The sequence below is a fragment of the Prionailurus viverrinus genome, chromosome B3 (assembly GCF_022837055.1).
Source record: "Prionailurus viverrinus isolate Anna chromosome B3, UM_Priviv_1.0, whole genome shotgun sequence".
In the NCBI taxonomy this organism is placed as follows: Eukaryota; Metazoa; Chordata; class Mammalia; order Carnivora; family Felidae; genus Prionailurus; species Prionailurus viverrinus.
The window spans coordinates 102816629-102929264 of NC_062566.1; the positions used below are offsets into that span (position 1 = coordinate 102816629).

General features: G+C 36.1%; 1 protein-coding gene across 7 annotated transcripts; it reads right to left on the reverse strand.

The window, feature by feature from the left end:
- Positions 1-38749: 38749 nt before the first annotated feature.
- On the reverse strand, positions 38750-91200 carry CB3H14orf39 (chromosome B3 C14orf39 homolog). Of its 7 annotated transcripts, none has more exons than XM_047864472.1 (18): positions 91074-91200; positions 90234-90290; positions 90088-90144; positions 87307-87433; positions 82853-82942; positions 74359-74546; positions 74231-74273; positions 72144-72264; positions 71127-71218; positions 68343-68473; positions 67571-67647; positions 61369-61454; positions 61003-61061; positions 55026-55087; positions 53521-53699; positions 51712-51847; positions 45904-45961; positions 38750-39758 (listed from the first exon to the last, which is right to left on the reverse strand). In XM_047864472.1, the coding sequence occupies exons 2-18, from the start codon at positions 90280-90282 to the stop codon at positions 39559-39561; spliced, it is 1755 nt and encodes a 584-aa protein (XP_047720428.1). In that variant the 5' UTR covers positions 90283-90290; positions 91074-91200; the 3' UTR covers positions 38750-39558. The 7 variants fall into 7 exon arrangements, with proteins under 7 accessions (XP_047720428.1, XP_047720430.1, XP_047720429.1 ...); XM_047864474.1 differs by having other exon boundaries at positions 72144-72252; positions 90234-90295; XM_047864473.1 differs by having other exon boundaries at positions 71127-71215; positions 90234-90295.
- Between the last annotated feature and the right edge of the window lie 21436 nt (positions 91201-112636).

Consider the following 112636-nt stretch of genomic DNA (forward strand, 5'->3'; position numbering starts at 1 on the left):
TGAATATCCAGATCCATGAGGCCCAAAGTATTCAAAATGGGCTGAACCTGAACAAAGCCATACCAAGGCACTTTAAATAAATCTGTCAAAAGTCAAAGACAAAGAAAGAATTTTAAGAGCAGCCAGAGAAAAAAGAAGTTACATTTAAGGGAAACCCCATGATACTATCAATAGGTTTCTCAACAGACACTTTTCATGCCAGTAGAGAATGGGATGACATATTCAGAATATTGAAAGAATATAACTGTCAACCAAGAATTCTATACCTGACAAAGCTGTCATTCAGAAACAAAGGAGGAATAAATACTTTCCTGAAAAAACAAAAGCTGAGGCAGTTCATTACCATCAAACCTGCCTTACAATAAATGCTAAAGAGAGTTCTCTAAGTGGAAGTAAAAGAATGTTAATTAACATCATAAAAACACAAACAGGTGGAGTAAATCTCACTGGTAATGGTAAATACATACTCATAGTTAGATTCTGCAATATGGTAATAGTGGTGTTGAATTCACAATTGTAGTTTAAAAGTTAAAAGAAAAGGATATATCAAAAATAAGTATAAATGAGGTAACCTGTTATTAGGTTATTGCACAATTAAAATCATGTAAATTGTAACAGCTGTGACCTAAAATGTGAGAAGTAAAAGTACTAAATATACAAATTCTATTGAAGTTAAGTTGTTATCAGTTTAAAATAGGGTGTTATAAATTTAAAATATTTTATGTAAATCTCATGGTAACCACAAGGGAAAATCTTATAGTAATTACACACAAAAGAACAAGATAAAGAAGTCAAAGCATACTGATACCAAAACGCATCAAAGCACAGGAAAAGACAGCTGGATGAGAAACAAGGAACAAAACACCTACAAAATAAGAAAATAATTAACAAAATGGTAATAGTAAGTCCTTACCTACTAATAATTACTTTAAACATAAATGGATTAAATTCTCCAATCAAAAGACACAGAATGGTTGAATAGATAAAAAACCAAGATCCAACAATACACTGCCTACAAGAGACCCATGGTAGCCTTGAAAACACACATACACTGAGAGTAAAGGGGGAAAAACAGATTTCAAGTAAATGTTAACCAAAACAAACAAACAAAAAACCAGAGTAGCTATACTTAAGACAAAATAGACTTTAAACTAAAAGTGATAAAAAGACAAAGGTCATTATATAATAACAAAAGGGTCAATAATTAAGATATAATTGTAAATATTTATGTGCTTAATATTGGACCATCTAAAATATATAAATTTAAAACTAACAGCACCAAAAGGAGAAAGAAATAAACAGTAATACAATAATAATTGGAAATTTTAATAACCTTACTCTCAGCAATGGACAGGTTACCCAGACAGAGAATCAATAAGGAAACAGTGGATTTGAATAACGTTATAGATTAAATGGATCTAACAGACATATACAGAACAGGAGAATATACATTCTTCTCAAGTGCACACAAAACATTTTCTAGGATAGACCATATGTTAGTCCACAAAATGAGCCTTAGAAAATTCAAGATGATTGAAATCATACCAAATATCTTCTCTGACCACAATGGCATACGACTAGAAACCAACAGCAAAAGGAAAACTGGAAAATTCATGAACACATGGAAATTAAACAATATTCTCCTGTACAACCAATGTTTCAAAAAGAAATTAAAGGGGAAATGAAGTTTCTTGAAACAAATTAAAACTGAAATGTAATGTACCAGAACTTATGGGATATAGCAAAAGCAATTCCAAGAGGGAAGTTCATAGCAATAAATGCCTACATTCAGAAGCAAGAAAGAACTCAAATAAATGACCTAACTCTATGTGTTAAGGAAGTAGAAAAAAGAAGAACAAACTGAGCCCAAAGTTTGCAGAAGAAAAGAAATAGTAAAGATTAGAGCAGAAATAAATGAAATAGAGAACAGAAAAACAAAAGATTAATCAAACTCAGAGTTGGTTCTTTTAAAAGATAAAAGTTGACAAACTCTTAACTAGACTAACCAAGGAAAAAAAGAGAAAGGACCCAAATCAACAAAATTATAAATGAAAAAGGAGACATTACATCCATACCACAGAAATTCAAAGTATCATAGAGGTTATAATGAACAACCTATTCGCCAACAACCAACTTCTGGACAATCTAGAAGAAATGACAAAATTCTACAACTTACAAAGACTGAACAGGAAGATACAGAAAATCTGAATAGAGCAATTACTAGTAAGGAAATTGAATTAGTAATCAAAAGTTTCCCCAAAAAGAAAAGCCCAGGACCAGATGGCTTCACTGGTGAATTTTGGCAAACATTTAAAGAAAAATTAACACCTGGGAATGCAAACTGGTGCAGCCACTCTGGAAAACAGTATGGAGGTTCCTCAAAAAATTAAAAATAGAACTACCCTCGACCCACCAATTGCACTACTAGGTATTTACCCAAGGGATACAGGTATGCTGTTTCAAAGGGGCACATGCACCCCGATGTTTCTAGCAGCACTATCAACAATAGCCAAAGTATGGAAAGAGCCCCAATGTCCACTGATGGATGAATATATAAAGAAGATGGGGTATATACATATATAATGAAGTATTACTTGGCAATCAAAAAGAATGAAATCTTGCCATTTGCAACTACGTGGATGGAACTGAGGGTATTATGCTAAGTGAAATTAGACAATCAGAGAAAGACAAATATCATATGACTTCACTTATATGAGGAATTTAAGATACTAAACAGATAAATATAAGGGAAGGGAAGCAAAAACAATATAAAAACAGGGAGGGGACAAAACATAAGAGACTTTTAAATACAGAGAACAGAGAGTTGCTGGAGGGATTGTGGGAGGGGGAATGGGCTAAATGGGTAAGGGGAATTAAGGAATCTACCACTGAAATCATTGTTGCACTATATGCTAACTTAAATGTAAATTAAAAAAATAAAAATTAAAAAAAAAAAGAATTGAAAACAGGGACTCAAATTTGTATATACCTATGTTCATAGCAGCATTATGCACAGTAGCCAAAAGGTGGAAAACCCCTGTGCATCAATGGGCAAATGGGTAAACAAACTGTGGCATGTGCATTGTTGGGATAATAGCTGTAAAAAGGAATGAAATTCTGATACATCTTAGAACATGGATGGAACTTGGAAGCATTATGCTAAGTGAAATAAGCCACATACAAATGCACAAATAGTGTATGATTTCACTTATATAAATATCTAGGATAGGTATCATTCTTCCAGAATATCTAACCAGTATGGACAACATTACCCTACATTCTGGGCCATATATCACTCAAGGTATTCTCTTACATGCCAAATTCTACCCCAACATCCTTCACACCATGCTGTAATTGTACAATACTCCTCAGTTTCTCTTGAAGGCTAGTACTCTGTATTTTTCATGTCTAAAACCCCAGCATCTAGAACAGTGCCTGGCATTAGGTAGGTGTTTTATAAAAGTCTGTTGAATGCATGTTTTGGTGAAAGCATTTTAATGTGTGGGAAATCATTTATGTTTTGTAAAAGTTATATATTTTGCATGATAAAATCTTTGAAGTATAGGAACCCAGATATATTAATGTTTACTAATCTATTTTAAAATAATTTCAGTATTATTTCAAAATTAATTAATTTAATGATCTGGTTTTAAAACAACTGTGACTATGCTGGATCAGTCCTCTTAAAGATCCCAATGTAATCTTTTAATAGGAAATCAACCTAAGCCCTACACAGGTCACTTTAATGGTGTCCTCTAGATTAAGAAGATGAGCTATTCTGCTCTCTGCTTGTCTCTGCTCCTATCTCTGGGCCAGGTTAAAATTTTAATGGGTCTGCACAGAGGGCACGATCAAGAAATCAAAATTCTATTTTTGTCCAGTTGTTTTGCAAATGAATGGGCATGCATTGCCTGTGTGCCTTCAGCAAAGCAAGCATTTATGACAGCAACTCTGAATAGAAGTTTTCCTGTTTACCTTCTTATCACTTGTTTAAGTTCTAAGAGAGAGACCTGGCCATTTTGTTATAGAATGGGTATTTTCAATGCAAAGAAAAGAAAAAAAAATCACAGTTTTGAGTTTTTACAATGTTTGCCCCTTTTCCCAGCAGGGATGTGTTTTGAGTGCCAGGAGACAAAAGTGTGGCCTCAACAAGCAGAATTTTAAAAAGAACATCATTTTCATTATGTAGTCAATCTCAATTACAAGCAAATGTTTTCTCTGTGGAGACTCTTCTCCTTTCAGGGCATTATGTGAACCTCTTTTGTGGATTGAGAGAAAGGATCAGTGGTCAATAGGGAGCAGAGTGCTGTGTACAGTGGATTTTTGTATCCCTCCGTCTCCTACATAATGCGTTTTGTCAGGAGAACAGCCTGCCATCCTGAGCAGATTTGCTGAATTAAAGAGCACAGCAGGGATAGGAAACTTGTTGCTAGGTGACTGACCGCTACTGCTTGGCGGGTCTGGGCCGAAGGTGACTCTCTGCTTTTCTTCCACTACTTAATCTTACCTTTTAATCTGCATCTATAATTAACTCTGTTAATGCCACACATCCATTTGTTTCTTTTTTACTGCACTTCAGGCAACTAATTTATCATTATTTAGTCTTTACACTCGAACAACAAACTATTTTTTCTCCATTAGCGTCATATGAGGTGAAACATTCTACAGGCAAAAAAGATGTAGACTCAGTAGATACTGTGTGTGATTACTCACTTCCTCTAAGGATTTTCACAGATACTTTTTACTAATCTAAATGGAAAATACATTCTTGAAGAAACACTCCTGTTTTCCATTATCTCTACTGATGACTGCCTAATTAATGGAAATGTTCTTGGTGACTTTAAATTCCTCTCAATGGTGACACGTATCAACAATTAAAAATTGCTTTCTTTCTCAAAGGTTTACATAACTGTTTCAACTGAAACAGTGTGTTGTCTCCAATGTCTTTGCAGAATGTATTCTCTGTGGTTATCATCGGCCATAGAGCCTGGACTTGGAAGCAGGACCTAGGAATGCAAAGAAGTGGGGACTTGGCAGAATTCATTCTGGTGAAGTGGTGGCTATGTCCACTGTCTGATGGATGCTATAGTAGATTCTGGCAGCAGCACCCAGAATTCAGCTTGACTGATGTTCATGGTTCAAGTGTGATGTTGTGTGCCGAAGGAGAACTAAGGTGGTTTTAAGAAACCAAGTCAATGGCATGATTTTCAGTACTGTTCCAAACCAGATGGCCCCACACCTGGCTCTATGACCCTCCTGGACATTCTGTGAGCTAAGATACCCTGCCTGATACAATAGACTTTGACTTGTATTTCTACACCCATATAGGCATTCTGTTATAATAGTTAAAAGAGCTGACCTAAAGACAGACTGACTGCCTGGGTTCAAATCCCAGGTCCACCATGTACAGATCATGTGGCCTGAGATAACTTAACCTCTCTATGCTTTGGTTTTCTCATCTTTAAAATAGTGATAATAACAGTACCTTTTGATTAGGGTTATTATAGGATTAAATGAATTAACCCTTGTAAAGCAATTAGTACTTATTAGCTATTATTATTATATTGACTATATGATAAAACAATGATTTAATTTTACATGTCTAATTAAGACAAAACTGCATGTCCACAGTGAATAAAAATATTAAGACATGGTGCCTTCTAGGGTTTTCATAGCAATTTAATCACATGATCTCCCAAACTCCTCCAGTTTCACAAATTCTCAATCTGTGTACAGAGACAGGTTACCAAAGATAGTTTAAATGCACATTTTCCTTAAGAATGTATATTTTGGAAAAAAAAGACAATGCATATTTCGTGTGTACTATCGGGTTATACTATAGTTCAGATTTAAAAAGTGCTCAATCTGACCCTTCTAAATTAAGAAAAGGCAGGTTATGAGGCTTTTATGCCAGACATATTTGGAGAGCATTAGGCTGTAATTAGACTAACTGGGGCTAGTTGGAAGTTGTGATGGCTCTACTTCAGTGGTGCATAAAAGCATCTTGTGCACAGAGAATTAGGAAGCCAGAATAAGGACCATTAGGATGTCATTTACTACATTTTCATTTAATCAATTTATGCTCTTTAATGTGATGGCCTAGTTTGCATCCTTTATGCAGGTGTTAATTCTCTGCCTTTGACTCTCTTTAATACATGTCTATGAAATGTGACTGCCTGCATGTGTGATGATGGAGATGAGATCAGATTGTTGGGGAAAGTAAGCCCAGACCAGCACTCTCGATCATCACCAAACACAATGGGGCAGCTAGAAAACTTTTATTTCTGGTATTTGAGAGTGAGCTAAAAGCTTCAGTCTTTTATGAAGGGTTCCTGAACCTACACAACACAATGAATTTGACTTTATTTCAGGATATTGCTTCCTCATCTTTCCTTTTGACCATCAATGATAATGTATTGTAATGTACAATAACAGTTTCAAGTAGTGGCTCATCTGAGCACTCATATATGATCTCACTTATCTTAAAAATATTCACAGATAAACCCATTTTTAAAACATTTTTTTAAAATGTTTATTTATGTTTGAGACAGAGAGAATGGGTGGGGGCAGAGAGAAAGGGAGACAGAGAATCCAAAGCAGGCTCTGCACTGTCAGCACAAAGCCTGATGCAGGACTTGAACCCACTGACTGACCTGAGCCGAAGTTGGACACTCAATCGACTAGCCACCCAGATGCCCCCTAGATGATCCCATTTTATACGTGAGAAAACATAAGCCCAGGTGTAGACTTAGCTGCCCAAGATCATTCAGTGAGTCTATAGCAGGAATGCAATGAAGCATAGATACATTTTCCTTTAGGCTATGCTCCATGTGGCTTCTCTGCTAGTCTTTGCTGATTCAAATATGGTGTAGGTAGAATAATAAATTGTTCCTCTCTTGTTTTACAAAAAGGCTAAATGACGATCATAATTGAACGTATAGAATTGTTTCAAGTTTTGACACTTTTATAAGATTTTCCCTCCAAAACAACAAAATTATCTTTAAAACAGCAATCAATTTGAGGCTCCATAGCAAGTTTCTTAGTTTGCTAGATAAAGCATCCCTGGAAACTGAAGCTCCGTGAGGGCAGGGATCATGTCGTCTGGATTCACCACTATATCCCCAGCATTTAACACAGTGCTCAGTACATAGCAGATATTTGTATCATATCTGTTGAACAATAAGTTGGTGAACAAATGAATTACTTAAATATACTTAAAAGGAGAAGCTAGTGTCCACCATTCAGTGCCTGGAATTCATTTTTTCCCCAGTTTTTTTAAATGATTAAAATCTAACCTTTAAAATGAATTTGAACTTTAAACTTGACTTAATGTTCTCATTTTGATTCCTGTTCTGCTCTTTTTAATAAATTCTTGGCTTTTCAGTGGAGTGTGTAGACTTAGTCACTGGTTTAAAACTATGGAGTAAAATGAGTTCAGCAATGGTGTATCATTTTAATTTTTCTATATCCCCAAAAAGATGGAAAAAATTAAAAAGGTAATTTTAGAGCCTTTTTGTCTTTTGCCTTTTCCTGAGAAGTGACTATAATTTTGAAATGTTTAAAATAAAAAATTTTAGGGGCACCTGGGTGGCTCAGTTGATTAAGTGTCCAATTCTTGTCTTCAGCTCAGGTCATATCTCATGGTTCATGGGATCAGGCCCTATGTCCAGCTCTGTGCTGGGCAGCATGGAGCCTGCTTGGGACTCTCTGTCTCCCTCTCTCTCTCTCTCTCTGTCCTCTCTGCCCCTCCCCACCCCACTTGTGCTCTCTCTTTCAAAATAAATAAATAAACATTGTAAAAAATAATAAAATAATTTTAGTCTTACTCTCTAATATTTAGGGAGTTGTGACAATTTAAAATGGATAAAAAGCTCAAATTTTAAATTTGAAAGTATGGGAATTATATATCTTTTCCTTTTCCATCCAGTGAATTTTTTTAAAGTTTATTTATCCATTTTGAGAAAAGATAGTGTGCATGGGGGAGGGGCAGAGAGAGAGGAGAGAGTGAGAATCCCAAGCAGGCCCCACGCTGCCAGCACAGAGACCAACGCAGGACTTGAAGCCACAAAGCCGCGAGATCATGACCTGAGCAGAAACCAAGAGCCAGACACTGACTAAGCTATCCAGGGGCCCCCCATCTAATGAATTTTTTTAAGAAATGTAATAAATAGCTATATTTATGTATCAGGAGCCATTATTAAATTAGCTTGTCATTCTAATATAGTTAAAGAAAATTATCATCAAATAAAGTTCATTAATAAACTTTGACATTTGGTGATTATCTCTGATTTTGCAGTAGTGAGTCTGTTTTTCACAGAGTGCTAAAAACTCAACTTAGTTAATAAGTTCTGCTAAATGACATAAGTATGCATAATGAAAACTATGCACTAATATGTTTATATTAATATTCCTTTTGCATCTGTTAAAAACCTAACACTAATTATTATTTTTCTGCAATAATTCTTTGCAGTTTTTTCAGAAATTTATGAATATTTGTGTGGAATAAGCTTTCTATTTTGCTATTTTCCCCACATTATGTGTCTGTTTTGTATTAACCTTATAATATTAATGTGATTCCATGCCTAATAGGTAAAGATTGTTTAAATACAAAAACTTCAATCAAAAGGAAAGATGTTTTATAATGGTCTTCATTTTAAAAAGGAATATATCTTATAATTAGATTAATGTCATCTTATAGTATGAACACTAGTCACTAGGATTTGGTGTAAATCAATGTAATTTTAAAAGTACTTGAAAATCACTGAACAAATTAGATTCACCAAATGGTATATCAACTCAAAAGAATATGTGCAGCATTAAGGGACTTCATGTAGCTTTTTTACAAATAGAATGATATGCCAACTTGTTCTATAGCCTTCAGTACATAAATGCTAGCATCTAATCAAATCAAAAGTTCAATTGCTCTTGGTAAAAATGCTTCTTTTGGAAAGTTATTTTTAAAAGGTATAATTCTGTTTTCTTTCTGTTTGTGTGATGGTATTTCATACCTAAAAGACTTTACTAATTTCTCAAAAATTCTTAGAAAACCTTGCATGTTGATCAATAGATTCAAATAAAGTAACTTTTAAAATTTTCTTTTTGGTTTACTCCTCAAAGTGCTGTGTTAACTGTGTTAGACAAAGTGTAGTGATAATGAAGCATCTAGTGTGATATAAAACAGACTGTGGTCCTGTGCAGAGAGTATAATTCATTCATTTTTTACCTTCCTCCCTCACAAATATTTGTGCCAGGTGTGTTGAATTCTGAGGTTTCTCTCTAAATAGAAAGGAGCCTCTTCATATTTTTTCCTGAGGATCTTTAAGAAATAAATTTATTGTTTTCATGTCTCTTCTTCCAAAACATTCAAAAAAGTGGTAATTCCATTTTTGGATACAATACATGTAATAATGAAATTCCTTGGCAGAGTATCAAGTTTTTAAACTTTTTTTTAAGTGAGAAAATGAATGTTTAGAATGAGGAATTAACAATAAAGTACAGATATCTACTGCAAATATCACAAAATCTAGAAAAGTTAATTTTTTTAACTAATTGCCTAAGAAGCCTGCATAATACATTTTACCCAGTATTTTTATAGGAAAAATTTTTGAAAATTCCTTTCAAATTTCTTTCCTATACCAGCTATAAAAGATGTATTTGTTCAGGCTCTGTGATGACACCTTAGAGACTGGAGCCTGCTTTGAATTCTGTGTCTCTTTCTCTTTCCACCCCTCCCCTGCTCATGCTCTGTCTCTCTCACTCTCTCTCACAAATGAGCGTTAAAAAAATTTTTTTAATGTATTTGTTGCTTGTACATTTCTTATAAGCTTGTAACAAACACAGGAGTCTGACAAATTCTATTTCACGTGGTTACTATAAAAAAAATGTTCCTTTCCATGCATGTGTCTACATTGAGTATCTCACAACATGGCAATTAGCAATGCAAGAGGAAGTGCATGCAGGCAAGAGGGCAAGAGAGAGCACAGCAGCAAGAGAGAACAAGCTAGCAAGAAGCCAGTCTCTTGTAACCTAATCACAGAAATGTCATCCCTTCACCATTCAGTTGGAAGGAATCCCTAGGACCCACCCACACTCGAGAGAAAGTAATTACACAGGGTGTGAATACCAGGTTGCATCATTCTATAAGCTGCCTGTCACAGCACCATAGGACAACTTCATATGGTACTGTGGACTCTGGCCTTATACCTTCCTGTCACGCTGCTGGCTAAGCAGGCTCAGTGGGCCATGAGAGCATATTGAAAGCCATTCCAACACTATTCTGACATCTAACAATGCCTTAAATAGACATGCAAGTAACTTCAAGCTACCTATATAGACCCCATTAAACTCAAAAAAGATGTACCTCCTTTCATTTGTCCTTCATCTGAATCCCCAACATGCCACTGGCTACTCCATCACCACTTCACACAGGTGGCCTTAACTGATTACAGTTAAATACCTTAGTCTTACAAATTTTACAAAAGCATAACATCAGAAGGGGTCAAAGAATTGCTTAAGTTTTGGTAGGTTTTCCAAAAATCTGCCTCTGAATGGAAGCCATCATTATTGACTAGGTCGATACAGAAAAATGACATAAAGGAGATAATTTAGAAATTACCTCGAAGACTAGTTTCCATTGCTTGTTTTAAGCCCCTGAAAAATCATAGTGACTTCTTTAAACTTTTTAATTCCAGTTAATTATATTAGTTTCAGGTGTACAATATAGCAATTCAACAATTCCATACACCACCTGGTGCTCATCACAAGTGCACTCCTTAATCTCCATCACCTATTTAACCCCCTCCCCCCATTGACCTCCCCTCTGGTAACCATCAGTTTGTTCTCTATAATTAACAGTCTGTTTCTTAATTTGTCTCTCTCATTTTCCCCCTTTGCTCATTTGTTTTGTTTCTTAAATTCCACATATGAATGAAATCATATGGTATTTGTTTTCTCTGACTTCTTTCGCTTTACATTATACTCTCTGGCTCCATCCATGTTGTTGCAAGTGGCAAGATTTCATTCTTATTTATAACCTCTTTTGCATACAGCAGTTTATATTAAGTTGATGGTTGTTTAAGTTTGAACCCATTCTTTACTCCTCTCCTCCCCACATTTTTGGTTTGTGTTGTCATACTTTACATCCTTTTATTTTGTGAGTTCCTTGACTGATTTTTTAGAGAAATATTCATTTTTACTGCTTTTGTGTTTCCTACCTTTTTTTGCTGTCACTTTTGGTCTCCCCTTTCCACTCAAAGAGTCCTCTTTAATATTTCTTGCAGGGCTGATTTAGTGGTCATCAGCTCCTTTAGCTGATGTTTGGGAAATTTTTTATCTCTCCTTCTATTCTGAATGATAGCCTTTCTGGATAGAGTATTCTTGGCTGCAAATTTTTGCCATTCAGAACTTTGTATGGATCATGCCACCCCCTTCCGACTTCCAAAATTTCTGTTGAAAAACCTCCTTACACGGGGCGCCTGGGTGGCTCAGTCGGTTAAGTGGCCAACTTCGGCTCAGGTCATGATCTCGCGGTCCGTGAGTTCGAGCCCCGCGTTGGGCTCTGTGCTGACAGCTCAGAGCCTGGAGCCTGTTTCAGATTCTGTGTCTCCCTCTCTCTGACCCTCCCCCGTTCATGCTCTGTTTCTCTCTGTCTCAAAAATAAATAAACGTTAAAAAAATATATTAAAAAAAAAAAAAGAAAAGAAAAACCTCCTTACAGGTTTTCCTTTTTAAGTTACTGTCTTTTTTTGTCTTGTGGCTTTAAAATATTTTCCTTTAGCACTATACTTTGCCAATTTAATTACAATATGTCTTGAAGTGGATATGCTTTTGTTTTTATGGGAGTTCTCTGTGCCTCTTGGACCTGAATATCTGTTTCCTTCCCCCAATTAGGGAAGTTTTCAGCTATTATTCCTTCAAATAAATTTTCTGCCTCTCCTTCCTCCTTCTCCCTTCCTCCCTCCTTCTCCTTCTGGGACTCCTATAATATGAATGTTATTACATTTCATGGAGCCACTGAGTTCCCTAAGTCTATTACTATTTTGCATAATTCTTTTTTCTCTCTTTTATTCAGCTTGATTACTTTCCATTACTCTGTCTTCTAGGTCACTAATTTGTTCCTCTGCTTCTTCCATCCTGCTGTTCATTCCAACAAGCATGTTTCTCATTTCATTTAATGAGCCCTTTATCTCTGCTATGTTAATTCCTTATCTCTGTGTTAAGGGTCTCACTCATGTCTTCCACTCTTTTCTCAAGTCTGGTGATTATACTTATGATCATTACTTTAAATTCTCTATAAGGCATTTTACTTATATCTGTTTCACTTAGATCTCTGGTCATGGCCTTGCCCTGTTCTTTCATTTGGGATCAATTTCTCTGTCTTCTCATTTTGTCTCTGTGCCTGTTTCTCTGTGTTAAGAAAGTTAAGTCTCCTGTTCTTGAGGGAAATGGCCTTATGAAGAAGAGGTCCTGTAGAGTCTGCCATGTTGTGCTCCCTGTTCTCCAGGGCCTGGCACTTCTGGGAGTGTCTGAGAGTGTGTGCTGTGTGCTCTGCTGTTTTGTCTTGGCCACTTTATCCTTCAGAGGCTCTCTGCCTATTGTGGGCAGTGTTTGGTCCCTGACCTGAATGTGTTGCATTTTAACTAGATGTGCTCTGATCTGTTTGTGAAATGAGGGTTTCACCACCACTGCTGGAACCAAGGCTCTGTGAAACTCCTGCATCAGGAGATGCAGTGTGAGCAGCGGTTTGGGCCAGTCTTCTGGGGAAGCGGGCACTGCGCTGCAACTGGGGCAAATGTGACTGGGAGAAGTGGTTCTTCTGGAGCGCGGGGGCATGGCTTGGTGTAAGCAGGTAAGCAGGGAGTATCCACACTATGCTGGTTCCTGCAGGTAGCCCTGTGCTTATGCTGAGAGGCTGGGGAGGGAAATGGAACCTGCCAGTTCCTTTGTTCCCAGAGGGGTCTTTTCATGAATACTGTCTCTCTGGGATGCCATACTCTGAGATAAGTGAATAATTTCCCCATTGTGTGCCCCAGGTACTCTTCAGATTGCTGTTTCCATTCTGTAAGTCTATGGGTTGTTTGCCTGACTTCTCTCCAAGATCATCGCCAGTGCCCTCTGGGCTCTATCTCATCCTAGCCCGCTGACTTTTAAAATCCCAGGCTTTAATCCCTTCTGGTTCCAAGAACTCACAAAATTCAGCTCCTCTTGCTTCTGAAGCCAATTGATATGGGGATTCATTTTCCCTGTGTGTTCCCATGTGTGGTGGTCTGTCTCTTGCCCTTCTCCATGATTGCATCTCCCTCCCCACCTTAGTGGCTATGATCCGTTTCTCTCCCAAACCACATCTCTGCACTTCCTACCTTCTCTGATGTGGATTCTTCTCTACCTTTAGTTGTGGGGTTTGTCTGCTAGTCTTCAGGTCAATTTCTGGGGTATTTAGGATGATTTGATGGTTATCTAATTGTATTCATGGGAGGAGGCAAGCCTAGGGTCCTACTCTGCCACCATCTTCCAAATCACTGTGACTTTTAACTTAAGCAAGCCAATCTCTTTCAAAAAACTAAAGAAGAGTTTGGAGAAATGTTTCTAAGATGCTTCTTCTATTTTAATACTTCAATATAGTATATATGGTTTTGTGTTATGTTAATATGATTCTCAACTGACCAGTTTAACCACTAAATTTTGATACAACAGCAACATGATAATGATAGGATACTTCAATACACTACTTTCAATAAAAAAAAAAAACAACCAGACAGAGAAACAAAGACCATAGAGAAATAGAGAAATAGAGACCACTGAACCTAACAGACATATAAAGAACACTCCACCCAACAACAGCAGGATATATAGTTTTCTCAAGTGCACATGGGACATTCTCCAGGACAGACCACATTTTAAGCCAAAAATTGCTTTTAACAACTCAAGAAGACTGAAATCACATGTTTTTCAATCCCAATGGAATAAAATTACAAATAGATAACAGAAGGAAAACTGAGAAATTCGCAAATATATAGAAATTAAACAACAAACTCTTAAACAACCAGTGGTTCAAAGAAGAAGTCACAGGGAAACTAGAAAATACGTTGACACAAATGTAAACAAAAAAACAACACAAAACTTAGGGGATTCAGCAATAGCTGGGCTAAGAGAGAAATTAGCTGAAAATGTCTACTTTAAAAAAGGAGAAAGGAGAAAGATTTCAAATCAACAACCTAACTTTACAACTCAAGAAACTAGGAAAAGAAGAACAAACTAAACCCAAAGCTAGCAGAAGGAAGGAAATAGTAAAGATTAGAGCAGAACTCAATGAAACAGAATACAAAAACAGAAAAAAATGAAACTAAGAATTAATTGTTTGAAAAGATAAACAAAACTGACCAGCCCTTAGAGTAACTAAGAAAAAAAGAGAGAAGATTCAAATGACTAAAACTAAAAACAAAAGAGGCGACATTACCAACGCCACAGAATAAAAAAAAGATCATAAGAGAATACTATGAATAACTGTATGCCAACAAATTGGATAACCCAGAAGAAATGGATAAATTCCTACAAACTCACAATCTACCAAGACTGAATCATGAAGAAATAGAAAATCAAAATAGACCAATAACTGGCAAGGAGATTGTATCCATAATCAAAAACCTCTCAACAAAGTCCAGGACCAGATGGTTTCACTGGAGAATTTCTACCAAACATTTAAAAAGGAATTAATACCTATACTTCTAAAACTCTTCCAAAATACTGAAGAAGAGGGAACACTTTCAAACTCATTTTATAAGGCCAGAATTACCCTGATACCTTTCCATTACAAGAAAAGAAAACCTGACAATACCCCTGACAAAAACGCCAATACCCCTGACAAATATTGGTGCAAAAATCTTCAACTAGCAATTTGAATTCAGTAGCCCATTAAAAGGATTATATTACCATGACCAAATGGGATTTATTTGTGGAATGCAAGGATGCTACAATATATGCAAATCAATAAAAGTGATACACCAAACTAATAGAATGAAGGACAAAAACCACATGATTATTACAACTGATCCAGAAAAAGCATTTGATAAAATTCAGTCCCTTTCATGATAAAACACTCACCAAACTAGATGTAGAAAGAAATTACTTCAACATAATAAAATTTATATGTGAAAACCCTACAATTAGCATCAAACTGAATGGTGAAAAACTCAAAGCTTTTCTTCTAAAATCAGCAATAAGGTAAGGATGCCTGCTCTTGCCATTTCTATTCAACATAGCATTGGAATTCCTAGCCAGAGAAATTAGCCAAGAAAAAAGAAATAAAAAGCATCAAAATTGGAAAGGAAGAAGCAGAATTATCTCTGTTTGTAGATGACATGAATTTATTTGCAGAAAACTTTATAGATTTCACACAAAAAAATGTTTCAGAATAAAAGAATTCAGCAAAATGGCAGGATACAAAATCAATACGCAAAAATCAGTTGTTTTCTACACTGAGAATGGGTAATCCAAAAAGAATATTTGAAAAAGAATTCCATTTACAACAGCATCAAAAAGAATAAAATATCTAGAAATATACCTAAGAAGGTGAAAGACTTGTATACTGAAAATTACAAGTTATTAATGAAAAAAATAAAAAAACACAAATAAGTGAAAAAATACCTTGTGTTCATAGATTAGAAAACAATATTGTTAAAATACCCATACTACCCAAAGCAATCTACAGATTCAACTCAATCCCCAACAAAATCCCAATGGCATTTCTTGTAGAAATAGACAAATTCATCCTAAAATTCATATGGAATCTCAAGGTACCCTAAATAGCCAAAGCAATTTTGAAAAATAATATTAGAGGACTCACACTTTCTGATTTTAAAACATATTACAAAGCTACCATATTCAAAAGAATGTGGTACTGACATCAAGATATATAAATACACCAGTGGAATAGAATAGAGAATCCAGAAATGAACTCATGTATATGGTTAAATGATCTTTTACAAAGTGTCTAGACTACTCAATGAAGAAAGAATAGTCTCTTCAAAAAATGGTGCTGGGAAAACTGGATATCTCCTGAAAAATAATGAAGCTGGACTGTTATACCATACATAAAAATTAACTCAAGAAGAATTAAAGACCTAAATGTAAGACTCAAAACAATAAAACTCCTAGAAGAAAACCTTGAGGCTTCATGACAATGTATTTCTTGGATATTACACCCAAAGCACAGACAACAAAAGGAAAATTGGACAAGTGGGATTACATCGAGCTTAATACATTTTGTATCAAAGGACATAATCAACAAAGTAAAATGGCAACCAACGGAATGGTAGAAAATATTTTCAAATCACATATCTGATAAGGGGTTAATATCTGAAATATATAAAGCACTTCTACAACTCACCAACAACAAAAATCAAATAACCCAACTTAAAAATGGACAAAGGGACCATACTTCTGATTGAGTACTTGGACTGCATAACCTAAAGGACAGTTAATATTGAGAATATGTACAAATATCCAGTGAAACAGCTATATTTATTTTGGGGCACCTGGGTGGCTCAGTCAGTTGAGAGTCCAACTTCGGCTCAGGTCATGATCTCACGGTTTGTGAGTTCAAGCTCCGTGTTGGGCTCTCTGCTCTCAGTGCACAGCCTACTTTGTCCCCTGCTCTGTCCCCTGCTCTCTCTACCCCTTCCCCACTTGCACTTGCTCTCTCTCAAGAATTTTTTTAAAAAGTTAAAAAAAAGCCCAACTATATTAATTTCATTGTTTCTTGTTACTTGTATTTTCTTCTTATCTTATGGAAAATTCCATTCTGAGGAATTACAAAGAGAAGGGTATTTATTTTCTTGAATGTTGTACACACACAGTAAACCAAGAAAGACAGTACTGAGAAAAGATTTAGTGTATGTTATTTACATGTGCTCCAGGAGTGCCTGGGTGGCTCAGTCAGTTGAGCATATGACTCTTGATTTCAGCTCAGGTCATGATCCCAGGGTTATGGGATCAAGCCCCTTGTCAGGCTCCATGCAAAGCATAGAACCTGCTTAAGATTCTCTCTCTCTCTCCCTCTGACCCTCTCTCCTGCTCAAACTCTCTCTCTCAAAAAAAAAAAAAAAAAGTGCTCCAAAGTGAAGATTAATAAAACAGTACTTAAGGGGGCGCCTGGGTGGCGCAGTCGGTTAAGCGTCCGACTTCAGCCAGGTCACGATCTCGCGGTCCGGGAGTTCGAGCCCCGCGTCAGGCTCTGGGCTGATGGCTCAGAGCCTGGAGCCTGTTTCCGATTCTGTCTCCCTCTCTCTCTGCCCCTCCCCCGTTCATGCTCTGTCTCTCTCTGTCCCAAAAATAAATAAACGTTGGAAAAAAAAAATAAATAAAACAGTACTTAAAAAAAAGGAATGTTTAAACATATTAGGAATCCTAAAATATTATTTACCCTAATTATCTCATTTGTCAGTACTAAGGAAAGATATGTAAATCCCCTTAAGTTTCTCTAACACTGGAATTTGCCATCAAAGCCAGAGGCAATTGTATCCTACTGAGTGCACATTAAAGCAGTCTAGAAACAGCTATTAAAATACATATACCCCAGTTCTGCCAAGATGGAGTACTTTTATTCCTCCCAGGACCTCCTCCCTGCAAATAAAAAAATCCTGGGGATACACAACAAAGAAAGATAGGAAGACTCTGAAAGACCTCAGACTGCCTACAGACCAAAGGGCTTAAGGATCAACATAGTGATTATTTCCTGAGTTTCCTTGTTACCTCCCATATATTCTGGACAAGGCACTACAGAAATCTCCAAACTGAAACCACTAACAGGAAAAAACAAAACACAAAAACAAAAAACTACCAAGAAAAATCTGTTTTGCTTAGCCAAAGGACTGAATGGCCTAACAACAGAAAAGCTCTCAGCAATACTTAACCTACTCCAGCCAAACACCAATGGAAAATCCCACTCCTCCTAAAAATGTACAAATAGCCCACAGGAAGGTAAGAAAAGGCAAACAGAAAAAACAAACAGAAAACAATAAAGTAACTGACTTAACGCTTAATGTATCAGTTATTACCTTAAATGTAAATAGTTTAAATATACCAATTAAAGACAGACATTGGCAGAGTGGCTGAGAAAACATCATCCAAAAGTATGCTGTATATAATAAATTCACTTCAAGTACAATTACACAGGTAAGTTAAAAGCAAGAGATCAAGTGACATCAAAATGACAGAACAGGAAGTCCCAGCCCTCATTCCCATCTCCCCAACAACATAGATTTAACAACATAAATTACAAAATACCTTTATGAGAAGTCCAGAATTCAGTTAAGAAGTTGCAATATCCCACGTAGGTAAAAGTAGGTAAAAAATCCAAGATCAGCTGCACTAAAACAGTTAAGAAGAGCAATTTCACTTAGTCTGCATTAGTCCCCTGAACCTGACACAGCTCATCACTAAGAAAGATTGTGACTCCTCCCTGGGTTAGGGGAAGAAGAGAGGGTGAGGTAAATATCCAACATCCCAAGCCTTTCAGTGCTGCAAATGAATTAATATGATATACAACATTAATAGAATGAAGAATAAATATCACATGATCATCTCAACAGATGCAGAAAAAACATTTCACGAGTCAAGATGGCGGCGTAGGAGGACGCTGGGCTCACCGCGCGTCCTGCTGATCACTTAGATTCCACCTACACCTGCCTAAATAACCCAGAAAAACGCCAGAGGATTAGCAGAACGGAGTCGCCGGAGCCAAACGCAGACGAGAGGCCCACGGAAGAGGGTAGGAAGGGCGGCGAGGCCGTGCGCGCTCCATGGACTGGCGGGAGGGAGCCGGGGCGGAGGGGCGGCTCGCCGGCCAAGCAGAGCCCCCAAGTCTGGCTTGCAAAAGTGGAGGGGCCGGGCGGACTGTGTTCCGACAGCAAGCGCGACTTAGCGTCTGGGAGGACATAAGCTAGCAGCTCTGCTCGGAAAGCGGGAAGGCTGGAGGACAAAGGGAGGGAGCGCTGCTGAGCCCCCGGACGACAGAGCTCAGTTTGGCGGGGAACAAAGGCGCTCGCCAGCACCATCTCCCCCGCCCATCCCCCAGCCAAAATCCCAAAGGGAACCAGTTCCTGCCAGGGAACTCGCTCGCTCCGCGCAAACACCAAACTCTGTGCTTCTGCGGAGCCAAACCTCCGGCAGCGGATCTGACTCCCTCCCGCTGCCACAGGGCCCCTCCTGAAGTGGATCACCTAAGGAGAAGCGAGCTAAGCCTGCCCCTCCTGCCCCCGTGCACCTTGCCTACCAGCCCCAGCTAATACGCCAGATCCCCAGCATCACAAGCCTGGCAGTGTGCAAGTAGCCCAGACGGGCCACGCCACCCCACAGTGAATCCCGCCCCTAGGAGAGGGGAAGAGAAGGCACACACCAGTCTGACTATGGCCCCAGCGGTGGGCTGGGGGCAGACAGCAGGTCTGACTGCGGCCCTGCCCACCAACTCCAGTTATACACCACAGCACAGGGGAAGTGCCCTGCAGGTCCTCACCACGCCAGGGACTATCCAAAATGACCAAGCGGAAGAATTCCCCTCAGAAGAATCTCCAGGAAATAACAACAGCTAATGAGCTGATCAAAAAGGATTTAAATAATATAACAGAAAGTGAATTTAGAATAATAGTCATAAAATTAATCGCTGGGCTTGAAAACAGTATAGAGGACAGCAGAGAATCTCTTGCTACAGAGATCAAGGGACTAAGGAACAGTTACGAGGAGCTGAAAAACGCTTTAAATGAAATGCAAAACAAAATGGAAACCACCACGGCTCGGATTGAAGAGGCAGAGGAGAGAATAGGTGAACTAGAAGATAAAGTTATGGAAAAAGAGGAAGCTGAGAAAAAGAGAGATAAAAAAATCCAGGAGTATGAGGGGAAAATTAGAGAACTAAGAGATGCACTAAAAAGAAATAATATACGCATAATTGGTATCCCAGAGGAGGAAGAGAAAGGGAAAGGTGCTGAAGGGGTACTTGAAGAAATAATAGCTGAAAACTTCCCTGAACTGGGGAAGGAAAAAGGCATTGAAATCCAAGAGGCACAGAGAACTCCCTTCAGACATAACTTGAATCGATCTTCTGCACGACATATCATAGTGAAACTGGCAAAATACAAGGATAAAGAGAAAATTCTGAAAGCAGCAAGGGGTAAACGTGCCCTCACATATAAAGGGAGACCTGTAAGACTCGTGACTGATCTCTCTTTTGAAACTTGGCAGGCCAGAAAGAATTGGCACGAGATTTTCAGGGTGCTAGACAGAAAAAATATGCAGCCGAGAATCCTTTATCCAGCAAGTATGGCATTTAGAATAGAAGGAGAGATAAAGGTCTTCCCAAACAAACAAAAACTGAAGGAATTTGTCACCACTAAACCAGCCCTACAAGAGATCCTAAGGGGACCCTGTGAGACAAAGTACCAGAGGCATCACTACAAGCATAAAACATACAGACATCACAATGACTCTAAACCCGTATCTTTCTATAATAACACTGAATGTAAATGGATTAAATGCGCCAACCAAAAGACATAGGGTATCAGAATGGATAAAAAAACAAGACCCATCTATTTTCTGTCTACAAGAGACTCATTTTAGACCTGAGGACACCTTTAGATTGAGAGTGAGGGGATAGAGAACTATTTATCATGTGACTGGAAGCCAAAAGAAAGCTGGAGTAGCCATACTTATATCAGACAAACTAGACTTTAAATTAAAGGCTGTAACAAGAGATGAAGAAGGACATTATATAATAGTTACAGGGTCTATCCATCAGGAAGAGCTAACAATTATAAATGTCTATGCGCCGAGGGGTGCCTGGGTGGCGCAGTCGGTTAAGCGTCCGACTTCAGCCAGGTCACGATCTCGCGGTCCGGGAGTTCGAGCCCCGCGTCAGGCTCTGGGCTGATGGCTCGGAGCCTGGAGCCTGTTTCCGATTCTGTGTCTCCCTCTCTCTCTGCCCCTTGCCCGTTCATGCTCTGTCTCTCTCTGTCCCAAAAATAAATAAACATTGAAAAAAAAATTAAAAAAAAATGTCTATGCGCCGAATACCGGAGCCCCCAAATATATAAAACAATTACTCATAAACATAAGCAACCTTATTGATAAGAATGTGGTAATTGCAGGGGACTTTAACACCCCACTTACAGAAATGGATAGATCATCTAGACACACGGTCAATAAAGAAACAAGGGCCCTGAATGAGACATTGGAACTGATGGACTTGACAAATATATTTAGAACTCTGCATCCCAAAGCAACAGAATATACTTTCTTCTCGAGTGCACATGGAACATTCTCCAAGATAGATCATATACTGGGTCACAAAACAGCCCTTCATAAGTTTACAAGAATTGAAATTATACCATGCATACTTTCAGATCACAATGCTATGAAGCTTGAAATCAACCACAGAAAAAAGTCTGGAAAACCTCCAAAAGCATGGAGGTTAAAGAACACCCTACTAACGAATGAGTGGGTCAACCAGGCAATTAGAGAAGAAATTAAAAAATATATGGAAACAAACGAAAATGAAAATACAACAATCCAAACACTTTGGGACGCAGCGAAGGCAGTCCTGAGAGGAAAATACATTGCAATCCAGGCCTATCTCAAGAAACAAGAAAAATCCCAAATACAAAATCTAACAGCACACCTAAAAAAACTAGAAGCAGAACAGCAAAGGCAGCCTAAACCCAGCAGAAGAAGAGAAATAATAAAGATCAGAGCAGAAATAAACAATATAGAATCTAAAAAAACTATAGAGCAGATCAACGAAACCAAGAGTTGGTTTTTTGAAAAAATAAACAAAATTGACAAACCTCTAGCCAGGCTTCTCAAAAAGAAAAGGGAGATGACCCAAATAGATAAAATCATGAATGAAAATGGAATGATTACAGCCAATCCCTCAGAGATACAAACAATTATCAGGGAATACTATGAAAAATTATATGCCAACAAATTGGACAACCTGGAAGAAATGGACAAATTCCTGAACACCCACACACTTCCAAAACTCAATCAGGAGGAAATAGAAAGCTTGAACAGACCCATAACCAGCGAAGAAATTGAATCGGTTATCAAAAATCTCCCAACAAATAAGAGTCCAGGACCAGATGGCTTCCCAGGGGAGTTCTACCAGACGTTTAAAGCAGAGATAATACCTATCCTTCTCAAGCTATTCCAAGAAATAGAAAGGGAAGGAAAACTTCCAGACTCATTCTGTGAAGCCAGTATTACTTTGATTCCTAAACCAGACAGAGACCCAGTAAAAAAAGAGAACTACAGGCCAATATCCCTGATGAATATGGATGCAAAAATTCTCAATAAGATACTAGCAAATCGAATTCAACGGCATATAAAAAGAATTATTCACCATGATCAAGTGGGATTCATTCCTGGGATGCAGGGCTGGTTCAACATTCGCAAATCAATCAACGTGATACATCACATTAACAACAAAAAAAGAGAAGAACCATATGATCCTGTCAATCGATGCAGAAAACGCCTTTGACAAAATCCAGCACCCTTTCTTAATAAAAACCCTTGAGAAAGTCGGGATAGAAGGAACATACTTAAAGATCATAAAAGCCATTTATGAAAAGCCCACAGCTAACATCATCCTCAACGGGGAAAAACTGAGAGCTTTTTCCCTGAGATCAGGAACACGACAGGGATGCCCACTCTCACCGCTGTTGTTTAACATAGTGCTGGAAGTTCTAGCATCAGCAATCAGACAACAAAAGGAAATCAAAGGCATCAAAATTGGCAAAGATGAAGTCAAGCTTTCGCTTTTTGCAGATGACATGATATTATACATGGAAAATCCGATAGACTCCACCAAAAGTCTGCTAGAACTGATACAGGAATTCAGCAAAGTTGCAGGATACAAAATCAATGTACAGAAATCAGTTGCATTCTTATACACTAACAATGAAGCAACAGAAAGACAAATAAAGAAACTGATCCCATTCACAATTGCACCAAGAAGCATAAAATACCTAGGAATAAATCTAACCAAAGATGTAAAGGATCTGTATGCTGAAAACTATAGAAAGCTTATGAAGGTAATTGAAGAAGATTTAAAGAAATGGAAAGACATTCCCTGCTCATGGATTGGAAGAGTAAATATTGTCAAAATGTCAACACTACCCAAAGCTATCTACACATTCAATGCAATCCCAATCAAAATTGCACCAGCATTCTTCTCGAAACTAGAACAAGCAATCCTAAAATTCATATGGAACCACAAAAGGCCCCGAATAGCCAAAGGAATTTTGAAGAAGAAGACCAAAGCAGGAGGCATCACAATCCCAGACTTTAGCCTCTACTACAAAGCTGTAATCATCAAGACTGCATGGTATTGGCACAAAAACAGACACATAGACCAATGGAATAGAATAGAAACTCCAGAACTAGACCCACAAATGTATGGCCAACTCATCTTTGACAAAGCAGGAAAGAACATCCAATGGAAAAAAGACAGCCTCTTTAACAAGTGGTGCTGGGAGAACTGGACAGCAACATGCAGAAGGTTGAAACTAGACCACTTTCTCACACCATTCACAAAAATAAACTCAAAATGGATAAAGGACCTAAATGTGAGACAGGAAACCATCAAAACCTTAGAGGAGAAAGCAGGAAAAGACCTCTCTGACCTCAGCCATAGCAATCTCTTCCTCGACACATCCCCAAAGGCAAGGGAATTAAAAGCAAAAGTGAATTACTGGGACCTTATGAAGATAAAAAGCTTCTGCACAGCAAAGGAAACAACCAACAAAACTAAAAGGCAACCAACGGAATGGGAAAAGATATTCGCAAATGACATATCGGACAAAGGGCTAGTATCCAAAATCTATAAAGAGCTCAGCAAACTCCACACCCGAAAAACAAATAACCCAGTGAAGAAATGGGCAGAAAACATGAATAGACACTTCTCTAAAGAAGACATCCGGATGGCCAACAGGCACATGAAAAGATGTTCAGCGTCGCTCCTTATCAGGGAAATATAAATCAAAACCACACTCAGATATCACCTCACGCCAGTCAGAGTGGCCAAAATGAACAAATCAGGAGACTATAGATGCTGGAGAGGATGTGGAGAAACGGGAACCCTCTTGCACTGTTGGTGGGAATGCAAATTGGTGCAGCCGCTCTGGAAAGCAGTGTGGAGGTTCCTCAGAAAATTAAAAATAGACCTACCCTATGACCCAGCAATAGCACTGCTAGGAATTTATCCAAGGGATACAGGAGCACTGATGCATAGGGCCACTTGTACCCCAATGTTCATAGCAGTACTCTCAACAATAGCCAAATTATGGAAAGAGCCTAAATGTCCACGAACTGATGAATGGATAAAGAAATTGTGGTTTATATACACAATGGAGTACTACGTGGCAATGAGAAAAAATGAAATATGGCCTTTTGTAGCAACGTGGATGGAACTGGAGAGTGTGATGCTAAGTGAAATAAGCCATACAGAGAAAGACAGATACCATATGGTTTCACTCTTATGTGGATCCTGAGAAACTTAACAGGAACCCATGGGGGAGGGGAAGAAAAAAAAAAAAAGAGAGGTTAGAATGGGAGAGAGCCAAAGCATAAGAGACTGTTAAAAACTGAGAACAAACTGAGGGTTGATGGGGGGTGGGAGGGAGGAGAGAGTGGGTGATGGGTATTGAGGAGGGCACCTTTTGGGATGAGCACTGGGTGTTGTATGGAAACCAATTTGTCAATAAATTTCATATTAAAAAAAATTTCACAAAATTCAACACCATTTCATGATAAAAACTCTCAACATACTAGGTATAGAAGGAATTTATCTCAACACAACAAAGTCTATATATGACAAGCTCATAACAGTTTTGAACATTTTATCTCGATTTTTTCAGGTTTTTTTTAAAGAATTTTCTTTTTATTTAGCATTGAAATACTATAATACCTTTAAGGTTCCATTTGTTGAAATTTTACAACAAAAAACTCTATGTAAGCCTGAAAAATATAGAAAAGTATTAATAGTCCTTACTTGTGATTAATATTTTGGATTAAAATAACTTTTACAGGAATGCTATCTAATTATGTGTTCTGCAAAGCACCTATCATTTTATGTTCTTTTTTTAAATTCTGAACTTAATATATTTATATTTGAATATACAAGCCAAGTAAATTGACCATGCACAAAATTCTTTACTAAGAAAATAAATGGGGGGCACCTGGGTGGCTCAGTCATTTAAGTAGCTGACTTCAGCTCAGGTCATGATCTCACGGTCTGTGGGTTCAAGCCCCGTGTCAGGCTCTGTGCTGGCAGCTCACAGCCTGGAGCCTGCTTCTGATTCTGTGTCTCCCTCTCTCTCTGCCCCTCCCCTGCTTGTTCTCTGTCTCTTTCTCTCTCAAATAATAAAGATTAAAAAAAAAAAAGTAAAAAAAAAAAAAAGTAAATTCTTTAAAAAAAAGAAAATAAATGATTTAAGCGTTTTTAATTAAAAAAACCCTAATTTGTAAAAAAATAATAATAATAAAGTAAAAGAATAGAAAGAGATGTACATAAAAACATTATTTTTTAATAATAGCATATAATAATATAGTAGGAGTGGCTATATTAACATCAGATAGATAGACTTCAAAACAATAAAAATTACAAGAGACAAAGAGGCACGTTACATATGATGAGAGGATCAGCCCATTAGGAAGACTTACTCTTAAATGTGTGTTACACCAGATGACAGAATCTCAAAGCCATGAAACAAAAACTGATAGGGTAAAAGAAGAAATAGACAAATTTACAACTATACACTAGGGACTTAAATAACTGACTCAAAGCCATTACTACTAAACAACTACTAGGTGGCAAATCAGCAAGGATATAGAAGATCTGAACAACACAATCAACCACCAAGATCTGAAATATACAGAACCTATATATACCTAGCAACAGCAAAATACACATTTTTTTCTAGTGTCCATGAAACATTCACGAAGAGAGACCATATTCTGGGCCACAGAAAAAATATCAACACACTCAAAAGAACTGAAATCTTAGAAAGTATATTCTGTAACCATAATGGAGCCAAAATACAAATCAGTAATAGAAAAACAATTAGGAAAGTCTTCAAACGCTTGGAAATAAAAATAACGCACTTCTAAATAGCAAATAGATCAAAGAGGGAGTCTCAAAGAAAAATTTAAAAATACACAGAACTGTATGAAAGTGAAAATAAAACATATGAAAATATGTGGAATGCAGCTAGAGCAGTGCTGAGTATTAAATGCTAATATTAGGGGAAAAAAGATCTTAAATCAATAATCTAAGTTCCTACCTCAAGAAACTATAAAAAAAAAAAAGACAAAATAAACCTAAAGCAAGATGAAGGAATAAAAGGATGAAGAGGAGAAATTAATGTAATTGAAATAGAGAAAAATCAATAAAAACCTGTTTTTTTAAAAAAATTAGTAAATTGATAAATCTCCAACAATACCAACAAAGATAAAGAGAAGACCCAAATCACCAATACTAGCAATTAAACAGAGACCATTACCACAGATTCTGCTGCCATTAAGAGGAAATACTAGTCAGGTTCTCCAGAGAAACAGAACTGGTAATATGTGTATGTATAGAAAGAGACTTATTTTAAGGAATTGGCTCATGAGATTATGGCAACCCAGAGAAAAGCTCAGTGCTGCAGCTCAATTCTAAAGCTATCAAGTTGGAAACCCAGAAAAGAGCCAATATTGCAGTTCAAGTGTGAAGGCAGTCAGATTAGGGGCCCAGGAATAGTCAATGTAGTCCAAGTCCAGAAGCCATCTGGTGCAGTATGTAGCTTGGTCAGAGGAGGTCAGTCTCTGTACTATTCAGGCCTTTAAATGATTGGATGAAGCACACTCACATTATGGAGGGCAATCTGCTTTACTAGAAGTCCATCAATTTAAATGTTAATCTCATCGAAAAACACCCTCACAGAAACATCCAGAATAATGTTTGGCCAAATATCTAGGCACTGAGGCCCAGCCAAGTTGACACATAAAATTAACCATCACAACTATGAACAATTTTATGCTCATAAGTTCAAAAACCAATTCCTCAAAAATCACAAACTACCAGAATTCAACGAAGATGAAGTAGAAAACCTCAATAAGTCCTAGGATGATTAAGGAAATTTAGTTTGTAATTAAAAAGCTTCCCCCAAAGAAATCATTAGGCCCAGAAAGACACACTGGAAAATTCTATAAAACTTTTAAAGAGTTAACACTCATTGTACACAATATGTTCCAGAAAATAGAAGAGGAGGAAACACCTACCAATTCATTTTATAAGGCTGCTATTACACTGATAACCAAAGTCAGACCAAGCACAAAAAAAGAAACAAAAAACTACAGACCAATATCTCTCATAATGGAATTAATAGTCCCATGAATTTCAGGCCTGAGAATTTTTCCCATAGAAATAAATCCATCAGGGCATAAAAAACATATAACCACTTATTGAATTTGTTCTTAGTGGCAAAACACAGAAACAAGGGACTACCCATGAATTTGGTAGTGGTGGAATAATGACATATAATATTACACATCTATTAAAAAATGAATTAGTGCTACACCAGTGGATTTGAATTTTAACAAAGTTGAGTTAGAAAACAAAATGAAGAAAAATATGTGTAATATAATCACCTTTTAATAAATAATGACAAAAAATCCTATGTGTTTGTGAATATATGTATGTATGCACGTGAGCTTATATACTTTTTTTATGATAACATGAGCATAGAAAAAAGACAGAAAGATACATCTCAGGTTATTGATGTGGGTTACCTGGGGAGAAAAAGGTTTTGGGAACATCAGTATGGTAGAACGGGGGAAAAAAAAAGAGCAAAGAAAAAAGGAAAAAGAAAAAAAGACTACATTAAAAAGTATGTAATAAAAATTACACATTTATGTAAAATGGTATGTCTGACTGGTGGTACTTTTTCTCATTATGTTTTCTAACAGATTACTGATGGCATATAAAAGATATAGATTTTTATATTTTTATTTATATATGGCTCCCATGCTAAAATTCCTTATTAATTCTAATAGGTTTTCTATTGATTTTCTTGGGTAAACAATCATATAAGTTGAAAATAAAATTTTGGATTCTACCATTTAGTTCATATGTTTATTTCTTTTATTTTTTCTTCTTTGATTAGTTTGAAACTTTAGCTTCCAAAATAATATTAAAGAATACCAGTTTTCTCACTCATCCTTATTTTGCCTAATACCTCTAGGGTTTACATTAAGCACAATGTTCATTACAAGTTTGAGATCGTTTTTTGGGGTTTTTTGGAGATGGTGTAAGTGTGCATCTTATCAGGAAACAATGCTGAACTTTAAGTGTGTCTTTTCAACATCTATCAATATACATTTCTTATTCCTTTTACTTATTAATATAATAAATCATCTGAATAGGTTTAATATTAAACCATCATTGCATTTCACAAAATAAACTTTTGTGGGGACTGTTTAATATATTTCTGGACTTAATTTGTTAGTATTTTATTCAGAAGTTATTCCAAATTAGTTCATAAATCATGTATAATTTTCTTTTGTGTGTAATTATTGCCAGATTTTGACATCAGTTATTAAAATGAACTGAGATGTTCCATATTTTTTCTGTGCTCAGAAATATTTTTAAAAGCATATGAGTTATCTGTTTTTGATAGTTTGATAGTAACAACCATTAAAACCTTTAAGGGCTGGTACATTTTTTTATAGAGGCTAATTTTAATAAACTTTTCAACTTGTTACATGATTGTTTTTCCTTCTTGAGTCAGTTTTAATTATTTTTCTTTTAGAAAATCATTCATTCCATCAAAATAATCTTTACAGTGGCACAAAAACAAGACACTCAGATCAATGGAACAGAATAGAGAACCCAGAAATGGATCCACAAACGTATGGCCAACTAATCTTTGACAAAGCAAGAAAGACTATCCAATGGAATAAAGACAATCTCTTCAGCAAGTGGTGCTGGGAAAACTGGACAGCGACATGCAGAAAAATGAACCTGGACCATTATCTTACACCATACACAAAAATAAACTCAAAATGATGAAAGACCTAAATGTAAGACAGGAAGCCACCAGAATCCTCAAAGAGAAAGCAGGCAAAAACCTCTTTGATCTTGGCTGCAGCAACTTCTTACTCAACACATCTCCAGAGGCAAGGGAAACAAAAGCAAAAATGAACTATTGGGACCTCATCAAAATAAACAATCAGCAAGACTAAAAGGCAACCAACAGAATGGGAGAAGATATTTGCAAAGGGCATATCAGACAAAGGGTTAGTATCCAAAATCCATAAAGAACTTATCAAACTCAACACCCAAAAAACAAATAATCCAGTGAAGAAATGGGCAAAAGACATTAATAGACACTTCTCCAAAGAAGACATCCAGATGACCAACCGACACATTAAAAAAATGCTCAACATCACTCATCATCAGGGAAATACAAATCAAAACCACAATGAGATATCACCTCACACCTGTCAAAATGGCTAACATTAACAACTCAGGCAACAACAGATGTTGGTGAGAATGCGGAGAAAGAGGATCTCTTTTGCACTGCTGGTAGGAATGCAAACTGGTGCAGCCACTCTGGAAAACAGTATGGAGGTTCCTCAAAAAATTAAAAATAGAACTATCCTATGACCCAGCAATTGCACTACTAGGTATTTATCCAAGGGATACAGGTATGCTGTTTCAAAGGAACACATGTACCCCAATGTTTATAGCAGCACTATCAACAATAGCCAAGGTATAGAAAGAGCCCAAATGTCCATTGATGGGTGAATGGATAAAGAAGATGTGGCATGCATATATATATATATATATATATATATATATATATATATATATACATATACATACAATGGAGTGTTACTTGGCAATCAGAAAGAATGAAAAAATCTTGCCATTTGCAACTACATGGATGGAACTAGAAGGTATTATGCTAAGCGAAATTAGTCAGAGAAAGACAAATATCATATGACTTCACTCATATGAGGCCTTTAAGACACAGAACAGATTAACATAAGGGAAGGGAAGCAAAAATAATATAAAAACAGGGAGGGGGACAAACATAAGAGACTCTTAAACATGGAGAACAAACAGAGGGTTACTGGAGGGATTGTGGGAGGGGGGATGGGCTAAATGGGTAAGGGGAATTAAGAAATCTACCACTGAGGTTTATATACACAATGGAGTACTACGTGGCAATGAGAAAGAATGAAATATGGCCCTTTGTAGCAATGTGGATGGAACTGGAGAGTGTTATGCTAAGTGAAATAAGCCATACAGAGAAAGACAGATACCATATGTTTTCACTCTTATGTGGATCCTGAGAAACTTAACAGAAACCCATGGGGGAGGGGAAGGAAAAAAAAAAAAGAGGTTAGAGTGGGAGAGAGCCAAAACATAAGAGACTCTTAAAAACTGAGAACAAACTGAGGGTTGATGGGGGGTGGGAGGGGGGGGGGTGATGGGTATTGAGGAGGGCACCTTTTGGGATGAGCACTGGGTGTTGTATGAAAACCAATTTGACAATAAATTTCATATATTGAGAAAAAAAAGGAATCTACCACTGAAATCATTGTTGCACTATATGCTAACTAACTTGGATGTAAATTAAAAGAATAAAATAAAATAAAATAAAAAACTTGACAGATCTTCCCAGTTTTTAAAAGAAGCTAGAAATTAAGTTTCATTAATACCCCTTTTATTAAAAATAATTTTAGACTTACATCCATGCTAGTATCTTATATAGCCACAGCACAATTATTAAAACCAGAATATTAGCATTGATATATTATTAACTCATGTGCATACCTTCTTCAAATTTCACCAATTGTCCCCCTAATATTTTTTTTCTGAAACAGGACCCAATCCAGATCCCATGTTGCATTTAGTCATAACTCCTGTGTCCTAGTTTTTAATGTCAGCCATTATTTATAACATTGTGCAAGATTAACAAGACCTTAGACCTGCAGTTTGCTACTTCTGGACAAGCTAGGCATAACTGAAGCTTATGTCTTATGTTTTATCAGCAACAGCTGTCCGGGAACTCAAGTTAATATGGGGCTGAAGGAAAGATGACAGAATGTAGAGGAAGGACTGTTCATTACACCTCTTCTTTCCTTAGTTTTCCAGAGGAATTTTTTTTTTTTTTTGTACTTCTTATATCATATAGAAACCAATTTTTAACTGCTTATTCTGGGATTCCCTACATGTTGTATGACCTAGCATACAGTACATGTTGAATACTTATTAAATAAATGAGTGAATTCTGACAAGGACAAAATGCTTGCTGTCCGTTTGAGAAAAGTTTCTACTAGCAAGAATGTATGTGTACTGCATTGTCATGGACATGTGATGTTTTTGTTTATCTATCATCTATCTTCCCTCCTTTCAGAATAGGAATCTAATTTTCCTTTTAGAAACTACTTCCCCTGACTCCATACAGTCTTGGTGGAACCATCCATCAAGATACCAGGAAGTGATCACATAACCTAGATTACGCCAATTAGGCTTTCCTGGAAATTTTAATCTTGAGCAGTGATATAAGATGGAGACATGACTAGAGCTCATTCACTCCATTGGCAGAAGCTTGAAGAGACCTATATCCCCAGAATTTCTCCAGTTCCTAGCCTTCCTAAGGCTCAATTGTTCAGCTTTTCTTCTATTTCATAGGCTATTCCCATCCTTCCAATAAATCCTCATTCCCCACCGCACCTTTTGTTTTGGCTTAACTTAGTAAGAGTCAGTTTCTATTGCTTACAAACAAAAAAATTTAAAATAAATCAAACCCTGCACTGGGCTCCGTGGTAGGTGTGGAGCCTGCTTAAGATTCTTTTTCCCTCTTTGCCCCTCTCCTCCATTTGCACTCTCTCTCTCTAAAAAAAAAAAAAAAAAAAATTAAGATAGATACATAAAGGGGAAGTAGGAAGACTATTTCTAGATATTCTTCTCAAAACGAGAGGAAATTAAAGAGGAAAGTGTAGTACATAAAATTTAAGCTCTCCCTTTTTCTGTAGGTAAGCTAATCGCATGTCCTACATAATACTACAACTAATTTAATATCCATATTTCAAGTATATTATTGTATCATAGATATTAATACATTTATATTATATACACGTCAGTGTAATTATATATTTATATAATATATATATGATTATAATATATATATTAAATTTAACAAGTATATATATCTTAAAAAAATTTTTTTTCAACGTTTATTTATTTTTGGGACAGAGAGAGACAGAGCATGAACGGGGGAGGGGCAGAGAGAGAGGGAGACACAGAATCAGAAACAGGCTCCAGGCTCCGAGCCATCAGCCCAGAGCCCCACACGGGGCTCGAACTCACAGACCGCGAGATCGTGACCTCGCTGAAGTCGGACACTTAACCAACTGCGCCACCCAGGCGCCCCATATATCTTAATATAAAACCGTGAGATGAGGGGCACATGGGTGGCTCAGTCATTTAAGCATCCAACTTTGGCTCAGGTCATGATCTCATGGTTCATGGGTTCGAGCCCTGTGTCAGGCTCTGTGCTGACAGCTCAGAGCCTGGAACCTGCTTTGGATTCTGTGTCTCCCTCTCTCTACCCCTCCCCCACTCATGCGCACACTGTCTCTCTCTCTCTCTCTCTCCCTCTCTCTCTCTCAAAAATAAACAAACATTAAATATATATATAAAACAGATGAGATATAGCAAAGGATACAATACTATTTTTTCATGCAAAAATTAGAGTTGATAGTTCATTTTAATTAAATAATTAATTTGTTTGTTTGTTGTTTTGACAGAGAGCACACAAGCAGAGGAGAGGGGCAGAGAGGGAGAGAGAGAATCCCAAGCAGGCTCCACACCCAGCATGGACAGTGACATGGGGCTTGATCTCACCACCATGAGATCATGACCTCGGCCAAAATCAAGAGTAGGACGCTCAGCCACCCAGGTGCCTCAAGAGTTGATAGTTCATTTTAGAAAACAATGATTAGAGGGTGCCTAGGTGGCGCAGTCGGTTAAGCGTCCGACTTCAGCCAGGTCACGATCTCGCGGTCCATGAGTTCGAGCCCCGCGTCAGGCTCTGGGCTGATGGCTCAGAGCCTGGAGCCTGTTTCCGATTCTGTGTCTCCCTCTCTCTCTTCCCCTCCCCCGTTCATGCTCTGTCTCTCTCTGTCCCAAAAATAAATAAACGTTGAAAAAAAAAATTAAAAAAAAAAAAAAAGAAAACAATGATTAGGCATTTCTCAAGCTACCAGATTAACATTTACTAAATTTAATATCACTTTCTTCAATAGATACTATGTTAATCTGAATATACACATAAAAATTTTACTTCCAATTCCTTGGTAATTTCTGACCCACCGTCTTCTAAAATAACCTGCCCTATAGCAGTCCTCATAGTTGACTTATAATAGAAAAAATAAAAATAATGACACATTTGAACCACTTACTTATAAAAGTAAATCTGGACACATTTTGTATTATTTTTCTTATGTGTTTACAATGTAGAACTTGGAGATACTATAGTTTGATAGGATTCTTATTAGTGGTTTATAAATCCATGCTTATTAACATTATAATAAAAATACATACATTTGCATTCAATTTAATTTCTTAGATTATAAAGATGTGGTAAGCATTGACCATCAAATGTCATCTCTCATATACTGATAGTGCAAATTAAAGGTAACTATATTTGAAGTCCTGGAAAAAATTGCTAAGCCTTCAGCATTCCCTTGTCAAAGTAATCATCATAACTAACAAGGAGCAATAAATGACAAAAACCAGGAATACAAATAATTTTACACTATGTCAGTACTTACCATTGATCTAGCCACCATGCTTAGTCTCTGATGATCTTAATTCTGAAATTCCATTTCCTTTAAGAACTAATGTAAAATACATATAAGGTCCCACGAAATTCAAATAGTTATTCTAGATTGGTCTTGGTTTTACAATCAGGAAGAAACAGATCATGAGGCATGTTAAACTGTGTAAATAAAAGAATTATTCCTTTTATACAGCATTTTTTGTATTCTTCCTTGTTATCTAAACCAGATATCCATATGCTGCTGTGTATATGGATAGGTGAAAAATCTTATAAGTAAAATGGCAAGTGGTATATACATCAAGAGAGCTAGCCCATCAGTGTATTTTATATAATTCTTGTTCTGTTTTAGGCCACCTGTACTTTCCAGAAAGGAGTAACTTTTCTCCTCGTATAGTAAAAGACTCACTGCATACAGTTTTTCTTTTTATATGGGGTAGAAGAGGCTGCTTCAGTATTCAATAAAAAATTTAGGGGTGCCTGGGTGGCTCAGTTGGTTAAGCGTCCAACTTTCACTAAGGTCATGATCTTGCAGTTTGTGAGTTCAAGCCCCACATCAGGCTCTGTGCTGACACCTCAGAGCCTGGAACCTGCTTCAGATTCTGTGTCTCCCTCCCTCTCTGCTCCTCCCCTCCTCACACTCTGTCTGTCTCTCTCTCAAATAAGTAAACATTAAAAAAATTTTTTTTAATTTAATGACAATTTCTGAGGCCTATTTCCTTAGGTTTTACTGACTATAAATTCCAGTATTTTTCAAAAAGAATTTTACATATTTATTCAACAAAAATTTATATAGTTTTATAATGTGAAAAATCCTGTACTAGGTGTTTTGGAGACAGTAGTGAACATCAGAGACTTGATCTCTTACCTTCTGGAACCTAAAATCTAGTGGCAGATACAACATTAAAGTATATACATAATCACTTCTATAATTGAAGTTGTAATGTTATATGAAGGAAGTAGGCAGAATGTTATGAGAGGTATCCTCACAGTCTATGGGAGGAAGGGAAGGCTTGTTTGAGAAAGTGACATGAATCAGTGAGTATACTGGTGTAACAAAGCCTATGGTTCTAATCAGATCTGAAGCCAAATCTGTGGTTTCTTTTGTGTTTAAGCTGTATGAGTTGGGTATCTGTTGCTTACATCTGAGGGGTCTAATATGACATTTAATGTCAAATAAGATGTAAAACAACTTTTGTTCAAGGTATTTTAAAGAAAAGACAATTATTAGATTTTGGGTTGCCATTTGAATTTCAGATTGCAAATCATTTTTCTGAGATAATTTTTTCATGTCCATTCTCTAAAGAAAAAGTAATAGGGACGCCTGGGTGGCTCAGTCCATTAAGTGTCCAACTTGGGCTCAGGTCATGATCGGGTCATGACAGAGGGCTCAATCCCACAAACCATGAGATCATGACCTGAGCCGAAATCAACAGTCAGAGGCTTAGCTGACAGAGCCACCCAGGTGCCCTGAGAACATTTTAAATATTTATGCAAGTTTTGTATACTGCCTATCATTCTCACCTGGTAGGCCTTAACAAGTATTTCTTAATTATTATTAGGTTAGGCACATCTTTACTTTTGAGATCTTTTTATTTTTATACCCATTAAGTACAGAAGGTAAGAAAGTGAAAGACTAATTCAACAGATGTGGAATATTACTAGTTACAAAAAAACCTCAATGTATAATTCAAATATTTTTATATGATCAGAAGGCATCAATTAATCATAAAGTTGGGCAAAAGAATAAAAATGAGACTAATGAGTAATATTTTAACATATTTTAATGTTTCCCCTTCAAGATGCATTGGAAGACAAAATTATTTCTTCCTTGGCTAGAAAAAACAGGCATAACTTTTGCAAGTAGTTATTTTTCAGACCAATTTGAACCATGGTATAACTGAATTAATATAAAATGCCTTCCTACTGAATACTTGCTTTACCATTGAAAAGACTTTAAAAGTTACTTTAAAATATCTTTTGTCTCAGGGCACATGGGTGGCTCAGTTGGTTGAGCATCTGACTTTGGTTCAGGTCATGATCTCGCAGTTTGTGAGTACAAGCCCGGCATTGGACTCTGTACTGGCAGCTCGGAGCCTGGAGCCTGCTTCAGATTGTGTGCGTGTGTCTCTCTCTCTGCCCCTCTCCCGCTCATGCTCTCTCTCAAAAATAAAGATTAAAAAAACTTCTGTCCCTTCATTTGATATATGTAGCATATCTTAATAAATTTTTAAAAATCTGAACATTAAATTACCTTATGCTTTGCATGAAAATCTCTATCATCTGTCTCTAAAACAAGTAAGACCACCATTCATCAAGCACTCACCATGAGCTAAGTGCCAGGTCAAACACTTTAATACTCCCAAAGATCCTCTTTAATAGGTAGGGTGATCAACCCCAATTTTAAAATGAGGAAACTGAAGCAAAGAGGATAAATAACTGGAAGAGTCAAACTTCAGCATCAATATTTCAATGTTTAAACCCAGACAGTAACACCAGGGCCCACACTCTTTACTATTCAATACTCTATCCATCATCCTTCTGCTGTTACACTCTCTTGTGATTCATCAATCTGGAGCTACAAATACTCATGAAAAACAATACGTCCTAAAACACACCAAAAAAAAAAAAAAATTATAAGGTGAGCTGATACTTTGGAAAAATTACTTTCTAAAAAGTAGGGTAGTTTAAAGTTCTAAAAAGAATATCATATTAACCTCAAATCAAAAAAGGTATACTATTAAATAAATGACGTTTTAAGAGACAAATTCTCAGCAAGATGTTAGTATTAGAATACAAAGTGATGTATTTAGAAGCAGAAATGCTGAGCTGCAAACAACCTGGGTGTGAGTCAGAGAATATTAGGACAGGCCTGTCCACCAGGGATGTAGATTTGATTGTATGTGACTTGTGTCAGCTTTGGAGAAATCAAGAGCAAACTATAAAAGCAAGCAATGGGAATGTTTCTAAACGAGCCATTCAGCCTCTAAGGCAAGTTATATGGAGCAATTGAAATTCAAAGGGAAAGCATCAACATGCCAGCCAGGTTTATACATTGCTTGTTCATTCATTCCTTCAAAAGATCAGAAAAACTTTATTTAAAAAATTGTAATTTTGGGGACACCTGGGTGTCTCAGTTGGTTCAACCTGTGACTTCAGCTCAGGTCATGATCTCTTGGTTCATGAGTTCCAGCCCTGCATTGGGCTCTCTACTGTCAGCGCAGAGCCCACTTCAGATCTTCAGTCTCCCTCTCTCTCTGCCCCTCATGTGTGTGCACCCGCTCGCACTCTTTTTTTTTAATTATTAAATTTATTGTCAAATTGGTTTCCATACAACACCCAATGCTCTTCCCAACAGGTGCCCTCCTCAATGCCCATCACTTAAAGCTTGTGCCCTCCTCAATGCCCATCACTTTCCCCTCCCTCCCACCCCCCGTCAACCCTGTTTATTCTCAGTTTTTAAGAGTCTCTTATGATTGGGCTCCCTCCCTCTCTAACTTTTTTTTTCCTTCCCCTCCCCCATGGTCTTCTGTTAAGTTTCTCAGGATCCACATAAGAGTGAAAACATATGGTATCTGTCTTTCTCTGTATGACTTATTTCACTTAGCATAACACTCTCCAGTTTCATCCACGTTGCTACAAGTGGACATATTTCATTCTTTCTCATTGCCACATAGTATTCCATACAGCACTTTCAACAATAGCCAAATTATGGAAAGAGCCTAAATGTCCATCAACTGATGAATGGATAAAGAAATTGTGGTTTATATACACAATGGAATACTATGTGGCAATGAGAAAGAATGAAATATGGCCTTTTGTAGCAACGTGGATGGAACTGGAGAGTGTGATGCTAAGTGAAATAAGCCATACAGAGAAAGACAGATACCATATGGTTTCACTCTTATGTGGATCCTGAGAAACTTAACAGAAACCCATGGGGGAGGGGAAGGAAAAAAAAAAAAGAGGTTAGAGTGGGAGAGAGCCAAAGCATAAGAGACTCTCAAAAACTGAGAACAAACTGAGGGTTGATAGGGGTGGGAGGGAGGGAAGGGTGGGTGATGGGTATTGAGGAGGGCACCTTTTGGGATGAGCACTGGGTGTTGTATGGAAACCAATTTGACAATAAATTTCATACATTGAAAAAAAAAAGAAAAAATATAAATAAATATCAAAACCTTTAAAAAAATAAATGTACCACTGACCTATTATCATACTTTAAATAAATAAATAAATAAATAAATAAATAAATAAATAAATAAATTTTAAAAACACACAGTCCAAAGTTTTCTTAAATTCTTTCTGTCATTAGCTAAATCATTTCTCTGACTTCTAAAAGTCTTTGGGAAAGCTTAATTTCATACAATTGTCATGTGTTGTGGACACCCTGAAGAAACAAGAAAGAGTCTCACTCCAAATATGCTTTGTATATTGAGACTGATGACATCACACACACCCCAGTAGGGTATGAAAAGGTTTATTACTCACATAATGATGTTTTCTGGAGAAAGCAGGCCAGGCCTATCTAGTTCTCTGAAAATGGCTTGAGAGATCAGAGACATCAGAGAGATCAGACACTGACTGTGGGTTTTTAAGATGGTGTGGGATGGGGCCAAAACAAGAGTTCCTATACATGGTTTGAACTTCCCACTAGTGCCAAAGGTGGGAACCTGGGCTTTCTTACCAGATTGATCAGATATGGGGCAGAAGGGGAAGAAAGTGCGGTGAAGCTTAAAGCTTGTGAGCATTCACACACCAAAATATGGAGTCAGACTTTTTATTACTCAATAACTCTATATAACTAATTTACAAAATACAAAGACATTGAACATTATGCTTATATAATTTCATCAAATTTTAAATATCTTCATTTATCTATATAATTGACAAGCAAATACTGCATATAAAACATAAAGGTGAGTTTTTTTGTTAGAGACAGAAAACAAAATTTTAAATGTTTTTCAAAAAAGTTTAAGCAAAAAATATAACAGTATCATCATTAATACAACAATCTAATTCTCAGAAATTACTCTAGCCCTTCACATTAATTTCTTTCCATTAAAGATATTAGAATAACTGATAAAATTAGAATTTTATTATTTGTTGTATTCAAAAAAATAACAGATTTAATTCACTATCAATAAAATAAATTATGTGAGATTATCACTGATGTACCACACTTTTTTTTGAAGTACCACCACTCTTTATAGTGAAGCACAGTAATTTTAAGAGCATTTTTTAGTAGCTAAGGTACAAAGTATACCTCAGGATTAATTCTGCATAGTTACTGCCATCTTCTGATGGCCTGAAGTTTTCATTCTTATCAAAGCACCTAAATTACTACAAGAATGAAACTTAGGTTCTGGGGAGAAGCAGGTTTAATATTTATAGTAAATATTAATGGAAAAGTATCAAATTCTATTAATTCTGCCTAAATATGGCTTGCAAAATCAAAACCAAAATAATGATAGCAAATGCTGCAAATAAAATAAAATTAGATGACATAGGCTTAATTTCCATCAATATTTAAATATATAATCAAATAATGTAACTATGCTAACCTATTTATTATTGCTTTAACCAACAAAATAAAGTAGTCTTCATTTTTAAAGTAATAATGTAAATTTATGCCCTAGATGGTTACAGAGCAGTTAAATAATTCAAGAAATTAGTAATTAGTTCAAAAAAAGGTAAATTGCGTTGTATTTTGTGAGGAAGATGAAAAACCTTTTACAGAAGAAGGTGCTGAGTTTTGATCCTGTTCAAATGAAAATGGAAAACTAAAATCATCTTTTCCAGTTCCAAATGTATGAGTTGAAGAGTCTGATGAAAAAGAAAATGTAAAGGCATCTTCTCCTTCTGGTTTCCCAAATAAGTTTCCTGAGGAAGGTAAATATTATAATATCATGCTATTCATGCTACATAATTTGCATAACCTACTAAGTTACAGTATGCTGCAAACAATGCGTAGGGTAACATCTTATTGCTTATTAAGCAGATACTTAACTATATTCCTCCTATGGGCAAAGAATTGTCCTTTGTACTATGAAAAAACAGATTCAAACTTAAACCCTGTTTTCGAGTAATTTGAACACAAGTATAAAAAGGGCCAGTATATATGGTAGAAAAAAGGGTAAAGCACCTCAAATGGAGAGAATACCACAGAGGCACAGAAACAGGCATGCATAAGAAGTATAAGGATAACAGAAATCAATTCAGCTCGTCAGGAAAACTAAGAAATAATAGTCATTAAAAGGGTATTAATGAAGATGAGCTTGGAAAGACTACTGAATGTCCAACTACAGAATCTGGACTTTATTTGATATGTAAGAGGAAGCCATTAAAAGTTTTCAAGTGGAGCTATGACAGGATTTGAACTGCTTTATAAGGATTACTAAGGAAAGAATGTGTAGAAAGGTTGAAATAGTAGAGCATTTAGAAGTCAGAATAACAGGAAAGGGATGACGAAAGCTTGGTCTTACAGTCATAGCAAAGGGAATGGAGAAAGAAATGCTGGGTCTGAGAGATAACTGCAGAAGTCAAATTTACTCAACTATTATTGATGAGTTACTACAATGTATTGTTTGTAGTACCGAAGGAAATGGACAGAACAGTGAAATGGACAGAACAGTGAAAAAGCTTCTATAGTTTCAAAAGGAATTTTTGTATATGTGCTGCCGAAGCAAGCACTTCAAAAGGAATTTTTGAAATAAACTTTACATAAATAATTTTAACGACTTTAAGAATTGCCCCTAAGGAAAAATATTGTTTCTCATTCATTATATTATGTAAGACTATAAAAATAAAAATATTTTAAATATCTTAATTAGAATTCTTAATTATTACTAAACAACATAAAATGCACAGTAATCTAAAACCTTATTTGAAGCAAGTCTTTTAAAGCACCTGTATTTCTTCCATAGAGAAACAATTCAATTAGTACATTAAGCAAAATAATTTATTTTGTGGCACTTTGAAGTTTCATATATCTTTAAACATCTCAATTATTTCATTCTAAATAAAGGTGAACCAACCAGAAGTAGAAGAGATAGATGGAGGGATGGTTAGATAGACAGATGGACTGACTGATTACCATATACCTGAGTTCTTCCTCTCTCCATTTTTCCACTGACTTCAGTGTACATCCATAATACTAAAATAAAGGAAAGTAGCTCTAATATAGCTATAGATTCAGAAAGAACTAAAAGCTTAAATCTGCCTTTGAATAAATGAATTTGATGTTTACATTTAATTTCAGAAGAAAAGAAGTTCATATGAAGTCTTCATAAAACTCCCATGTTCATTATAAATAAAATAGATTACTGTGCAAGGTTCTGTGGACAATTCAAAGGTGAGTAAAACAGAACCCCTGTCCTCAAAGACCTGTGATTAGGAGAGATTTTATATATATTCATAAATAATAACAGAGAGTAGAATATTCAAAAAGTAAATAAAAAAGAAACATTCAGAAAAGTGAAGGAGACATTTTTTTTGGAATGAAAGGCTGAAGACAAAAGGATTTATGGAACTTGGTTTTTAACAGATAGTTAGAAAGAATTAGAAATTGAGGATTTCAGGAAGAAAAAAATGGGTAAGAAAGTACAGGCATATTTGGGATGCAGTGAATTCTTTAGTTTGGCCAAAAGCATACATTATTCTTATAAGAGAAAAGGCTTAAAAGGTATGTTGGAGCAAGGTTAGAAAAACAGGAGCATAATTTGATACTCCATGGGGAGCCACTAAAGATATTAACTAGGGAAAATAATGTGATTTTATATGTAGAAAATCCTAGATACTCTACCAAAAAAACTGTTAGATCTAATCAATGAATTCAGCCAAGTTGCAGGATACAAAATTAATACACAAAAATCAGTAACATTTCTATACGCTAACAATAATCTGAAAAAGAAATTTTAAAAAATAATCCTCTTTACAATAGAGTAATATTGCAAATATTGTACAGAATAAAATATTTAGGAATAAACTTAACCAAGAATGGTGAAAGATCTCTATTCTGAAAACTACAAGACACTGATGAAAGAAATTATGGAAGATACAAATATATGGAAAAGTACCCTGTGTTCATAGATTGGAAGAATTAATATTGTTAAAATATCAATACCACTGAAAGCCATCTATAGATTCAATGCAATCCCTACCAAGATTCCAATGGCATTTTTTATAGAATTAGAAAAAACCCTCCCAAATTTATACACAACCACAAAAAACTCCCAAAAGCCAAACAATCCTGCAAAAGAAGAACAAAATGGGAGACATTATACTTCCTGGTTTCAATTAAACTACAAAGCTAATATTAATCAAAACAATATGGCACTGGCACAAAAACAAGCAGATCAACAGAACAGGGCTTGCATATACAGTCAACTAATATTTGACAAGTGAGTTAAGGACAGAGAGAAGACAGTCTCTTCAATAAATAGTGCCGAGAAAATTGGGATACTGACATGTAAAAAGGATGAAACTAGATCCCTATACCACTCACAAAAATTAATGTGAAATGGATTAAAGACTTAAATGTAAGACCTAAAACCATGAATGTCCTAAAAGAAAACATAGGAACAAAGCTCCTTGCCACTGTCTTGACTTTTTGGGTATGATACCTACAGCATAACCAATAAAATAAAAAACAGACAAGTGTAACTACATCAAATTAAAAAGCTTCTGCACAGCAAAAGAAACAACAAAGTGAAAGTTAAAAGACAACCTATGGAATAGGAAAAATATTTGCAAATCATGTATGTGATAAGGGGGATTAATATCCAAAATACATAAAGACCCCATACAAATCAGTAGAAAAAAACAAATAATCCAATTAAAAATAGGCAAATGACCTGGATAGACATTTTTCCAAAAGGCCAACAGGTACTATGGTGGCCAACGGGCATATGAAAGGATGCTCAACATCACTAGTCATTAGTGAAATGCAAATCAAAACCACAATGAGAATTCATCTCATACCTGTTAGAATGCTCATCATCAAAAAGACAAGAGATAACAAATGCTGGCAAGGATGTACAGAAAAGGGAACACTTGTACACCATTGGTAGGATTGTAAACTGATACAGCCACTACGGAAAACAGTCTGGAGGATTCTTAAAAATTTAAAAATAGAACAACCATATGACCCAGCAATTCTACTCTGGGAATATATCCAAAGGAAATGAAAACATTGACTCAAAAAGATTAGTGTACCTCCATGTTCATAGCAGCATAATTTATAATAGCTAAGACATAGAAACAACTTAAGTGTCCATCAGCTAATGAATGGATAAAACAGTTGTGAGGTGTATATCTATCTATGTATAGATAGATAGATAGACAGATACACACACACACACACACACACACACACACACACACACACACACAATGGAATATTAAGCCATAAAAAAACAAGGACATCTTGCCATTTAAAACAACACTGATGGACCTTAAGGGCATTATACTAATTGAAGTAAGTCAGACAGAGAAAGACAAATGATGTATGATTTCACTTACATGTGGAACTGAAGGAAAGGGAAGGGAAACCCATAGAAAAAAAATTCAGATTTGTGATTACCAGAGGTGGGAGGAGGGGGAGGGGAATTTGGAGGAAGGTGGTCAAAAGATACAAACTTCCAGTTCTAAGATAAATAAGTACTATGGAAGTAACTAAAACATGATGACTATAGTTAACACTGCTGTATGATATATAGGAAAGATATTAAGAGAGTAAATCCTAAGAGTTCTCATCACAAAGAAAAAAAATTTTTGCTTTTTCTTTTTATTATATCTATATGGGATGCTGGATACTCACTAAACTTATTACAGTAATAATTTTAAAACGTCTGTAAGTCAAACCATTATGCAGTACATCTTAAATTTGTACAGTGATGTATGTCAATTATATTAACAAACTGGGGGAAAAAAAGACTAAAAACATAAGGTCCTAAAGTTTAGGAGAAGTCAGGGAGGGAACATAGGAATTTGGTCATCACCTGTATTATAATATTTGAAAGTGCTGAAGTGAATGAGTGTCAAATGAATAAGAATGTCAAAGGAGAGAATATTAAAATTCTAATTTTATTAAATAAGGTTTAATTAAAAGAATGTCTACAATTGGTATATTCATTCTGGTCTCATAGCATTAAATGTCATTTATGACAATTTCAAAATTTATGTCTTCACCTTGCTGAATTCCAAATTCATATATACAATTTCTCACTTTACTTTTACTTAGCTATCTAACAGAGGCTTTTCAGTTGATAACACTTCCAAAACTAAACTCCCAGCTCCTGTTGGTCTCTAACATATGGCCTTCCATATTTCAATAAGTGGCAGTTCCATTCTTATTCATCAAAATCTTCTTTGTATCATCCTTATTTCTATCTCTTAATCCTTACGTCCTGTCCATTAGCAAATCCTTACAACTCTACCTTCAGAAAGCTTAATGACCAAATCCAACCTCTTCTCACCACTTCCACTACCACTATCCTTGCCACCATTAATTTTCACCTGTAGTATTTTAATTACTTCCTAATAAATCTCCCTGGTTTCACCCTTGTTTCCATATAGTCCATTCTCCATACAGTAGCCAAATAATGCTCTTAAAACCTATTAAATCATTTCAGTCCTTTGCTCAAAACTTTCCAATAAACTGCTCATCTCATTAGGAAAAAAACCCAAAGTCCTTAATTGTCTTAGGGCCCCATATGGTTTGCTCTCCCTCCAACCTCTCTGATGTAATTTCCTACCAGTTTCTCACGCCTTATTTGATTCCAATCATACCAATTTACCCACTATTCAACACACATGCTGAGTATGCTCTCATCTCAAGACCTTTGCACCCTCTGCCTAGAACACTTAACCACATAGCTTGTACCTGGCACCTCCTTCAGGTTTTTGCTCAATGGCTGCCTTTTAGTGATGCCTTCCCTGACTCCCTTGTAACAGAGTAACCAACCGCCCAATCCAAATACTCCCTATTTCCCTTATTCCGTTTACTTTTCTTCATAATACTGATCATCCACAGTAAGTAAAAAGCAAACATCAAGCCTGCATTGATCCAAGCCCACCTGGAAGAATGACCTTGAATTTGGAATTCTCATAGGTCTATTTTCTTAAAAAATATGGAATTAAAGTAAATGCTGTGTCTTCCTTGTTTAGTGTAAGACTGCACCTGAATTAGGTGAGCTGTGAGTTAGGACGCAGTCCTTGGACCTTATGATTAGAATGATATTAAAAGACTGGTGGGAAACTGAGGTTGCAGATTTTCTGTTATGCACCATGCCTTTTGTCCATAGTAGCTTTACATGTCTTGTGTGAGTGATGTGGCAAATGAAACCTTATTATTTGGGTAGCTGGTGGGCCTCTCAATGAGATAAAGACACTGTACATGCTGTTATTTCCTATCCTGTATCTTTCTATAAAGCTAAGTAAATCTAAGATTAAAAGTTGTAACGTGTGAGTCTACCAATATCTACTGTTGTTTAGTGCACTACCTGACATAATCGTTTGTCTACTTTCAGTTTCTCCCACTAGAACAAAAACCCTATGAGAACTTTGCATTCTTGTCCACTATCCTATCATCAGAGCCAAAGCAGTACTGCATATGAAATATACTATATGTATACACATATATGTTTATATTTATATGTTGAATGAATCCATTAATCATAGGATAAAAGAAGAAAGAAGATCCAATAAAAAGTAAGCACCAGAGAGAGAGGATGAAACCCAAAAACTTCAGAAGGATGAGAAGAGTCAACTATATCACATGCTGCAAAGATACTGAGTATGATAATAAATACAAAATACCCATAATGTTTGATAATTGTTAACTCTCCAGTAATATTAGAGAATTTGGTAGTGACAGAAGAAGCTAAATTACTACAAAAAATGATTAGTGAGTGATGCAGAAGTAATAGAATTTTAAAAGAATAAGCTGAGAAAAATCAGAGACAAACTAAATACAAAGTGGAGAAAGTAACATGTTTTTATATGTAGCAAACTTCAAATCACTTACCAATTTCTTGTTGTGACGAAAGAGGATTTAAATTTCCCGCAGAATAATGTTCATTAAACTGAAAAATAATTTCCATTCAATATTACTCATAAAGTCAGTAGAACAGCAAATATGACATTTGTATTTGAATAAAAACCCTAATTTTTCTATTAAGCATAATTAGAGTAGACAAAAATGGCAAAATTCTTTTTTTTTAATGGCAACATTCTATATAGCGTACTACTGTACTTTATTTTTTTTGTTTTTTTTTAATTTTTTTTAACGTTTATTTATTTTTGAGACAGAGACAGAGCATGAACGGGGGAAGGGCAGATAGAGAGGGAGACACAGAATCGGAAGCAGGCTCCAGGCTCTGAGCCATCAGCCCAGAGCCCGACACGGGGCTCGAACCCACGGACCACAAGATCATGACCTGAGCTGAAGTCGGACGCTTAACCGACTGAGCCACCCAGGTGCCCCGATACTACTGTACTTTAAAAAAGAAATCTATCTTTAAAACCTATCATTTAGCCTAAAAGAAGGCTTATTGATTTCATTCTGGCAATGGATAAAATCTTAAAAGGTGTATATATTGTGCTAAAAATAGTTCCTACTTTGGAATATTAATATAACCTAAAATTTTTTTAATGTTTATTTTTTTTTTGAGAGAGAGAGACAGTGTGAGTGGGGGAGAGACAGAGAGAGGGAAACACAGAATCTGAAGCAGGCTCCAGGCTCTGAGCTGTCAGCACAGAGCCCAATGTGGGGGGTCAAACCCACGAACTGTGAGATCATGACCTCAGCTGAAGTCAGATGTTTAACCAACTGAGCCACCCAGGCGCCCTTATATAACCTAAAATTCTAATTAATTTTTGCTTTACTCTGAAGGCCTTTTACAAATCAGGTTCTTGGTATTGTTTTCTTGCCTATAAAAGTAATGGGAAATATGAGGAAATAGGAAATATGAGGATAATAGGAAATATCAAGTTTTGCTGCCAAAAGAGTCTGTTTTCTCTGTAAAAGTTTTTTTTTTTTAAATGGGATCATGACATAGATATGACAACATAGTTTTCTGACCCATTTTTTTCTCTTAATGTTGCATTATGAGCATTTTCCCATGTCATTCTTCTTCCAAAACCAGATTCTTTTCATGGCATTTTAATATTCTTCTATATGGACATACCATACAGTTTTTTAAAGTTTTTACTTAAATTCTAGTTAGTTAACATACAGTATAATATAAATTTCAGGTGTACAATTTAGTGATTCAACACTTACATACAACACCTGGTGCTCATCACCCTGCATAATCCCCATCACCTATTTGACTCATTCCCCCATCCATCTCTCCTGTGGTAACTAACAGTTTGTTCTCTATAGTTAAGCGTCTGTTTCTTGGTTTGCAATCATTCTTTCAATTTAGACATTTAGGTTACCTCTGTTTTTTTTTTTCTAATACAAATTACACTTGAATAAATACTGTTATGCACAGATTTATATTTTTTGACAATAAGGAAAACTGTTTTTCCTGGAGATTTTATAAGTCACTTGAATTATTTTTCCGTGATTTATTCACCTAAAGAACTTGTATATATCTTATTAATCTCTATAAGCTCTTCATATATTAAAGATATTAATCTCTTCTACTATTATTGCAAATATTGCATATCACATTATCATTTTGCCTTAAAAAAATTTTTTTAACAGGGGCACATGGGTGGCTCAATTGGTTGAGTGTCCGACTCCTGATTTCAACTCAGCTCATGATCCCAGGATTGGGGGATCAAGCCCCACATTGGGCTCAGCACTGAGTGTGGAGCCTCCTTAAGCTTCTCTCTCTCTCTCTCTCTCTCTCTCTCTCTCTCTCTCTCTCTTTCTCTCTCTCTCTCTCTCTCTCCGTCCCTCTCCCCCATGCTTCCTCTCTCTTAAAAATAAAAAGAAATTAAAATATAACAATTTTATATGGAACCAAACCCTTCTATTTTCTTTTGGCTCATCTTCCACTGTTTTAATGCTCAGAGAATCCTTCCTCTTCTTAAGATCTGATGAATATTTAAAGTTCCAAGACTTTTAGCCCATACCACTGATCAATTTATCAATCCTTGTACCATTACCACACTTTGCTTGCTCTAGGTTTCCCTTCACCAGTCTTATTTTCCACAATATTATCTTATTATTGTCTGTAAATCTATAATACTATTTCATTCATAAAATGTATAAATTGTCTTATCTTTTTATCAGTCTAATGATGACTTTATAAACTCTCACTTTTTTTTCAAGGAACCAACCAATTGGCTTTGTCAATTTTCTCTATTGCTTGTTTTCTATTTCATTAATGTCTCTTATCCCCCCTTATTTTGCCATTCTATTTACTTTGGGCTTATTTTGTTCTTCCTTTTCTAGATTTTCAAGGTGAAAACTTACATCACTGATTTTAGACCTTTCTTCTTTTCCATTAATTGAATTATTTAAATATAAACTAAATTATTTAAAGCTATGGTTTTGTTCTGGTTTGGGCAACATCCTACAATTTTGATACACTGAATTTTTCGTAATCATTTCAAAATCTTTTCTAATTTCTCTCATGATTTCTTCTTTGGCCTACGACCTAATTATTCAGGTTTTTCCTTCTACCTTATTATTGATTTCTAATTTAATTATATTGTGAGCAGACAACGTACTCTGTATGATTTCAATCCTTTTAAATTATTAAGACTCATTTTATGGTTCGGAACATGGTCTTGGTGAATGTACCATTAGCACTTGAAAAGAATATAGAGGCACACCTCTGAAATATTATGAGTTTAGTTCCAGACCATCACAAAAATGTATCACAATAAAGCAAGCCGAAAGAATTTTTTGGTTTCCCAATGCATATAAAAGTTGCGTTTACACTATACTGTAATCTAGTAAGTATGCAATAACATTATGTCTAAAAAATGCACATAAATTTTAAAATACCATACTTTATTGCTAAAAAAATGCTAACCTTCATCTGAGCTTTCAGTGAGTTGTAATTACTGATCATAGACCACCATAACAAATAGTAATGAAAAAGTTTGAAATATTGTCAGAATTACCAAAATGTGACACAGAGAAAAAAGTGAGCAAATGCTGTTGGAAAAATGATGCTAGCAGACTTGCCTGACACAGGGTTACCACAAACCTTTACAAGAAAGCAGTATCTGCAAAGTACAATAAAACAAGGTATGCCTGCATAAGCTGCAGTTGCTGGATGTGTTGTTCTATAAATGTCAGGTCAAGAGGGTTGATGGTGTTGTTCAGATTTTATAGATCTTTATTGATTATGTTGTCTAATTCAATCAATTGCTTAGAGGGGGTTTTTTATTAAAAATCTCCAACTAAGTTTGTGTTTTTTTCTATTTCTCCATTTAATTAAGTCAATTTTGTTTCTTAATATTTTTTATAGTTAATATACAATGTTATATTAGTTTTGGGTGTACAACTTAGTGAATTGACAAGTTTATACATTATGCTATGTTCACCACATATACAGCTATCATCTGTCCCATTACATTGCTATTACAGTAACATTGACTTCCTTATGCTCTGCTTTTGTTTCTGTATTTTGAAGTTGTCATTAGGCACATACACATTTGTCATTGTTGTATCTTCCTAGAGAATTGGCCCTTTTGTCCTTAAGAAATGCCCTTCATGATCTCTAGCAATATTCTCTGTCTTGAAGATTATCTAAAATGATGTAAGTATAGCCATTGTGACCTTCTCTCACTTAGTTTTTATGATATATCTTTTTCCATTCATTTACTTTCAACCAGTTTTTATCTTTATATTTAAAGTATATTTCCATTACCCATTTATCTCTAATTAAGAGTCTATTTTCTGGTTTCCCTCTCTTTTTTTCCTCTATGTTCATCTGTGGTTTTTTTTTTTTTAACATTTATTCGTTTTTGAGAGAGCGTGAGCATGGGAGGACCAGAGAGAGAGAGGAAGACAGAATCCGAAGCAGCCTCCAGGCTCTGAGCTGTCAGCACAGAGCTCGACGCAGGGCTCGAACCCATGGACCAGACTGCGAGATCATGACCTGAGCCGAAGTTGGACACCCAACAGACTAAGCCACCCAGGCTCCTCTGTTCATTTGTTTTGTTTCTTAAATTCCACATATGAGTGAAATCATATGGTATTTGTGTTTCTCTGACTGACTTATTTCACTTAGTATGATATGCTCTAGCTCCATTCAGTCATTACAAATGGCAAGATTTTATTCTTTCTGATGACTGAGTAATACTCCTGTGTGTGTGTGTTTGTGTGTGTGTGTGTGTGTGTGTGTGTGTGTGTGTACACACACCACATCCTCTTTACCCATTCATCAATCGATGGACATTTGGGGTTCCTTCCATAATTTGGCTATTTTGTTTTATTTTTTTAGTTTTCAAAAAATGTTTATTTATTTTAAGGGGGGGGGGCACACTCACACACAAGCAAGGGAGGTGCACAGAAAGAGGGAGAAAGAATCCCAAGCAGGTTCTACACTGCCAACACAGAGCCCATTGTGGGGCTTTGTCCCACAAACCGATAGATCACAACCTAAGCTGAAATCAAGAGTCAGATGCTTAACCAACTGAGCACCCAGGCACCCCAATTTGGCTATTGTTGATAATGCTGCTATAACATCAGGGTGCATGTATCCCTTCAAATCAGAATTAAAAGTCATGGAATTTTAAATATTCATTAGATCTTAACAAGAGGAAGGATTCTCTGAGCATTAAAACAGTAGAAGATGAGACAAAATAAAATAGGAAAATTCCTGGATGTAGGGCAGTTCTATTTTTTAAAAAAGAGAGAGCAAGCAGGGGAGGTAAAGACAGAGGGAGACAGAGGATCCAAAGCAAGCTCCATGATGACAGCAGAGAGCCTGATGCGGGGCTCGAACTCACGAACCGTGAGATCATGACCTAAGCCGAAGTCAGACACTTAACTGACTTAACTACTCAGGCACCCCAGGGCAGTTCTACTTTTAACTTTCTGAGGAAACTTCATACAGTTTTCCACAGTGGAAAATAGTCAACTAGTGTCACATCAGAGTGTAGTCTTAACCACTACACTGTGCTGTCTCTACTGATCAAATAAAGTACATCTTAATTTTCAGTTTCAATTGCCAAATACAGAAATAAGCACTTTATTATCCTATCACTGAATAGTAGAATCACTATCACTATTAGAAGAAAATTACATCTTCTAAAAAATTAACTGATGATGTTACTATGTACACATATGTAGATAAAAATACCAACTAATAACCTGGAGAATTTTTCACACTGAGAATATGTGAAGTTTGGTTAGTAGACACATGAACTATAAAGCCAAATTTATTTTAAAGTGCCTTTAACTGCAATGTAAATCAACCCTATACTGAGATTCTTTTTTTTATAAATAGATATCAAATGAAGGTACCTGAAATTGAAAACAAAAACACAACGGGAAAACTGTGCTATTCTATCAATACTCAGAATCTTCTAAAAAATTGCCTGTGCTTCGTATTCTGCCCCAAGACAGTTTGACAGTAAAGAATTAAAATTACTTGAGGTTATAGTGTACAGTTTTTTATTTTTCTTATTTTCATCTTTTAATGTTTTACTTATTTTTATGAGAGAGAGTGCAAGCAGGGAAGGGCAGAGAGAGAGGGGGACAGAGGATCCGAAGTGGGATCTGTGCTGACAGCAGAGCCTGATGCAGAGCTTAAACTGACGAGCCATGAGATCATAACCTGAGCAAAAGTTGGATGCTTAACCGACTGAGCCACCTCCAGTGCAATTTTTTAGAAATAAAACTTTAGCTTCCACCTATTACCTGATCTGATGAGATTTCTGAATCAAATGTAGAATCAAATAGATTCAATCCAGGAGATCTAGAAGTATAATTCATAAGAAAAGAAAATCCAGGGGATTCCTTTTGTGTTTGACCTTCAGGCATTATATTTCTATTTCTGTTACAGAGAAATAAGAAATAATAAAAATGTTAAAAAATATATTACTAAGTATGCAGACTGGTAAACACCATAAGAAATACCATAGAAGTAAGAATTAGCACAGTAGGGAAAGGGAAGGAATAGTTATTGAGGTGACAAACCTCTTGAGAAAAAGATAGTTTGAAGTGAAAAATGTTAAATAAAGTAGAACAATCAAGTATGGGATGATGATAACAATGAAGTTCAACTGAGAATAAACCCTAAACTGCGTTCAGGGTCTATTCTAGGTATTTCCATTGGCATTAACTTACGTATTCCTCACAGTATCTCTATGAAATAGATATTACCACCTCCATTTTACAGAAGAAAATTTTGAAGCATAGAAAGGTTAAATGACTTTCTCCAAGAAATGTAAATGCCAACTTAAATTCAGCAATCCAGATTCAAAGTCCAAGCTTTTAACTTTGAGGCTATACTGTCCCCAACACATTGAAAGCCAACTACAAGATTTTAGTCTTAATGAGAAGTCAGTCATTACATACTGTTGCATAAGGAAGTTAAACTAGAAAATGATTTGGGAAAAATAACTAGAGAAGACAGTATACAACACAGTGGTCAAATGCATGAATTCTGGAGGCAGAAATGCCTGGGTTTGAATCACAACTCTATCACTAATGAGTTGTATCACCTGTGATTCTGTTTCCTCTTCCTCTAAGTATAATAGTGTATTTACATCTCATAAAGTTTATAAAATGTTTAGACACAGTTAATGCTATTGTTAAATATAATAGATATCTGAAGATACTTCCATAACTGTCTCCATGACCATCAATGAATCACTTAACTTTACAGATTAGTTTTCTCATCCATAAACAGAGGTTTTAGTATATGGCTGCCATTCTTTTTACAGTTCTCAGATTTGATGATGAGTTCTAGTTTGAACATACTGTGAGTCAACAGCATGACTTTCACATATAAAACGTTTATTAACAATTCAAACTACAGAAGTAGAAAATGGGTGAGAGATTCCTGAAGTGAAATTTGTTTGACATATGTTTTTAAAAAATCTTAAGGTAAAAAAAAAAGAATCTTAAGGTTTGTATTTTTAAAAGGGATTAAACTACACAAAAAGGTTAAATGCAGCACTATTCTCTTGGCTGCAATCTACAAATCTGTGGTTTCCAAAGTTAAATAATCATGTTAGAGATATTTCTGCCTACCTAGGTTACTTGACAGATGGCAATTCTTGCTTTAGACAACATAAAGGAAAATTACAGCTGGAACATTATTCAGTGATGTCCACAAGCTATACCGTACGTGACAGTTGCTTTTCAGCTTGACATTTAACATTTTTCCATACAGTTTTTATCCTTTGGAAAAATCTAAAATCTATATACTATTGCACTGGGTAAGTACTCAGAATCTATGCCATCTTCATCTAAGTGTTGTAGGAAAAATGGGGAAGAGGTTCTATGGAACAAGAATGGCAGAATGCTAATAATTATTTGAACAGGATAATAGGTACATGGAGGTTCGTTATGCTAGTCTCTCCTTTATGTATTTGAAATATTCCATATAAAAACCTTTTTAAAGTTATAGGTACTAGGCATTTTACTATTCCCATCAATTATTTACATAATATCGGCCCAGTATATAGATTCTTTAATTATAATTATTGATTAAAATCCTACATTTCAAAAGAGGGGGTTTTAGGAAACAATGATTTCTCCAAAGGTTCAGGTGTTTTCACAGCTTCAGGAGTTCTTAAAAATAAAGGAATTTCAGGAGTTCGTGGAAAATTCTCAGTCCTTTCTTCTACTTCATCACTATTATCTTCTATTGGCTTCCCAAAACGTTCTGCGCATATAACCTACAAATTCAAAATAACAGAAAACTATAAAAATGAATGCTATTACATTAACAAACTCACATATATATAAAAGTGTATGAGGTAGAAAACACCATATTAATCTATTATGTTATCATTTCATAGACAAAAGAACTAAAATATTAATTGATGAAAGTGGTATCAAAATATAACTGCAAAATACGGAAAAATAACTATTTTTAATTTTCTAATTTTTCTTTTCTTCCCTGATCCACCTCCCCTAACTCTACCTGAAAAAGGAAAAGATAACCAGAACATACTGAAACTGATGAAGAAAAATGGTTAGGAATGACTTTTTTAAATTTCCACATCATACTCTGACTCAAGAATTGTCTATGATAGCTCTTTAAAAGGAAAAAGTAATTTAATTCTAAGCAATCTTACTCTCATCAGTTATGTTCTTTATACTTTTTTGCCCTTATAAATTCATTATACTATTTTCTCTGCAAAGGTTGAGAAATTCAATAGAAATTGACTTTTGTAAGGTAGGAATATGATTTCTCAAATATGTTTGCTATACCAAATATCATTTCAGAAACAATTCGGGTCCCTCTACCAAAAAAATTAAAATGTGCTTTTTATCTGTGTTTTTTTTTTTTTTTAATTTTTTTTCAACGTTTATTTATTTTTTTTGGGACAGAGAGAGACAGAGCATGAATAGGGGAGGGGCAGAGAGAGAGGGAGACACAGAATCGTAAATAGGCTCCAGGCTCTGAGCCATCAGCCCAGAGCCTGACGCGGAGCTCGAACTCACAGACAGCGAGACCGTGACCTGGCTGAAGTCGGACGCTTAACCGACTGCACCACCCAGGTGCCCCTTTATCTGTGTTTCTTGAGCAGTACTCTACTATGTCATTTGCCTTGTTTTAACCCTTAGTACTTAGTAAAGTCAATATACATTGCCTACATCTATCATTAAAGTTGTCCACTATTAAAATATATTTTGAAGAGATTTGTGTGATAAGCACTGGTTTTGATTAGCAAATCATTCAATTCTACCTAACAAAATTGTCTTCCTCAGTTGTAATTTAGTTGCAGTGTCAGTATATATATATATAGTCCTGTATTAATGACAATTCTTTTTTGTATATTTTCATGTCATGTAAACTTTTTGTGGCTTCATTTTTTTAATCTAAAGCTCTTCTAAAGGATAGAAGCTTTAACACCACAGCAACTCAATTACTAACCAAATAACATCTAGACCTCACATAAATAATCTTCATTAAACACAATCAGAAATTAAAGTGGAAACAATACTTTAAATTGGAATATTTTGCTTAGAAATTAGAAACCAAACATTAGACTTACTTGTGAAGTACATTTTAATTCTCTCAATGGTCTTACCGTCCCTTTATCTTCACACTCAGCATCTATTTGTTATGGGAGAAAAAACTGGGTTTTTTTACAATTGCAAATAAAACATACAAACAATAAGAAATTTAACTGTTTTTGACCCACAAAAATAGCAATTTCATATAGTTCTACCTAACACACAGAAATAAGAGAATAAAACCCACATGAACAGTTTAACAGAGAAAATTATAGAGAATACTCATGTCACCACCACCCAGGTAAAGAAATAGATCATGCATACTCCATAAGGCCCCATATTCCTCATATCCTCCTCCTCACAGATAATCATTCTCCTGCCTTGTGTGATAATTATTTCCTGGATTTGTTTTATATAGTTTTATCACCTGAGTAATATAGTCTATTTTTCCTGTTTTAAAAAGTTATATGATGAAATGGTAACGTATGTGTTGTCTTGCGTTTTTTGTTCCAGCATATGCTTGTGAAATTCATCTGTATTGCTTCTTATAGACATAACTTGCTTACTTGTATTGATGTAAAGGATTTCATTGTATAAGCACAACACAATATATCTACCTATTCTACTAACAAATGGGCATTCAGGGTGTTTCTACTTCAAGACTATTACAAACACCGATGACACATACATTCTTTTGTATATATATACTTGTATGTATGTACTTGTATTTCTCTAAGTATATATGTAGGAGTGGAATTACAAGGTATAGGGTATTTATATCTTCCATTTTACCAAATTTTAAATTTTTCCAAAGTTTAGTTTCCAAATTATTTATCAATATTTTTGTGGCACCTAGCCATCCCAAGTTACCTTAGGAGCCCATTCAGTTTCTAGTTATAATTTAGATATGGTCTCAATACTCATTTATAAATGAGTTTCTCCCAAATAGTTATGAGTTCTTATCGTCCTATATTCTCATCAACACTTAGTATTACCAGACTTTCTGAATTTGCTAATCTGTCGGATGTGTAGTATCTCACTGTGGTTTCATTTTTCAGTTTCCTAATTTGCTAAGCATCTTTTCATATGTTTATTTGAGACAAAAGTTTCTCTATTTGAAGTGCCTATTTGCGTATTTCGCACGTATTTCTAATTGGGTTGTCTGTCTTTTTCTTCTTGGTTTGTAGAACTTCTTTACACATTTTTGGAAACCAGTCCTTTGACAGTTTTATGTATTGCAAATATATTCTCTTGTCTTCTTTTTATAACATCTTTTGATGAATGGAAACTCTTAAGTTTAATATAGCCAAATTTATCAGTCTTTGTTTTATTATTGGGCTTTTTAATTATTTAAGAAATTCTTTCCTACCTCTAATATGTTTTTCTATTTGACCAACTGAAAGCTGTATAGTTTTGCCTTTTGCATTTAACAGTCACAACCATGATTTTCACCATAGATTAATTTCCTCAAAAGACAGGCTGGGAGACTGCTGAAAAGAATCTTTTTTTCCCCTAAGATAACTACGTGCCTTTTCGGGTATGAAGCCTTACCATATACGCTCAGTGGTAGCTAGGAATATGACAGATATGTGCATTTCCCCACATATCTGTATTAGGGGTGCACTGTTCCTAGAGATCAACTATTCCTCCCTGTCTAATGCTCTGTCAGCTTGGTATATATACAGGATTATAAACAGGTGGAACAAATCATATGTGAAGATAAGATAGGATTCTTTCTTCCAGAAGAAAGCAGGAAGAAAATCCATCTGCATGGAATCAGCATATTACGTTGGTTGAACCCTATTTTGAGAGTGGGAGAAACAGATTCACATTATGAGACCATTGTGAATGTGCATATATTTACAGAATTTTTCTACTGCAAAAACGAGCCAGTATTTTTAAGTTTTTATTTGAATTCCAGTTAGTTAACATGCAGTGTAATATTAGTTTAAAGTGTATTTAGTGATTCATCACTTACATACAACACCCGGTGCTCATCACAAGTGCATTCTTTAATCCCCACCTATTTAACCCCTCCCTCCACCCCCCTCTCTTCTGGTAACTATCAGTTTGTTCTCTACAGTTAAGAGTCTGTTTCTTAGTTTGCCAGTTTGCCTCTTTTTCCCTCTATGATCGTGTGTCAGTTTCTTAAATTCCATATTGGGGTGAAATCATATGGTATCTGTCTTTCTCTGACTTATTTTCCTTAGTAGGATACACTCTAGCTCCATCCACATTATTGAAAATGGTTAAGATTTCATTCTTTTTATGGCTGAGTATATCTATACACCACATCTTCTTTATCCATTCATCAGTTGATGGACACAGGCTGGGCTCTTTCCATAATTTACTTATTGTTGCTAATGTTGCTACAAACATTAAGGGGCATGTATCCCTTTCAGTTAGTATTTTTATATTCTTTGGGTAAATATCTAGTAGTGCAATTGCTGGCTTGTAGGGTAGTTCCATTTTTAATTTTATGAGGAAATTCCATACTGTTTTCCAGTGGCTGCACCAGTTTGCATTCCCACTAACAGTGCAGGAGGGTTCCCCTTTTTCCACCTCTTTGCCAACATCTGTTGTTTCCTGTGTTGTTAATTTCAGCCATTCTGACAGGTGTGAGGTGATAGCTCATTGTAGTTTTGATTTGTATTTCCCTGATGATGAGTGATGTTGAGTATCTTTTCATGTTAGACATCTGGATGTCTTCTTTGGAAAAGTGTCTATTCATGCCTTCTGCCCATGGATTATTTGCTTTCTGGGTGTTGAGTTTCTTAGTTCTTTATAGATTTTAGATACTAACACTTTATCAGATATGTCATTTGTAAATATCTTCTCCCATTCCATAGGTTGCCTTTTAGTTTTGTTGTTTCCTTCACTGTGCAGAAGCATTTTATTTTGATGAAGTCTTAACAGTTTATTTTTACTTTTGTCTCCCTTGCCTCAAGTGACATTATCTTGAAAGAAGTTGCTAGGACTAATGTCAAAGAGGTTACTGCCTGTGTTCTTCTCTCGGATCTTAATGGCTTCCTGTCTCACATTTAGGTCTTTCATCCATTTTGAATTTACTTTTATGTATGGTGTAAGAAAGTGATCTAGTTTCATTTTTTTGCATGTTGTGTGCAGTTTTCTTGACACCATTTGTTGAAGAGACTTTTTTCCAAATTGGATATTCTTTCCAGCTTTGCCAAAGATTAGGTGACCATATAATTGTGCGTCCATTTCTGGGCTTTCTATTCTGTCTCATTGATCTATGCGTCTGTTTTTGTGCCAATACCATACTGTCTTGACCACTACAGCTTTGTAATATAACTTAAAATCTGGAATTGTGATACTCTGGCTTTGCTTTTCTTTTTCAAGGTTGCTTTGGCTATTCAGGGTCTTTTGTGGTTCCATACAAATTTTAGGATTGTTTGTTCTAGCTCTGTGAAAAATGCTGGTGGTGTTTTGATGGGGGTTGCACTTTTATGTGTAGATTGCTTTGGGTAATACAGACATTTTAACAATATTTGTTCTTTCAATTCATGAGCATAGAATGTTTTTCCATTTCTTTGTGTCATTGTGTCACCTTTATTTTATTTCATCAGTGTTTTATAGTTTTCAGAGTATAGATCTTTTTACCTCTTTGGTTAGGTTTATTCCTAGGTATCTTACGGTTTTTGGTGCAATTGTAAATGGAACTGATTCCTTGATTTCTCTTTCTGTTGCTTCATTTTTGGTGTACAGACATGCAACAGATTTCTGCACACTGATTTTGTATCCTACAACTTTACTGAATTTATGTATCAATTCTAGAGGTTTTTTTGGTGGAGTCTTTTGGGTTTTCTATATAGAGTATCATGTCATCTGCATATAATGAGACTGACTTCTTCCTTGCTGATTTGTATGTCTTTTATTTCTTTTTATTGGCTGACTGCTGTGTCTAGGATTTCCAATAATATGCTAAATAACGGTGGTGAGACTGGACATCCCTGTCTTGTTCCTGATCATAGAGGAAAAGCTCTTAGTTTTCCCCCATTAAGAATAATAATAGCTGTGGGTTTTTTGTATATGGACTTCACTATGTTGAGGTATATTCTCTCTAAACCTACTTTGTTGAGAGTTTTTAAATCAAGAATGAATGTTGTACTTTATCAAATGCTTTTCTGCATCTACTGAAACAATCATATGATTCTTATCCTTTTTTATTAAAGTGGCATATTACATTGATTGATTTGCAAATATTGAACCACCCTTACATCCCAGGATTAAATCCCACTTGATCGTGGTGAATGATTCTTTTAATGTACTGTTGGATTCGATTTGCTAGTATCTTGTTGAGAGTTTTTGCATCCATTTCATCAGGGATATTGGCCTGCAGATCTCTTTTTTAGTGGAGTCTTTGGTTTTGGAATCAGGGTAATGCTGGTCTCATAAAATGAGTTTGAAAGTTTTCCTTCCATTTCTATATTTGGGAATAGTTAAAAGAAGAATAGGTATTAACTCTTTAAATGTTTGGTAAAATTCAGGGGTACTGGGTGGCTCAGTTAAGCATCCAGCTCTTGATTTCAGCTCAGGTCATGATCTCACAGTGGGATCAAGCCCCGTGTCAGGCTCTGTGCTGATGATGTGCTCACGCGTGCGCGCGCGCGCTCTCTCTCTCTCCCCCCCCTTACCCCTCCCCCGCTCTTGTGTGTGCACTTGCACTCTCTCTCTCTCTCAAAAATAAAATAAATAGACATTAAAAATAAATAAATGTTTGGTAAAATTCTCCTGTGAAGCCATGTGGCCCTATACTTTAGTTCGTTGATTTTTTTTTTTACTGATTCAACAGAATGAGCCATTTTTAAAACTTCAAAATAAAAGTCAGTAGCCCACATGCTACAGACAAGAAGAAATGAAAACTTTCATACAGCCTAATGAGTGGAATAATTGTTATCCATACTGGATTACCAAAATATGTATATATGTACACATGAGATAAATTATGTTACGCATTATATTATACTTTATTTATTTATTTATTTATTTATTTATTTATTTATTTATGTGATACCCTTGAAAATTTCCAACAGCTAGTTGATTCTAGGATAATAAACTCATATACATACATATATTTATACACACACACACACACACACATATATATGCATATATATATATATCTCTTGTGACCTTTCTATGATTTTATTTAAAGAAAATAATCCAAGATAGTAAAAGATTTATGTAAAAGAATACAGTAGCATTATTCATAATAGCAAGAAAACCCAAACTAGAAACAAAAAAAATTTTTTGAGAGAGAGAGAAGGGAGAGTGCATGCATACAAGTGCACACAAGGGAAGGGCAGAGGGAGAGGAGGAGAGAAAATCTTCACCAGACTTCACGTCCAGCACAAAGCCTGATATATGGCTCAATCTCACAACCATGAGATCATGATCTGAGCAGAAACCAACAGTAGGACACTTAACCAACTGAGTCTGAGTCACCCAAATGCCCCCTAAAATACTTAATATTTTGAGAGAGAATGGCTAAATAATTAAAATAATTAAATATAAAAATAATTCAATATTTTGAGAGAAAAGCTAAATAAATAATAGCATATCCTTACAATGGTATATGATACAGTCATTAAAAATAAAATCTATTTAATGGCATTAAAAAATACCCTCAACAGTATATCAAGTGGAAAGAAAAGGATACAAAATGATATACACAAGCAGTTTCAAATTTGGGGAAAAAAATAAAAGAAAAAGACACACACATACATAGGAAAAAAAATAAGACAGAAATATATACCAGTATGGATGGTGTCAGTTATATCTGGGTGATGGTATCTTTGTTTCTTTTGTATTTTTCTCTGTTTTCCAACTCTTTTACAATGAAATGATATGTTTTATATTTAGTGAAAAAGTGTTTTTAAAACTAGGCATGCATGGTCAGTTAACCAGAGATGCAAACAATCCAAATATTAAATAGTATAAAAACCAGATATAATGTTATTCCCACTTCTTAGGAAAAATATAAACAGCAAATACCTGTATCCCCTTTTTCAAACCATTGATTGCAATTTGATTGTTCCTGTGGGGTTAACAATCTAAAATAAAATAAATAAAATTTAGGTATTATTTGCTCAGTTGATAAATTATTTTAGAAATTAAAACATTTTCCTATTTTTAAATATTTTGTTTTTTAAAGTTTATCTATTTTGAGAGACAGAGAGGAAGGGACAGAAAGAGAGAAAGAGAGAGAATCCCAAGCAGGCTCTGCACTGACAGTGCAGAGCCCACGGCAGGGCTCAATCCCATTACCCCAGGATAATGACCTGAGCCAAGATCAAGAGACAGATGCTTAACCAACTGAGTCACCCAGGCGCCCAGCATTTTCCTATTTTTAAAAGTTACCTGAAATGCATCGTATTTTGTGAATTTTTAATAGCCACGGCATTTGAGCATTTTGAATGTTTACTCACAGTAGAGTCATTAAGTACCTGAACAAAAGAAATGAAGCATTAGAATTGGCTACATAAACAACAAAAATTTTTTTCTTGTCATGGCTACTGAAAGCTCTCCAAGAACATTGTCATCCTCTTCTTCATCATCGTTATCAATATGAACAACCACTACAAACATTAAATGAAACCACTATATACAAAATATTAAGTCAAATACTGGGACACAAAGGTTAAAACTCTCAAGGAATTTGATATTTTGGACAAGTATAACAACTATGCTTGGTAGCATTTTGACATTTAAGGTAAACTTAAAATTTTTATCCCATATTTATGATTAATCAAGTCTATCTTACCATTTTCTCAACTGATTTCTGTGTCTATTCTCTGTAACCTCTTAAATTCAACATAAAAAAGAAAAACAGCAGATTAAAGGATTAAAGGCTGAAATTTTATTTTTTATATATGTGTGGAAAAGGTAATATTTCATTTTTAACTTTAAATTTAATATCAATATCTAAGCCACTGCTTTATTTATTTTTGTATTGTCCATTTCAAGTCATTCATTCTCTGTGAGTGACTCATTCTGAAGAGTTTCTGATTTTTATTTGACCCAAAATAAAAATATCTTTAATAGGAAAGTTTATCCCATTTGTTTTTGTTATAACAGCCACTGGTCTTAATTCCATCATCTTACTGTGCTTTAGATAAGACCTTGTCCTTTAAAGGGCATTTGTCCCTTAAAGAACAAGTGTTGTTACTGCTTTATGTTTTAAACAATATACATGTTTGTATTGGTCTCTTGGTAAAAGTATTTATACAAGTTAAGTAGTTGTTTAGAGTAGATGCTAAGAATTAAAACTGTTGAGTATGTGAATTTTTATGTGTAATAAATACTATGAACTAGTCCTCTGAAGTAATTATACCAAATTACATTCCACTATTGACTTCAGTAGATATTATCAAATGTTGTAGTGTACGCAAATCTGATAGGTGAAACCATATATATCATTGGTTTAATATGCCTTTCCCTTTGCCCCCGAGCTCAAGCACCTTATTATGTCTAGTGACACTTCGTCTTTCTTTTTCTGTAAATTGCTTATCTTTTGCCCATTTAAAAAATTAATTTGTATTAGTATTTCTTTGTATGTTATGCATACCAATCTCCTGTCCATTCTGTCATTCTCTTCAACTTTGTTGGTGTCTTTTGTCACACATTAGGTTTTTTATTTTTTTATTTATTTTTTTTTATTTTAAAAAAAAATTTTTTTTTTCAACGTTTACTTATTTTTGGGACAGAGAGAGACAGAGCATGAACGGGGGAGGGGCAGAGAGAGAGGGAGACACAGAATCGGAAACAGGCTCCAGGCTCTGAGCCATCAGCCCAGAGCCTGATGCGGGGCTCGAACTCACGGACCACGAGATCATGACCTGGCTGAAGTCGGACGCTTAACCGACTGCGCCACCCAGGCGCCCCTAAGTTTTTTATTTTAATGTAGTCCATTGACTAGTTTTTCTTATACCACACTGTTGTAATTACCACATTTTGATAATATTTAAAACTGTTCTGGGATGATGAAAATGTTCTGGAATTAAGACAGTGGTGACAGTTACACTACCTTTTGAATACACTAAAAACCACTAAAATGGGCACTTTAAAATGGTGAATTTTATGATAAACTTTTAAGCATCTAATAGTATGAGTCTCCTTTATGTTGTTTAAAAAGATCTTATATTTTAAATCTTTATTTGAACTCATTTATTAATATGTTAATGTAGTGAATCATATTGATAGACTTTTCCAATGCTATTATTGCATTCCTTGGGAAAACCATGTTTTAGTCATAATATATTATTCTTTTAATGTTACACTGCCAAATTAGGTTTGCTGATCATTTATTTGGATTTCTACATGTATGTTCATTCTTGAGACTAATGTACAAATTTTTTTCATTCACTATCTCTGTCCTTGCTCCCTAATAAATTAACTATGTATAATTTGTTGCATAGCTTCCAACTTCTATGCTCTGGAATTGCTTAAATAAAAAGATTGCCCTCAACTGGCAATTTTGCCTCTCCGGGAATATCTAACAATGTCTGGAGGTATTTTAAGTTTATTTATTTATTTTGAGAGAGCGAGAGCAGGGGAGGGGCAGAAAGAGAGAGGGAGAGAGAATCCCAAGCAGGCTCTGCACCATCCACGCAGAGTCCCATGTGGGGCTCAATCTCATGAACCGTGAGGTCACGACCTGAGCAGAGATCAAGAGTCAGAAGCTTAACCAACCAAGCCATGGAGGCGCCCCTGAAGATATTCTTCACTGTCTTTTCTTAGGGATGAGGTGCTATTGGCCTCTAGATCACAAGGTGACCCTACAACAAAGAATTATCTGGCCCAAAATGTCTATAGTGTCATGGTTTAGAAACTCAATTTATTCCTAAAGGTTTGGTAAAATTTACCTGAAAAACTCATTCCCACGTGTTTTGAAAGGGGTGTGTGTGTGTGTGTGTGTGTGTGTGTGTGTGGCAGAGGGTGAAGGGAGGCACATAAAGAAGAAAAGAAAAAACAGAGAACTGCTTACATTTCAGTTTCACCTACATTTCCATTTCTAGTTAATTGATCTATTCATGCTTTTCTTTTTCAGGCTATTTAATAACTTATATTGTCCTATAAAATTGTCCCCCTCACCTACATTTTCAAATTTACGGATATAAAGTCTTACATAGTATTCTCTTAAGACTTTGAAAAGATTTCTTCCATATATTCAATGATACGTACTCTTCCCTCTCTATTTTATTAAATATAATAAAATTTATTTTATTGATATTTAAAAGTTATTAATTTTTGGCTATACTGATTAACCCAACCTTTCAATTTCATTAATTTCTCTTTTTCTCTTTATTAATTCCTACTTTCTTTGCATTAATTGTTATTTTCCTATTTTGAGTTGAACTTTTCATGCTTGGAATTAAACTTTTCCTACTTAAAGTTCAGCTACTTTTAATCTTTATTTTCTATATTTGTTTTCAAATAGAAATTTCTCTCTGAGAAGCAATTTGGCTATATTCCACAGGTTTTGGTTTATAGTATTCTTTTAAATAATTTTTAAGTTTTCTTTTTATTTCTTCTATAACCCCCAAATAATTTGAAAGTGTAAATTTCCTTTCCCTCTGCTAAGTACTTTTTTTTTGAGAGGAGGGCTATATTTTTGTTTAACTTATATTTTTTATAGGTAGTGGTAAGTAAAGAGAACAACTTTTTAGAATTGATTGAGGTATTCTTTTGGTTCTAGTAAACAGTTAATTTTGGTGAATACTGCAAATATCAGGAAAAGAAAGTATAAAGGGAGCCTGAGAAATGACACTGTAGAAATGGTCCTATCATCCCTGATTAGTGAACCTGAGTCACCTACTTTAGAATTTCACTGCAGGTAAGAGAAAAATGTTTACCTTGTTTAAGATGCTGTTATTTCATTTCATTGGTTTTGTATTGTTAAATGTGTAACCAAACTCAACCCGAAACTCAAGATACTACTTTTTTTGAGAAAGCTATCCTTTTTAAAATTATGGATTAAATACTTTCTTGGAATTCCATTAATTTTTATTTTATTTATTTTGAAAATGTATAATTTGGTTTATCGTGGTTCTTATGACTTGGTGAGTTATTCTTTTTAAAAACATGAAATATATTTTTCCCTATTAATGCTTTTTGTCTTGAACTCTGTTTTTTAATTTTTAAATTTTAGTTAACATACACTCCAATACTGGCTTCAGGAGTAGAATTCAGTGATTCATCACTTACATACAATACCCAGTGCTCATCACAAGTGCCCTCTTTAACATCCATCACCCATCTAGCCCATCCCTCACCCACCTCCCTCCATCAACCTTTAGTTTGTTTTCTATCATTAAGAGTCTTTTGTGGTTTGTTTCCCTATTTTATATGGCATTGTAATAACAATGTTTTTGTCCCATTGTTCTACCTTTACCCTTCATTTGTCAAGTTTTTTCAGCTCTTCTATTTTAAAAGTAATGTATATGGCTGTACCACTCTAGAAAACAGTATGCAGTTTCCTTAACAAGTTAAAAATAGAACCAGCCTACAATCCAACAACTGCACTACTGGGTATTTACCCAAAGGATATAAAAATACCAATTCAAAGGGATACATGCACCCTGATGTTAGAGCAGCATTATCAACAATAGCCAAATTATGGAAAGAGCCCAAAAGTCCATCGACTGATGAATGTATAAAGAAAATGTGATATATATGTATATGTATATTATATACATGTGTGTGTATTATATATATATGTATATATGTGTGTGTATTATATACACATATATAATGGAATATTACTCAGCCATCAAAAAGATTGAAATCTTGCCATTTGCAATGATGTGGATGGAGCTAGTGAGTATTATTCTAAACAAAATAAATCAGCCAGAGAAAGACAAATCCCATACGATTTCACTCCTAGGTGGAATTTAAGAAAACAGATGAACATAGGGGCAGGAGAGAGGCAAACAAACCATAAAACAGACTCTTAACTACAGAGAACTAACTGAGGGTTGCTGGAAGGGAGGTGGGCAGTGTATGGGCTAGATGGATGATGGGGATTAAGGAGTGCATTTGTCTGATAAGCACTGGGTGTTGTATGGGAGTGAAGAATCACTAAATCCTACACCTGAAACTAATATTACACTGTATGTTAACCATCTGGAATTTAAATAAAACTTGGAAAAAAATAGAAGTATATTTCTGTATTTTGTTTATATATCCCATAGAAGCATCTCTGTCACATTTCTGAATACTGATTTGTTCAGAACGATTTATGGCATCTTATTTTCTATTTATAATGTATTCTAGTTATTTTATCTACTCTTCCATCCCTGCCTTTTGTTGGACTGATTAAGTTGTTCCATCATTTTTCTTCTACTGTTTTAAAACTAGTGCATGTCATTTCTCTTATTTTGGTTACTCTTACATGTTTAACATACACGCATAAATTCACATTTTCCCAACAATATATAAGTGAATCAGTATTTGTATCTTCTCTCTACTTCCATCCCCGTCCCCAAGAAAAGAACTTGGGTAAACTTTTGTTTCCCTTATTTATCTTCCTACCTTCATCCCATATTGATCTCATCTGAAATTTTAGTACCAGATTTAAACATTTTTGTAATTAATACATATTTACGGTAAGTTTCACTAATTAATTTGGTTACCACTACACCTCTATCTGTATGTATTAATTACAAATTAATGAAAGGCAATTATATTTTCCATTGAGAATTCCCCCCTGGACTATTTTCAGGAAGAATGGGGGAAGACAGAGATGTGCCACACCAGAAGCTAGCTTTCTGGGTGGTATGCTCCTTATTTTTCTTAAGCATCAAGAACCCCCTAGAAGGGCAACTGGGTGACTAAGTTTGTTAAGCATCTGACTCTTGACTTTGTCTCAGGTCATGATCTCATGGTTTCTGAATTCAAATCTGTGTTGGGCTCCGTGTTGATGGTGCAGAGCCTGCTTGGGATTCTCTCTCTCCCTCTCTCTCTCTCTCCACCCCTCCTCTGCATGTGCTCTCTCTCAAAATAAACAAATAAACTTAAGAAAAGAAGAACTCCCTAGAGTTACCATCTATCTCTCTAACCGAAGCTCCTATACTACTGCTTCCACCTACAGACAGTGATCCATTGATGATGCCTAGCCAAAGGCAGAGTAGATATGAGTTGAACAGGTGTTAACTAATTAACTCCCACTGAAGTAACCCAACCAACTACCCTATTCATTGTCCCCAGACCTATACCTTCTATAATAGTGTTCTATGCAAGTCCTGGGTCACAATTTCCCCCTTCAATCTAATCCTGTTTTCCTCCTTCAGAAATATCTGGGTTTGACTAGGTACAGGGCTTAGCATTTTTAAATATCTTTTCTATTTTTTAAGAGTAAGTGAGAAGGCTACAGTATATGTTCAGGCTGCCATATTGAAATTCTTTTAAGATTTTTAGACACTGAGGTTGTAGTAATGGCTGATTTAATATATTTATAACACATACACAAACACACACACCCATGTTCTAAATGCAATACATTCATTATCTCATTTAATGCAAGCAAATATTTAATTTATACTATTAAAAAGGAAATACCTACCTGCATGTTGTTTCCTTTCTGCCTAAAGTCAATATTGGCAAGCTTTGACTGTTTCACAGAACTTTCTTCTTTTTTATCTAGGTTATTAAATTGTACAACTTCAAATGAATTTCAGAGATAGAATCAAATATTATGCCCAAAATTCAACATAAACTTGTAATTAAAAAAATCAAGTTACATGAAGATTTAATTTAAATTATAGAAGTGTGTGGAATTCCTGCAAACCTTTTAATTCCTCACTATATAAACTATCATAACAAGCATGAGTGTAAAATGAAAACCAGCTTACAAAACTACATCTTTATAATGAGGAACCAAATAAGACTGAGGGAAAAAGAACAGCTAGTGCAGTTAATCTAATACAATGTAGTTAATCTGCAGATCCACTGAATGAAACACGATTCAAATATCTCAGTGACTAGGTCACAAATATCATTAATACAAGTCAGCTACCCACTTTAATTACATACACTAATAACACAACTCCTCAAATGAAAAATTATTATTCATCCTCCTCTGGCAGCTGTGTGACCCAACCAGAACACTTGTTTTAATATTATGCGGATGATTTCTCTCTCAAAGAGAAAAAAGTTAGGGATAGAAGGCATATTGTTCACCCTCAGAAAGAATCAAAGTGATACTTTCTGAGTCTATTGGTCTCTAGTATTGTTTGTTCTTGCTTACACCAAATGATAACAAAATTTGCTTCTGCCTTTTCTTCTATGTGTTTACAAAGAAAACTAAGTTTTTAAATAATTAACAGATACTGTACCTACAACTCTTGCCTCTGAAGAATGCATTTTCATTGGTCTGACTTTCTCAGATTCATATGGAAGAAATAATCGACTGTTTTGAGGGGCTTTATTCAATATAAGTACATGTTGTTCATCTTTTTCAAAAATTCTGAAGGGTAAATTACATTAAATATTTAGTAAGTAAAAAATTAACATATTTTAAATCTAGAAGAGACTTATATACTATATAAATTCATTTTGCAGATAGTAAAACTGAGTTTCAGAACATTTAAAATATCTGCCCAATAAAATTATTTACTGGTGGGGCGCCTGGGTGGCGCAGTCGGTTGAGCGTCCGACTTCAGCCAGGTCACGATCTCGCGGTCCGTGAGTTCGAGCCCCGCGTCGGGCTCTGGGCTGATGGCTCACAGCCTGGAGCCTGTTTCCGATTCTGTGTCTCCCTCTCTCTCTGCCCCTCCCCCGTTCATGCTCTGTCTCTCTCTGTCCCAAAAATAAATAAACGTTGAAAAAAAAAATTATTTACTGGTGTCACAGCTAAAACACACTTTTCCAGATTAAGTCCAGTGCTCTTCTCAGAATACCACACTCTCATTTTAAAACATAATCAATTTACTCAAGGGATACAGGAGTGCTGATGCATAGGGGCACTTGTAACCCAATGTTTATAGCAGCACTTTCAACAATAGCCAAATTATGGAAAGAGCCTAAATGTCCATCAACTGATGAATGGATAAAGAAATTGTAGTTTATATACACAATGGAATACTACTTGGCAATGAGAAAGAATGAAATATGGCCTTTTGTAGCAACGTGGATGGAACTGGAGAGTGTTATGCTAAGTGAAATAAGTCATACAGACAAAGACAGATACCATATGTTTTCACTCTTATGTGGATCATGAGAAACTTAACAGAAGACCATGGGAGAGGAGAAGGAAAAAAAAAAGTTAGAGGGAGAGAGCCAAACCATAAGAGACTCTTAAAAACTGAGAATAAACTGAGGGTTGATGGGGGGTGGGAGGGAGGGGAAAGTGAGTGATGGGTATTGAGGAGGGCACCTTTTGGGATGAGCACTGGGTGTTGTATGGAAACCAATTTGACAATAAATTTCATATTAAAAAAATAATATATAATAATTTTAGGAGAATTTCTAAACATGTTGAAAAATTTCTAAACAAAACTTTATCCACCAATAACATGCTACAGATTTCAGAGTACTTCAAACTTTAAAAATAATTATTCAGAAACAATTCAGCTACATGAATCCAGAAACCACTAAAGCAATAACACAAATCATAAATGGGTCTTTTTAGTTTTTTACTTAAAATTTTACCTAAGTTTTTTACTCATTGAATTTTTCCTAAAGAAATAATTTTAATTAGTTTTAGTTAAATAATTTAAATGATGTTATTTATAATAACTATGAAATAGATATTGAGTAAAAATGACTAAACAGTTACATAAATTCCTCTCAATATAGAGGATCTTTACAGTACTAAAAAGTCATGAAGTGAAATTCTATACATGTACTTATTTCCTACTCAATTTCTTTGGAGAATTAAAGACAACATTATTATGTTTGTAAGAAGTGGGAGGGGGGAATCAAGAAAATTAATAGATCCAAGGAAGTGGGATCAGAGAAATTAACTTTGGAGAGGAAATGTGTTGAAACATCAGGACAAGAGTAATGGAGCCTACTAAGGAGATGAATTTAAAAAGAATAAAAAAGGATTCGGGCAAAAAGAGAAAAGGTAGAAATTTTATCAGACACAGCAACAGTAATACATCTATTTTTCTGTCACACAGTAACAGGTAAAATCTAACTTTTTTTTTTAATGCCTCCATCACTGATGTCTGCTTTATCACCATAAGGATGAAAAGCAAGGAAACATATGATGCCACAGATTCAGTAGCATTTTGATTCATCTTCACTCTCTGTGGCAAAAGAACGGTCAAGCTGGTGACAGAGTGAAAAAAAGGTAAATACAGGGGTGCCTGGGTGGCTCAGTTGGTTGGGCAACTGCATGATCTCATGGTTCTAGGGACAGAATCCCATGTTGGGCTCTGCACTGATAACACACAGCCTGCTTGGGATTCTCTCTGTCCTCTCGCCGCCCCTCCCCCACTGGCTCACACATGCTCAGTTCTCTCTCAGAATAATAAATAAATAGCCATTTTTTATGGTTAATAAATAAAAAGTTTTAAATGGTTGTTATTGGGGGGGGGGAGAGGGAGGGAGAGAGAGAGAGAGCACACAAAAAGAGAGAGGCAGAGAGAGAGGGGGAGACCCAGAATCCAAAGCAGGCTCTAGGCTCTGAGTTGTCAGCACAGAGCCCCACATGGGGCTCGAACTCACACGAACTGGGAGATCATAACCTGAGCTAAAGTCAGACGTTTAACTGAATTAGCCACCAGGCTCCCCTGTAAATAAATAAACATTTTTTAAAAAGTTAAATATAATGCTGCTCCCACTATTATTCCTTTGTTTTACTCCTACTGGTGACCCATCATGGAAAACTGGATGAAAGGTAGCTTATAAAACAGCAAATGTGCTGCTGCTACCTTATTTCTCTCTATACATTATCCTTGGCCTTACTAAATAACAAGCATATTTTAATGTTAGTCTACAATATTTAAGGGTATAAATTAATATTTTTCATAATAAATAAGCAGAAAATAGCCTGCACAAAAATGTATATAGATACTGTGTGAATATTAGTGGCTTGGGATAGAATATGGAATCAAATGTTTAGATGCAGAATAACCATTCACATAAAATCCCATTTTAAGGATTACCTATACCTTTCTTTCAATTCCTTTCTCTTTTCCTTATTTTTATTTTTTTCTTCCAGAATTTCTGCAAGATTCTTAGTTTCATGAAGTCTTGCAATCTGCTAAAAAGAAAAATGACAAAGCAGAACAAAGTAAGTACCAAGGAACACATGCTTTATCTTAATAAATATGATTTTTTCTATATAATTACAGGATTTATGTTTTTGTAGTATTAGCTATATTTAGTAAAAGTTGCTAAAAAAAGGTCAAAATTAACAATAAATCATACTCCTTTAATTTTTCCTTACAATTTCATTAGCCAACCTAGATTCAATGAACTTCCATCTTCTTTTTTAAAGACTATGATCAGAAGCAAAGCAGACATCAATTCCCTGTAAATAGACCTAGTTATCATACATTTTAAAGGAAGTAGCATCTACCTTGTTCTTACTACTAAAATGACTTTACTGTTATTTGGAACCTAATACCTATGAATGGTAAATGTATCTTCTTTAACACAATTTTCAAAAAATTCAGAAAATTAGCTATTCTATTTTTTTCTCAGAATCTGGAAGTAACTTTGATGGGTTCTCAGTCGATGAAAGCCATTTCAATAGATGACATTAAAAATGTTTTCAAGAAATTATGCACCATCAATCTTTAAGTCTAAACTAGTTCTAGCCTAGCTCTATAAAGATTATAGTCATAAATTTTCAAGATTAAGTTCTTAAAACCATTTATTGTCTTGTTTTCTTTGCTGACAACACTGTTGTAGTGAGTGCCTTTAAATTCCTGTTATTAAGCTACATCTTGCTCTTTACTCATCTTTTCTCAGCTGCCAAAGAAAAGTAAACCATTCCCTAAAACTTAAAATTAAATATACTTACTACCTAAAACATATTTTTGGATCCAAACATAATCTGAGGCAAATAAATTATCATAAGCCATTCTCCATATTTAGGCTTTTTGGAAATAGCTCTTCTAAGACTAAATATACCATTATACATATACCTTAAATATATTAGAAATATATTACAAAATATATACCTGGTTTAAATAATTAATTTCTATTTCCACTTCATCTACTTCTTTCTTCAATTCAGACGAACTTTTGGAAAAACTTCTGGCATGTTTAAGAATATTTTGTGTTTTACATCTCACATTAACCCTTTTATATTAAGGAACGATGTTATGCAAGTAAAATTGACATTTATAACATATGTACCATATCAGAAATAGTTAACATTATGTCACATTATTTATAAAATGTTCCATATAAGCAGTAAGCAATATTAATAACAGTGCCTGAAAACAGGTAATGCTAACATGAACATTTGGCAAACTGACAAAGATAACTTGTTGCTTACCTATATTATATAATGAATTTAAAAACATTTCACCTAAAATATGTTAGAATTTTTTTTCACTTAAATATTTCACATGGGGTTTTTTTGCTTTTGTTTTTTTACCTAAGTTCATCAAGTTATTTGGTATAACTAAAAATATGTAATCAATTCAGGTCCAAATTTAACTTCTTGTGTTTCCATTATTTATTTGTTCCAAAATCAATATTTAAAAATCTACCCAATCAATTTCCCTTTTCTTGTTCTGTAAGGTTCATCAGTGCAGCCTGCAGGACTCAGAAAACAGCAAGATCTTCCATCTGGACTTTCTGCTTGAACTGAAGTTACACCAATTTCAAGTAGAGAATTTCTCAGCTGTTAACAGACATCCTGCACAGTTATTAATCACTACAACTTCCTAAGTTACTCTATAATCCATTTAGGGGAATTTAAAAATAAAATAGTGATAGTGAACAAGAACTCCAGAGAAAATCTGTTTAAGATGGAATATCTCCTACTCTGCCCTAAAATATATAATTTATATGCTGGAACATAAAATTTCACATGAATATTATTTATGCTATATTGTTATGAAAAGTATCAATTAAATTTTAAATATAGACATTTAAATCTAATCTTCAATTCTCCCTACCTTCATCACCTGTTCTTGTTTCTCATATAATCTTGTAACTCATCCCTTCCTACATCCAACCCCCTAATCCCCACTATAGCTCATGCATCAATGAACCTCTGCCTCTTCCCATTGAGAAGTTACAACACAGGCAGCAAATGAACAACTATGCTGTTTACAGTTGTTTATAAGCTAAAACCTAAACATGAAGACAGCAAGCAGCAAAGGAGTTAAAAGATGATTTAGGATGAAGCAGAATGAAGCAAGGTAGAATGCAGGGATAAAGAAGACTTAGTACAAACAGTGGAGTTATAATCTAATAGGAAAGCATATGAAGGATTGCAGAGGTTGGAAGAGGATTAAAGTTCTAAGTTCATCATCAGGGAAGATCACCTTGACAAACAGATGAGACTTAGACCAATTAAGAATTACTTAATCATCTAATACAATGCCACTGTATTAGAATTATTTGTTTACATGTCTGTCTCCCTTACTAAACTGTGAGCTCCCTGCAAGAAAGCTCTGTATCTTCTTGAGGATTGCCTAGCACAAGGTAGTCCCCAATGAATTTCTATAAATGAGTAAATAATTGTGATTACCACCTTCCATTCTAACAAGTAATAACCAACTGATTTAATTGGAATTCTTTCTTTGGTAAGACAGAGCAAGAAGACTTCTTCATTGGTTTGGTTGCTAAGATACACCACTTAAAGCAGTCATCACTTTATTCTCATTAAAACTGCTTGCTTCTGGGGCGCCTGGGTGGCACAGTCGGTTAGGCGTCCGACTTCAGCCAGGTCACGATCTCGCGGTCCGTGAGTTCGAGCCCCGCGTCAGGCTCTGGGCTGATGGCTCAGAGCCTGGAGCCTGTTTCCCATTCTGTGTCTCCCTCTCTCTCTGCCCCTCCCCTGTTCATGCTCTGTCTCTCTCTGTCCCAAAAATAAATAAACGTTGAAAAAAAAAACTGCTTGCTTCTGATCACATGTATATAAATATGAAAACTAACCCCAGCTGACCTGTAAAGTAACTTATCTATTTTTTTAATTAAACAAGAAAAAAACTCCAAATCCATGTGATACTTACCAAGGAATCACAAGGACAAAATACAGAAAAAAACACTTATCTACAAAAATTCTAGGTAGAAGTACTTTTGTGGATACATATGTAATGTCCATTTAGTAAGTGATGGAAAAGGAGCAGGTACTGAAAAACAAAATCATATTTTAGTCTAATTCATTATTCATTACAAAGATACAATTATTAAACAATATATAAAAAATATTAATACCTAGAAGTTCCATAAAGATAGCTTCATTCATTTTTAGTTGTTCAGTACATGCCAACACTCTATTTTGAATTTCTTCATGTTCTTTTTTCTTCTCATAATATACATGTGAAAGAGGTGTTTCTGAGTATTTTAGTTGATATTGCTTCAAAACATCTTTATACTGACATACATAATCATGATACATTTTTCTGTTAAAATTTTAAAAAATGATGTCAATATAAAAACAGTATATCTAGAAACTTTCTAAGTATCACTTGTTAAAGTCTACTAAACTAAGTATAAATGGCAAGTCAAATACCTACTTATCCGTTTCCCTCAATACTGTCTGCCCTTCAAACTTTCCTTAACTCCATCACACTTTTCAAGTCTTTACTTTCCCACTACCTGAGTTATTCATTCCTTAATCCTCTTCCATTTAACTTTTACTCTCACCATTCCAAAGAAACTACCCTTCACAAGGTCACCAATGATCTAACTATCCAACTCAGTGATCTCTTTTTTTTCTCATCCTAGGACAGTGCAGAACCTTTTTTTTTTTTTTAGTTTTTATTTAAATTCTAGTTAGTTAACATACAGTCTAATATTAGTTTCAGGTGTACAATTTAGTGATTCAACACTTACATACAACACCTGGTGCTCATCACAAGTGCACTCCTTAATCTCCATCACCTATTTAACCCATCCCCCACCCACCTCTCCTCTGGTAAACATTAGTTTGTTCTCTACAGTTAAGAGTCTGTTTCTTATTTGCCTCTTTTTTCTCCCTATGGTCATTTGTTTTGTTTCTTAAATTCCACATAGGAGTGAAATCATATGGCATTTGCTTTTCTCTGACTTACTTTGCTTAGCATGATACTCTCTAGTTTCATCCATGTCATTGCAAATGGCAAGAATTCATTCATTTTTATGCCTAATGTTCCACTGTGTGTGTGTGTGTGTGTGTGTGTACCACATCTTCTTTATCCATTCATCAGTCAGTGAACACTTGGGCTGTTTCCATAATTTGGCTATTGTAGGTAATGTTTGCTATAAACATTGGGGTGCATGTATCCCTTCAAATTAGTGTTTTTGTATTCTCTTGGTAAATACCTAGTAGTACAACTGCTGGCTCATAAGACAGTTCTATTTTTAACTTTATGAGGACCCTCCATACCGTTTTCCAGAGTAGCTGCACCAGTTTGCATTTCCACCAACCAGTGCAGGAGCGTTTCCCTTTCTCCACATCCTTGCCAATACCTGTTGTTTCTTATGTTGTTGGTATTTGGGATTTCATCAAAAGATATTTGAGACTTCATCAAAGTTAAAATTTTTTTTTAATGTTTATTTATTCTTGAGACAGAGACAGAGCGTGAACAGGGGAGGGGCAGAGAGAGAGGGAAACACAGAATCTGAAACAGGCTCCAGGCTCTGAGCTGTCAGCACAGAGCCCGACATGGGGCTCAAACCCACGAACTGTGAGATCATGACCTGAGACGAAGTCGGACGCCCAACCGACTGAGCCACCCAGATGCCCCAAGACTTCATCAAAATTAAAACCTTCTTCAGTGAAGGAAACAATCAATAAAACTAAAAGGCAATTTATAGAATGGCAGATGATATTTACAAATGACATATCTGATAAAGGGTTAGTATCTAAAATATATAAAGAACTTATAAAACTCAACACCCCAAAATGAATGATCCAATTAAAAATTGGCAGAAGACATGAATAAACATTTTTTCAAAGAAGATAAACAGATGGCCAACAGACACAGGAAAAAGTGCTCAACAACACTCATCATCAGGGAAATGCAAATCAAAACTACAATGAGAACCTGGTTCTTCTGATGACTTCCTGATCTCTATCCTCCCTGAGTTTTCAGTTGTTATTGTCCCCAGTCCATCTACCTCTAAAACTATGTGTTCTAAATCCTCAACTCTCTAAGCTAACATTATAAAGGAAGTCATGTTTTATGTGTTAGAACTCTAGGTTCACAATCATTCTTATATACTCCATATCTGTTTTATGAAGGAAATTTCAGCACTGTTTGGAGGAGCTCCTCCAGTCTAAATCAGGTAGAGGTGGATCGGTCATCTATGTAGACACAAGTCTTAAGTGGGACAGTTAATTCTTGCAAAACGATATTAACTCTTCTCATTTGACTTTTGCTTGATCTACAATAGGGGTCAGTTACTATGACCTATGGGCCAAATCTAACCTGTCACTTGTTTTTGTATGGCCTGTGAGCTAAGAATAACTTCTGAATTTTAAAATTACTGAAAAACAAAATAATAGTATTTCATGCCACATTAAAATTATATGAAATTCAAGCTGTAATGTCCATAAATAAAGTTTTATTAGAACACAGCCATTCATTTTGTATTGTCTAAAGTTGTTCTTGCATCACAACAGTAAGGTTGAGTATCAACAGAGACTTAGTATAACCCACAAAGCCTAAAATATTTACTATCTGGCTCTTTATAAAAAAAAAAAAAGTTTGCTGGGGCGCCTGGGTGGCTCAGTCGGTTGAGTGTCCGACTTCAGCTCAGGTCACGATCTCGCGGTCCGTGAGTTCGAGCCCTGCATTGGGCTCTGGGCTGATGGCTCGGAACCTGGAGCCTGCTTCCGATTCTGTGTCTCCCTCTCTCTCTGACCCTTCCCCGTTCATGCTCTGTCTCTCTCTGTCTCAAAAATAAACTTAAAAAAAAAATTTAAAAAAAAAGTTTGCTAATCCTAATCTACAACAATGAAAATGTTCAATCCAGGTTTATCATAGGAAATATATTCTTTAGATTCTTTCTGCCCAATTCTTAAGTTTCAAGAAAGAACATGCATTGAAAATTTTCTAAAAATATATAGTCCTTATGTTCCTCAAAATTTTGTAAATTTTCTAAATCAAAACATTATATATGGGGGAAATTTATTTAAAGATACTATGATTATCTCATCTTAACAGATGAGAAAAGAACAGTATTCATAAATGCTTGTATACTGAGAAAAAAAAGTAAGGATAACAGCATTGTACTGATCAGCAGATCTGAATCTCCTCATGTTTTAATTTTTTAATATACTAAATAAACTCTGGGGGCACCTGGGTAGCTCAGTCGGTTAAGCATCTGACTTTGGCTCAGGTCATGATCTCACAGTTTGTGAGTTTGAGCACCATGTCAGGCTCTCTGCTGTCAGCACGGAGCCCACTTCAGATCCTCTGTCCCCCTCTCTTTCTACCCCTCCCCCACTTGTTCTCTATCAAAATAAATTAAATTAAAAAAAATATATATATATATACACTAAACTCTGTCCCCTTTAGCAAGATAAAGCAGTTGAGCCCCAAAACTCCTATTCCTCTAAATGCCTATTTGCTAATTAATCCCTCACTTCTTTTTAAAAAAATTTGTTTTTGAGAGACAGAGACAGAGTGCGAGTGGAGGAGGGGCAGAGAGAGAGGGAGACACAGAATCCGAAGCAGGCTCCAAGCTCTGAGCTGTCAGCACAGAGCCCAATGCGGGGCTCGAACTCACAAACTGCAAGATCATGACCTGAGCTGAAGGTCACCTAGGCTGAGCCACCTAGGCACCCCTAATCCCTCACTTCTTGGGAAAATGGCCCAGGGAAGAGGGAAATACCTATAGAAAACTGAATTGGAGTGGCCAGTTTCAGATGAAATTAGCATTCCACATTTACCCTATTCATGTTGTATATTCATGCCCACTGTTCTTATATACTCCATACAGGGACTTTAGCAGAGACCAGCATAGTAAAATCATGATTCAAGAACAGCCCTGACTATCTCATCTGCTGACAATACTAGTCTTAATGAATGTCTAGAATGGAAGATTAGGAGAAACAAGAAGCTGGTTCCTCTATTTCCTTCAGCATCCATGATACCAACAAATGGAGTCATTTCCTTTTATAAGCATCTGGTATTGAGTCATCAATTCAATCAACTTATGTGGTTGGTTTAAGAAAGAAATACTTGTTTCCACTATTAAAGTGACTACTCTGGCTACCTAAGAGAAGTCATCCACAACAAACACTATCAGCTAGGTACACTTTTGAACTGCTTTGTTCTAGCCTCTCAAAGAAGCATTTTTAATAATGTTTTATAGCCATGACTTGCATTGAGAGATGTTCTAAGAAGTAATATATATTTTGTTTATTTTGGGGAGGTCACTGAAGATACTACCACACTGTATAATTATCCTTTAATGAGAACTCAGGCGAGAAATTTCTCTCAAATCTCATTACCAGGAAAAACTTCTGCTTATCCTTAACAATTGAACTGTTTTTTAAATGAATACTCTGGGGGCGCCTGGGTGGCACAGTCGGTTAAGCGTCCGACTTCAGCCAGGTCACGATCTCGTGGTCTGTGAGTTCGAGCCCCGTGTCAGGCTCTGGGCTGATGGCTCAGAGCCTGGAGCCTGTTTCCGATTCTGTGTCTCCCTCTCTCTCTGCCCCTCGCCCGTTCATGCTCTGTCTCTCTCTGTCCCAAAAATAAATAAACGTTGAAAAAAAAATTAAAAAAAAATAAATGAATACTCTGAATCCCAAAATGATCACATTTCCACAATGCCTGACTACTAGGAATTCCAGAACCTAATCTGTATCTATATTTAACAAATGTACAAGGCCATGTAATATGAATTTCTATTCTAATCAAATGCTTCATCTTCTTACATTATCCTTATATTCCTATAGCCTTAATTTTTATATTCAGTTTTCTTTTAACACTATGGCATTATACAAATTATCTCAAATCCTTTTTAGATTGAAGCAGGGTCTAAAAATGACAAAGTAACAGTCTCTTTCACTAATTTCACCCTTTACCTATTCCTTGGATGACTGTATACTCTAGCTTTCTTTCCTTTTTGCTCTATTCATTTCCATGGACAATCTTACCTATTTCCATGATTTCAAATGCCAACGAAGTCCAAATCTATTACTTTAGTTGTTATCTTAAGACCTATCTTTGAATATAAAGGGTATTGCAGTCTATATTTAGTATGTTTTTAATTAAAATATAAAAATTGGAGTGATGTCAGCAAGAGGACAGAATAAAACATCCCTCATGTGTATTGCCCCCTCAAAAATAATAATTACCATATATCCATGGGCAAAAGTGCATTTGTGAGAGCTTTGTGATCCAGGTAGGAGACTGTGAAACCCTGGTGTAGTCCAAGACTAAGAAGAGCTATTTTGAGAAGGCAGGCTCACATCCTGGTGGTTAACTCACTCTGGTCCTGACTACAGACCCAGAAATAGTTCTGTACTCCTGAGACCTCAGCTACAGCCCATTTGGCCTTGGGTCTGTTACCAGCACTATACACCAAAGGACTCAGGAGTCATGCCCACGCCTGTGTCAGGAAATAAGCATACATCCCCTGGTCCCAGCTGTGGACCCTGCAGTGGCCCATGAACCAGCTCTAGTCCCTATGGTCGCAGTCTGGGAGCCCCTGGAGGCAAGCTTGCCACACTCATTCAGACTATAGATTCTGGAAGGGCCCCATTAACTGGGCTCGAGCCCATCCCAGCCACAGTCACCAAAGAGTCCTGCTGGCACAGGGATCCAGCAGGAGACACTCCTGTCTGTGCCCCTAAAGATCCTGATACTTGATGAGCCTTATGCTTGGTTCCAACCCCCTCACAACTACAGTTTATCAGCAGTACTAAGGGCCTAGTTCCCAGTGGGAGACACTCCTGTCTGCACCCAAGGAGATCCTCAAGAGCCATATACTTAGTTCTAGGTCTCTCACAGCCAAAGGCCACCAGCAGACCTGCTAGCCCTGGAGCCCCCCAAATAGGTACTCCTATATGTATCCCTAGAAATTCTAAAAGGGCCCTATACTTGGCTCCAGCCCCTCCTGCTACAGTCAGGGAGTGGTCCAGCTCACCCAGGGACCTGGTGGAAGACAAGCCCTTCTGTCCCTTCATAGCCAGGACTACAGACCCCAATCTTGATTGTGGAAACTGAAACCTCACTAAGGCTCAGTTCCAGTCCCTTCTGGCTACTAAAGTTTAGGGCCAGTCATGACTACCCACAGATCTATCCAGTGACTAGCCAGGAGGCCTCCCAGGGACCTACTGGGAGTCATACCAGTCCACACACTTGGTAATAGAAAACAGAAATACCATATGATCCAGTAATTCCACTACTGGGTATTTAGCCCCCAAAACCAAAAATACTAATTCAAAATTATATATGAACCCCTATGTTTATAGCTGAATTATTTACAATAACCAAATATGTAAGCAACCCAAGTGTCCACCTACAGATGAATGGATAAAGAAGTAATATATACGTATGTATGTATATGTGTGTGTGCACGTGCACACGTGTATATATATATATATACACACATATATATATGTATATATATATACATATACATATATATATATATATATATATATATATATATATATATATACATACATTCAATGGAAAAAATTCAGCCCTGGAGCCCCATGTTGAGCAGAGAGTTTAAAAATAAAAATTAAAAATCCCAACCCTTTAAAAATTTTTTTTAAATGTGGTATATATATGCTATGGAATTTTTTATTCAGTCATAATAAATAACTGCTGCCATTTATGACACCGTGGAAGGACCTTGAGAGTATTATGCCAAGTGATTAAGAGAAAAACAAATATGATATGATCTTAATTATATGAAAAATCTAAAAAAAGCCAGATCATCAAAACAGAATAGAATGATGGCTGCCAGGGGCCAGGAGATATTGCCCAAAGGATACAAACTTCCAGTTGTAAGGTAAATAAGTTCTGGGGATTTAACACACAGCATGGTAAATATAACAATACTGTATTATATCCTTAAAAATTGCTAAGAGAGTAAATCTTAAATGTTCTTACTACAAAAAACCCCAGTAGTTATATGAGGTGACAGATGTGCTACCTACCTAGCCTTACTGTGGCAGACACTTTAAAATACATACATGTATCAAGCCATCATGTTTGTACACCTCAAACTTAAACAATGTTATATGTCAATTATATATCAATAAATCCAGAAGAAAAGTAAAAAAAAACAACAACAAAATAAAGTATAAAAGAGGACATAAAATATAAAAAATGATGAAAATATTTATGAAATATTTCAGTATTTATGAAAAAAATATTTATGAAAATATTTCAATTTTTTTAATTAAGTGAAATTAGGGTGCCTGGATGGCTCAGAGTATCTGACTTCAGCTTAGGTCATGATCTCATGATTCCTGAGTTCAAGCCCCACATCAGGGTCACTGCTGTCAGGGCAGAGCCTGCTTTGGATACTCTGTTCCCTCTCTTTGCCCCTCCCCCACTCATGCTCTGTCTCAAAAATAAACATTTTATAAAAATTAAGTGACACACTGTAGGTTAGCCAATCTGACAATAAATTATATTTTAAAAATAAAAATAAATAAATAAATAAATAAATAAATAACTAGCACTGGATTAAAAATCAAGGAAGGTTACATGAAGAAGTGGAATTGTGAAGGCAAAATATTCCATCAATTTGAATATTTTAAACTTGGTCTTTGATGAAGAATTAGATTGATGGAGGGCAGGGGGGAGGGGAAAATAGGTGACCGGCATTGAGGAAGGCACTTGGGATGAGTACTGGGTGTTGTATATAAATGATGAATCATGGGAATCTATTCCCAAAGCCAAGAGCAATCTGTATATTATGTATGTTAGCTAACTTGACAAAAAATTATATTTAAAAAAAATTGACCTTTGAAAAAAAATTAAGTGAAATTATAATGCTATATAATATATTCAAAGTCTTTCAACTTGTTTTATTATATTCACTAATTACATTTAGTACTCAAGACCAGGTTATTTTATACATAATAAAATAAACCCATACAAATATTGGGGTTTCTCCATCAGAATATAATACCCCACTACATTAGCTTTCTGAAAAAGAGAAGTCTCATATCAAATCCCCTTCAAGGTATGCAGGTGCCCTCTGTGCCTATTCAGCAGTTCCCTACTGAAGACTGGAGTGCTTAGCCTCCCACTGAAGACTGATCTGCAGCTCCCACTGCTCAGGCCACTGAATGGATAGGGACAACCACTGAGTGGTCTTAAGCTGCTCTTTTACAGAGGCAAACAAAATGGAAATAAGGTTGATGGAAAACAGTTTCTAAAAAATAAAAATAAATAAAATTCCCTTCAAAAGTCAATACTCCAAATTTTTCATAAGCTAGTTCTATAGCTAACTATTCCCCCAGATGTTTACCTGTAACAATTGTTATAAAGACCATTAACTGAAGCACTCTGCTATAACAATTGCTACTGACAAATTGTTTCTACCTAAGGATTCAGTAGAGCTTTATAACGAATAGGTAGACCTCCAATGGTACCGAAAGAGTACAAAGCACTGGATTTACTTAAAAAAAAAAAACAACAAACCTCTCAACATACAAAGTTTCTGCATTTTTCAAGTAACGTCTTTGCTACACATATCCTATTAATATATTATAGAATTGATAAGCTTAAATTAATATATGTACTTGTCTTTTTCACTAGTTTCTTGATAAACAGTAAATTGGTCCTGCATATAGTCTTCATGTTTATGAAAAACATCACATGTTGGCTTCCAGCTATAGAAAAAAAAAAACTGTAATTAGCATCTCAGAATGACAAATTGTAAGAGATAATAAAAATGAATTTAACCATTTAAAGATAATGAATATCTTCCTGGAGAAAACAAGTTTATAACAAGAAAATATTCCCACCTCTCATCACCACCACTACCACCACTCAGACAATCATACATACACTCAAATATCAACATTGATCAATTTTTATGTAAAACCCATTGTGGAACCATGACTAAGGTAGAAGCAAATGTTACGTGGTTAGACTGTGTATTGCTATGGCATTTCTAGAATATACTCTGCAACACTCCAACATCAGGCTTTCCTTCTATTTCTCATATCTTGGCTAAGAAATTCTTTGGGAATAAGGATTCAAAGAATTATAAGGGCTAAAGAGAGGCTCTTTCTCCCTTGAAACTTAGCAACTCAGATTGTTATACCCTCCTGAACTAGAAAGAAAGTAGGCCAAAATGAATTATAAAATCAGATAGTAAGAATAAAATGAATAGCTATCTTACACATTTTTTGTTTTAAGACTTGAAAAATGTTATCAATGTGACAAATCTAAAATTTGCATATACCATGACAGCTTCCATTCTAAGTGTTGTTCAACTATTTCCTCCAGCTCTTTTTTCTAATCTTTTAATATTTTTTCAGAGTCAAAAAGTTCACACTGGAAGCACAGAGAAGTATATAAGGAAATAGCTATCATCCATATTCTCAAATACAGAATAATATCTACTACTACTGTTTTAATAAACTATTTCCAGATTTTGTAAGTACATAATTTAACATCTTTGAGATTATATTCATATATATGTGTATCCTCCTTTATCACCTTTTAAATTATACACATTTTCCTTGTCACTTAGAATTCATTGTAAAGGTTTTAATAAATACATCATATTCCATAACTTTATCTAACAATTCCCATATTGTTGGCCATTTTTGCTTAATCTAAGTTTTTCCATTGTAAATAGAATTTTTACTTAAATATTTGTCTGAATTTCTAACAATTTCCTTAGAAAACATTCCCAAAAATAGAATTATAAGGTCAAAGGTTATACATACACATATTCTGAGTGTTTTAAAAATTCTGTAAGAAATACATGTTCACTGAAAAGATATTCTCTGTAAGCATGTACATATGGATGTACATATTCCCAGTTTATTTCTAATTATATATATATATATATATATATATATATACAATTACTAAGCTGGGTTCATACTATGAATGTTGTTTTATTGCTTCATTCAGTTTGCAATATACATCTTTTCGTGTCAATAGAAAGTTAACCTCTTTCCATGTCAATAAATATACATTCATAATTTTATTGGCTGCCTACTGTTCATATGCACATACCAAAATCCATTTAACCCATCACCTAATGTTGTACGCTAGAGTTGCTTCCAATGTTTTCCTATCATTAAAAAAGGTTGAAATAAAACACCATGTTATACATTACATTTTTGAGAGAATGCCTAATTATTTCCTTACGAAAAATTCTCAGAAATGGACACTTTTAATCAAAAGTCGTGTTTATTTATTTTTTAATTTTTTTAAGCTTATTTATTTATTTTGAGAGAGTTGAGGAGGGACACAGACAGAGGGGGTGAGACTGAATCCCAATCAGGCTCTGCACGGTCAATGCAGAGCCTGATGCAGGGCTTAAACTCACAAATCAAGAGAACATGACCTGAGCTGAAGTTGGACACTTAACCCACTGAGCCACCCAGGTACAACAAAAGTCATGTTTATTTTTAAAGCTTTTTAAAAAAATACTGACATATCATCCAAAAGGTTTATACCAGCATACATTACTATAGTGTACAAGGTAAGTGATTTTCTTATTCCCTGGCCAACACAGGATATTATCTTTCTTTAAATTTCTGTAAAACTTAAAGGCAAAAAGTAGCATTTTATTATTGCTTGAATTTGGATGTCTTAGATTACTAGTAAGATTGGCCATTTATTCACATGTTTCTTAAACATACATTTCTTCGTTTTGGTATTTACCTATTCCTATTTATTTTCTTTGCCCATTTTTCTAACAGGGCTTTTGCTTATTAGTTTCCACAAGTACTTTACATTTTTAAAAATAACCATTACTTGACACTTTTCCAACCTTATTCTTCTGCCTTTTATACCATTTGGGGGCATTTTTCATTTTAATTTGTGTGTAGTCACATTTATCCATTGTCTCCTCTGTAGTTTCTACTTTTGGTGACACACTTAGAAAGGTCTTCTACTCTCAAAGATTATACAGTCACTTACATTTCTTCTAGTACTTTCATGAATTCATATTCCACATTTCAATCTCTTAACCAGTATGGTGAAATCATGAATTAGAGGTATATCATGATATTAAGATCTCTACTAACTGTCCTTGGAACCCAGTGAGAGATTAAGCTTGTCTGAAGTACAGTACATCTTGTACTGGTTCTACAACTGGTTCTTAGAACAGCAGATTCTAACGGGAAACTACTTTTCCAGCACCCACTGCATCTAGTTGAAGGAAACCACTGGTAAAACTTCCTACAATAAAACTTAAATCAAAATAAAAGAAAAAGTTCAATAATATATGGTTTTTTGTTGTTGATCAGATTGCCAAAAAATTTACACAAAAATTTAAGCATAATTTCGGTGTTGGCAAGGGTATGAGGAAGCAAGAACTCTCATACACTGTTGGTGGAAGTATGAATTCATATAATCTTTTTGGAGAGCAGTTCAGCATTATCTATCAAACAGTTAAATGTGCATACTCTTAGATCTAACAACTGCATGTCTAGAAGCTCGTTCTATAGCAACAGGTCCATTAATATGGAAGGATACCAGTACATGTTGCTCATATTAGGGAAAAACTGGAAACCTAAATGTCTATTAATAGGGGAATGGTTAAATGATATAAGATACATCAATACTATAAAATCCTAGTGGAGCTGTTAAAGAATTAAATCTATACATAATCATTACATGTATAGCACAATTTACATAACATACTGTTAAATTTAAAAACTATAAGTATGGTATGATCCCATATTATAAAAAGAAAAAGTAGACATACATATATATATATATATATATATATATATATATATATATATGTCTATGTAATAATGATATTGAATTTTTATTGAAAAATGCCTGAAAAGATTCTCAGAATGATTAAAAATGATTTCCTTTAAGGAAGAGGACAGGGTTGAGGTGGGAACTGCAGACAGAGTAACTTTTTATTCCACACATTTGTATACTTTTTGAATTTCTATACTAGGTATGTGCTTTTATAAAGGGGAAAAATAAAAAAGATTTATTAAAATTCTGAATAACGGGTGGCTCAGTTGATTAAGCACCTGACTCCTTATTTCAGCCAGGTCATGATCTCATGATCATGGAATCAAGCCCCACATTGGGCTCTGCATTGGGTGTGGAGCCTGCTTACAATTCTCTCTGTCCTTCTCCCTCTGCCCCTCCCCTGCCCTCAAAAGAAATAATAAAATAAAATATTTAAAAATTTTTTGAATAACAATATATTTTTAAACAAATAGGATTCTGAAATATAGTAGTTAATACAAAGACAATGGTCTATATTAAGTACAGAAAATTGACACATTTTATTTATTTATAAAAAATTTGTTAACGTTTATTTATTATTGAGAGACCGAGAGAGACACAGCATAAGCATGGGAGGGACAGAGAGAGGAGGAAACACTGAATCTGAAGCAGGCTCCAGGCTCTGAGCCGTCAGCAGAGAGCCCAACACGGGGCCTGAATTCATGAACTGCGAGATCATAACTTGAGCTGAAGTCGGATGCTTAACCGACTGAGCCACCCAGACACCCTGACACATTTTATTTTTGTAATATATAATAAAGTTCTATTAGTAAGCCTTTGCTTCAAAATGTTTATGTCTTATAGTAAATTTAACCATTAGGATCCAGAACCTGAAGCCATGTTGAAAGAATTCTTAACATAGTAAGTACTTTCACTTTGAAAATCAACTTATTTTAGGCTAGATTCTCCTACATAAAAATAAATCTTAAAAATTCAAATACGGAAATTGTTTCAACTTTATCCAATAGGAATTTTATACACTGGGCCTATATTATTCAAAATTCTGCAAACTATTTGGATCTGAATTAGATCTTACAGTGCTTCTATTTTTCTTTTGATCCTCCTATGAGCCCTTTTTACAGAAGCATGTAGCAAAGCAATTTAAGACCTGATTCATTATTTTGCTAATACAAAATACTACTTTAAAGCAACAGTGTCTCCAAGTATAAAAACTATAAATTATAAATAACAGAAACCTTAAATAAAGAATCCAGTGACAATTACTGAAAGTTCATTTCTTTCAAATACTCACTTACTACAGTTGTCTTTGATCTCCTCACTATGTTTACAGTAATGACCAATTTCCTCATCTGTCGTATTTATAGTTTCATGTATCTTACAAATAGCTGCCTTGTTTTCTTTAATATCTTCAAAGCATTCTGAAAAGGAGAAATTTTTATTTTCTTAAGGTAGAAGTCATAAATTCAAAATTAACAAACACAGAGGAAAAAGGGGTATGGCAACTTAGCTAAAAGGAGAGGAGTTAGAGAATGGAGAAGAGAGGTTTGAGATGGGAAGGGCCCTATACTAAAAAGCACAGAACCAGAACCAGGCTTGCTCATAGATCCAGAAGCAAAGGATTTGTGTTTGGACTGAAGTACACTTGAAACTAATATGACACTGTATGTTAACTAACTGGAATTTAAATTAAAACTTTAAAAAAAAAGACCCTGTTCCTCATCTTAACATAAGAAGGCTAGATCAAGTGATATCTAGAATCAGTGGCGTCTTATGATTGTATGCGTTCATGTAAACATTTAGTCATATGTGATACTAACTTGTTTCAGTTTGGACAAATGTTAAATTTCCCTTCACTGATTCCGTGTCAATTAATTATTAAATACACCTTCAACTCACCTCTTTGTTACTAGTGAAAAAATACAAGATAAAAATAGAATTTCTTAAACATTAAAATAAATTATTAGCACTCATACTCCGTATTCTTTTTTGTCACAGAAAGGTAACCAAATTCTACCTTTTCAGAAATCAAGAAATTAATGGTTCTATTTTATAATAGCTTTTATGTTGGATCTTAAAATACTGTATGTATGTAACCTGCTTTGCCATTTCACTCATAATATCATTTTTCAGAATTATTCCTGAAAATGTGGCATGCATCAATCCTGACCCCTGACTTCTGGTCATGTCTAAAAAGATTTTTAAAAATTCACTCTTGGGGCGCCTGGGTGGCGCAGTCGGTTAAGCGTCCGACTTCAGCCAGGTCACGATCTCGCGGTCCGTGGGTTCGAGCCCTTCATCAGGCTCTGGGCTGATGGCTCAGAGCCTGGAGCCTGTTTCCGATTCTGTGTCTCCCTCTCTCTCTGCCCCTCCCCCGTTCACGCTCTGTCTCTCTCTGTCCCAAAAATAAATAAACGTTGAAAAAAAAAATTTAAAAAAAAATTCACTCAAAGGATCCAAAATATATAAAGAACTTAGAACACTCAATACCCAAAAAACAAATAATCCAGTTAAAAAATGGACAGAAGACATGAAGAGACATTTTTCCAAAGAAGACATACAGATGGCTAATAGACACATGAAAAGATGCTCAACATCACTCATCATCAGGGAAATACAAATCAAAACTACAATGAGCTATCACCTCAAACCTGTCAGAATGGCTGAAATTAACAACACAGGAAACAACAGATGTTGGCAAAGAGGTGGAAAAAGGGGAACCCTTATGCACTGTTGGTGGGAATGCAAACTGGTACAGCCACTCTGGAAAACAGTATGGAGGTTCCTCAAAAAGTTAAAAATGGAACTACCCTACAATCCAGTAATTGCACTACTAGGTATTTACCCAAAGGATTCAAAAATATTGATTCAAAGGGGCTCATGCACATCGATGTTTATAGTAGCACTATCAACAATAGTCAAATTCTGGAAAGACCCCAAATGTCCAACAACTGATGAATGGATAAAGAATATGTGGCATATATATATAACGGAATATTCAGCCACAAAAAAGAATGAAATCTTGCCATTTGCAATGACATGGATGGAGCCAGACAGTATTATGCTGAACAAAATAAGTGAGTCAGAGAAAGACAAATACCATGGGATTTCACTCATATGTGGAATCTAAGACACAAAACGAACACAGGGAAAATAGAGTGGGGGGAAAAACCGTAAGACGGATTCTTAACTATAGAGAATAAACTGAGGGTGGCTGGAGGGGAGGAGACAGGGGGATGGGTTAAATGAGTGATGGGTATTAAGGACTGCACTTGTGATGAGCACTGGGTGTTGTATCTAAGTGATGAATCACTAAATCCTACACCTAAAACTAATACTACACTGTATGTTAACTAACTGGAATTTAAATAAAAACCTGAGGGGTACCTGAGTGGCTCAGTAGGTTATGCGTCCAACTCTGGACTTCTGCTCAGCTCATGAGCCCAAAGTGGGGAGGAAGCCTGGCATCAGGCTCCCCATGCTTAAAATTCTCTCTCTCCCTCTGCTGCTCTCCCCCACTTGCACTCACACTCTCTCTCTCTCAAATAAAATAGATTAAAAATAAATACAAACTTGAAACTACAAAAAAGAACATAAATTTAAAAATAAAACCAAAAATTTTTCAATAAAATGTTTGAAGTAACTGGTGTTGTCTGAGAAAAAAAACATATTTTTAACTGCACTGAATTAAGGGGTTATTTCTTAATTTTTATTTTTGAGAGAGAAAGAGTGTTGAGTGGGGGAGGGACAGAGAGAGAGGGAGACACAGAATTCTCCAGGCTCTGAGCTGTCAGCACAGAGGCCCAAGCAGGGCTCACACTCATGAAGTGCAAGATCATGACCTGGGCCAAAGGGGTTATTTCTGCTTAAAGCAAAATTCTTCAACACAGAATAATTAAATGCTGAATACAGAAATTTATTATTGAGAATCTGTAGTTCAGGCAAATAGCATTAGTCACTAGATAGAACTGGCACAAAAGTTATAATGCCAACTGTAAGTTGGCAACTGCATTATTATCTTATATGCCATAAAAATTTTTAAAAATAAATACCTTTATCATGCCAAATGACTTACTGTTAATCCGTTGAATCATATCTTCTTTAGTACTTATATCTTGCTCATACTGGAAAACTAAAATAAATAATTTTGTGACTTCGTTGTTAAATGTTAAATAATAATACAAATAGTTACCCATTTCTTTATTTTCATTTTATACCTACCAAATTCTAGCAAAAGCCTGTCCAAACTGACAAATAGGCTGTCATTCATCTTGGATGCTACACTAAAAAACACAAAAATATTTATAAGGAATTTCTGAAGTCATATGCAAAACAGCATATATTCATTCGGTAGCAAACTTTCTAATCAGACATTATTACAGAAAAATATGGGGTGGGGGGCAAGCACTGGGAAGGGGAGGAACACCTTCAGTCCAGTACTGGGCACTTAATACTTGCTGAATGTCGCTGCACGACTGAAATACCTGGGGGGCGGAGAGAGCCTTCATAATTGTTTATATGTGGTATTGCAATAAGTCATTGAATCTTCTGGAGTCCACAGACACCAAGACTTCCCAAAACGATACGCCTTTGAAAATAACTAGTATCTGAATATGTCCTTTCTTGGCGTGTGTACTACTACGCGTAGCAAGAGTCCTAAACAAAGTCCTTTACCAACAGCAAGGTAAAACCCAGGAAGAGTGCAATTTTACCCTTAGGAATTTACCACCAGGACTCCAAAAAGCGGAGGTTTTCACAGGACTGCCAATTCGCATTACAAAATACGCCTGAGGCGGGGCGTCGCTTCACTCCTAACTCGCAGATTCAAGGAGCCACTCTTCCCGCGCGTTTTGAAGCGGGAGGTTGGCTCGGGACCAACACCCTCACAGCCAGCGAGCCTCCCCTCACCCGGGGCCACCCCCAACCCCCCAACCCACGCGCCATCAAACCCCCACGCGACCTCTGGTCGAACTCTGGGGACAGGGCCCGCCAGCCCCCCAAATCCCTCAGAGCCGCTCGCCCAGGGAATAACCGCCACAGACAGTTCCCTTTCCCGCCCACCTCAAGGTTCCCTCCGGGACCCGAACATCCACGCCCTTCCTTCTCCGGGTCCCACACTTTATTCTGGGTCCCGAGCGCGGGGTACTCGACGCGTACCCGGACACTGAAAAGCCGACGGCAGTCCCGCCTCGGCCCCACCCAGCCCCGCGAGACCCCGCGAAGCCGAGAACGGGAGCCGCAGATCGCGCTGAAGAGCGAGATTAAACTCCCCGCGAGACCAGTGCTGCGGCCATCACCGCTTCCCCTGGGGCGAGGAGAGAACCCAACGCCCTAAACCCCCAGGAGTGGTGCTGGAGTTACAAGAGAAGCCCTGAAACAACAGGGAACACGTCAGGAAGACTATTCATTCCTCTTGTAACCTAGCAGTTTAAAAAAGTATTTTGCAGAACAGCAGGAACATCGATATTATCGTAACGTGAAAGTAAAAACCGCTAGAATCAATCATCAAAATATATTTTTGCATTCAGCGTTTTCAAAACTTCTTTAAAAGCAAGTATAAGAGTTCGAATTCATTTTCATTCAACAAACATTTTGAATGACTCATTTGTTTAGTTTCAAATAAAATGAACATTAACATTTTTTGTCCAAATGCTGTGTTTAGGTAATTTATGCTCTTAGACTTTGTCAGCATATCCAAAGTGAAAAAGAGAGTGGAGTAAAACTAATTTAAGCGAATAAGCCCCCAAACTGCTTTAATTATTGGTATACTTCTGGTAAAGATATTTTTAATACCCAATGTTCTAAATAATTGTCTCAATTTACCAAAGCCTAAATTCACAGATTATTAAAATGAAAGAGAAATTTTCAGAGCTTTTTTTCGCTTAAGTGCCTCAGATTATATGCGCATAACTGATTTTATTATACTGTGATGTAATGTTACTCATTAGTATTAATGATAGTAACCCATCAAAACTAATGTAAGTCTGATGATGTAAGAGATTTAGCAGCTTTATTCTTATACTTGCTTATGATATATTTATTTGCTACCTTTTTAGGAAGGCATAAGAGCATAAATAGGAAGGCTACAGTTATTTAGTCTTGCTTGCTATGATGGTCAAGAAAATTTGATAGGTCAGAAAAGTTGATTGAATTCAACTTAACAGTAGATTTTCTTATGAAAATTTGTGGAAACCTAGAAACACCACCTTACTGACACCTGAAAATCAATTTATTTGCATTTAAATTCACATCTATATATATCCTAATTACTCTCACGAAAATACAACTGAGTTCTACTAAAATCACTACCACAGATCCCATTCCAAAAAATCCCTTCTGGACAGCAATAAAGATGAAGAAGTTCCAGTTACTGGAGACTTTTAAATAACAAATTTTATTCTTCCTTCTATATCCCCCCAATGAAATACTGAACACCATTTGAAAAATTACAGACAGTTGACTCAGGTAAACATTTATCCTAACAAATCATTTTCTGGGAAAGTACTCCTGTAAAACTCTCTCCCCACCTATTATTAGTGTCTTCCCCTTTGCTCCAAACATGCAAATCAGAATCTGAGGAAATTCTGTATTTAAACTTGGTCCCCATTCTAATTGTACTGTATTCCTTTCCTTCCTTTTACTGCTAAATCTATCCAATAGAAAGCATGTCTCCTATTTACTATTGCTTTCCACTCCTTTCCCTATTGAGTTTTTAAACTCAACAGCTATCCCCATCACATTTAACTGCTTCTCAGATAATCAATAAAATGTTTTTATTCCAAATCTAATGGTCTTTTCTCAGTCTTTCCCCTCCACCTGTTTTTTGAACTCTGTTTTATACTTAGTCCTATTAAAATTCTCTGCAACCCCAAATTCCAAGACACTACTCTCTTATAGTTCTCTACCTCTCCTTTTCTTTAACTCTACCCTTCTCTATATTCTTTTCTTTGGATCATTCATGCTAATGTCTTTAGTTATCATTTCTATGCTTAAAACTCCCAAACCTATATTTCCAATCCTATCCTATTATCTGAGAGTTATATAAACATTTATATTTACATGCTTTTCCATCAGTCTTGGTTCAATCTGATCCAAATCCAGAGTCATCTCTTCCTTTCCCTCTAATATCCCTGTCTCAGTAGCACAGTAAGTCTCCCCAAAATCAAGACATGGAAAGTTGGTATGTTATGCCAACTCATTACTCCCTTCATCTCTTATATTCACAGTCTTTGATGTATCCCTCATATATATCCAATCAACTCTATAAATGATTTTTTAATATGAAATTTATTGTCAAATTGGTTTCCATACAACACCCAGTGCTCATCCCAACAGGTGCCCTCCTCAATGCCCATCACCCACCCTCCCTTCCCTCCCACCCCCCATCAACCCTCAGTTTATTCTGTTTTTAAGAGTCTCTTATGGTTTGGCTCTCTTCCTCTCTAACTTTTTTTTTTCCTTCCCCTCCTCCATGGTCTTCTGTTAAGTTTCTCATGATCCACATAAGAGTGAAAACATATGGTATCTGTCTTTCTCTGTATGACTTATTTCACTTAGCATAACACTCTCCAGTTCCATCCACATTGCTACAAATGGCCATATTTCATTCTTTCTCATTGCCAAGTAGTATTCCATTGTGTATATAAATCACAATTTCTTTATTCATCAGTTGATGGACATTTAGGCTCTTTCCATAATTTGGCTATTGTTGAAAGTGTTGCTATAAACATTGGGGTACAAGTGCCCCCTACACATCAGCACTCCTGTATAAATGATTTTTGTAGGCAGGCAGATATGGACTCAACTTCTGGTTCAATCATACTACTGGCAGGTTTCTAACCCAACATTAGTTTCCTCACATGTAGAGTGAAAATCAATAACTTCAACATCTTGGGGTGCATCATTGGCTCAGTCAGTACAGCATGCATCTCTTAATCTTGGAGTCATAAATTTGAGCCCCATGTTGAGTGTAGAGATTATTTTTTTAAGAACTCCAACACCTTGGCTTCTAAGATATAGTATTTACCTGATTTTTCTACTATTTGTAATAATTGATCTCTTCTTCCAGACTCATCCTCTTCTACTTAATCATTAAATGTTATAAATTCCTTGGGTTCAACATGGGGGAGGGGAAGGAAAAAAAAAAGAGGTTAGAGTGGGAGAGAGCCAAAGCATAAGAGACTGTTAAAAACTGAGAACAAACTGAGGGTTGATGGGGGGTGGGAGGGAGGGGAGGGTGGGTGATGGGCATTGAGGAGGGCACCTTTTGGGATGAGCACTGGGTGTTGTATGGAAACCAATTTGACAATAAATTTCATATATTAAAAAATAAATAAATAAATAAATAAAATTCCTTGGGTTCAATCCTAGTCCTGCTCATTCTGTACTCTATATTTTAGTAATTCATCCCTGTACACAGCTTCCACCACAACCACTATAGAGATGAATCACAAATGTATATCTCTAGCCCAGACCTCTAGTATCAATCCACATCCTTAGTGGCAAACAACTGAAGGTGATCCTGGCTGATTTAAGTAAAAACAGAATTTGGTCAAATTATAGTGCCTATCACAAAATCCCCAGAATAGGGGATTTAGACTCAGAGGCAACCTAGCAAGGATCAATGCCCAAACCCATCCCATGTAACTGCAGGCAAAGAAAACACAACCACAAACAAGCACTAAGGACAGCAGTTCACACCACTACCACCAGCACAAGATGCTTCTATTACCTCTACTACCACAACTACCCTACAAACTTGATCTTATTTCAACTGCCACCACTGCCAGAGGGAATTCTTCCTAGGGCACACTTCTTTGTGTCACTTAACTCCCAATTCAAATTTTGGGGTGGGTACATTTGACTTGGAGAAGCCTAGGCCACATGTTCCATCTCTTGTTTCCCTCAGACTGAAGGTAAAAATTCACCAAACAAAAGTGGATTTAAATTCTGGGAAGTAAAAAAAAAAAAAACAAAAAAACAGAAACTTTCTGTGATACCTATCCTCTGAGTTCCAGATGCAAGTATCTTAATTGCCTACTTTATAAATCCAAACAACTCATGTTTTTCCCTCCACAAATGCTGGGCCTTTTTCATTATCTCTTCATAAATGTGACCAGCATCAATTTGTACATGCCATGAATCTAGGCATCATCCTTGACAGTCTTCCTCTCATATCATCCCCCATATCTAATCTATCACAAGCCCTACCAATTTTACCTTTTAAATATCTTTCGAATCCATACATTTCTCTCCATCTCAATTGCCACCATTTTAGTCCAGGTTACCACCAATCTCTCACCTGGATTATTATAATAGCTTCTGGACTAGTTTTGCTGCATATCTACCCTGGCCCTCTAGCCCATTCTTCATCTATCCTTTGATGGAGTGATTCTTAAATGCAAATATATTACTCTCTCTTTCTCTGTGTCTGTCGGTCTCTCTCTCTCTGTCTCTGTCTCTGTCTCTGTCTCTCTCTCTCTCTCTCTCACACACACACACACACACACACACACACACACACACACACCACTTAAAACACTTCCATGGCAATGACTACCTACTGTTCTAAGGGCAAAATTTTTATCATGGTTTATAAGATCCTTTATGGTCTTGCCCCTATTTATTTCTGCTTCATATTATACCACCCCTATTCTCTTCCCTGCAAAGCAGGCTTACAGGCCTTCTTTCAGTTCTTAACATGTTTCTTTCCAGACATTGCACGTGCTGGCTGCTCAGCCTGGAATGCTCTATCCTCCATTTAATAAACTCTTAATCCTTCAAATCTCAACTCAAGTATCATAGCCTCAATAATGTTCCTTATAAACCCTCAGAGTTCATGTATTTATCCTTCATAGTCTTTAACATGGTTATAATTCTACATTATTTGTGCAATTATTGTGTAAATATCTATCTCATCCTTTATACTGTAGGCTTCATGAGAACAGGCCCAACCTTATCTGCCCCACAACCCCCAACACACACAAACACCTTGACAGTCACAATGAATAATTCCAATTCAATTGACACACAATTATAAAGTAATAAATGCCACCTCATTCTAAGAACAATCTTTACAGGGAAAACACTCATAGAAGAGGAAGTGAAGCAATGTGAATCTGCTAACACAAATTTATTTACATGAATGGCAATTAGATTAATGAAAAAAACCAACAAGTTTAAAAGATGGTTTTCAAATATGCATGATGAAATTTACATTTTAATATTAAATTTACATATTAATATCAATTAAAACAAACCCCTTTCCTTTGTTTCCTCATTTGATCCCCTGGCCACATTAGATTTGTACTTTCATCACTTCCTTGAATTACCAAGTCAAAAAAATATTAGTAGTTATTTGACAACTCTGCTCTATTTTCTTGACAATAATCCTAATGCTAGTAGGTTTCCTTCTAAGTGTATGCAAACCATATTAGGCAAATGCAAACAAACACACAAATAGCCTTTTTTGTTCTTGTAGATCTTATAGGCATCATTTAATGTTAATTTGACCCATTCATTGTTTTATTGTTCACATATCTTTGATTCGGTTTTTGGTGCAATCCTGTTTCCTTCAAGTATACCTACTTCTAAAGTCCTATTAAGCGGGGTCTTAAATTTTAATTTACTTTCCCTATTTTATCATTTGTCACATAACGCTTTAATTTTATTCCTTTTTTTACTCACCATTGTATGCCCAATAGCTAGCCAGTGCCGGACAAAAGATAGACACTGAACAGATACTTAATAAATGAAAGAATGGGAAGTGGTCAAAAATGGTTGTAATAACCAATCCCCCAGAGATACAAACAATTATCAGGGAATACTATGAAAAATTATATGCCAACAAATTGGACAACCTGGAAGAAATGGACAAATTCCTGAACACCCACACACTTCCAAAACTCAATCAGGAGGAAATAGAAAGCTTGAACAGACCCATAACCAGTGAAGAAATTGAATCGGTTATCAAAAATCTCCCAACAAATAAGAGTCCAGGACCAGATGGCTTCCCAGGGGAGTTCTACCAGACATTTAAAGCAGAGATAATACCTATCCTTCTCAAGCTATTCCAAGAAATAGAAAGGGAAGGAAAACTTCCAGACTCATTCTATGAAGCCAGTATTACTTTGATTCCTAAACCAGACAGAGACCCAGTAAAAAAAGAGAACTACAGGCCAATATCCCTGATGAATATGGATGCAAAAATTCTCAATAAGATACTAGCAAATCGAATTCAACAGCATATAAAAAGAATTATTCACCATGATCAAGTGGGATTCATTCCTGGGATGCAGGGCTGGTTCAACATTTGCAAATCAATCAACGTGATACATCACATTAACAAAAAAAAAAGAGAAGAACCATATGATCCTGTCAATCGATGCAGAAAACGCCTTTGACAAAATCCAGCACCCTTTCTTAATAAAAACCCTTGAGAAAGTCGGGATAGAAGGAACATACTTAAAGATCATAAAAGCCATTTATGAAAAGCCCACAGCTAACATCATCCTCAACGGGGAAAAACTGAGAGCTTTTTCCCTGAGATCAGGAACACGACAAGGATGCCCACTCTCACCGCTGCTGTTTAACATAGTGCTGGAAGTTCTAGCATCAGCAATCAGACAACAAAAGGAAATCAAAGGCATCAAAATTGACAAAGATGAAGTCAAGCTTTCGCTTTTTGCAGATGACATGATATTATACATGGAAAATCCGATAGACTCCACCAAAAGTCTGCTAGAACTGATACAGGAATTCAGCAAAGTTGCAGGATACAAAATCAATGTACAGAAATCAGTTGCATTCTTATACACTAACAATGAAGCAACAGAAAGACAAATAAAGAAACTGATCCCATTCACAATTGCACCAAGAAGCATAAAATACCTAGGAATAAATCTAACCAAAGATGTAAAGGATCTGTATGCTGAAAACTATAGAAAGCTTATGAAGGAAATTGAAGAAGATTTAAAGAAATGGAAAGACATTCCCTGCTCATGGATTGGAAAAATAAATATTGTCAAAATGTCAATACTACCCAAAGCTATCTACACATTCAATGCAATCCCAATCAAAATTGCACCAGCATTCTTCTCGAAACTAGAACAAGCAATCCTAAAATTCATATGGAACCACAAAAGGCCCCGAATAGCCAAAGGAATTTTGAAGAAGAAGACCAAAGCAGGAGGCATCACAATCCCAGACTTTAGCCTCTACTACAAAGCTGTCATCATCAAGACAGCATGGTATTGGCACCAAAACAGACACATAGACCAATGGAATAGAATAGAAACCCCAGAACTAGACCCACAAACGTATGGCCAACTCATCTTTGACAAAGCAGGAAAGAACATCCAATGGAAAAAAGACAGCCTCTTTAACAAATGGTGCTGGGAGAACTGGACAGCAACATGCAGAAGGTTGAAACTAGACCACTTTCTCACACCATTCACAAAAATAAACTCAAAATGGATAAAGGACCTAAATGTGAGACAGGAAACCATCAAAACCTTAGAGGAGAAAGCAGGAAAAGACCTCTCTGACCTCAGCCGTAGCAATCTTCCTCGACACATCCCCAAAGGCAAGGGAATTAAAAGCAAAAGTGAATTACTGGGACCTTATGAAGATAAAAAGCTTCTGCACAGCAAAGGAAACAACCAACAAAACTAAAAGGCAACCAACGGAATGGGAAAAGATATTCGCAAATGACATATCGGACAAAGGGCTAGTATCCAAAATCTATAAAGAGCTCACCAAACTCCACACCCGAAAAACAAATAACCCAGTGAAGAAATGGGCAGAAAACATGAATAGACACTTCTCTAAAGAAGACATCCGGATGGCCAACAGGCACATGAAAAGATGTTCAGCGTCGCTCCTTATCAGGGAAATACAAATCAAAACCACACTCAGGTATCACCTCACGCCAGTCAGAGTGGCCAAAATGAACAAATCAGGAGACTATAGATGCTGGAGAGGATGTGGAGAAACGGGAACCCTCTTGCACTGTTGGTGGGAATGCAAATTGGTGCAGCCGCTCTGGAAAGCAGTGTGGAGGTTCCTCAGAAAATTAAAAATAGACCTACCCTATGATCCAGCAATAGCACTGCTAGGAATTTATCCAAGGGATACAGGAGCACTGATGCATAGGGCCACTTGTACCCCAATGTTCATAGCAGCACTCTCAACAATAGCCAAATTATGGAAAGAGCCTAAATGTCCATCCACTGATGAATGGATAAAGAAATTGTGGTTTATATACACAATGGAATATTATGTGGCAATGAGAAAAAATGAAATATGGCCTTTTGTAGCAACGTGGATGGAACTGGAGAGTGTGATGCTAAGTGAAATAAGCCATACAGAGAAAGACAGATACCATATGGTTTCACTCTTATGTGGATCCTGAGAAACTTAACAGGAACCCATGGGGGAGGGGAAGGAAAAAAAAAAAAAAGAGGTTAGAATGGGAGAGAGCCAAAGCATAAGAGACTGTTAAAAACTGAGAACAAACTGAGGGTTGATGGGGGGTGGGAGGGAGGAGAGGGTGGGTGATGGGTATTGAGGAGGGCACCTTTTGGGATGAGCACTGGGTGTTGTATGGAAACCAATTTGTCAATAAATTTCATTTAAAAAAATGGTTGTAATATTTCACATCTGGATTACTGTAACAGACTGGGGACAACCTGTTACTTTGATCTATCCTATATTCTTTCTATTCTATCCTACAACAATACTAACTTTTCTTACATCTGTGTCATTATGGTACCTGCCTAATTTGAAAGAAATTAATGATTAAATTTTACTCTGCTTTAAATTGGAATGTCTGCAGTATTTTAGGACTGTCTATAATTTGACCTCAACTTTATTTCCCAACAAAATCTCTCTATTTTTAGCAGCCCAATTCCCTCACTGATCCATGAAGATACTATAATTGTTTAAGCCTCCATGGATTTGTGTTCATTGTTCTGTCAGCTGGAAAATATCTTCTTCTTGACTCAATCTAGATCTATCCATTCTTCAGAGTTCAGGTCCCAACCTCCTCATAAAGCCTGACCTGACTATTATAAATATCCTTTTCTCTGAAGTCTATGGCTATTTCTCTAAACTCTATGGCATTTTATGTAGTACTTAATTAAGCAGTATGTTAAATACTGGGATTATAAAGCTGAAAAAGTTATTGCTCTTAAAAGCCTCACAACTGACAGTGGAGACCGATACTAATGGCTATGAATACTATAATAGAGATATACATATGTGATTGGTATGACAGTGACCTCAGTAACTTTTGTTAAAGTAGTGACCTCAGTAACTTTTAGTTCAGTCAGTCAGCAACTCTATATCAGTCACCATCCCCATAGGAAATAAAATCACCCCAGGGGCACCTGGATGGCTCAGTCAGTGACCGACTCTTGATTTTGGCTCAGGTCATAATCTCGTGGTTCATAAGATTTAGCCCCACATGGGGCTCTGTGCTGACAAGATGGAACCTGCTTGGGATTCTCTCTTCCTCTTTCTCTGTCCCTCCCTGGCACTGGCACACATCCACACACAGGCATAAACATGCACTCACCCTCTCTCTCTCAAAAATAAATTATCAAACAAACAAACATTAAAAAAATTAACCCCAGATTGGGGCGCCTGCATGACTCAGTCAGTTAAGTGTCTGAATCTTGATTTCAGTTCAGGTCATGATCTCATGGTTCAGGGGATCAAGTCCCCATCAGATTCTGTGCTGACAGTGTGGAGCTTGCTTGGGATTTTCCCTCTCCCTCTCTCTCTGCCCTTCCTCCCCCACCCTCTCTCTCTGCCCTTCCTCCCCTCCCCAAAATAAGTAAAGAAACTTTAAAAGATCATCTCAGATGACTTAAGTGATAAGACTTTAATGAAGACACTACTTATACAGGTATGGGCAGAGGACAAAGTGCATGGTGTTTCATTCCTGGTCCTGAAGGTAAATGATGTCTGGAAGCCTAAATTCCAGCAATACGTGCCTGTGCAACACTCCAAAAGGTTATAAGGGGACCAATCCACAGCAAAGACCACAAAAGATCCAAAGAATACCAAATGTATCCCAAAGCTCCCATTTATCTCACCATAAAATCACATTTGCCCCATCCCCCACAGATTAAAAAATGCCATTTTAGAGAGACAGAGGAAATCTAAAAGATTTAGTATTTATCTGAAAAAGACTGAATTATCAGACACTTGGGTGGCTGAATCAGTTAAGCATCTGACTTTGGCTCAAGTCACCATCTCACTGTTCGTGAGTTGGAGCCTGCATCATGCTGTCTGCTGTCAGCAGAGACCCCGTTTCAGAAGTCACCATCTCCCTCTCTTTGCCCCTCCCCTGCTTGCCTGCATGCTCTCTCTTTCTCTCAAAAATAAGTAAAAAAAATTTTTTTTAAAGAAAAAGACTGAGTTATCTAAAAGAAACTTTTAAACTAGCCACAACTAAGATATTTCTTAGAAGTTTAAAGTTGTCCCCTGCATACCAACCCCGCCCCCGCCCCGCTTCTGGTTTCCAGTAGGGTACAAGATCACAAAACAGATTACATCAGTTTTAGAGAAACAGTCTCAGGATATTCAGGAGTCCTTCTTAGACAACAGAGCTCCTCTTTCTTAATAGAAACCAATAACACTATGTATCTAGCTCCCACTAGCTCCTAGTCATCTCAGGGATGGACATGTGACCAGGCCAAGAATGGCCTGGCCAATCACAGCACTCCATCTCTGGGGACAGTCTTTCTTTAAATATATGCAGATTGGTAGAAGGAAAATGTATGTCAAAGCTGATGGACTCCAAAAATCGTCTAAGGCTCGAGCTGCTGATAATCATCTTTCTCACCATATGGAAAAAACCGGCCCTATAATGAAGGCAACACAGACAAAAGCAGAAGCAAGATAGAGAGACGTCAACTACTTCTGGACTTTCAGTTGTATAAGTCAAGACATTCCCTTTTTGTTCTTTTAAATTCAGAAAAGTGGAGATGATAAAATTTCATGTCACCAAACATGTCATTTGAAAACTGATTGCATTGGGGTGCCTGGGTGGCTCAGTCGGTTAAGCGGCTGACTTCGGCTCCGGTCATGATCTCGCGGTCCATGGGTTTGAGCCCCGCATCGGGCTCTGTGCTGACAGCTCAGAGCCTGGAGCCTGTTTCAGATTCTGTGTCTCCCTCTCTCTGACCCTCCCTTGTTCATGCTCTGTCTCTCCCTGTCTCAAAAATAAATAAAACGTTAAAAAATTTAAAAAAAAAAAAAAGAAAATTGATTGCATCAAATTTCCAAGCATCAAAGTTAATCAAATTTTCTTTGTTTAGTCTCCATCAATTAATTATAATCACGCCATGTTTTAGTTTGTTTCAGATTTGATCGATGCTTTCTTATACATATTTTGTTTTCCCTGGAATTTCTAATTGCACTTTCCCCCCACACCTCCATACCCCTGGCCCCATATAGAAAAGCATCATATGTCTTCCTCATTTTATCATTAAATCTCTCAGGCTCCTTACTAATTGTCAAATGCACTAGCATAATTTCTAAGCTCAGAGTAAGCACAAACACTCTACTTTGAGAGACCTATACCTTCCCAGGCTAATCAATCAATTTCATTACAGACTATTTCTTAGGCTTTGGTTTGAGTTCATTCACAGGAGTAGGAGGCGACAGGACAGGTCAATTACCATGGCCTTGCTCTCGATAATTTTTCAAGCCATAACCTCATTTTCTGCTCCTCTTCCCCCTTCTAGTTATCTATATCTACCAACTCAGTGAGACTCAATGGAAAAACTTCCTCATTCATTTTAAACAATAGTAAACGTTAATTATTGTACAGTGCTGGAATACAATGATGCCTTCAAAACCTACGGGATTGTATAGGACTTAAAACCTTTGCAATAATAACCTCAAACCATGATACTTTTTCAGTTCTCATGATCTGCTTTTCCTATATGAGGAATCTATAAAATCTTATTGAATGACATAAAAGAATATTTGAAAAAATGACAGCCATTCCATGTACCTGAATGGGAATATTCAACGTCGTAAGGATGTGCTTTATCCCAAATTAATCTATTTACATAATGCAATTTGCTGGAGGAGGTCATTAAGAGGACATGACCATTGGTTGACCTGTGAGCTAGACCCAGGCACTCAAAGGCTCCTCAGCCCCACCCTATCCTTGGGATGCCTACCATTCCCACAATGGGAGTCATTTTCAAGGACATAGCCTTGAGAGAGTAAGGTGTTTTTGAGACAACCTGGACTTAACCTGACTGAAACCAGTTAAGACCTCTATAAACTTTTAAGGTTTGACATGTGGGTGCAGAGATCTACTCATCTTGTGCCACCTAGATGAGTCTTGTAAGTTCCCTTATTTATTAAGCCTGCCACCTACCAGTCTGAAGTGGTCTGCCTCTTTGTTTGGTCTCTCCTTGCCCTCTTGAACTAACAGTTGGTGAGCCAGCCAAAAAACCAAAGAAATGGGCCTTTGGAAAGAGGCATCTGCAGGGGAAATTCCAAGTAGGCCATTGACTTCTAAGTGGGGAGGGGTGGCCCATATGTCAGATGCTTGTGGATCCCCACATAAGTACATAGACACCTCAAAAACACAAGCTGATTTCATGCATTTGAGAAATTCTGCACAGCAAACTGCAGGAAACAAGGGAAATAAACAGCTGCCACAGTGAACTGGTTTCTGTTGTGGGTAGTTCAGCTGGCCACTGATGCCTACGGAAAGACTGTAAACTCAAGTTAGAAAGTTGGAAGAAAAACTGAAGTTAGAGAAGGACGTGCAGTTGTCTTTACTCTGCTAGCTTTGGAGCTGGACCAGGTGGGAGAGCAGGATAATAAATTGGAGACTTTAGCATGCCATTTTGCAAAGCAAGGAGAGCACAAACTGCCACAGATTAAGATCCAAGTGCTCTTGACAGAGCCTGATTAGGGCGCCAAAAGGTAGAATTACTGGGAAAGTGAGGAAAGCAAAGGGGAGGATGTTGTGGTTATTGACAATGATACAGACAGAGCGCCCTATGCTGTCTGACCCCTAATAAAAAAATTTAATAGTAATTACCCTAGAATTTTGAAAATAGAAAAATATGCCCCAAAACTCCTAGGAGAAAACTTGCTTTCCTTCTTTGTCCCTTGAGATTGTAAATTTATCATATTTGAAATATAAACAGCCCAACAGATAACTAAAATGCTGCCCACAATTGACTGAGAGTGAGGAAGAAAAAGGGGGGAAAGAAGTTCTTGAAAATACAGAGTGCTGTAGAAGCACCCTTGCCCTGAATCTAGTCCACCAAAAGATTACTGGTAAAGGGCAGACACAAACTGTCTCCACAAATATTAATAAAAAGCTTTAGCCATGTGAATGGGTAACCTTAACTTACTCTGTCAGAGACACATTTGGGTTCAACTGTTCTATAAACTAGTGAGTTTCATATTGTTGTACCAACTCACGGATAAAGTTTTGGAATGAAAGCTATAGGGTCTCTGTTTGAATTTGTCTATACGTCTATGTATGTCTGTGGATATATGTTATGTATATGTGATGATTTTCTGCCTCCAGAGGGTATTGCCAAAATTAACCTGTAAAAGAGCTGTATTTAATTGGTTTAAAGAAAAATAAGCTTTAACATTAATTTTGTACTTACATAAAACTGAAACTTAATCTTCTTTCATATGCTAAAAGGACAATGTTTTCTTGGACTATTGATCTATTCTTGATGGAATTGTGAATTTTTTTTATCTTTTAAATAATCTGCTTAGAAAACAAAGATTCTGTGTTTTATCAAAATAATTTCCTATACTTCATGTCGTCTTTATTAGGTCTTTGATTACCTAAGAAAACTTAGTCTTCTCTACTAAAAGAACTAAGTTAGGGGCGCATGGGTGGCTCAGTCAGTTAAGCGGCTGACTTCGGCTCAGGTCACGATCTCACAGTCCGTGAGTTTGAGCCCCGCGTCGGGCTCTGTGCTGACCGCTCAGAGCCTGGAGCCTGTTCCAGATTCTGTGTCTCCCTCTCTCTCTGACCCTCCCCCGTTCATGCTCTGTCTCTCTCTGTCTCAAAAATAAATAAACGTTAAAAAAATTTAAAAAAAAATAAAAGAGCTAAGTTATTTTTCCACCTATATAACTTTCTGCATTTGTCATTGAAGTCTCTTTTATTTATTGAAGTATAGCTGACACACAATATTAGCTTCAGCTCTACAACACAGTGATTTAAGTCTATATATTATTCTCTCTACCACCTGTCATCATACAATGCTATCAACATACCATTCACGATATTCTCTATGCTCTGTCCCTGGGATTTATTCATTCCATAACTAGAAGCCTGTATCTCCCACTCCCTTTTGCCCATTTTGCCCATCTCCCACCCTACTCCCCTCTGGCAACTAGTTTGTTCTCTGTATTTATCAGTCTGTTTCTTCTTTTGTTTGTTTTTTTAGATTCTACATGTAAATGAAATCATATGATATTTGCCTTTCTTTGCCTGAGTTATTACACTTACATAAGCACCCTACAGGTCTATCCATGTTGTTACAAATAGCAAGATCTTCTTTTTTATGGCTGAGTAATATTCCAGTGTGTGTGTGTATGTATGTGTGTGTGTGTGTGTGTGTGTGTGTGTGTGTGTGGAGAGAGAGAGAGAGAGAGAGAGAGAGAGACAAAGCAATCTTCACTTCTTCCATACATTAGAAACATATATATATATATATATCTTCTTTATCCATTCATCTATTGATGGACACTTGAGTTTCTTCCATATCTTGGCTATTGTAAATAATGCTGTTATAAATAGGATGCATGTATCTTTTAAATTAGTGTTTTCATTTAATTTGGGTAAATACCCAGTAGTGGAATTACTGAATCATATGGCATTTCTATTTTTAATTTTTTGAGGTATCTCTACATTGTTTTCCACAGTTGTTACACCAATTTACATTCCCACCAACAGTGAGTGCACAAGGGTTCATTTTTCTCCACATCCTTACCAACATTTGTTATGTTTTGTCTTTTTGATACTAACCATTCTGACAGGTATAAGGTGATACCTCATTATGGTTCTGGTTTGCATTTCCCTGGTGATTAGGGATGCTGAGCATCCTTTCACATCTTTTGACCACCTGTATGGCTTTTGTATGTATGTATGTATGTATATATGTATGTATGTATGTATTAAGAGAGAGAGACAGATAAAGAGCATGAGCAATTGGAGGAGGGGCAGAGGGAGAGGGAGAGGGAGAGAGAGAATCCAATGTGGGGCTTTATCTCATGACTTGAGCCAAAATCAAGAATCAGATGCTTAACTGTCTGAGCCACCCAGGTGGCTCCCCCTGGCACCCCCCTCCATCTGTATGTCTTCTTTAGAAAAATGTCTATTCAGTTGTTCTACCCATTTTTTAATCAGGTGGGTTTTGGGCTTTTTTTAATCTTCAGTTGTATAAGCTCTCCATATATTTTAGATAATAACCCCTTACCAGATATGCCATTTACAAATATCTTTTCCTATTCAGTAGGTTGCCTTTTCATTTTGTTGATGCCTTCCTTCATTGTACATAAGCTTTTTATTTTTATGTAGTCCCAACACTTTATTTTTGCTTTTGCTTCCCTTGCCAGATGAGACATATCTAGAAAAAAATGGTGCCATGGACATGTCAAAGAAATTACTACCTATGTTTTCTTTCATGACTTTTATGGTTTCATGGCTTGCATTTACATCTTTAATTCATTTTGAGTTTATTTTTGTGTGTGTGTATGAAAGTGTCCCAATTCCATTCTTTTGCATGTAGTTGTCCAGTTTTCCCAACACCATTTATTGAAGAGACTTTTTATCCATTGTATACTTTTGTCTCCTTTGTCACAGATTATTTCTTTATCCTGTTCCATTGATCTATGTGTCTATTTTTGTGCCAGTACCACACTGTTTTGATTACTATGGCTTTGTAGTATATCTTGAAATCTGGGGTTGTGATACCTCCAGCTTTGTTCTTCTTTCTCAAGATTGCTTTGACTATCTATGGTCTTTTGTAGTTCCATACAAATTTTAGAACTATTTTTTCTAGTTTTGTGAAAAATTCTGTTGGTATTTTGATAGGGAATGTATTGTACCTGTAGATTGTTTTGGGTAGCATGGAAATTTTACCAATATTAATTCTTCTAATTCATGAGCATGAAATAAATTTCAATTTGTTTGTGTTGTCTTTTATTTGTTTCTCTATAGTTTTCAGAGTATAGGTCTTTCACCTCCTTGGTTAAGTTTATTCCTAAGTATTTGCCTTTGAAGTCTTTAATTGTCACTTTGGTTAAATGGGTAACTAAGTATTATATCACAGTGACCTATGATCCTATTTAATCAAGAATTTTTAACTTTTTGATGGGGCACCTGGTGGCTCAGTTGGTTGAGTGTCCGACTCTTGGTTTTGGCTCAGGTCATGATCTCACAGATTTGTGAGTTCAAGCCCCCATGGGGCTCTGCACTAGCAGTATGGAGCCTGCTTGGGATTCTCTTTTTCCCCTCTCTCTCTGCCCCTCCCCCACTTGTGTTGTCTCTGTTTCTCTCAAAATAAATAAATAATCTTAAAGAAAAAGAATTTTAAACTTTTTCATAGTTTGACAAACTTCCCCCAAATCAAATTTTAAATAAAGTTTTATTGACCTTGAGCTAACTTTGGGATTTTGCAAAGGGGCCCTAGAATATCTCAAAAGATGTGTTCTCTCTCCTTATAAAAAAGAGATATTAGACTAATCAGGATTATTTCTTATGTTAAATTACATGGAAAGCATTGTAAAAAAAAAAGAAGTGATGCTATTGCAACTATGTGGATAGAACTAGAAGGTATTATGCTAAGCGAAATTAGTCAGAGAAAGACAACTATCATATGACTTCACTCATATGAGGACTTTAAGACACAGAACAGATGAACACAAGGGAAGGGAAGCAAAAATAATATAAAAACAGAGAGGGGGACAAAACATAAGAGACTCTTAAATATGGAGAATAAACAGAGGGTTACTGGAGGGGTTGTGGGAGGGGGGATGGGCTAAATGGGTAAGGGGCATTAAGGAATATACTCCTGAAATCATTGTTGCACTATATGCTAACTAATTTGGATATAAATTTTAAAAATAAATTAAATAAATAAATAAAAAGAAGTGATGCTAAATTTTAAGTTATTCCATATAAATACATATTATTAATAGAAGTGTCCATGCAAAAGTGTTTCATCATCAAAGAGATTTACAGGAGACTCTGACAAGTACAGGTTTCTGATAACTAAGATCAATTTACTTTCATGTGGGAAGGGTAATAATAGACCTTTCAAGTACCTTCCCAGAGCTACCTGCACAGCCCCACATTATGTTATGAGATGATAGCCTGAGACCCAGCCTTTTTCTTCTTCCTCATATCACTAAAGTGGGCTCATTATATTGAAAATACAATGTTAACATGTATTAAAGCCTTGCTTCTGCTGTAGGATACTCTTCAGACTTTGCTGGAACATCTGTGAGGGAGAGGATGGGCAGTGAACGCACAGAAAATTCCAGGACCAGACACTGCTGTAAAGTTTCTGTGAGTTGTTTGGTCAGGTAAGATGCATGTTATCCCAGAAGCTGTGATTGATGAGGTGCAAACCTATCCAACCTCTAAGAATATGAAAGAGCTGCAAGCTTTTATAGGGATTTTGGGGTTTGAAGGACTTTTATTCCCCACTTGGTACAGAATCTCTGTGTCTTATACCATCTGGTGAAAAAAGGGAACATGTAGGACTGGGTATCAGAACAACAAGCCAGCTTTAAAAAGGCAAAAATACTAGTGAAGCAGATTAAAGTTCTGGGCACCTCCCACACAGACGTACCATTTGAGTGAGATGTGTCTATGACTCCAGAAGGTATAGGTTGGACACTGTGGCAGAGAAAATAGAAGAGAATACCTTTAGGATTTTGGTCCCAGCTCTGGAAGTGGGCAGAAACCCAATATACCCCCCAAAGAACAATAGCTCCTGGCAGTATACACAGTACTCCCCCTGGTAGAGTCTCTCACAAAGGAACAGCATAACATAGTAAGAACTTCCCTTCCTATCAAGCAGTGGATGGAGAATATGGTCAACTGACCCACCTCTGCCATACCTCAAACTCCTACTGTGACTAAGTGGCATGCCTATTTGCTGCAGAAGAGTACCCTGTTTTCCAGCACACTGTCTATAAATGCAGGTGTTCCCAACTCCTGTAAAGTATGTAGATCTGCCAAATGCTCCTGCTCCTATTTTTGTGATGACACCTGCAACCTGTAGAGAGAGTAAGGGAAATTCCCACTGGTATATAGATGCCTGGAAAAAGGAACCAACCAAACCAGCTAATGGGCTGAACTCAGAGAAGTTTGATGTTCAATATGTGATGTTCGCTGGGCTACAGTCAGACTCATAAGCTTGACTTGTGAATCCTGGCCATTAACCCTCTGTAATGATAGCTAGAAATTAACCCTATGGTTTGGACAATGGCAAGCTGAGGGGTAGATGATCCTTAATAAGTCTTTGTGAGATGAAGATATGTAGAAAGATATTTGGGTTCACCTGCAAGAGCCTGAGGCAGTCCTCACTGTCTTCCATGTTCCAGCTCATAAAGTACTGACACCTGCTGGCAATCAGGAATCAGGGTTGGGTATGGGCCCTAGCAACTGACCCTTCAGTAGTTATGCAGACTTGGTGCATAGAGTGGCCACCATAGCACCCAGCTGGGAGGGCATATTGATAAGGATGCTGGATTGCCTTGAAATACAGTGACTTGATTAATGCTGTAACAACATGTCCTGTATGTTCTGAATGCCTGAAGCAATTGCCAAAGTTGTATGGGGCCATCCACCAGAACTCTCAACCTATGAGGAATTGGCAGATTGATTATATTGACCCCATCCCTCAGAATGAGAGTTCTAAATATGCCTTGGTTTAAATTTTTTTTTAACGTTTACTTATTTTTGAGACAGAGAGAGACAGAGCATGAATGGGGGAGGGTCAGAGAGGGAGACACAGAATCTGAAACAGGCTCCAGGCTCTGAGCGGTCAGCACAGAGCCCGATGCCGGGCTCGAACTCATGGACCACGAGATCATGACCTGAGCCGAAGTCGGACGCTTAACCGACTGAGCCACCCAGGCGCCCCTAAATATGCCTTGGTTTATATTGTTACTGCATCTGGCCTAACCCAAGCTATCCCCTATTGCTGCACGAACCAGGGTGCATTACAGCATTAGAGAAGCCAAGTACCATGTACAGATATCCTTATTGAATAGACAGTGATTGGGGGTCACATTTGGTAAGTCATAAAATGCAAAACTGAGCAAAGAACATCACACTGAATGGAGGTTCCATCTCCCCTACAATCCACAAGCAGCAGAATTTATAGAAAGGAGAAATACAATATTAAAGCAGCAGATTAAATTACTAACAGGTAAAATCACGTGGGCCAGATGGACTAAAGTACTGTCCCAGGCTTTAATACTTTTGAATAATCAACCAGTAGGGCCTATTGACCCATATGCCAGACTGGGGACCCCTGCTGAGACACTCAATACCATAAATGGGAGTTGTGGCAAATAGCCATTGCCCCCACTCTCACTGTGGATCAACATGCTATGCTACTAAGAACACCAAAGCCCTATCACACCTGGAAAGGCATCATCTACTGGAACTTACAATGGGATGTCCCACCAGAATGGCCAGATAGCCACCAAATGAGCCATCTCTATGCTAGTGAAATCCCTTATTGACTGCTCAGGGCATAATGTGGAAGAGGGATGAAGTATTAGAGAAGGCCATTAAGAGGACATGCCTGCTCATTGACCTGAGAGCTGGACCCAGTCAACTGGAGCCTCCTCACCCCATTCCCTGTCCTTGGAATGTAAGTTCTGTCTACCATTTCCACAGTGGGAGCCATTTTCAAGGACATAGTCTTGAGAGGTTAAGATATGGTTGAGACCCTCTGGACTGAATACATGATTAAACTTGATTAAGATATCTATATAAACTTCTTTTTTTTAATTTTTAAAGAAGTTTTTATTTATTTTTGAGAGAGAGAGAGACAGAGACAGAGTTGGGTAGGGTCAGAGAGAGAGGGAGACACTGAATCCGAAGCAAGCTCCAGACTCCCAGCTGTAAGCACAGAGCTCAATGTAGGGCTCAAACTTGTGAACCACAAGATCATGACCTGAGCTGAAGTCGGACACTCAACCGACTGAGCCACCCAGGCGCCCCAAGATCTCTAAGTTGTAGTGAACAGGGACAGAGATCTACTGGTCTTGTGGCTGCCCAAGGCAACCCTTGTAAGTAAGTTCCCTCACTTATTAAATCTGCCACCTACCAATCTGGAGTAGTTTGCCTCTTTCATTGGTCTCTTCCTGCCTTCTATGCATGGGGCCAGTTTGCAAATAAACACAATTCCACAAAAACTCTCATTGGACTCTCTAGGGGTATGAAAAAGATGAAAATGACCTTCCATCTGGAAGAAAATATTCATTGAACAGCCAAAGAATTTTCTTTAAAAAATGCTGAAGAATAATTTGTCTTTTCAAATATTAAAAAAACTTAAAAATGTCTTAATGTAGGCAGAATAGAAGAATATACAAATTATTTCTATAACTTGAAAGGGAGGCTATACTAAGCATGGCATCCAAAATTGAACCAGATTTAATATATCTATGTAAAAATTATAAACTTACAAGGAGAACAACACCATAAAGCTAAAAGGCAAGTGAAAAAGTAAGAAAAATATTTGCAACATACAATAAGTAAAAGCAGATCTTTAATATTTGGAGAAATATTACAAATGAATAAAGGTTTAAAATATCCCAATCAACAAATATAATTGAGAAGTTTTCAAAGGAAAAATACAAATATAATCTTATTAATAACCAAAGAAATGCCTATGTTTAAAAATGAGAAACTATTTTTTCACCTATCAAGCTGACAAAGATTTTAAAGAATAATAATAGCCAGGGCACGGGGGGAGAATGCCCTGAGTAGAAGTAAATGACTAGAAGTAAAAATCCTTTAGGATGACAATTTGGCAATATGTATCAATTTTCCAAATTTGTAAACCCTTTAACCTGTTCATTTCACTTCTGGAATTTGAAGGAAAACAACCTACTGAATGGAAGAAGATATTTGAAAATGACATATCAGATAAAAGGTTTGTATCAAAATATATACAACTGATACAACTCAATACTCAAAAGACAAATAATCCAATTAAAAAATGGGCAGAAGACATGAATAGACATTTCTCCAAAGGAGACATACAGATGGCTAACAGACACATGAAAAGATGCTCAACATCACTGATCATCAAGGAAATGCAAATCAAAACTGCAATGAGATATCATCTCACACCTGTCAGAATGGCTAAAATCAAAAATACAAGAAACAGCCAGTGTTGGCAAGGATGTGGAGAAAGGGGAACCCTCTTATACTGGTGGTGGGAATGCAAATTGGTGTACCATTGTGGAAAACTATATGGAGGTTCCTCAAAAAATTAAAAATAGAACTACCCTACAATTCAGGATCACACTAGTGGGTATTTACCCAAAAAATACAAAAACACTAATTCAAAGGGGTGCATGCA

Bases quoted from the DNA above. Each gene is read 5' to 3' on its own strand.
- CB3H14orf39 (XM_047864472.1), bottom strand. From the start codon at position 90,282: ATGAATGACAGCCTATTTGTCAGTTTGGACAGGCTTTTGCTAGAATTT. The intron at 55,088-61,002 runs GTATTTGCTGTT...CATAACAAATAG, and splicing joins GTTTGAAAAAGGGGATACAG to ATGCTGAGTGTGAAGATAAA. The intron at 53,700-55,025 runs GTAAGTCTAATG...TTGAATTTGTAG, and splicing joins AATTAAAATGTACTTCACAA to GTTATATGCGCAGAACGTTT.